General features: G+C 43.2%; 1 protein-coding gene across 2 annotated transcripts; it reads right to left on the bottom strand.

The window, feature by feature from the left end:
- Window positions 1-55,629: 55,629 nt before the first annotated feature.
- On the bottom strand, window positions 55,630-119,750 carry OLFM1 (olfactomedin 1). Of its 2 annotated transcripts, none has more exons than XM_029612293.1 (6): window positions 119,278-119,750; window positions 95,153-95,302; window positions 87,963-88,118; window positions 79,773-79,992; window positions 71,408-71,514; window positions 55,630-57,368 (listed from the first exon to the last, which is right to left on the bottom strand). In XM_029612293.1, exons 1-6 carry the CDS (start codon window positions 119,341-119,343, stop codon window positions 56,694-56,696), a joined length of 1,374 nt encoding a protein of 457 aa, XP_029468153.1. In that variant the 5' UTR covers window positions 119,344-119,750; the 3' UTR covers window positions 55,630-56,693. The 2 variants fall into 2 exon arrangements, with proteins under 2 accessions (XP_029468153.1, XP_029468152.1); XM_029612292.1 differs by lacking the exon at window positions 119,278-119,750 and adding an exon at window positions 97,793-98,437.
- Window positions 119,751-144,179: the final 24,429 nt, after the last annotated feature.

The following is a 144,179-nucleotide window of genomic DNA, read 5'->3' as shown; positions in this document are numbered from 1 at the left end:
TTGGTAGCACACTTTTGATCCAGTACCACCATATAAATATACTAGTACAGATGAGGGCTCAGAGGCCAATTGACATAAAAGAACTTTTTTGCTACTGGAAATTGCTACTTGATTTACCACGTCTTCCCTTGTTGCTTTCCTTTTATTTGTTCTTTTCCCTTGGCCTTTCTTCTCCTTAGTTCTCTCCTCTTCCTCAGCTGCTCCAGATAATTTCCCAAAGGAAATGTAAAAGTGCTGCCAATATAATATGTACCACATCATAAGCTGCACCACTTGCTTTATAAGTGAGCCATGTGTAAGATGCAGACATGCATTTCTGTGGGACTTGTAGAGTTACTGTCACACTTCAAAGGCTTATGAATGCTTGGGTATATCTGTGTGCTCCATGCAGAATGTATCTCTTACATTTTTCCAATGACTTAGGTTCAGATTAGGAGTCTTAGTATCGCTCTGCATTTCCTATGACACAATAACACATCAGAATATTATTATTATGACATTTCTCATGGCACCTTCGTCCAAGGCATCTAATAACATTTGGAAAATAACTGTTTGTAGGCTATTAGCGGCAGGAGGAGGTGAAAGAATGAAAACACGTAAAAGAAGAGAACTGTAAAAGAAGTTGACCAGGGCAACATTAATTTAGTTCTGAAAAAAAAAAGAAAGAAATGGAAGAGGCTGCTAATAAAATGGTGATGTTGCCCTTGGTTTTGAGTATTATCAGTTTGCTGCCCATGCATGGCTCTGTACCTCTTCTTGTACACATACTGGCATTTTGGCAGTGAAATTCATTTCTTTGCTTTTAATTCAAGATATGCTAAGTAATTAAGCCTATCTGCAACTGACTGCACTGTTTCTCTTTTCTTCTTGCTTTATCACCTAGTATCACCTAAAAACTTTGCTTTTTATAATTCTGTTCTAGGACATATGTGTGAATAACAAAAAAAAGTGGCAAATCAACACTGATTCCTGCCATATTCTACTAGCTGCCAAACTTCCTTCTCCCCCTCCCTCAGCAGTTATGAAATGTATGTATTAATTATAGCTTGCATCTCATTTATCTAACCATGGCTTCCCAAACCTGGCCTAGTGGCACTGTAACCAATCTGGTGTTCAGGATATCCACAATTAATATGTATGAGATATAGCAAGTAGCACATTTAAGACTAATCGGAGAAAATTCTTTTTCACTCAGCGCACAATAAAGCTCTGGAATTTGTTGCCAGAGGATGTGGTTAGTGCAGTTAGTGTAGCTGGATTCAAAAAAGGTCTGGATAAGTTCTTGGAGGAGAAGTCCATTAATGGCTATTAATCAATTTTACTTGGGGAATGGCCACTGCTATTAATTGCATCAGTAGCATGGGATCTTCTTAGTGTTTGGGTAATTGCCAGGTTCTTGTGGCCTGGTTTTGGCCTCTGTTGGAAACAGGATGCTGGGCTTGATGGACCCTTGGTCTGACCCAGCATGGCAATTTCTTATGTTCTTATGTTCTTATATTTACATACCTTGGATACCTGATATATGCATATTTATCTAATGCATTTGCATTGTGGATATTCTGTAAGCCAGACTGATTTTAGGGCTACCAGGACGGGTTTTGGAAGCCCTGATCTAACCTGGTGGTTATATTATTAATGTGCATTTTCAAGTTGCCTTTCAGCTAAACTGGATGTCAAGTTTGTCAAACCTGGCTACACTCATGATGTTAATGAAATGTTTGGAGTCATATTAACACATAGCGTTGCCCATGAGATTTAGTTGTTTAGTCCCAAGTATCAATTTTAAGCAAAACACCCTGTTTCTTATTCACTATAGGTGACCTTTCATAGTATTATGAAGTTCTTAAAAAGAGACTCTCAGAAAAACTCTAATTTTCTTTCTCACTGACTACAAGTCAGTTGACCATTATTTATAACCAACCTTTCATTGCCTCTATGGTATTGTTTTTGGACTGCCAAAATACATTAGACTAGAAGTAATGGCTGCCGCTCAGAACCCAGTGAAGCCAGAGGCTCATTCAATTGCACAAACCCCGTTCTTTGTTTAACATAGTCCTATTATTCTGCAGATTCAATGACCTAGGAGGAACATCTATCTCAGGGGCAATGACGTTTGCAGGGCCTGAGTGGAGATGGGTCTGAGCATTCTCATAATAATTTTTTTTTTCACAGAAAACCTGTGACCACTGCCCACAGTGTCTTCTGAAGTCAACTCCTCTCTGCAGGGGCAATGGGGATCATGCCCGTGGACCCAGGTGTTCATTGCTAGAGGATCAAGTCCAGGGGATCCTACAGTAAATCCACAGAGATTCTGACTCAGCAAGAACCCTGTTGAAACCACAAAGTGAAGTAAAGCTAGGGAAACCTGGCTTCAGTGGCTCCCTCTTGGACCAGCACTACATGGCTGTATATAAGGAGCCCTAGCCTGCCACACCTTTTGCTGGTCTAACAGTTTTCTCAGCAGCTACCCTGTGGAAACTCTATCCATCTGGCCTATGAATCTGTTCCACAGTTTCCTGCCTTGTTACATTGTATCAGAGTTCCTATCCTGTAACTGTGTTCCTCTGTTCTTGCCTTGTATGCATGCTCTTGTCTTACAAAGTTGTTCCTGCCTTCTCATCCAGTTTGTGTTCCTGTGCTCCTGGCTCTCACTCAACCCCTGGGCTCTACCACCATGCCCTTGTCTTGCTTTTCTCAAGGTATGCGTCTTTCCTCTGGGATGGCTTCTGCCTGCTGGTCCCAGATCTCCCTGACACTCTTTCCCAGTGGGAAAATACAGTGCAACAAACCCAAGACTTAAGAGACAGCTAATGTGAATCCAATAGAGTCTGATTGGGGGAAAAACAGTAACTTGTAATTACTATGAGCACTTACTTTAAATTCCTGACTAACTGAGGAAATCCATTCATTAACTTAAGGCCTGTTAATTAACTAATTCAATGGGTTTCTCTGAACCACTTCGTGTAACATGGATTTCAAATTATAAGACTGCTTTCTTATTACTTGTTTTCTGGTGGAGTCTGAAAAAGAAGAGATCTGTGCGACCCGGAAAGGAAATGTCCCTCTACAGCTTTGGCTAATGGGTTATATCGGTCCAATTAAGGGTATTCAACTTTTGCAAAGAACCCAGTTAATCTTTGGCGGAAACATTTGCCCTGCTTGGCATAATGATGTCCTTGAAAGCTGCTTAGGTAAAGACTCATCCTCTGCTTGAGTCAGTGTGTTCCAGGTTTCTATTGCAGTTGTACATATTGAAAAAAAAAAATGAACATAGAAAGTTCTTTATGAAAAGAATTATTCTATTTGTAAACAAAGTTAAAGCTTTAATAAAAGATAAGACAGTAGAAGACAACATGTAGGTACTTTATTTCCAGCACACTTATCTTTATATTGCATGAACGTCTTTTTTGTGATATTTTATTCAATGTTATTAGTGTTTGAATATTGTCTGTGCTTCAATCCAAATGGCAGATGAAATTTAATGTGGACAAGTGCAAGGTGTTGCATATAGGGAAAAATAACCGTTGCTATAGTTACACAATGTTATGTTCCATATTAGGAGCTACCACCCAGGAAAAAGATCTGGGCATCATAGTGGATAATACTTTAAAATCGTCAGCTCAGGGTGCTGCAGCAGTCAAAAAAGCAAATAGAATGTTAGGAATTATTAGGAAGGGAATGGTGAATAAAATGGAAAATGTCATAAAGCCTCTGTATCGCTCCATGGTGAGACCGCACCTTGAATACTGTGTACAATTATGGTCGCCACATCTCAAAAAAGATATAGTTGCGATGGAAAAGGTACAGAGAAGGACAACCAAAATGATAAAGGGGATGGACCAGCTCCCCTATGAGGAAAGGCTGAAGAGGTTAGGGCTGTTCTGCTTGGAGAAGAGACGGCTGAGGGGGGATATGATAGAGGTCTTTAAGATCATGAGAGGTCTTGAATGAGTAGATGTGACTCGGTTATTTACACTTTCGAATAATAGAAGGACAAGGGGGCATTCCATGAAGTTAGCAAGTAGCACATTTAAGACTAATCGGAGAAAATTCCTTTTCACTCAATGCACATTAAAGCTCTGGAATTTGTTGCCAGAGGATGTGGTTAGTGCAGTTAGTGTAGCTGGGTTCAAAAAAGGTTTGGATAAGTTCTTGGAGGAGAAGTCCATTAATGGCTATTAATCAAATTTACTTAGGGAATAGCCACTGCTATTAATTGCATCAGTAGCATGGGATCTTCTTAGTGTTTGGGTAATTGCCAGGTTCTTGTGGCCTGGTTTGGCCTCTGTTGGAAACAGGATGCTGGGCTTGATGGACCCTTGGTCTGACCCAGCATGGCAATTTCTTATGTTCTTATGTTCTTATGTTCAATGATGTTTCCATAGCAAATTCTGAATCTCCCTGGTCTAACTTATGTTCACACTGGCTACTGAGGAAAGGATCTGGAAGAAAAGCAAAGGATCTAGAAAGGATTGTTCAGTCCCAAAACAAACCATAGAGGTTGTGTGTATGCGTATTTGTGTGTGTGTGTATATGTGTGTGTGTGTAGATATGTGTGTATGTGTGTGTGTCTGTGTGCGTGTGTGTGTGTGCATGTGTATATGTGTGTGCATGTATATGTGTGTGTGTATAAGTGTGTGTGTGTGTATATGTGTACATATGTGTGTGTGTATATGTGTGTGTGTGTATATGTGTGCGCGCATGTGTGTGTATGTGTGTATATGTGTGCGCGCGCGCGCGTGTGTGTGTGTGTAGTGTGTGGCATGTGTGTGTGTGTGTGTATATATGTGTGTGTGTGTGTGTGTGTGTGTGTATATGTGAGTGTGTATATGTGTACGTGCGCCAGCCATGTGTATGCATCATCGATGGGAAATGTGGGTATTTTTCAACAAATCAAAGAGAGCATTAAAAAAAGTCAGAGATCCTGGAACTCGAGCTGTGATACTAGACTGGCTGAGGATAAGAGTGTAAGGATTTGAAACAAGTAACCTGCTTTAATTGGTCTCTGCAGGACAGTCCTGGCCCTGATCACCTGAGCTGCACCCACAAAATCTTAATATGGTTCCAAGCATTGAACAAAAACGTTACCTCTGCCAGTTTCATTACTGCCAATTTATTTATTTATTTGCTTGCTTTCAAATTTATTGACTGCCTCCTCCCAACAGGTTACAAAGCAGTTTACAAGAAAACATAAATGCAATATGATATAACCACCAGGAGGGGTGTGTGTAGGATATAGACACAGGAAAGACCAACCTGTAGTACTATATCTATTATAACCCTGATATATAAAGTACAAAATTAGAACCTAAGCCAGCTCTAGACACAAATGTCTTTCCATGCATAGCTACTAACAGGATTTAACGCTCACCCAAGTCAGCTGATTCCTTACTTTGGCCAGAAGCAAAGGAAACAGGAATGCTGATGCCTAGCTTGGTCAGTAGTCGGTTCCTGCCACTACTACTGTACTGGGCATTGTTCTTCACATAACACATATTATTATATCAATTTGTTGCACAGGTTGCACTATGCAAGCTAGGCCAGAGTGTTTTTTATTAACGTTCCAGAAAACACAGGAAAAAAAAACAGGAAACAGAGAGAAGGACTAAATAGTTAGTTTTTCAAATGAAGAAAGGTCATTAGCAGAGTGCCCCAGGGGTTAGAATTGGGACCTGTGCTGTTTAGCATATTCATAAATGCTCTGGAGAAAAAAAACGTGTGAGGTGACCAAATTTGCCGATGACACAAAATTGTTTTGAGTTATTAAAAGAGCAGCAAGTTGTGAAGAACCGCAGAAGGTGCTTCTGAGACTAGGAGACCAGGCTTCTACATGGCAGATGCAATTTAATGTGGACAAGTGCAAAGCAATGTATGTAGGGAAAAATAATCCCAAGTTAACTACAGGTACAAGATGCTGGGTTCCATGTTAGGAGTCCCCACCCAGGAAAAGGACCTCAGAATCTTTGTGGACAATACCCTGAAATCTTCAGCTCAGTGTGCAGCGGTGGCCAAAAAGGCAAATGGAATGTTAGGAATTATTTGGAAAGGGATAGAGAATAAAACTGAGAATAAAACAATGCCTTGTACACATTCATGGTGCAACTACACCTTGAGTATTGAGGGCAGTTCTGGTCACCCCATCTCATCAAAGATATAGCAAACATAGAAGAGGTACAGAAAAGAGCAACAAAAATGATAAAGGGAATGGAAAGCTTCCTTATGGAGAAAGGCTAAACAGATTAGGGCTCTTTAGCTTGAAGAAAAAAAGAATGAGAGGGGACATGATTGAAATTTATAAAATCATGAGTGGAGTAGAAAGGGTAAATAGGGAATGATTATTAACCCTTTGAAACAACACTAGGACTAGGGGACAATCCATGAAGATAGCAGATGGCATATTGAAAGCAAATTGTATGAATTATTTTTGCACTTAGTGCACAATCAAGCTATGGAATCTGTTGCTGGAGGATGTGGTCAGGGTAATTAACAAAACAGGGTTCAGAAGAGGATTGGACAAGTTCTTGAAAGAAATGTGTCTAAACAGTTATTAACCAAACAGACTTGGGAAAGCCAGAGCTTATTCCTGGGCGTGAGATACAAAAAATAGATCAATTCTTGGGGATCTGATGGGTACTTGTGACCCTGAGTGACCAACATCAGAGACAAAGTACTGGGCTCGATGTACCTTGATCTGACTCAGCAAAACACTTCTTATGTCCTTATATTGTAATGTTAATTAGCAATAGAGATCTTTTGATCCATGACTTGGCTGAGCTAGTTTAGTAGCTGGGTCTCTCTTGCAGGAAACAGGGACAGATATCTCTGCAGGTATATGTGGGAGAGCATCTCTCTTGCTGTCATGTAGCTTGTAGTGTGCTGGAGGAAATATCTTTTTTGCAGGTGGTTTTTATATCTATATGTTCCATGCTAAATGTCCTTGAAACAACTGAGCATAATTTCTCCTATTCCATGGGAAAGTATTACTGCATTCATGATGACATCTAGACGTTTTTTCTGTGTACTGGCACAAAACAAGAGAATAGGGTGATTATCCTTAACCTAACTGACTAGGACTTATGCTAATGCTCATGTCTATCCCTGCTCTGTGCTAGCCCTAACCAATTAAGACACAATACAATTAATTAATATGTAATATGAACAGTATCAGGTCAATGAAAACCTTTTGCAAAAAGCCAGGCTTTATACATTTTCTGAAAAGTTGAGAAATCATCAATACATTTAATAGCTGATAGTAATGAATTCCAAAGTCATGGACCTGCACAAAAAAAAAAGTTCTTTGTTTAGTTTCAGCTAACTTAAAAGCACTGGTCTCAATGCAGAGGTTGCATTGGTTGATAATTGCACAGATATTGAGGAACAAATTTATGCACAAATCAAAAAGCGAAGCACAGTAACTTGAAGTATATTTATTGTATTATAGAAAGCAGACTGCATGTGTGTTCAAGGTGTTGTTCCTGTAATCAGTCAGGCTGCTATATTTTGTATGAGATGAAGTCTATGCAGCTGTGTTTTGGGAACCCCACTAATGAGTTACAGTAATTGATACAAGTTAAGATTAAGGCCTGAACAATAATCTGTAGGTCAGTTTTGGTTAAAAAGGGACATAAATATCTAATCTTCCAAAGATGATAGAAGCATGCTTTAATAATATTACTAATGTTTTTGAAATGATAAGGATGAACCTAACCACACTTTTGAGGATTTTAACTTCAGTAATGAAAGGAATATTTGATTTCCAGTCATAATTTGAGGACTAGTTAGACATATACATGAGCATTTTAACCACAGCTGTTTCGTTCTGTCATGATTCAGTTTTAGCTTACTACTAGCCAGCCTCTTTGCTGCGGCAGGCGGCTGCCGGTCCCCACGGCCAGCCGCACTTACAGGCAGTGGCAGTCGCGACAAGGAGCCAGCAACTCGGCCCTCACATCACAGCTGCCTCTGGTCCCCTCGCATCCTCCAGGCTGCGCTGTCAGCGGCAGTCGCGGGTCTCCTCGGCGCTTCCTGGACTGCCATCGTCAGCGGCAGACACAGCAGGGATCCAGCAACGCTGCTCCTACAGGGACGGCTTCGGTTCCAATCAGGCGCGCAGCTCCTCCCCCTAGTTAAAGGAGCCGCGGCAGGAAGTACTCTAGAAGCTCCCAGGGGCTACTTCCTGGTTGGGACTATTTAAGGTGGCTCTGAGGTTCCCACAGTGCCTTTCAATAGGTTTAGCTTGGTATGTGTCATGCCTTGCTTGCTGCCTGCCTTTGACCCTGCTTCGGATTTGGACTTTGCCTTGCCTGCTGCCAGCCTTCAACACTGGACTGTTTGGATTCTCCAGAACCCTGCCAGCTAATCTCGGCTTCTCCTGGTTCCACCTCATTGCCTATATTAACTTGTATCAATTACTGTTACTCCTTATTAGTGCGGTTCCCAAAACACAGCTGCATGGACTTCATCTCATACAAAATATAGCAGCCTGACTGATTACAGGAACAACACCTTGAACACACATGCAGCCTGCATTCTATAATACAATAAATATACTTCAAGTTATTGTGCTTCGCTTTTTGATTTGTGCATAAATTTGTTCCTCAATATCTGTGCAATTCTGTAAATTCATATCAACCAATGCAATCTCTGCAATGAGACCCATGCTTTTAAGTTGGTTGAAACAAAACAAAGAACTTTTTTTTTTCCGTCAATGAGGAATTGTGGTAAGCCTTTCATAGCATACATAATCGTTGCGACCCAAGGGTTCACCGATTCATTGAATCGTAACACTCTTAAAGGTCATTAATGTATCTATCATCTTGCAATTTTTCCCCAAATACAGTATTTGTATATTGTCAGCAATAAATGGATTAGCAAAGATCTAAGGCAGTGGTGGCCAACTCCAGGCCTCGAGAGCCACAAACAGGCCAGGTTTTCAGGATATCTATAATGAATATACATGAGATAGATTTGCATTAATGCCTCCATTGTATGCAAATCTATCTCATACATATTCGCTATAGATATCCTGAAAACCTGGCCTGTTTGTGGCTCTCGAGGACTGGAGTTGGCAACCCCTGATCTAAAGCATTGAAAAAATAGCAAGAGGCAACAAGCAAATGTTAAATAACATGGGCAATAAAAATTGATCCTTGCAGTGTGTCTGATGACAAGGGCCATGGTTGTGAGATACTGTTCTCCCAGTACACCCACTGACTCCAGTTTTGAAGAAAAAAATGCCAAACAAGCAAGGGCTTTGTCCTTGATGCTGCCAATTTCTAGGTGATCTAATAGTATGGCATACGGTTAACCAACTTCTAAACAAGTTAAACCTTAAACACTATCTATATGCAGATGACGTCCAGATAGTCATCCCCATCAAAGAATCCTATACTAAAACTCTTGAATTCTGGGAATCTTGTCTTCAAAAAATTGACGGACTCCTCTCCAACCTAAATCTAATACTAAACTCTTCAAAAAGCGAACTCCTCCTAATTTCCACCGAAAACAGTAACACAGACACAAATCTACCACCCAATTTACAAACCCCACAAGTAAGAAACCTAGGAGCTATCTTCGATAATAAACTAAACCTTAAATCATTCATAAATCAAACTACTAAGGACTGCTTCTATAAACTTCAAGTCTTAAAAAGAATAAGACTACTGTTTCACTTTCAAGACTACAGATCAATTCTCCAATCAATAATATTCGCTAAACTAGATTACTGCAACTCTTTACTATTAGGTCTTCCCTCTTCTCACACTAAACCCCTTCAGATGGTTCAAAACACGGCTGCAAGAATATTAACAAACACTCGGAGAAGAGACCACATATCACCAATTCTCAAAGACTTACATTGGCTGCCAATTCACTACAGAATTATATATAAGTCCATAACCATTATTTACAAAACCATACATCAACACTCTCAGCTCAACCTTCAAATTCCTCACATTCAGGAAAAGACTCAAAACGTGGCTTTTTATGAAAGCATTTCCTGACCTAAACTGAACTTTAATCAGTCTTTCACTAGTCACTCTGACTTTACCTTAATATAACAATTAACTCCACAGCATTAGGGCAATTCGTTATTACCTCAAATGCATAGATAGGCATATATGTATCATATGTATCTAGTTTAAAACCCCTGCTTCTTTTCTCTGTTCCAAGTTATATTACTCCCTTGTTTTATTGTAACTGCAACTCTTAACTTTCACTTGTATATTGTTTATTATTACTACTACCTTTATAATTTATGTTATTTATTGTTATTTATTGTTATTTATTGTTATGTATGACCTCTTGTTACCTCTTCACTTGTTAATTGTAAACCGACATGATGCGATACCCATCGCGAATGCCGGTATAGAAAAACTTAAAATAAATAAATAAATAAATAAATGGCATGGTCTACCATATTAAAGGCAGTTGAAAAGTCTAGGGAGACCAGGACACAGTCTTGCCGTATGTCCAGGTTTTTCTGAAGATCATTCACAACCATCAATTATGGCCCACTCTAAAGTCAAATTTTGCCACTACTAAGATGGATCCTCTAAATAATAAGATAGTTGTCATTCTGTCACTCTTTCAATTAATTTTTCCAGGAAAGGCAAGTGAGAGATAGATTGCAATTCCAAGGGATCAAACTTCTTTTTTAGAATAGGGAGAATAATTGCTTCTTTTAACTGGGAAGGAACAATGCTTTCCTTCAAAGAACCATTAATAATGGAAGACAGTTATACTATAAGGGTCTCTCCCCTATCTTTAAATCTATAAAGAGGTATAGTATCTAAAGGAAAGCCACTAGGCCTAGCAAAAAACAATAAGTCTTTAATTAAATGCCTTCTAAGATAAGGAATAAAATACTGGTAGGGGATGAAATTTTGTGGATTATGGGTTTCCTTCAGGACTTAAAGAGGGGCTAACAACTTTCTTACAGGCCGATACAGTACAGTGTGCTCCGGCGGAGCGCACTGTTAACCCGCGATTGGATGTGCATTTTCGACACACTAGCTTTACTCCTTATTCAGTAAGGGGTAATAGCACATCGAAAACGCGCGTCCAACCCCCCCCCACCCCGAACCTAATAACGCCCGCACATGCAAATGCATGTTGATGGCCCTATTAGGTATTCCCGCGCGATTCAGAAAGCAAAATGTGCAGCCAAGCCGCACATTTTACTTTCAGAAATTAGCGCCTACCCAAAGGTAGGCGTTAATTTCTCCGGGTACAGAAAAGCAGTAAAAACTGCTTTTCTGTGCACCCTCCGACTTAATATCATGGCGATATTAAGTCGGAGGTCCCGAAAGTTAAAAAAAGTTAAAAAAAAAAAATTTGAAATCGGCCGCAGCTCGCGGGTTGAAAACTGGGCGCTCAATTTTGCCGGCGTCCGGTTTCCGAGCCCGTGGCTGTCAGCAGGTTTGAGAATTGACGCAGGCAAAATTGAGCATCGGCTGTCAAACCCGCTGACAGCCGCCGCTCCTGTCCAAAAAGAGGCACTAGTGAGGCGCTAATGTCCCTAGCACCTCTTTTTGCCACAGGCCCTCATTTGAATACAGAATCGCGCGCACAGGAGAGCGGGCATTCGCCCGCTGTCCCGCAACTTTTACCGTATCGTCCCGCAAGTAGCTGTTGCCTCAACCTGGTCTTCTAAGGAAAAATTTATAGGGCCAGCTGCTACAGACAGATCATTTCTGATACCATTAGTTTAATGGAAAAATAAGATTTCATTTTGCCCCTTGTTTTTGTTATACTTTATAAGGCCGATTGCTGCTTATAAAGAAGCCTATTTGAGCTAGAATGAGATTTCTTCCATTTCCTTTCTGTTGCGCTCAGCGGTTACTGTGCTAAACCTGCAAACCACTGCTCTCACCTCTCCTTCCAAGCTGTTCTCCAATGTGGCAAAACACCTCCAGCAAGACACCACCTACAAGACACCGAACTGGAGCGTGGTCGCACACCGTCACCATCGCACATGGCAAGATGCCTCTGGGCTCATCCAGGCTCATGTCTTCTTAGGCATGTGTGCACCTGACCCCCTGTTTTAAAAGGGTCCATTTTGGGAAAAGCCCTGCAGTGCCCACTGATGATGTCATATGCCAAGCTCTATTAAGGGCTCATCCTCACCTTCCCTCATTGCCTCAGCAACAGGTCCTGCTACTCTTGGAGTAGAGCATGTTGCCAGCATCTTGTCTTCAGCCCAACGTCTTGTCTTCAGTGTTCCTCACCTGCCTGTGCTTCTCCTCGCCTGCCCTTCCTGCTTATCCATCTGCTTTTCTCTTTGGAAGGATAACTGGTTTGACCTTGGCTTGCCACTGGATATGCTTGACCACAGCCTGCCCTTGACCCCTGCCTGCCACTTGTTATGATTGATTGCAGCCTGCCCTTGACCACTGCCAGTTACTGGATATGCCTGACCGCCAATTGTCTCCAAACTTGGTTTCCAGGATGACCACCTTCACCATCAGCAGAGACCCCCACCTATGGCCTGCTGGTCCTGGTATCCAAGGGCTCAGCCTGCGGGGAAAGGGGGCTGGTATAGGTGAGTCCAGGTCTGCCTGCCGATGGTAGAACCTGCTGGGCTCCTCCCTGCAGGTTAAACCTGCCTTGGCCCAAGGGTGCACTAGCGCAACACTTTCTAGCTTCCTATTACAGCAGCTTAATTCTCTTAATTCTTCTGAGAACCATGGGCTTCGCGGATTGCATTTAATTACAGGCAGTTTAAACGGAGCAATATGCTTTGTAATAGTAGCCATATGGCCATTCCAGGTTTCTACCTGCTCTACCACTGAGTTAAAACCCAGCTGGAAATTTGGTCCCTGCAGCTCCACGCACTTCAACATGAACTGCAAGTTGAAGTCAGAGCCCAAGGAAGAGACTGCGGTGCTGTCCCACTTCAGAGGTCATGGTGGCGTGAGCAGGGGTTGAAAACAAGGGCAGCATTTGTCTCCTGTTTTATTCCTATGAAGTAAAAGTCCACTATCAATTAAGACATATACTAAATAGTGAGTTAGCCGTGATCCATCTAGTGAGGTGAGAGCCTGCTACTTCCCCTACTGTGATGTGTGTCTGTGTGTGAGTGTTGTTACAGGTTCTACTTTACTTCCAAAATGTGTTAAGAATTTCCATATATATATATATATATATACATACACACACACACACATATAAAAGAGAAAAAAAAGTAATACAATTCCAGAAATATTTATATTTTGTCTTCCAAAAAGTGTAAATCAACTTATTTTATTTATTTATTTATTTAAAAACTTTTCTATACCGTCGTTAAGTTAGCTAACCATCACAACGGTTTACATAAGGGCACAACAATGAAACATATGGGTGGTATAGATTACAACTTGGTTATGTGCCATCATTGTACGGTTAACAATTCATAATTATAAACTAAGTGTGTATGTTAAGCTTGTTTGTTGGGAACATTTAGGCGGTTTGGTTTTATCTCCTTCTCCTCAGCCACAGCAGAGAGATTCACAGCAAGAAGAACATCAGGTGCTTTTAAATGCTTCCCCCTGCATGGCACATTGTTTTGTTTGGCCTTGCACAGAGGGATAATGCAGATGTTTTTTTGAATCAACATCAGTTATACACTGTCAATTCAAGGACCAGATGTACTAATCAGTGTTCTCCTTTGGCATACAATATGACAAGCTCTTTTTATCTAGTGCTGTTTGACCAGATGTGAAGCTAAAACAGTCTAACAAGTATGATGCAGTGTGTAACTGAACGTTGTACCCTCTGTGCACTGCATAGCATTTCAAATGCATTGTGTCAGTCACCGAGGATGGATGATGCATGGGTCTCCTGGGCCTATGCATGGACCTCTGCTGTTTTGGAACAATGGCACTCCAAGCAGATTGACAGTTTTTGGCTTAACTTTTGATGAGTCCAAAAAGGAGAACCCAGAAGGAGTTTAGGATTCTGTGACCAGGTACCCTGTAGTTTCTTGAAAGCTGGGTAGTTCATTAATTGCATCTCCATTTTTTTTTTTTATCAGCCTGTTTTTGTTTTTTTTTTAAACAGATCAGGATAGACACTTTCCTATCCTCTCCAGCCTTCTTCTTGCTGCAAGCTTGCATTTTGCAGTGGGTAAGGGGACCTTGCTGCTTTAAATAATGACCTTGTAAGGAAAAGCGGGCATCCTGATCTCTGCCGTTTACCATGAGACTGTGTTAATTGATTGACAATTTCCCTGGGCCCAAGGGCATCTGACACTATTGCCTCTGAGTGTATGTGAGTTGGGTGTGGAAAGCCACTGCTGCTGATCCTTGAAACCTCATTACACTGAGCTGCATCATGATTATTAAACTGCAAAACACATTTGGGCAGCTCTGAACTATTCAAATTTAAGCTAGAAGAGTATTTGAATGGTTCTGCCTCTGAGTACTTGATATTTTGGCCTTGGGATACCAGTTCATCTAATGACACACCTGAGTATATTATTACATAGTTTATTGTTTCATTATATACGCAGTTTATTCTGCCATGTATTAGACATTTCACCGTAAAATCCATATTTGCTGTTCCAATGGCATATGAACCTCAAAGTCGCCTTTGGTTGAAGAATTATTTTGCAAACATCAAAATTAGTTTTATGAGTAGTTTCCTCTATTTCAGTAACCTAGTTTGAAATATTCATTCTCCTGCTCACAACATCCCCAACCCCCTTGTGTGTGTGTGTGTGTGTGTGTGGTGGGCAGGGTGTCACACTTCCAATCTGTGATGAGCACTGACCCACTCATTGCAGGTTTGGGAAATACACATTCTGTTAGGGGGACAGGATAACTTATAGGGCCCTAAGAGGATCACACTCACCAAAATAACCAATCCATACTCAAGATATTGTGCTCTAAACAGAAATAGATTTTACTGAGAAGAATCAAAAGTCAGCTAGGTACAAAAATTAAAGGTGAATTTTAAAAGCCTGGCGCAAGCAGTAATTTCAATGTACTGACTAAATTTTAATTTATTCTCTGTACTACTCGTCAATGTCCTAGACTGTTAGTCAAATAGATTGGAACATTTAATTTGATAGATGTTAATGCCTGTTTATGAACACTCCCTCTGTAACCAGTCATTATTTGTTGATTATATCTATGAATATTACTTTTGTAAACTGTTGTGATCTTGACATGGAACGACGGTAAATACAATGACTAAATAAATAAAATTAATTAGGGAATGCACATGCACCCCAAGTGGATATTAAAAGCTGGCAAGATATGCGAGTATCTCCCACAGTGCGCACATCTAGAAAGTTTTCTCTAAAGGGGCAGGGATTGGATGTTGATTGGGCAGGGCATGAGCATTTTAGAGCATGAACCAGAGATGTGCATGTAAATAATGACACAACCCACCGCGCGCCGAGACCCCTGCCTATGGATGCTCTGTAAACTAAAACTGAAAGAAAGCTAGGCAGATCTGCAGGGTTTTAAGGATCAGGGCTAACTGGCGGGAGTGAAAGCTATCAAACCGTGGGGAGGTTGGAAGGCCTGTCTCAACTGGGCAAACTGAGACGAACTGGTAAAACTGGGAATGGCGTCGGCACGCATCTCTTTTAAAAATTCCATGATTTACATGGTAAAAGCAGGATTTACACACTCACTTAAAATTTGGCACATCTGCGCATGGCCAGGCTATCTTAACATGCTTGCATATAAGTGCGCAAGTTATAAAATAGCTGCGTCCCCGGGCACGGGCCAATGCACGCATGCACATGTGTACCCGCACGCCAGTTTGAAAGTTACAGTCCCAAAGCATTAAAAAAACAGCATACAGATTTTCCAGTTATCCAAACTCGTATATGCAGCCATAGCTCCTTATGCTACTTAAGTCGCTTTCCAAACCACACTGGACTCCCTTATTATTCTCAAAAAAAGCCCCCTGAATCTTCAGACCTCTGCAAAAAAGGTTAGAAAATCCTTCTCCTATACCAGAATTATTCACAGATGGTGGGCTCTCCAGGAGCAAATCCTCTCTCTGTTGTCCAAGGGCTGGATTTCCCTGTCAGGCCCACTCCACTTGCTGGAGGGGAATCCCATCTCCTATGGATTTGTTAGGGACCTGAGGCAGAGCACAGCCCCTTTAAGGCCTCTCCCCAGGCTTCCTGAATGCCTCCTATCATCTCCAACTCCCCCCCTTGGGGGATTAACCACCCTGTCCCTCTTAAGGGATACTGCTCCTTAGGAATCTCCCAGCATTGGAACATTCCAGCTCGTGACCTACAGGGAAACCAAGTTGGCCTCACATTCTTTTTGCAGGGGGCTGAGTTTAAACCTCTCTGGCCCTGCACATTCATTGTGCAAGCTTTCAGATTATTTGCACAGATTTTGCAAAGTATTTGCATGGTTTTTGTTTCAGCATGTGGGATGCCTATTTGTGGGACGGGAGCTAAGATGACCTAGGCTTGGCTAATTTTCACAAATATTCTCATTTGTCATGCTCGATGAGGCTTCATTTCATCATATGAAAGCAAACACCTGACAGATTTCTCCATATTCATAAATTATTGAGGAATTGGCAAAAAAATTCCCCACAGTAACTCTTTATACTACCAGCATGCATCCTAGCTTTCGTACAGTCCCAGAAAGAGATTCCCTTTGATGACAGACTGTATATCCTTTGCTGTGCTTCTCTGCCTGGCTCTTAATTTCCAAAGTCTCGGGGAATAGAAAGGAGGAGAGGAAAGAAGGAAGGTGAAGCATGAAGGGGGGAATATGGCTGACACTGAGTATTACTTATACACCAGAAATTCAGGAGAAAAAAAAAAAGACATTTGAATACAACTGTCTAGGATACTGCAACTATCCCTTATAAACCAGCCCTGCCTCTGCGGTATAGTCAGTGACGTCGGTCCCCTCAGTGTCTGATTCTCTTAGGCCTTTACTAATAATGACCTCTAAGCATCTTTAGTACTTATGGATTACTGTAAGGTTCCATGTATTCTGATCAAGGCAGTTTTCAGTGCTCAGTATTATAAAAATAAAACAAAAACAACAACAACGGGTGATATTGTCAAGGGGCACTGTTCAAATCCCAAATCCCTGCAGCAAATGCTTGCATTGCAGTGGGAAATACGGGAAACCACTGAAAGTCTGCAACGCTGCCTTACATATCCTGTCTATAGGAATAATTAAATTTGATTGGCGGATGTAGACAGTATAGATGAATATCTACAATCTGATTTGTTGATTAAAATGCAGTAATGTTTAACAACTGGAAACTGACAAAACCTGATCTGCCCTATGACTGGCCACTAGACGTTGAAATTCACATGCACTGGTTCACCACTGCCAGGGCACGTAACTGCCACGCTCCCTCAGCAAGCATGGCCACTTCAAATGTCAATTATGTTATATAAAAAGGCTGGTATTAAAATAAATTAAGTGCACAGACTTAAATATTAATTTTTGAAAATTAAAAAAATGACCATGGAAATAAATGTGATCTAGTTGTAAAGGTGGGGAAGGAGTTCCAGCCATTTTGATCTGGTAATATTTACTGGCCAGCTGTAAGATGCACTTGCAGCTGACTCCAAGTAAGGGATTGTCTCTGTGATGACAAGGTGCCTAATCAAGGAAAAACTCTTGGCAACTACTAATGAAGTCCCTTGATACCTCAGCCTTGTTCTTCTTCACCCTGCCTTTCACCCATATCCCCACCATGTCCAAACCAATCATAAATGGAAGTAGTCAGAGTTGGGTTAGATTTGTAGCCTGAAGCACAAGAGAAAATACAGTTTCAGAGGGCGCAATATATCAGGGGCAGTGTTTTTGCAGTGCCACAGGCATGATATAGTATAGCTGGCAGCTCCTACTGTTGTTCCTCTGGTGCAGTGTCCCATGTGATCACATATCACAAAAGCTAACCATATTGAGGTCAACAACTGACTTATGACTACCAGAAAACAGAAATGAAAAAAGGTCTGGAAAAATTATGGGGGATTTTCAAAAATCTTGGTAAGATTCGTAACAGAAGACACAAATCATGATAACAATCCAGAAACCTTTCACATTTGCATAACTGCAGGTTATCTGTGATGGATTTTCAACTCTAATTATCATTAGGGATTAATTGATATTTCAATGGTGAAGTTCACCATGTAAGAAAGTCGAGCCTAGTCTGGAGGACTTTTGAGGGATGGGCCTTTTGTAACCACCAGCCCAGAACTGGAGTCCAAAGATCATGTTATTTCATATTATGATTTGTACAAGAGGATATGATTTCCCATTCGACTGTAGCCCGTCTCTAGACCTCAAAACAATAACTACTCCTCAGCAATTTCTGATCTCCCTTTGCATCCTCCCCTTATCTTGTCCATGACTATAGGGCTCACAACTGCAATGATCCCAAAGCCCGCCACTGTCCAATCTTATTTACTTATTTTTGGGGTAATTTTGAAAGACTTTCGAGGGAGTTGTGCATGTAAAATCGGTATTTACACGTGTAAATAACCTCTATGCAAATTTTCAGAAGGGCGGGTGTATGCACATACTGCCGCGGCCTCGTGGAAAGGTATGTATGGAGAAAGGGGTGTTTCAAGGGTATTGCAGGATATGGTTTGGAAGTATGCTCAGATTTACATATTTTTTAAATGGAGTATGCACGTCATCAAACATGCATGCAAGATTTTACATCTGCTAATCAAATCGTGGGTATTAAATCCAACTTTTCTTTTGTCTGCAGTTTTTGGGTGGGAAGTCGTGAGTAAATGGTGGAGAATGTGGCTGAATTGGTGGAGGGTTTGGGTGAACAAGTGAGGGTCTGGGTCAACTGGTAGAGGTCCTGGCAAACTGCTGCTTGGAAGTGCGCACACAAGTAAGTATATTCATAAGCAACATAGGCACACAAAGGGGGTAATTTTCAAAAGGAGTTACGCGCATAAATGTAACTACTATGGGGGTAATTTTCAAAGGAGTTACGCGCATAAATGTAACTACTATTGTAGCAATTTTCAAAAGCCATTTACTCACGTAAAGTGCACTTATGCGAATAAATCCTATGGACGATTCAATGGCATATATTGTAGCAATTTTCAAAAGCCCACTTACTCGAGTAAAGTGCATTTACATGCGTAAAACCCAGATTTACGCATGTAAATGCTTTTTAAAATCCGCCCCTATTGTAGCAATTTTCAAACGCTATTTACTCACGTAAAGTGCATTTACGTGAGTAAATCCTATGGACAATTCAATGGCATATATTGTAGCAATTTTCAAAAACCCACTTACTCGAGTAAAGTGCTTTTACTCGAATAAAGCCCAGTTTTACTCAAGTAAATGCTTTTAAAAATCAGGCCCATAGCTGCTAACTTTATAAAATGCCTGACTTCAAATAAAATGAGGGTTATTAAATGCACGTTACAATTATTTTAATGCGTAAATTAAGTAAGGGGTAGATTTTATAAAAGTACGCCCGCGCGTACTTTTGTTCGCGCAGCATGCGCAAACAAAAGTACGCCGTATTTTAATAGATACACGCGTATCTTTTAAAATCCGGGATTGGTGCGCGTAAGGCTGCACAAAATCGGCAGTCTGCACACGCCGAGCCACGCAGCCTGCCTCCGTTCCCTCCGAAGCCGCTCCCTTCCCCTCCCTTCCCCTCCCTTCCCCTAACTAACCCGCTCCCCCGGCCCTAACTAATTCCCCCCCCCCTACCTTTATCGCGAACGTGTGCGCACCAGGCCAGCTGCCGGCGCACCATGGTCCGGTCCGGGGCTGGTCCGAAGGCCATGGCCATGTCCCCGACATGCCCCCCCCAGGAAAGCCCCGGGTCTTACGCGCATCCCGGGGCTTGCACGCGCCGCCGAGCCTATGCAAATAGGCTCGGCGCGCGCAGTGGGTTTTGGGGTAGGTTTTCGGGGGTTACGCATGTAACCTACATGCGTAACCCTTTGAAAATCTACCCCTAAGTGTATAAAATGTGAGGATCCCCGCATTAAAAAAAAATGTGTGTATACTGAAACATATGCACATACTTTTGGGGCATTGGTACACAGTATTTTATAAACTGTGTGGTTCCCACTGCACAGTTTATAAAATATAGGCATTACTTTTAGGGATGTACAGAGACAACAAATTTGTTTATGTTTTCTCCATTTGTTATTTTGAGCGTTTTAATTTTTGTTTGTTTTAATTTTTGAGGGTTTTTACTCAAATTCATTTTTGGCAAATAGTGCACACTACTTGGTTATTCGCACTATTGAAAACTACCCAGTTATAGCCACAAAGGGTGAAACATCCTGCTTCTATCAGCACTAGCAGAGAGTGCCTTGGGGTTTAACAAATTTCATTGTGCACATCTGGTTGCTATGGAGTTCTCTCCTGATCTAGTTATCCATCATCCAAGAAAAAAATGGGTCCTACTTCGAGCTCAGTAGGCCTTCCTTTTTAAAATATGCATATAATAGGCCAGAAAACTTTTAAAAATAATATAGCCCTGGGACTTGATTCAGCTTAGTTCTAAAAAATAAATGCTTTCCTACCATGCAATATGTGTGCATTTGTGTGTAATGCTGTCTCTATGATGGTAGCTTTTCACAGGCACGCGGGCACACATGTGCGTACATTTGCTGGCTCATGGCCAGGGATGCGGCTAATTTATAACATAAACATGTATATGCACAGCACACATGGTATAAAATAGGCTGACTGAGCACACATATGCTTGCAATTTTTCAATTTAAAGAGAATCCAGAGATCATATAAGTGTGCAATTTTAAATGGGCGTGTGCATATGCATGCAAAGGCCGCTACTACAGCATAAGTGGGGGATTTTAAATCACATGTGGGCCAACGCCATTGGTGGTTTTCCCACTTCATTCCCAGTTCGGCCAGGGAAGGGAAAGGACTTCCAAACCCCACTAGTTTAATACCCTCCCTTCTCCAACCCTTAAAACCTCGCCGATCTATTTCTTTTTATTTCATAACTTGCACGCCATTCATAGCAGAAGTAAAGATACACTGTAGGGGACCCCTTAAAATCCTGCTGACATGCCTAGATTTTTTAATGTTATTACTTACACGCCATCCATAGCAGAAATTAATTTATGCGGCAGGGGATCCTGGCGCGTGCTTGTGCACTTAAGTACTTACGCACTGGTCTCATTGTGAAATCCAGGAATACCCATGGGTGCGTACTTGAGCGACTTATAATCTGCTCAGCTCATGCCGGCCTGACAATATTCATTTATCTCCTGGTTTTGGCACCATGGGGCTTTTAAAATTCCCCTTTAAATGTTTTTACTTTCTCTGTTTTTGTTTTTAGTTCTCTTCTTTCTATCCCTCCCTTTCTCAGTTGTTTTTTCCTCTGATCTTCACTGAAGATAGCTGCAAAACTCATTGTTAAGGGGACTGGCTTCTTAAAGGAAAACATTTCATTGTCTCACTCCAGAAACACTGATTAACCTCTGATTAAATTCCCCCAGGATGCGTAAAGTATGCGCATACTAGCAGTGCCACACGTAAATGTTAAAGGGATATAAAGAGGAGGTTTAGAGGCATGGTTTTAAAATTTGCATACATGTTAGTCGTTTATTTATTATATACTGACATTTGATCTGAGATATCACATCAGTTTACATTCAGGTACTGTAGGTATTTCCCTATCCCCAGAGGGCTTACTATCTAAGTTTTGTACCTGAGCAAAGGAGGGTAAAGTGACTTGCCCAAGGTCACAAGGAGTGATAGTGGGACTCAAGCACTGGTTTTCTGATTTGTATCCCACTGCTCTATCCACTAGGCTATTCCTCCTCCTACAGAGGTATATGTATGCATATATACCATAAGTGGTATCTGGGCATACATTTCTAAATTTGCATGCACTCTTTTACCTGCTGGGTCTGAAATCACCCTTGTCTTTTGTCTGCATTTTATGCTTAAGAGGTCTGGATTCAGTGGTGGGGAGGGTGGGTCATGATGACATGGTGGAGATCTGGGTGAAGTGATGGAAGTGTCAGCAAACTGGTGATTACAAGTGCACAGACAGGTATGTATTTTCATAAGCAGAGAACGCACATAATTTATAAAATACCTGCCTTCATGTGAAAACTGAAGTTATTACGCGTGCACATTACAATTATTTTGAACATAAAATATATGGGCCTAATTTTCAAAAGCATTTACATGGTTAAAACTGGGTTTTACATGTGTAAATGCACTTTACTCATGTAAGTGGGCTTTTGAAAATTGCCTCAATATATGCCATTGAATTGTCCATAGGATTTACATGCAAAAATAGCTTTTGAAAATTGCTACAATAATATGTTACATTTATGCACTTAACTCCTTTGAAAATTCACCTGTATACATGTACTTTTGTAAAATACATATAGAAATTATGTAGGTCCCTGAATTTAAAAAATGGGCATGTACTGAAACATACACATGTACTTCCAGGACAGAGGTCCCAGAGAGCCTGAAACACAGTTTATAAAATAAAGGTAGAAATTATGCACACTCTCTTATGCAGGTATGTGCTGACTTATGCACCCTGTTGAAAATGACCCTCTCTGATGCATGGACATTTTTACTCCCAAAATATTAAATTTAGTGATACCTCCTGATATAGTTAGACAAATAGATGCCCAACACCCAAATAAGCATGGGCAAATATATACATTTCGGACCCTTATTCTTTTGGGTCATCTTTATTGCTCACTATCCTAGCAGATGGTAAGGCTATGACATGATGCCACTGGATATTTTTAGACAGCTCCTAAAAAAGTGAACACCTTACTCTTTTTGCCCTGGGCCATAAATTTTTATGATTATACTTTATCTGCTGGTAAGTGTTTTGAGATATGAATCCGCATAAAAGATGTCATATGTTACAAGACTTGTATTGCTTAATTCATTAGTCAATGAAATTATTCATTTCATCCAAATCAGTTTGTAATAGACCAGATATTTTATTGCCACATACAACACCTCAAGGTAATCAACAATCAATAAAGTCAGCAGACCAGGCTAGTGACGCCATGCTTCGCTGCACTGACAATTTGTTAACAGTACATTTTAATAAAAGAAGATCAGCCCAAACTAATAGGAAGATAATAGAGTCCACATATTGAGACCTGTTAGAACTGGGTGAGTGTCATGCATTCAGGAATATTACTCCAGTCCTTAGGCCAACAATTTATTTAGTGGAAAGTTTCAATTTCCTGCCCCTCTGACTGAAAATACAATCAATTTAGGAGTATTCTAGTTAAATAAAAATCAAAGAGGTTGTTACACTTCATGGAAGCCAAGCTCTGTAGGAATAATTTCGTAACCCCCACAGCAGTGATTTGCAAAGGGCCAGAAATTATATCTCTCGGGTACAGTCTGGGATGGTCCTCATTACATCAACACGCTCAATCTCTAATGAATGCAACAGAAGGAATCAACTTCCATCTGATATGAACTGACAGTGGATGAGTTGTTTGAGATCCTGGCTCTGTCTGGGTATCACTTCTATCTTGACCCAATCATCCTTATCAGAATTAGTTGAGAAAGTTAGCTCTGGTACTAGAGAGAGAGAAAAAAACAGTGCCAGCCTTTCCACTATATGTTTACCTAGAGTGCCAACCCTTCAGGTGGGCAGAAAAATTGCCAGAACCATCCTCTGGCTGCCAGCGGAGCCCATCCCGCTGATGGCAGAAGCTTTGATGAGATAGGCTTGGCAGAGCTGCCAGTGGAACTTATCTTGCCAACAACATGAGGTAAGACTAAGAGGCCTCATGGGGGCTGCTGGCGGAGCCCATACTGATGGTGGCCAAAGACATGAGAGGAGAGGCCCAGAGTGTGTGAGAGAGAGTAAGATTATGTGTGCGTGAGTGAGAGAGTGCATGTGTGTGTGTGTGTGAGAGAGAGAGAAAGAGAGAAGAAATGAGCGTGTGTGTGTGTGAATGAGAGTCAGCATGTGTGTGTGTGTGTGTGTGTGTGTGTATGTGAGAGAGTGAGTGAGTGAGTGTGTGTGTGAGAGAAAAAATAAACATGTATATGAGAGAGAGCAGAATGTTTGTGTACATCCCCTCCACCACTAATCCACCAAAACCTCAAGGTGACTGAAAATCAAAAGTTCCCAAGTATCCAGAAAGGGAGGTTTATTTAAATATCCATATTAGGGCAGATCCAAGATGGCCACTCGATAGGTCAGCACAGCGTTAGCTCTCTCGGCTGAGTGTATTTTTAGCTTTTACTTGCTACTCTTTTGCCTAAGATGGGGAGGAAATGCAAGCCGAGGACAGAACCTTACCCTGCGGTCACCTCGGCGATGCCAGTATCTGGTCCGATGGATGCGCAGCAACACAGGAACGGGACTTCAGCTGCTGGAGAGTGGGGAGGGGAATTTGAGCTCCCCTCTCTCCCTGGCTCATTATCACTGCTCTGTCCAGTGGAGGGAACGCCACCGGACAACCCTGCCACCACAAGAGGTGCCCTAGAGATGAGAGAGACGCCTATAGATCGAAGAGTCGAAGAGCAGATCTCTGCAGGGTCAGACGGGGTAGCAACAGCGACAGGGAGCCATAGGGATGTGCAGAGGGTACGGATTCGTCCAATTCGGTATTCGTATTCGTCAGTGGGCAAATACGTTGCATTCGTTCAATGGTGCCCCCAATACGTTGATACGTGCATTTGTTTTCCGGTTCCCATTAAAGTCAATAGGGGAAGTATTTGCAGCCTATCTTTGGCTGCAGAATTGGGGTTTTATTATCAATTTTGATGAAATTTCTGGGGAGCAATCATCAGAACAAGAAAAGAGCTCCAAGGTACTTAGACTGTGGCAAAGTGGCACCAATGTGGCATGAATAGCCTAAGATACTTTAAAGGGGCAAAGGGGTACCAGGAATGGCAAGAAGAGTGCTTTAATAGAGGTGCAAAGCAGCAGTGAGAGTGTCAAAAACACACCACAGCTTCAAAAGAGAGCACCGATAACAGATGCATGAACCCTCAAAGGCAGCACGACAGGCAAAGCGGCAAGACAAGTGGCATCAACATCCTACACCACAATGAAGGGGGAACATAGCAAGCAGAAAGACTAGCACCAATACACTGAGCAACCATGATAGTGGCAAGAACACCACAAGGAGTTGAGTGAGTCATCTGGTGAAAGGCAGCAAGGCACAGAGGCAGAGGGTAGATATAGGCTGGCTACAACCCGGGAGAGTTCCCTTTCCTTTGTGCAGGAAAGGGCTCCCTAGAATGGATTCGTCCCTAGAGTGGGGTGTTTCCATTGGCGTCTAGTGAGCTCTCGCTGGTCTTTTAAAATCTAGTGGAGTTAGCAGATATACAAACGAGAATTTTCAAAGCCGAGGCAGAGGAGGTTTCCATGTAAACAGCGGTTGAACATGGGTCAGTGGGTAGATACAGGCTAGCTACACCCAGGGAGAGTTCCCTTTCCTTTGCGCAAGAAAGGGCTCCCTAGAATGGGTTTGCCCCTAGAGTGGGGTGTTTCCATTGGCATCTAGTGAGCTCTCACTGGTCTTTTAAAAGCTGGTGGACGTAGCTGAAATACAAACGAGAGTTTTCAAGGCCGAGACGGAGGAGGGTGCATGTGAACAGTAGTTCAACATGGGTCAGAGGGTAGATACAGGCTGGCTACACCCGGGGAGAGTTCCCTTTCCTTTGAGCCGGGAAGGGCTCCCTGGAATGGGTTGGCCCCTAGAGTGGAGCACGAGCCTTCAAAGCGTGGCGATCTGGAGCAGGGTGCCATGTGAACAGCGGTTCAACATGAGCCAACAGGTAATAAGAGATAGGCTGCAATACCGGGGAGAGTTCCCTTTCCTTTGAGCAGGAAAGGGCTTTCTTGGAATGGTTTGGCCCCTAGAGTGGAGCACAAACCTTCAAAGTGTGGCGACGTGGAGCAGGGTCTCTCTGTGAGCATGGTCTCACTGTGTTTGCCACAGTCTAAGTACCTTGGAGCTCTTTTCTCTTTCTGAACATGGGTCAACAGGTGCTAAGAGATAGGCTGCTACACCGGGGAGAGTTCCCTTTCCTTTGAGCAGGAAAGGGCTCCCTGAAATGGGTTGGCCCCTAGAGTGTATAATGGTACAAATTGTTAGGATTTAAGCATTTGCAAACAGATCATGACTTCATAAGCAAGACGGAGGAAGTTCTCTTCTCTGCCCTAAAACTAAAGAAAACTGTTTGTTTTATTTAAGGATCCATGCTGTGAAGGATTACTAGTTTGAATTGCCAGAGACTGAGGTTTCGCTTTGCAATGAGGGTCCAGCCGTTAGGACTTGACATAAGGCCTGGACAAACAGGCATAGCAATTGAGGACAGAGGTCAATCCCACCTAGGGACATAAGGCCTGGACGATCAGGCACAGCAATCGAGGACAGAGGCCAAGCCCATGTAGGGACATAAGGCCTGGACGGACAGGCACAGCATTCGAGGACAGAGGTCAAGCACTCTTAGGGACATAAGGCCTGGATGGTCAGGCACAGCATTCGAGGGTTTCCTTTGTGCAGGTATGTTGTGGTTTGACCTGACACTTTTTCCTGAACTGGTTCAATGCCAGAAGAAAATGGCATCTTTTTCATTTCTGAAAGATAATTCAACAGAGGATGCTTTTAGAGCAATAGAGACTGCCATTTGTGAAGCAAGAACTGAGCTGGAGATTTTTGAATACCCAGAAGCTATTAACTGTACTTATGCACTTCAGCTGATGATAAAGGAACATGTACAGCTCTCAGAAATAAGAAAACCGCTTCTCAAGTCAAAATCTACAATATTGTATTTATTTATTTATTTATTTATTTATGAACTTTTAATATACCGACATTCATAGAACACATCATGCCGGTTTACAATAAACTAAAAGAAAGGAAAAGTTACATTGAATGAGGAACGGGGCGAGGGGAGCAAGCAAGAAAAAGGGGAAGAGAAGGTGGGCAGGGAGCGGGTAAAGATTCAGGGAGAGATAAAGGAACAAAGTTAAGAAGAGAGAGTGGAGATTAACCATAATAACTTACTAAAATCACCTATATCAACCTATATTGACTTTTTGATTTACACAGTGCCTCTGTAAACAATGAGAACACAGAGGATGAACTAGAGTGCAACTACCACCAGTTTTCAATAGTACTAGAATAGTTTTCAATAGTACTAGAAACATTTTCATGCAACGTCATGAAAAATATTGAGCATATGAAATATGCAAGCTCCAAACATCTTAAGTCAGCTTTTTATGTTCTTACATTCCAAATGTGGATGGACAGGCACAGCGTTAGAGGTCAGGCCCTTGTAGGGACGTACGGCCTGGACAGTGGACAGACAGGCACAGCGTTTCAGGTCAGGCCCTTGTAAGGACGTATGGCCTGGACAGTGGACGCACAGGCACAGCGTTTCAGGTCAGGTACATGTGCTGCAGTGCTTATATTATCTGGAGCATAGGAGGCAGATGGAACTGCTGCAAGGCTTTCAATTGCTTTTATTCATCTTGCCATTCACAGGGAAAATTTGGAAACCCAAGCAAAGGCAGGTTTACTTTAAAAAATACTAGCATTTCCATTAACTCTGGTGCCAGCCTTGAGTGGTGAGGGCTCATGATATCCCCTGTCATTGAAAAGACACGTTCACTGGGCATACTGGTTGGTGGACATGACAGATATCGCTGAGCCACTTTGGCTAGGTGTGGCCAGACAGTGGACTTGTGTGCCCAATATGCCAGCGGATCTGTCTGCATGTTCTCTGTCAGCTCTGAGAGATACCATGTCACTGACAGCTGTGCTGGTGTCTCCTTTGCTTGGGTGGGCTGAGAGTCACTTTCTCTCTAGCCCATAGCACAACAGATGAATCTTTATGGGCAACATGCCTTTGGCGTTCTGAAGTGGAGGAGGAGGAGGAGGTACTAGCTGTCACTGACAGAGTGCTGCTCCTGCTTGGGCTACCACAACTCTCTGAAGTGCCCGCTGTTTCCACCTCTGCTTCACCCCTAATCTATCTCTGACTATGGCACTCCTGTTCACGGACTTTTGCTAACAGCAGGTCCTTCACCAATAAGAGACAATCGTACTGTAGGGCGAGTTTCCCTTTCATATGGGGATCACAGACTGTGGCGAGCATGTATGTGTTCTGTTCTGCTAAAGGCCTTAATCTCTCTTCCACCTGCTGCTGCAAAATGTCCAGACAATGCAGCACCTCAACTGTCATTCCCTCTTCCTGTTTAAAGGCCTCCAAATTTTCATCCAGGAAATTAACTATAGGGATGATGTCAGCCAAGGTGGCACTTCTGGAACTCAGCTCCTCTGTGACATCCTTGAAGGCCTGCAGGATTTTTACCAGCTGACTCATGACTAACCAATCTTGATGCCCTAGGGGATTCTGCACACCTATGTCCATTGTACCAGAAAGTTCATGAAGGGGTGTCTGCAGCTCCACTAACCTCTCGAGGATCATAAAGGTGGAATTCCACCGGGTGGCAATGTCTTGAATGAGACACTTGTGAGGCATCTCCAAATCAGTCTGCTTTTGTTGGAGAACCTGCCCCGCCTTCTCACTTCTGTGGAAGTGCGCTGCTATGTTCCTGCACTTCTGTTTTAACCTATGCAGTTATTCATTCTCTTTGTCATTGGAATCCAACCCCAGAGCTGACTTCACTACCAGGTACAGAGTGTGTGCAAAACATTGGATGTTCTTAAAGTGCCCATCATTTATTGCCTTAACCATGTTTGCACCATTGTCTGTGACAAAGAACCCTGCCTGAGGATTCCTGTCTCGCTGGTGTAGTTGCCAGCCCTCCAGCATCTCTCTGATGCATGCTAGAATACTGGCTGCGTTATGGGCCTGGTCCATCAGGTGGGTGTGCAGTAAAGCCCACCTCCACCCTGATACTTGTTCAGTAATAGAGCTGCTGCATGCCCCTGCTTCAGCCAGGTCCCACCAGTGTGCTGTTAGGAAGAGGTAAGAGTGTGCAGCATTCATGGCGGTCCAGATATCGCAGGTGAAATGCACACTCCCCTCTGCCTTAGCTAGCAGCACTTGAATGCGAATGCGACACTGCTTGTATAGGCAGGGGAGGACCTTTCTGCTAAATGTGGTTCTGGAGGGGACTTTGTAATTTGGAACTATGACCTTCAGAATATGCTTGAAACCCATATTCTCCACTAACTGCAAGGGCTGGTCATCAAGGGCAATCATTTCCCCAATGCTCCTGGTTACAACGTTTGAGGCTGCCTGCCTCCTACCCCAGGATAGCATTACCGCACTCCACCCCATTTCCTCCATGGTGGGTTGTCGCTTCTGCCACATGTCAGGGGGTTGCTGGCCTGCCACCTGACTGCTAGAAGGTGATGAGGGCGTGGGCTGACTCTGCTACTTTTGAATCCCCTTCCAAGCAGTTTACGCTGCTTGGAAGGGGTCCCCTGACTGGTACTGCCACCATCCCCAGATGGTGGGTGTTGCCTCTTCATATGATGCGTCATGCCAAAATTAGATAGATGTCCCATTTGCTTGCCTCTGCTAATAGCCCTGCCACAGTAATTACACCGAGCAAAACGCGGGTCATCCGTCACTTTAAAGTGCTCCAGATGGCAGATGTCTTTTGTGATCCTCCCTTCTCTATAGCCTTGGGGGTGGATGCTGGCACTGGAGCTGAAGTAGTGGGTGCACCCTGAGAAGCAATGCCAGGGGCCTCAGTTACCTTCTGTGACTACGCTGACTGCTCTTCCTCCTCCTCATCAGTTTCATCTCTCCCCTGCTGCACTGAAGTGGAGGCTAAGACAGGACTAACTGATCCTCCTAAAACTTCGTCAGCTATTACTTCTTCTGTTTCTAATGAGAATCCCACACAAGATGATTCTTCATCGGAATCAGAAGCAAACAGTGACTGCGCTACATTATCAATTCAACACTAAGTCTTAGTCAAGACTTCTGTCCCACTGCTGCTTTTGGGTGTCGACATTTTGTCTGGCATGTCTCAGCCTCCCCTTCCCTCACCTGCAAAACTACAGGGTCAGAAACATGTGGTGGTGATGGAGATGCATCATTTTTAGATTTCATTTTTTTCCAGATGGAACTGCCTGCCCCTCCAAAGAGTTTAGATTACAACAGGTTCCTTTTTAACTTTACTGGGGGACTGCCACTAGTGCCAGTCCCAATCACTCGACCTCATCTAGCTTTCCCTGACATTATGGATTTAATGTCACTGCCTAGTGCCTACTGGCTGCCCACTGGCACAGTGCCTTGATATGCACTAATGTAATGTGTGTGCACACACTGAGCTTGTAACTACAAAAGAGGCCCACTGGGGATTTCACTGCACAGACTGTCCCAATAATATACTTGAGTCTTCTAAAGTAGCCAGTGCCCACTGGCACAGTGCCTTTATATGAACTAATGTAATGTGTGTGCACACACAGAGCTTGTAACTACAAAAGAGGCAGACTGGGGATTTCACTGCACAGACTGTCCCAATAATATACTTGAGTCTGCTAAACTAGTGTTGTGACCGTCACTGCCCGACGTCTCCACCCCGCCCACCTTATCTCTGTGACAACTCCCTCTTTGCTTGTTGGATGTTTGGCTGCCACGGCATCATCTTGCCGCCCTCCTCCGGCCTCCCGGACTGGCAAGACGCTGCGCTCTGCCATGTTTCCCAGAAGCCTAAGGGCGCGTGCGCGGCGCGGCCCAGACTCATGTACCAGCAGTGGCGAGAACCTCAGGGGCGTCCCCCTGAGATGACATAATACGCATTACGCACCGGATATTTAAGGTCTCTGAATTTGCTAACTAATCGAGCTAGCAAGGAAAGGTTTTCTTACGCTCCTAGCTACTCTGCCTCCTCAGACTTACCAGGGGTACCCACTCCTCTGGGGCCTCGTTTCTCTTTTGCCTTTTAGGTCGCAATCTGGAACCGGTACTCGCTCCTCGAGGGTCCACGTTCTCAGACCTGCCTCTGAGTACCACTTCTGCCAGGAAGTCATCGCTGCCTACAACACCAGTGAGTTACCATCCTTCTCTCAGAGCTTTCCCTGGAACCAGGTACTTGCTCCTCGAGGGCCTAATCCATTCCAGCTTCTGGGCTGTTCCAAGAGACTATTGTGTGAGTGTTACCATCAAGGTTCTATTCCTGAACTCTGCATAACCTGCCTACTCACTGTACTTAGTTTCTCTACAGCTCTGCCATCCTGGGATCGCTGTTCCAGTATCTGAGGGACTACAGCCCAGCCGGGCGCTTCCAGCTCACTACTGCCACCTCTGGTGGTTCAATATACTGTTTAATAAAAGAACTAGTGTGTAGGGATGTGAATCGTGTCCTCGATCGTCTTAACGATCGATTTCGGCTGGGAGGGGGAGGGAATAGTATTGTTGCCGTTTTGGGGGGTAAAATATCGTGAAAAATCGAAAAATCGCAAAACCGGCACATTAAAACCCCCTAAAACCCACCCCCGACCCTTTAAATTAAATCCCCCACCCTCCCGAACCCCCCCCAAATGACTTAAATAACCTGCGGGTCCAGCGGCGGTCCGGAACGGCAGCGGTCCGGAACGGGCTCCTGCTCCTGAATCTTGTTGTCTTCAGCCGGCGCCATTTTCCAAAATGGCGCCGAAAAATGGCAGCGGCCATAGACGAACACGATTGGACGGCAGGAGGTCCTTCCGGACCCCCGCTGGACTTTTGGCAAGTCTCGTGGGGGTCAGGAGGCCCCCCACAAGCTGGCCAAAAGTTCCTGGAGGTCCAGCGGGGGTCAGGGAGCGATTTCCCGCCGCGAATCGTTTTCGTACGGAAAATGGCGCCGGCAGGAGATCGACTGCAGGAGGTCGTTCAGCGAGGGTTCCGGCGCCTCGCTGAACGACCTCCTGCAGTCGATCTCCTGCCGGTGCCATTTTCCGTACGAAAACGATTCGCGGCGGGAAATCGCTCCCTGACCCCCGCTGGACCTCCAGGAACTTTTGGCCAGCTTGTGGGGGGCCTCCTGACCCCCACGAGACTTGCCAAAAGTCCAGCGGGGGTCCGGAAGGACCTCCTGCCGTCCAATCGTGTTCGTCTATGGCCGCCGCCATTTTTCGGCGCCATTTTGGAAAATGGCGCCGGCTGAAGACAACAAGATTCAGGAGCAGGAGCCCGTTCCGGACCGCTGCCGTTCCGGACCGCCGCTGGACCCGCAGGTTATTTAAGTCATTTGGGGGGGGTTCGGGAGGGTGGGGGATTTAATTTAAAGGGTTGGGGGTGGGTTTTAGGGGGTTTTAGTGTGCCGGCTCACGATTCTAACGATTTATAATGATAAATCGTTAGAATCTCTATTGTATTGTGTTCCATAACGGTTTAAGACGATATTAAAATTATCGGACGATAATTTTAATCGTCCTAAAATGATTCACATCCCTACTAGTGTGTGTCTGTCTCCAAACTCTGAGCCTGACCGGTGGTCCCTCTTGGGATCTTCCCCCAGAGGTGTGGTCATCTGCCACCGGCCCAAGGATCCACCCACAACTATCCCAAACAATAACAACTAGCCAGTGCCCACTGGCACAGTGCCTTGATATGCACTAATGTAATGTGTGTGCACAAACAGAGATTGTAACTAGAAAAGAGGCCCACTGGGGATTTCACTGCACAGACTGTCCCAATAATATACTTTAGTCTGCTAAACTAGCCAGTGCCCGATGAAATATATTTTTCAATGGAAGTTCTAGCAAACTAGCTAAAAATTGAATATATCTCTCCCACCCACAACACCCAAATGGTGCTTGCAGCCTAGCCCAGAAGGTGAATTAAACAAAATGGCACTGCTAGCAGCTTCTCTCCCTGGCACAGATCAACTGAAAAAACTGCTTAAAAAAAAACAGGGCTAGCTGGCACTGCAGCTAAATAAAGAACAAATATCTTTTTCTCTGTAAGTAACTAGCCTAGCTAGCAATTGAATACAGATTTGAGAACTCAGACTAGCTCTGAGTGCATCCACGTTCCGCAGAGACAGACCACCTCCCAGCCTCCCCAGATCACCCCTGCAAAGAAAGTGCATGGCACACCGTGTGCTTAAGTATATATGGTGCTGGGTCATCAGGAAAAGCATCACCGAGCACTGAGTGACAGCGCGATTGGCTGCATTCAGTGCATTTCAAAAAATCTTATCGCTGATACGTTGCATTCTGGTATCCATGCCAACCTATCCGACCCAGTCTGACAGGGCTGTGAGGTCACTGATGACTTACAGGAAAGGGCTGGTTTTTGGCTATGGATACACCCAAATTGCGTTCTCTGATTGCAAATGGCGGCGAAGAAAAGCGTGCGGCGCCAAACGTATGGAACGGATGATATGTTATATTCGAGGGGAGTCATGATACGTTTCGCTTCCCCATGAATACAACAAATAGGGACATATATGTTGTGGATTGCCAATATGTTGAAAATGAATGCACACCCCTAGGGAGCCAGAGACCATCATCAGAGCAAGCCGGTGAGGAAGGAGAGGTACGACTGGGTGAGCCCACGGGTGCCTTCGGAGGAACTCCTACAGTAAAAATACCAGCTGTGGTAAGACCTATGATTTTCTCACTTGAGATCTTATGGGAAGCAATTGTGGAAATGAGACTTTCCATATTACAACAGTTGCTCCCGGTTAATGATGAATTCAAAGAACTGGATGATAAATTCAAGGTTTTGACAAATACAAAGAGGAGATGGAACAACAAATGACTTCTATTAGATCACAAATGAATGGAATTCAACAAACTCAATCAGTAATGACTAGAGATAGAAATAATTTGGCTTTAAAAATGGAAAACTTGGTAAAAATGGCACCGGCCATCCAGTGCTCCTACCATGTGACAGGGGCCGGCCAATGGCACGGATACCCTGTCACATGGTAAGGGCAAAGGCCATCGGCACCATTTTTATTAGTGGCAGCCGATGGCCCGAGAGCGGGAGATCGCTCCCGGGACCCCCACTGGACCACCAGGTACCTGTAAAAAGTTTTTTGGGGGGGGGCTCGGGAGGGTGGGGGAAGCTAAGGGATTAGTTTTAAAGGATCGGGGTGGGTTTTTTGTTTATCAGCTCGGGCGCAGCCGATAAACAAAACCACGAACGAGCCGGACGAAAAAAAAAAACACGATGTGAATCGGAACAGGAATCAGAACCGATTCCGGTTCCGATTCACATCTCTAATACATACATATATGCGCATATATTATAAAATCACTGCGTCCATTTGTATGAGCCAGCAAACACACACAGGTCTTAAAATTCACCTCCAAGTGTCTTTTTTTGCAGGTTTTTTTGGTTGACACCACAATAGTCCATGTAAATATAATATGCATGTTATTTTAGTAAGTGATATTTTTACCTCAGAAGACTGTACTTTGAGTGTCCCTTTTTCATGTAAAATTTGTTATTAAAGATACTTAATTTTTCATTGTGTGAGGAGAAGGGGGTGAGCTACAAGGCTGTAAGGTTCGCCTAAGGCACCTAATACCCTTACACTGGCCCTGATAAAAAGTTAAACTTACATTTTCTGTCATGGAAAGGTAAAACAGCTGTACAAAATCTGGATAGTTTCCACAAAGGTATTGATGATGCCTGGGTGGATGATGAAATTTCAGTAAAAATCAATGAAGCAGTGACACAGAGATCAGACCAGGACGGAGAAAGGGAGCTGCGAAGTTGCTTCATTTAGAAGAAGGCAGAAAGGATGAAGCATCTCTCTTCAAGCTCAGAAATAAATTGTAACTTGTATTGGGATCTATATAAATGAAAATGCATTATTATTCTTATTGCTATTATTTGTGTATTTCATTTCAGGCTGATCAGGGTAGGAGGGCATCTAACCCACGAGTTGTTCTCTAATGAAATATTTCCACTGTAAGCACCCTGAGCCTTTTGGTTCCTCCCAGTTGGCAGGATGATGTCATCACCTTGCGTGTGATGGGAAAACCCCTGAGATGTCTTATTTCCTAGCAAATTCCCTCTTGTGCTTTGGTGTGCTGATAATTCATATGCCCTTTAGGTAGCAGAAATAAATCTGACAAATCATTCAGAGCAATAAGAGGCAATGAGAACAAACATGGGGTGGGCCCTGTTTTTAACCAATAACACTTTAAAGAGTGTAAAATGTGAGCTAAATGTTTATTTAAAAATCAACCGTCCTCAGAACTTAAGTTATTGATTTGTGTATGTTCTGTTGTCATGGAAATCAAGGCCTGTTTAGTTCAATATTGGACAAGGGAAATGCAATCCTTTCACCTGTTCTCTAGTCATCTCTTGAATTCAGCACCTGATAAGCAAAAGCCCTTCTAGACATCCATAATGGCAGGGCAAATTCATTCTAGACACGCATACTGTTCCTTCTGTCTCTGAGAGTGATGGCTTTTCTGCTTTCCCTTGAAACAGAATAATGTGTCCAAACTGTATGTTCTCTGACTTAAAAAATAAACCCTGTCTTCATACTCCCTTTTATTTTCCAATATCTCCCAAAAATATCTGCATAGTTCTGAGTGCTGAATATCAGTGAATACCCTGTGCAGGCAAAGCAGGAAAAGTAAACCTCCTTCTCACCCACTTCAGTCCAAGGCGAAGATTTCTAGGCACACATTTTCTGGTAAAATCGAATAATGAATACCACAGAGAACGCACAAAATGGATGATAAAGGGTTGTGTATCAAAAGTACGATTCTGAAGGTGATTCCATAGTAAAAAGGAATGCTACGTGTTGCTTCAGTAGAGAAGCAGACACAGATTCTGAACACAGATAAATGTTTCTATTGTAACACAGGCTACACGGCCATGGTTGTTGGCAGATAAGGACCCTTGACCCACCAAGTCTGCCCAGTGATCCCGACCCAGTGTTTCACTGCAGACTCTTCTTGGATCGCCAGTGTTCTTGAGTAGAGTCTGCGGTGAGTACAGTAAAACCAAGTAACTGTAAATCCTGTCTGCTCTGATAACGTGTACTATACTGCCCATCAGATGAAGACGTAGATAAAATGCTTTAGCTTCAGACAGATTTGTGAAAATATCCTAAAACTTTTCCTTTAATCTGCATTTACAGTAAATATTTTCTTAATGCTAGAGATTACATAGAGATATATAAATATAGCTCTGCAATTCAATAGTCATCTTTGGAGAGAGACCTCCCCAATTCAGGGCACTTTAATATTAAAGGTATGATGCTCAGTCCTTTTGTTAAATGCACAGTTTGATATCCGCTTGTTGATGATTTTGGAAAGCTTGCACGCCCATCCTAACATTGCAGAACAGGCAGTCTTAAACTGCTTCAATTTGTCATTAAAATAGATGGTTTGTCAGTCCAAAGATATGCTGAAAGAGTGCACATTACAATAATGGAGATATGGAATGACGAGGATAGGATAATCCATCTCCCTTCATGCATTATTGCCTAATACTGTTTGTCTGTCACCTAAAGTGCTGGTTAGCTTCCTATTAAAAAACATTTTTCTATCACATCTAGGTTGCCTAGCACTGTTGACATAACTGGATTATTAGTTGGAATCCAGATTGTCTGTCATTACATAGTTGTCACTTGCACGGTTGCCAGTCGTTGAAAAAATTATGCAAAGAATGAACTGAGAGCGGGGAGACTGAAATTGCTGTTCAATTTTTTGAATAGGTTTGGTTAAAGCCAGTTAGATTTAAGTGCTTTGAGAAGAATGCTGCCACGTTTTGTAGACTTGATGGAACAATATAAACAGAGTGCCTTATTTTTATTGGTGCACCAAGGGGTCCAGTGGTGCATTGGCATCAACATTTCTGCTGGAATTTCCAGTCAGCCACGCAGAAACATCCTGTTTCATCACACTTTCGGACCTATTCATGAAAGCGCATTAAGCATTAATCACGCAAAAACGCGCATTTACTTCAGGCCCCATTTACCAATAATATGCATTTTGGCTCACTAATGCTTAACTCACTTTCATGGATAGGGCTGCTTATTCCTTAACTAATAACCACTGTTTCACCAGATTAAAGGCAGTTACCTTTATTCTGACATTCTTGCTACCCATCATGGCTTCAAGCAGAGAATCCACATAATAGTGGTCAACAACAAGGTCCTGATTTTGTTTCTGACCGCATCTGGAAAAGGAAGCTGAGCCATAAGTGATCCTGAAGAGAACGAGTTGTTCTGCAGGAGCTCTGCAATTCAGCCTTGCTTCTCTTCGCAGTTGTCCCTGGGATTCAGCTGACCCATCTGGTACTACAGCTTGTCCGTGAGACAACTGCCAGCGAAAGCAGATGAAGGAATTGTTGTGATTAACCTTTTTAATGACTTCCGTAAAGAGACAAAGATTGTATCTCCATTCTGTGTATGCCACAGGAGAAGCATATGGCGCCCGTTTTTAAAACCATATGCATAAGAAGGATTTCCCTTCATTTTTATTGCTTTTAGCTTCTATACTGATGCTAAAGTTTATGTTGTTGTAATGCATTTTAGTAATCTGTGTAATGATGTCAGAGGCTAATCATGTGGCCACAAAATACTTCTGTACAACAGAGATGGGGGAGATTGCTTGGATTAGATGCTGTATAAATTTAGAGCAGATGCACAGAAACCTGAACTTTAATGGTTCAGCCAATTTATCTGCCCATGGATGCTTCTAAACATCCTTCTTCAGAGCTGGGATGTGACACAGATTTTGGAAAACAGGATGAATTAGTTCATTTTCATTTTGTATCAAGCAAAACAAATTTGGCTCCCAAAAACAAAAATGTTAGTTTTCATTTGTTATTGATAAAGTATTGCAAATAGCATGCACTAATTCTGTCTGATACTTGGTTTGCTTCTGTTTTTTTCAGGGAACCTTTCAGTGAATGGCACTACATTTCTGAGTGAGTGTGTGTGTGTGTGTGTGTGTGTGTGTGTGTGCGTGTGTCTGGTGAGTGGGGCTGACTGGGGGTGGGTGGGTGTTTCACTGGGACATCTGGGGCTAACTGGGGTGAGTGTGGGTGTCACTGGGGCTAATTTATGGTAACACAGGGGCTGACGGGGTATGTGCAAGTGGAGTTGAACTGACATTAAATATGAGTACAGTATTATAAACTTTTAGATACCCATGGTATAATGTTTGAGAAGGCAGAGAGTGAACTAAGGAGGAGGAGGAAGAGCAGACCTGATGCGACCGGGTGTGCAAGCCATGCAATTGAACAGGGTGGCACACCTGGAGGAGCAGCATCGGGAGCAAGGAGAGGCCTGTGCTACCGGCAGTGGACCCATTCCCACTGGTGGTAGAAGAAACAGGAGGCCCTTGCAGCTGCTGGTGGATCTCATCCCACCAGCAGCGGAAGAATCAGAAAGCCTGTGTGACCGCCAGCGGGCTCCATTCCACCGGTGGCAGAAGAAGCCCATCATGCTGCTCCTCCTCAAGTGCTGGCCCCACGTAATTCAACACTCGTGGTACTAGCACTTCCTGCATTCTTATCTCGCAATGCACAAGATGGGAATACAGGAAGTGCTATCACCACGAGTGTTGAATTACCATGGAGCCAGCATGCAGGAAGATGTGCAGAACAGCTACTCTCCCCAACGAAGAAGATTCAGGCTGTCGGCAGCAGAAAAGGCATGAGCTGTGAACCCTGCCTGCCTGGTCTGTATGTGTGTGCGTGTGTAAATGGGAGCCTGCCTGGGATGAGGGTATGTGTGTGTGTGTGAATGGGAACCTGCCTGGAATGGTATATGTGTATGTTTGAATGGGAGCCTGCCTGGCATGTGTGTGTGTGTGTGTGTGTATGTATGTATGTGTGTGCATATGCATGCATGGAAGCCTTCCTGGGTCAGGCTGAGTGTGTGAGAATGGGAGCCTGCCTCGGGTGTGTGGGTGTGAATGGGAGCTTGTCTGGGTTTTGTGTGTGAAAAAAATGGGAGCTGCTTGGGTTGTATGTGTGTGTGTGTGTGTGTGTGTGTGAGAGAGAGAGAGAGAGAGAGAAAGAGAGAGAGAGAGAGAGAGAGAGAATGGGGCTGCAGGTGGATACCAACCTGCCAGCAACTGAAATGAAGAGGAGGGCCTGAGGCTGCTGGCACATCCCAACCAAAGAAGAGCTGGAGATGCCTGTGGATTTGTTTAAGAGGAAGCATATGTGTGAATGAGCTTGTGTGTATGTGTGTGTAAATATAAGAGAGGAGAAAGTTTGTGCAGCCCACTCCCACTAATCCATGACAATCTCAGGATGACTGGAAATCAAAAGTTCCCAGGTATGGAGAGCATGAATTTTTAAAATCCTTTTTAGTTTTATTTTTCTGGTTTTATTTAATGTGTCTGCTGTTTTGAAATATTCATGGGTGATTGGGATGTTTATTAAAAATTGTGAGGTTTTAATTATTCGATCTTTTATTTGTCATCTGTTTTTGGAATATTATTATTATGTCTTTACTATTATGATTATGTATTTATTTTATTTCTTGATTTTATTGTTTGATGTTTGAGGAATGCTGATGGTTCTGGTCTTTATTGTTCCACTGCAAAGAGTATCTGGCTTCTTGTGGTTTCCAGTTCAAGTTTTGTCATGTTTTTATTTCTACTTTATGGTTGCTCTATTCTGTATTTGGTGAGGGTCTATTTATGTTCTCCATGTTTGACTGTCAGGTGAGATATTCTCCTAATAGGAAGTGTATTAGTGTTTTAGGACTTTTGGAGGGTCAAGCTCAAACACAACACACATCACAATAGGCCTAATACCATATGGGTTCCAAGAGAGTTTTTGCAGGGATTTCAGGTTGGCATCACAGCAATGCATGTAAATATAATGTAAATGATATTTTTACCTCAGAATATGGTACTTTGATCTTTTTCATGTAAAATGTTATTATAAATGTATAACTCTTAACTGTGTGAGCCAAGGGGGTAGGTTGGGGGAGCATTCTGCAAAGCTGTAAGGTTTGCCTAGGACACCCAATAGCTGGGGGGGGGGGGGGGGGGGGGGGATGGTATCAGTTTTCAAAGTTTGTATCACTGAAGGGAGCTGGGGATTTTTTGGGTGGGCCTGGGACAGGGCAGCACAGTAATTGTTCACAAAGGGCAGCAAAAAGCTTGCACCAGCCCTGAGAAAGAGTAGAAGAAGCATACAGGACCAGGGCACAGGAAAAAAGGACATTTCAAATAGTGCATGCTATTTACAATACTGTACTGAAAATAAATGAAAATAAAAATTTAAAAGATCTGAAAATTAAAAATAAAAAAAACAAAAACCACGAAAAACAAAACTAGAAACATTTTTGGCCATGCACATCTGTAATCACTGTCATTCTGCCCTCTACTAATTGCATGGCTCAGCATCAGCTGCCAGAACTAACAATTATACAGTAAATAATAATGCCACATGTCCAAGCTTTGTTTTCTGACCCCTCTGCTTGTCACACATTTATTACCAATTGCATTAGTAGAGATTTAATAAGGTAAAGCAGATTTTGTCTTTGGTGTTTCACGTTGCCAAATACTCAGATACAGACAATGCTCTCCAGTCCCTTCCAAGCATGCACACAGCAATGTGTGAATTTATGAGGGCAATGGCTCCTGCTAACTGGGAATTTACCTTTCTCACTCCATTCCTCCATGAATTGACAGCAAAATACTTCCAGATGCTGTATTTATTTTTTAAATATATTTTAAAAATGTTAGAAGAGGACTGGTTTCTTTATTTGGAATTACCATCACATTTTTCCAAATGTCCAATAAATATGAAGACTTTTTGTTTCCACATAAGTTCATATAGCTAGGCAGGTACACAAAAATACATGTGAACATTACAATGGAGATTATTTGCAAGCTAAACTATTCAAGGCTAGATAACATACTTTGGGGTATTTATTTATTTAGTGATTTTTTTTTATATACCGCGGCACGTTTTACAATGAACAAAAATCAGCAACAGGCTTTACAATTAAATGAAATTAAGAGGGAACATTATAAATACCACATAAAACAAAACTATTAAACCAATGATAATCATATTCTACAGTTGAGGCACGCCTAATAAGGAAGGGAGATCAGAAACAGGTAAAATAAAACTTAGCAACGAGCAATTCCTTAATATGGAGTGTGGATATGGATCCGAAAAACAGACTTTACAAAGGGTGGGTGTAGAGTGGATATTTAGATACAATAGATGAGCAGGAGTTATGGCAAGATTTCTATTTGAAGGCAGATAAAGAATTTTGAGTGGAACAAGCGATCAGCATTTCTGAAGAGGAGATGATTATTGAGTGTAAGCTTGTTTGAACAGCCAGGTTTTAAGGTTCTGTTTAAATTTCCTATGGCAGGGCTCTAGGCGCAGGGCTGTAGGCATTTTGTTCCAGATGTTGGTTCCGGCGATCATGAATGAGCGGTCTCTCGTAGCGGCGTGTTTGATGTGTTTAAGTGATGAAGAAACAAGTTTGGCTTGGTGCATTTTTCTTATTGGTCTCTTTGATGTGCGGAATGTAAACTGATCAGAGAACCATTGCATATCTTGGTTATAGATAGACTTATGAATGAGGGTGAGTACTTTGAATAATATCCTAGATGCTACAGGAAGCCAGTGAAGGAATTGGAGAGCTGGTGTAATGTGTTCATGGCGGTGTTCATGGCGGTAGATTTTAAAAGGTTGCATGCGAGCATACACTACCCGGCGTGCGCACATGTACGCCCGATTTTATAACATGCGTGCGCAGGCGCGCGCATGTTATAAAATCCTGGATCAGCGCGTGCAAGGGGGTGCACAATTGTGCACCTTGTGCACGCCGAGCCGCGCTGCCTTCCCCCTTTCCCTTCCCTTCCCCCTAGCCTGACCTTCCCACCCCTTCCCCTAACCTTTCCCCCCCCCCCCCCAGCCTTATTCTAACCCCCCCTGACCTTTATTTTACCTTTTGCGCCTGCCTCTGGCCCTTTGTTTTGTTTTTTTTTTTTGTGCCATAAGCTTTTGGAATGATAAGTCAGTGCCTCAGTATTTTATAAACTGTGGGGTGGGAACTACACATTTCATGAAATATGGCGTATTTCTGCACTGAGAGTACTTATGTATATTTGTAATGCAGGAAAATGCATATTTATTTATTTATTTATTTATTTAGTGATTTTTTTTTTTTTATATACCGCGGCACCTTAAAAACATCACCTCGGTTTACAATAAACAATAATTCAGCAACAGGCTTTACAGACAAAGTGAAATAAAGTGGACATAATATATATCAAAATAACAACAAAATAAAAACAAATACAATAAACCAATGATGATCATATTCCCTAGTTAATGGCAAGTCTAATAATAAATGGTAGTTCAGAGACCAATAAAGTCAAAATTAGCAGAGAGAAGGATAAAATAGGCGTGTAGCAATGAATCAGGGAGAACAGGAACAAGTAATCGGCATACTTTCTCTCCGTATGTTATAAAACTGTGCGCATATCTTTTAGGCACGTAATAATTGTAGCACGTGTACGTAATGACCCTGAGTTGCACAGAGCAGCATGTATTTTATAAAGGCTGTGCATACTTAATGTATGTAAATATTTGTGTGTATACTTGCAATCACCAGTTTGCCAATACCCCCGTCAGTTCACCCAGACCTCCACCAGTTAACCCAGGCGTCCCACTCAAACAAATGCAGACAAAATGACAAGTGCAATTTCCCTTCCATGACTTAATTAGCAAGTGTAAAAGCATACGTAAAGTTCAGTAATGTATGCACGTGTAGCACTTACAAATGAATAACGTGTGTGCAAACTTCCAAGCCCTCTCCCAGAGCATCCCCTAAAATGCCACCTTTTTTTCTCCTTTCATATTTATTCATGGCACTGCTAGTACACACATACCTTGCATTCTTGCAAAGTACTCCTTACATGCATGCGAGGAACATTTCAAAGGGATTTCCATGAACATTGCTTTATACATGCACAAGCAACTTTCACAATTTGCCAGCTACATACACATACTTAGCTGTTTGCGTGGGAAAGTGCATGCAGATAAAGTGGGCATGCCTGGGGTAAGTTGGGGCATGGTTTGCATGTTTGCGCATATTTTGCTATTTTATAAAGAGTGTCATTGAGAATGCATGGACTCTTTTAATCTGCTATTTAACATGCCACATTCAAAATTGCGTTGCCTTTTTTGACCTGGTGTGCTGGCTTCTCCTGGTGAGTGGATAGAGCAACTTAAAAGGAGAAGCTGATGGATGGGGGGCTAACTGGGAAATCGTTGTATTTGCCCAGAAGTGTGTTTGGCATTATTGGGGTTTTTTTGTTAGGTTTGTCCTTCTGGCTGATTCTAGGTTTGCTTCTGAGTGTGTGTTTATGTGTGTGTCACTGGGGCTGACTGGGGGTGTTGCTGGGACTGACTGGGGGCATGTGTGAATGAAGGTGAACTTACATTGAATTTGAGTATTACAAACTTTTGTATTCTGCTCATGGCACAAGGTTTGAGAAGGGAAAGAGAGCAAAGGAGGAGGAGGAGGTAGCCCTTTCAGAGAGTATAGAAGACCATGAGACCATTTTTGTATCTGTTTTAGGAGCAGGTCTTGTGTGCCCTATTCTTCACCTTCCACATGGACAGGACATGCCTTGTCAGTTCATCTCATGGTCACTATGACCCTGTTCTTTTTCGCCACTGGTACCTTCCAGATACCTCTAGGGGTCATGTTGGAATAAGCCAATAAAGGTCTGTGACATCTATCTAGCCTGCTGCATGTTTCATAACCTAGCAAAAGCCAAGGCCTGCCTTCTCTCGAAAGACAAAATACTCATCTTAAAGGGCCCAGTGATGAAGAGGAGGCAGTATTTGACCTGACTGAGAAGGAATTGCAGGAAATACATTGCCAGACTCACCAGCAGGCTGTAGAGGAAGGGAATACTCTGATACATTTTGAAATGTACATTTATTAGCAAGACAAAGAAGTTATGTTGATAGCAAATTCATTTTTCCTGGGCTGTCCTCTCCTTTGGGGTGGGGGGGAGGGTGCTTTGGTCCCTTGGACTGGCCAAACCATGTTGGTGTGCAGCCACTGCTCACAGTGCTTTCAGAGGCCACAGACACTTAAGGCCTGATACTTCACTTTCGATGCATATCCAGCATGGCTCCCTGCTTCAACGGCAGGGGAGAAGAAAAACAACCAATAAGGGCTGTATAACATAGTCTGGGTAAAACAAATAAGCATGGGTGTAGCTTGCTTATTGCGGCGGTTACTACCCCTACTACCCCTAACTAATCAAGCTCGATATTTCACTTGGATGCAGCTCCATCACTGCTCTCTACATTAATGGTGGGGGTGGAAGGGAAATAGAACCAAGAGCTAAGAGAAACAGATAAGTATGAGAGAAAAAATGTGTGAAGCTTGCTGGGCAGACTGGATGGGCCGTTTGGTCTTCTTCTGCCGTCATTTCTATGTTTCTATATGTTTCTATGCTAGGGGGCTCTGAAGGTGAGAGGGGTTCCTGAGAGCTGATGTTTGGGAGGCTAGAGGATGAAGGTCTGGCAGCACTGGTGTGCCTCTCCTCTTCAGCTGGTTTACATCCCCATGTCAGCAGAGGAGGATGTCCCCATCTGTGTCATCTGAGGCATTGGTGGAGGAGGCATCCTTCAAGGTGCTGGAATCATAGGAGGAGGAGCTAGCATCATTGGTGGTGTTGAACACACAGGGGGAGCCTCTCACCAGTCAGGTTGAGAAACATATCACGGTGGTAGTGGTGCAAATGCAGGGGCCCAGGGACTGCCAGAGAGCATCCCATGCTGGCTGTGGCTGGCATGTAGGTATCCATCATGGCCTGCAATTCCTCCTGCGGCATCTGGTCAGTACTCTGCATCTCGTGTCTTACACCCTGCATCTCTTCCTGGACCACTTCCACGAAACCTACTAGCCTAGTATGTCCTGCCTTAGGCCTACAAGCATGTCTGCCACTCTATCATTTTGGAGCAGCATGTGGCTCCTGGCTGGAGTGCAAGGCACTTCATAATCTGCTTTTGGAGAAAAGCTGGCCTCTTCTATTTCTCTGTCTCCTTCTTCATCAATATCTTGTTCCAAGACATCCACATTAGGAAGTTCTCTATAGGTTGGCAAAGGGCTGGTTCTGCGCCTCACCTGTTGCCATTTCCCTATCTGGCTATTCTTTGTCAGCTGCAGACTCCACAGACCCCTACTGTTCTGACTTATTCTGTTCCTCAGGACTGTCCTGCAGTGCTCATGCATGCTGCTTTGACCTTCCAATGTCACTGAATCCTGACCCATCAGAATCATATATTCTGGCATTGCCTGCAAGAAGGTGAAATGCACAAACTATCACTATTGAATCGTTCTTGTGATTTTCTCTCTTCTTACCCACTAGGCCTTCCCTACAGGCTTGGAGAACAGATAAATGGGCCATACTCTATGGTCTCCAGCTACTCCTGAAATTTCTAGTCTAGTGTTTCTTTGGGTGTTAAAGCTACTCTTATACACTTTTTTTTTTTTTAACCTACAAGCATGGACAGAAAAAGGACTGATAGCTAGGGGTTGCTCATGACTGCAGGCTCTGTCAGCCTTTTGGACCACTGACTATTATAAAATCAGTGCATCCATGTCTGTGTGCCAGGAAGCACATTTTAAAATCTGCCCCAATATGTGTAAGTTTTATGTGCGTAAAATCTGCCCCTTTACATGTGCATTTTCTTCATCTTTAAGCAGAAATGCAGGTTTATATAATAAAGGCTAGTCACATAGCCTATCTTCCTAACTGCATCATGTCTGAAGGAAGGGGATTCCTGATTAGGAAGCCTAACTTCCAGCCACGAGAGATGAACCCAGTGACGGATTTAGGATTTTGTCACCCCTAGGTACTGTTGGTACTTTGCACACACCCCCCCCCCCCCTCCCGTCAAAAAAGGACAACAGAGCAGAAGACCTAAGGCACAGACTTCTTTGCTCTGCTCTGTCTGCTCCAGGCTCATCTCCTCCCCTCATGTCCCTGAATAACAGTAGGAGAAGGGCTGAATTAGAGAGCAGAGTGGCTTTTCTTTGCTTCCTGCTGTGTGCTCTGGCATTACCCATCTCTTCCTTTTCCCTGCACAGGACAGGAGGGGAAAGGCTGGAATAGGGAGGAGAGCAGTTTCTTCTATGCTCTGTTCGGTCCCTTCCAACCTTACCTCTCCCTAAGTGTTCTCCGCACTGGTAGGGGAGAGGCTATAGCAGAAGCAGAAAGCTGCTGTCTGCTGAGTAAGATTCTGCACAGCTTAGAGGCAACAAATCTTCAGCTGGCTTGCTCCCTTTCCCTCTCCTGGAGTTTTGCTGCCCTGGGCACAGGCCCTAGTTCTCCTATTAGCAAATCCAGGTCTGGGTGGATCTTCTTATCTAGGAGGTTATGAAGGTCCAGAACATCTTGTATGGGAAGGAGTCCAGGAAAGAGGAGACCTGGGAGAAAAATCCAACAGACCATGGATTCTGTCTTCTACAATAACGGAAATGAGCAAGACTTTAGTTACAAGCAGAGGTCAGAATGAGGACAGAGAATCCTGTCAGCCAGATATCCTTCACCCAAGCAGAACGGATGGTCCTGAGCAAGCACCATGTCAGAGGCTGCAGTGAGAGGGATCGGTGAACTGGACACCTCACCCTTTCAAGGAGGATGACAAGGTGTCCAGGCCTTGCAAGGTTCTTGCATAAGGTTAACTATTATAAAGTTTATAACTATACATATATATACATAACCATATTTTGGGAGATAGAGGTGGATGATTAGAATTTGAAGCAGGCAGCTTCTGTTGAATGGAGCTGCTGCCTACATATTTATAATATTTAACACCTCTTCTCAGCTGGAAGATTTCCTGCTGGTAAAAAGGACACTAAATTTCAGCTCCTTCTCTCCCCATTATGTGATGTTAGTTAGTAGTGGTGAAGCAGACAAAAAGTTCCCTCTATAAGCTATAATATTGTTTGTGGCTGGATCACACTCACATCGCTGGCACTTTGAGGAGATAAGACCTAAGTGATGACTTACAGCTCTGATTACAGCAAGGACACTCAAGGAAGCTATGTATTGAATGCTCAGCCAAATAATCTGGAGATAAACTGAGACATCTGTAAGAGTAGATGACTGGAGGACAGAGGTTAGAGGAAAGACTTGCCTGTCTAGTTACATGCAGAGAGCGTATAGTAGGCTGTCCTGAAAGGGGATGGACTCTGGGATGACATAGTAGTTAGCATGCATAAGAAAAAAAACACATACAAATGTTGCAATTTAAAATAACTCGAATAATCTATATATTATATATAAAAGGCTTGGTTGGTCAGTCAGTCGGTCACACTGTGGAAGGGGCACTGAACAAAGATAATATGATCTGTTTGGAAAGCACTGTCACAAACACACATACACATATGCATACATGCACAGAGGCACAGACACACTCAGGTACCATCACACACATAGACAGACACACAGACATTCCCACACAAGAACAGGCACCTACACACACACAGACTGCCCCCCACACACATACACAGGCACCCCTCCTCCACAATCACACACAGACAGAAGTACCTACCTATGCACACACACAGGCACAGACACTCACACCCACAGGCTCTGACACAGGCACACATACACATCCACACACATACACATACCGGCTGTTATTGACCAGGCAACCCAACAACACAAGATAATGTTCATTAAAATGCTATGTTTGTGATTTTCTGTCTCTCATGCTCCTACACAAAAGGCCAGGCAGACCCAGGCACATACACATATGTGCTCACAAACATGCACAAGCTTGTGCAAGCATTCATACATTTGCATAAGTGCAAAGTGCATGCAAGCATGCACAAGCAAACAGAATCACACACAAGCATGCACAAACTTTCACAAGCATGTACAAGCTTGTGCAAGCATACACAAAAGTGCACAAGCTTGCACAAATGCACAAGAGCACACAAGCTTGCACAAGCTCACACAGGCTTGCACATGTGTACAAACTGGCTCGCACATGCACACAGGCTTACACATTTTCATGCACACACACACACACACACAGGTGCATACACAGGCAAGTGCAAGCAAATACACACATGTAGATATGCACACACACATAGACACAGCCACTCACATACATACAAGCACGCACACACAGGCATAAGACCCTATACACCCAGACACAGGCCCCCCACACACACACATAGACACAAGCCCCCCATACACGGGTGCACAAACACAGGCACTCTCCCAAGCAGGCACAAGCTCACACACAGGCAGGCACAGGTACACACGCACACAAGCACCTGCAGATAGATACACACAGGCAGACATACACACACAGGCACCCATACAGACTGGCAGAGGCATCCACACACATACAGAAGCACAGGCCCTCCCACACAAAGGCAAAGGCTCACAGACACACTTGCATAGCACATACACACACAAGTGAATACACACAGACAGGCACCCACACACACACAGGCTCCTCCAACACATACAATCACACACACACACACTCATACACATGCAAAGGCATCTACACACATACACAAGCACAGGTTCCCACACCCACAGGTGCAGACACACACACACATACACACACACGCTCTTCTAGACCAGATTATCTGAGCAATGCTGGACACTTTTCATTGGTAATATATGCAATTTTAAAACTTTTAAAATATAAAGCAAAACAAAAAGTGGGTATAGGTGGGAACAGCTAAAGAAAAAATTATTTACATAAATGAAAGGACCCAGAAAATTGCAGAGGACAGTTTCCGATAAGCCTAGAGGGCTGGGGACTGTGGTGGCCGCCACATGCCCACCAGTTCAAAAGTGGCTGTGAAACCCTCTTGAGCCTCTGTGAGAGGCTCCATCATATGCACCAGCCTCCTGAAGTCTTTGTGCCGCTCATGGACATCCTCTCCATCATCTGAACGGTGAACTCTATAGCCCCTAGAACCTGGGCTTGGAGCTGGTATTCCAGCCACAGAGCCCATCTCTGAGCTATGGGTTGTAGGCCAGAGTCAGGAAGATGCTGCCCTGTGAGATGCTCACCTCCCTCATTCAGCAATGCATGGGCACCCTCAGGACCTGGGTCCAGAGGTCCCGGGGAAAAAGGGTAAAGGGGAGAGGAAGATAAGCCTGTTGAGGCTAAGGCCCAGGACCGGGTTCTTAGGTTCTTCTTTCTCCTCCTCCTCCTCAGAATTAGTGGTATCTGTAAACAAAGACAAAAGTATGTGGCAAGCCATCTGCTGATGTGCCCTGGGGTGCATCATACAAATGGCTAGTGTGCATTCCATTTATGGGAGAGGATAGAGGCAATGGAATGCACCTGTGGGAGAGCCTCTGTTACAGAGGTTGCAAGGCCAATTAAAGGTTCCCAGAGATATGCTGACTTCTGTACAGCAGTCCTTTACACTACATGGTGCCTACCTAGTGATAAGACCTCTGAGGTAGCCCTAGTATTTGCTGGTTCTGTGTCCTCATAAGAACATGCCATACTGGGTCAGACCAAGGGTCCATCAAGCCCAGCATCCTGTTTCCAACAGTGGCCAATCCAGGCCATAAGAACCTGGCAAGTACCCAAAAACTAAGTCTATTCCACGCTACTGTTGCTAGTAATAGCAGTGGCTATTTTTTTCTAAGTCAACTTAATTAATAGCGGGTAATGGACTTCTCCTCCAAAAACTTATCCAATCCTTATCCATATCCTCAATGATATGTTTCCATTCATTCCAGTAAACCCTTGACTCACTGTCGGGCCAATACTGTAAAGTCCGTGGGAGAGAGGGCAAACGCCCGCTCTCCCGGCACGCGCACAGGCCACTCTCCTGTGCGCGCGATTCACTATGCAAATTAGGACCGGCGGTAAAAACAGGCAAAAGGAGGCGGCTGTCAGCGGGTTTGACAGCTGATGCTCAATTTTGCCGGCGTCAGTTCTCGAGCCTGCTGACAGCCACAGGTTCGGAAACCTGACGCCGGCAAAATTGAGTGTCCGGTTTTCGACCCGTGAGCCGCGGGCCGACTTCAAAATTTATTTATTTTTTTTACTTTTGGTAACTTTCGGGACCGCCGACTTAATATCGCCATGATATTAAGTCGGAGGGTGCACAGAAAAGCAGTTTTTAAGCTATGTGGCTTAAATCACCAGCTGGATAAATCTATGGCATTGAATACACCTGCGCGGTCGTGCTGCTGAATATACCTGGCTGACTGAAAGTTAAGCCAGATAAGTTTATCTGGCTAACTTAGGAAAGATCTCTGGCACGACCAGAATTAACCAGATAAGTTATTTGGCTAACTCTGAATATCAAAGTTAGCCAGATAACTTATCTGGATAATTCAATTCCTCCCAGTTACAGCCCTGCCCGCTCACCTCTTAGCCACCAAACTAGCTGGATAAGTAGTTATCCGGCTAAGTGGCGGCCAATAATCCTAGGCAGATATTCAGCCACTGCCATTTAGCTGGATAAGCCAAAACTTATCCGGCTAAGTGGCGCTGAATATGGCCCTCTCAATTCCTCCCTTTCCAAAACTGGCAGAGTATGCCAAACGTGCAGGGTCTGTTGTGAACCACGATTGCCTCTGTAACTGTATCCCTGTAAAAATTCCAGCATAGCACCAGGGGAAGACCTAAGTTCTCGGCCAGAGCTATGCCAGGCTAACTTATCTGACAAATATTTTGGGCCATTAGAATGCATGTATCAAAAACTTCTTGACAACAATTTAAATTTGACTCTTTCAACTACCACTAACCAAAGTAAAGACGAAAGTAAAGGAGATACATTCTCCTGTCTCATCTTCCCAGTCACTAATCTAGCTGAACAATTCTGAATTAACTACAATTTTCTAGTAAGATGACCTGGTAACTCACCAACCAATGTATTCAGCTAAAGTTACCAGTCTCTAGCTTGCTCTGTTCCTGGCTCTGTGCTAGGAGTGGCAATTTATCAGTTTCAATGTTAAAAATATTTTAGAATAGACTGCCAAAAATGAACTGTGTTGTGTGTTTAGGTCTGCTATTTTAAGTGTATCTAAAAGGAGCTGCACACACATGTAGTGACTGAATGCACACATTACTGGCAAAGGCTGGAAAAGGCTACACTCTAATTTGTGGAGGTCAGTGGCTGCTTTAGCCTACACTGATATTGTCACCAGTGTACTGTGAGATATTGATCCCTGGATTCCTTTCTAGCCAGGAAATGCTGTCACCACTTCACCAATAACCACAAATCAATGCTAGCTTTGAAGATGAACTTCAGTGTGAAAGCTATAGAGAAGGTTACAGGAATAAGACATAGGCAGCTACAGATAAAGCATGGAGACCCGGGGAGAGGAATACAATGGAGAGAATACTTCATTGCACGTACAATAAGATCCCAGAATAAAAATCTAATTATATGCTTTACCAGCTAATCCTCTCTTAATCCAGAAAGGCTGATCCAGTCCTTGTTTTAGTCCATGGCATGAGCAGAGATTAAGCGGGGCGGCCTCCCACAGACTGGAAAGCTGAGAGGGGGCTAGGGCCAGAGCACCACAGCGGCCTCTCTTTGAAGCAGCACTGGCACATGACCCTAAAGCTAGCGGGAGCAGGATGCTCTTTGGCCCAGGTATTTTGCACCTTCAAAATTTGGCATCTTAGGCCGTTGTATATGTTGACTATTCTTAAATCTGGGCCTGCTTATCCCTAGCTTCCACTTCCAATTCTTTAAACGTCTTTAAGACTCATTCCCAAAAGAATGCTGCATCTCAGTCAGATATACAGGGCCCATTGATATATGTCAAGACCCCAGGAAATGACTCCTTTGTTGCAATTTAAGATCCTTGGCCCAGCTACTGGGATTCCAACTCAGTGCTTGAAGGTACAGGAAAGCAATAAGCGTTTAATTGAATGTCTCCTTCTAGAGGGGACCCTGTTTAGGTAATGTCAGCCACTTCAAATGACCCTTCACAAGCATCATTTTTCTTTTTTATTATGGCATGCCACAGCCAATTTGACAAAAAAAAAAAAGAAGAGGAGAAACCTTAAGTGAGACAAACTGCATTGAATTGAGATAAGGCTGGTCTGGAAATTAATTAAAGGAGGTGACTCAGGAGCAGAACCTGACCTGGAGACTATAAATTATAGCAGATGGTAGATTTATAGTCTCATTTCCCATCTCTTCAATTCTAATCCCCAGAGCCTTGAAGCTGGAAAGATCTGGGGAGATAACAATAGCTTTTCACTGTAGACATATAATAAGAAATACGTGTGTGTCCACACACACACACGCGCACACACACACACACACACACACACACACACACACATGTTATCTGTAGTGCAGTTTTAGTAGCCGTATCAGTCCTGAAGAAAACTGGATTCTATGCAAGGTGTGATACCTTCTTGTGACTAATAGAGCAATTATCTAGAGATGATATTGTACAGCAGCTTCTGAGGCCATTTAGGTCCCCTTTTTCAGATATGACCAAATCAGTTCAAGAGGACCAGGAAATCAAACAGGAGGAGCTGATCAATACTGTTTACCATATAGAGGTAGCACCATAGTTTAAGGAAAATCACGGCACCAGTCCAATGCATGTGATCAGGGGTGGCCAACTCCGGTCCTCGAGAGCCACAAACATGCCAGGCTATCAGGATATCCACAATGAATATGAATGAGGTAGATTTGCATACAGTGGTGACAGTGTATGCAAATCTATCTCATGCGTGTTCATTGTAGATCATGAAATGTTCACCCAACTCTTTGTTCTTAAGCAATTCAGAATTTCATCTTCAAGCAGACAACAGGGTAAGACCAAGACTGGGTCACTTTGACAAAGATCTATCTGATCACTCTACACTGAGTGATAGAAATTTGTGTGATATGAGGCTTGCAGCCATTAGGTGTCCAGGTAGATTGCCAAAATCCTTCAATATACACTCTGTTGTGTGCTGTTGCACTTTATAAGAAAAACGACCGGTAACTGAAAATTTTGATTTTTAAACGTGAAAAATGATCAAATGTTATTGCTTTTGTTTTATATGTTCTATTGTCTCATTTGAAATCACTGTGATGACTTGTCTCATTAGCCAGCCCTGTTAAAACTGTTTGCCATTAGTGGGAGACGTATGGTCAGTCAGATGATGCAGTATGAGTATTTGCAGAGTTTGTTTTTTTTCCAAAACATTTTGTAAGCTTTGAGAACATCGTCCTCACTCCTGTCTTTCTGATTCATTATTGCAGAGTTAGAACTGAGTTTGGATAGCATCCAGCATGCAGTGAATGCTTTATTCCCAGCAAAGGGTCTGTGTTTATCATTAAAAATTGCCTAAGCAAGATCCTGGGCTCAGAGGCTATTATTTATTTATGCAGTGACCTGGAAGGAAAGGGATGTGTTTCCATGGCTGTACAGTTATTAAGTATCTCTGCTTCCCCAATCCCATCTACCTGTCCAAAAAGGCTGAATTTTAGAGCATACTCATTAGTATACTTAATTAAGAATGCCTGGATCTAGTTCCAAGGTCATTTGTAAATAATAGGTCATAGAAAGCCTAATGCTTTCAAAGTTTTAATTGGAAATGCATTAAATTGTTCTCCATACATCTCTGTTGGTATGTGGCTCACTCCAAAAAAATCCACCAGCTAATTAAGCAGCCAGCCAGAAGTCATTCTTATCTGCTTTTATATTGCAGTGCTTTAAGTTCAAATATAGGTCAGATTAAAAAAAAGCTTCAAGATTTATTTCTAAACTTGTGCAATGATTTTATGTTCTAGAAAATTTCTTTAACTCTCATATACATACAAATATATATATTTACACCAAGTTTGTTTAAAATAACCCCTTATCTAGGTATCTTTATTGCTTTGCCATTAAATAAACTTCCTGCAAATATAGTTTATTTCACATTTCTTATAAGAACTCTAAGTCCTGCTCTACAATTGTCACACAGTAATGAAATGTTATCCATACTTCTGTTCTTTTTTTAGCAGATGTTGAACATTGTGTGTTCTAGGAGTGCTGTTAATGGAATGATATTATGACCTTGCAAATAAACAAGTTTTATTGTGAATCACCAGATGTCCTTGTAGCATGTTGCTATTGTCATGATACCCTTGTAGAATGCATTAAGGGAAGGACATATCCCACATCAAGAAAGGCTGATAGAAAACTGACAAAATACAATGATGTGTATAAGTTAATAAGCCCAGACTAGGGCCTGGGACAGACTGATGATCAGCCAGCATTACCATGCTTGAGGAAGCGTCATAACCAAGGGGAGGAGGCATTGCTAGGAATTTCCAACATGGAAGGTTAAACTTTTAAGAACAGTGATAGACTGAACACGATGATATCTGTACATGTCACCTACCTGCTTCAAATGTGCAAGTGATCAAGGAGGTTGTTCTATGGAGCTAGTGTACATGCAAGATTTGATCAGACCCGAAATTTACTTTCTCCTGTTTATTCATTGTGTGTGGATAAAATGACATGGATAGCAGCAAATTTATCAACTTCCCTATACCAAGCTGCCCTTGTTCTTGTGTTCTGTTCATTATGAATCACTCCAGAGGTTTGCCTTTACATTCATTCAAGTTTTGGCTGATAGGCTGGAGATGCCATTGGCAATGCTAACTAGTAGGTGTGTTACATATACATTGATCAGTTTTCAGCCTTACATTTTTTACCTCCCAAAGCATTTTGAGAATATATTAAATGCAAATATACCTAAAATGACTCATGTTCAAATTCCTACATTTGGTGATACTATAATTATAAAGTCAACTTTTAAACCTAGAATTGGAAACAGATTTAATTATGTTGGGCTATAGAGCAGCATCAGGGATCATAGCATATTACTCTTAGCAATGTTGATAACAGTCTGCTAGAAAATGAATGAGACCCTACTACACACCAAGATTAAGTGCGTCAGAACAGCTAAAAGACACAGTACTCTTTATAATAAGACCTTTTCTGATTAGCTGCATTAGGTTACTGCTTAGCATGTCCTTTCGTCCACTGCTCCCTGTTACCACCAGTTGGATATTTTGTTCTGCCTTGTCAGTCATCTCTCCATTTCCAGTCTGGGTGTTCCCCATGAGTTTCTTTCTTCCCATTTTCTTCCCATTCTATTTCTGCTTCTTTAATCTTCAAATATCTCTTCTCGGGAATCATCTTTCTCTTTTATACTGCGTATCCTACTCCCTTCCTAGCTCACTTTAAAACTCCACTAAAAATAGCCACTTCTCCCTAGTCTCAATTGAAAATGCTAGCCTGCTCTCTTGGCTTCCAGTTCGATTGAAACTGGCCTCTCCCAGAACTTCTCCCTCAATTTAAGCCCACTCCCTTCAGGCCCACATATTGCAGTGATAGTCTTCCAACCCAGAACCCAGAACCCAACATACTGCGGCCTTGAGTTAGCCAGTAGGTGTCATGCAGCACCATGGCCAGGGGCATATTCCTCCTTCTTGAAATCTGTGAACACAGACTGCACAGCAGACTGGCCAGCCCAAAGAGCAGAGGTCAGGCTTGGTTCAGGCCATACTTATGCCTCTTAAGTCTTCCCTTGCCTTTTCTAGTTCTTTGTTCATTTGGATTATGAGGAAACTTTTATAAGCGTTATAACTAATTACAATAGTACAGTCATACCCTTTCATTACCAACTTTGGATAATATAAACTGAAGTCTTCTCCCTTCCCCAAAGTAAATCTTGCATTTTATTTGCCTCAGTGTTCACATTCTGTTATAATAACTGTAAAGAAAATTGCATTATGCTGAGACATGAAAAAATGGAAGTCTCCTAATACTTTATTGTTCCTTAGATAACTGTGAATAGTACAAAGTTTTCTTCTGTTTAAAAAAAAATCACCTTCTAATGTCCTCCATTTTTCCACTCTGTGCAACATTTTAGAGGAAACTGTTATGCTACACTGTTTCCACATAAGCCTTTTTTCATCATCTTGTAATGCTATTAATATATTGTAATGGTAAAGAGAACATTTGTATATTCTATTATCAACATGAAATTGGTTACCTGCATGTAAGAGTGAACACTGAATAGTTTTTCTTTTTACAAACAAAGCCTTCATTTATAAATCCAGACTACTCCATTGCATTTACAACATTCATTGCGCTAACTGGATGGACATGTGCCACCAACAGCCTCTGCTAAATAAGAGACTTACATTGTACAATATATTTGCTGAATACATAAGGTCAAACAATATGGTCACGACAATTCTTCCTAACCATAATAACATACTTAAGCCATTGTGTTTAATAATTTACTAAGACACAGTTCCATGAGCTACTTTGGCCCTCAACACAGTTAATCTAAGAGACATAAAACACAGAAGAGAAACAGCAACTGCGAGGGAAGACAAGTGAACCTAACTGGAGATAGCCTCACTAGATCCCAAGTATAGCCCCTAGGTCAGCTAGAAGAATAAGAGTAAGAATCACATCCCGTGATGACTGACCATGATGCAGGAAAACAACCATGCAATCCAAAGAGTGACAACCCTCCTTCTTCAAGACATGCCTGCCCAACAGTCATTGCCTTATGTCTTTAATGTGAGAATTTGCTACTAAAAAAAAAAAAAAAATCAATTTTTTTTTCTTTTAAGTGCAGTTCCAGCTGCTTTCTTAGGTTTATGAATCTGCAGTTTTGCTTCTTCAGTCTCTAATGTGGGTCTTGTAGATTCTCTAAAAACATGGATAAAATTCTCATCAATAGCTGCTGTTTTCACATATTTTTCCACAATGTTGCTCTGTATTTTGGCAGCTGGTATTTATTCATATTTATATTGTATTTTTATGCTTGTTATCACCAGTCTGTAGGCAACCGAGACTACAATTCATCTGACCTGATGACATGGAAAAGGGTAACATTGTACAGAACTTGGTGCCCATTGTTCCAGGCATAAAGAGCCCTATCCTTGGGGTTATAGTCCAACATGGAAAGGTGCGAATATTTGTTCTGAAATGGGATGTCAATGTACTCATAGGTTGAGGTGTTGGTCTGATATGCGTAATGGACTTTTGTTCCTCCAGAGTATCCATTGGTGACGTAGAGAGTTCCACAGATGATAAAGGCCTCACCAGCACTGCGTTTTGGATAACCAGTATTCCAACTCTGGATAATCTGCAGGGTGTTGGGGTCCAACTTGCTGATGACAATATTGCCAGCATTTTGATTGGTGGCATAAACAACCCACAAGCCATTTTCATCCACCATGATGTCAATGTCTGAATGTCCACCCCAAGCATAGTGGTACATATTATTGTAGCCTGCATAGTCCAGGCTGCGAGTCTTCACAATAGTCTCTGTTTTCAGGTCAAACCTGATGATAATGTGGCTTTGAAATTTGTTAAAGTAAATAGAGCCATTGTAGACCACTTGACCTGTTCCAGACCAAGGATGAGGGAGACGGTGAGAGGTGAAGTTGTCTGTGTTCATAAAATCAGACATAGATTTGTACTCTCGAACAAAACGGTTGTTGTGGTATCCATCCATGTACCAAACCTAGATGAATAACAAATACTGTTATTATAGAAGCAACTGGAAAGAACAAAATGATATCCCTAGCAGGATCCCCAATATGGAACAATATGCCTTTAGAAATCAGACTGCATAGTAACATCAAAACCTTCAAGAAAAGTTTAAAAACCTGGCTATTTAAGCAAGCATACAACAAAGGGAACTAAGAGGAGAACCCAGGGAAATGTTGGTTGCGATCAGTCAAACTACCACTCACACATCTTTTTTTCTTAAACGTGTGCTTCTCATTTTTCATATTCTAATTCCCTCCTTTTATTTTCAATCAACAAAGAACTAGAGTTAAGTAGTACTATATCTTAAAGATGAGTAAGAGGAAACTGGACATGACTTATAACACCCACCAAATAATATTTTATTATGAAATTATGTTACAGTACTTTAATGGCACATGTTTAAGAGTTAGAATTCCAGACACTTTATACAACATATAGTTTCTGTGCCTTATTGTGAACCGTTGTGATGGCATCCGCTTAATGACGGTATAGAAAAGATTTTAAATAAATAAATAAATAAATAATAAATAAATGAATACCTGAGAAGGCCAATTCATGGCTCAGGCCACAGCACAGTCCGCAGTGACACAGGAGATGCAGGTTTGAGTTTCCTGCCTGGCAGGACAAGCTGGAATCAGGCATGGCATTGAGGCAACATGCTCAGTCTCGAGGAAGGGAGGAAAGGGACCATTCGCGGGCGATACCTAGATCAGGGCAGAGTCGGGACGGCATCAGCACCGGAAGAGGAGGCGTGGGGCGGCGTCGGGGCAGATGCCTTGGAAACTTCGCTGATGGCGAAAAGGTAAGGCCCCTTATCGCTGTCAGTAGCACGCCCAAGAGCACTACCTTTTATGATGGTGCTATTGGTTGCGGAAGCCAGCAGCGATAGCATCGCGGAGGTGCGATCGCTGCCGGCTTTCACAAGCCCGCCCCCCGCTTCGCCCCCCCCGCCCCCCATTAGCGCCGGGATTCAGGAAGCCGTGGTAGTTTAGAAAATCCAGCCCTAAATTTGGAAATCCAGGAATGTGAAAAAGATAAGGCAATGACTAACATGAGGTCTTCTCCCTTGCAAAATATAATGAGTGCAATTTTCAAAGAGTTTAGGGTCCTAACCTTTGGACTTAGGCCCCTAAATTAGCCAGTTTGAAAGTTTATTAGGGCTGACTTCCTAAATTTGTTCCTATTTTCATTATGAGCCTAAATTTAGAATCTTAAAAAGTGAGTAGCTACAGGGGTGGAGTTAGGATGGGAAAACAAAGATAGGAGCTTAAGATTGATTTTCAGAATACATATCTAATTTAGGAACCTAAATCTAGGCAGTTGAATAGGAGGCCTAAATTTAGAATCCTAACTTTTATACTCCTAAATATATGTGAATTTTCAGCTGAGAACTTAGATACCATAAGTCCAAATGAAAGCAGGCACCTACCATAGACACCTAATTTACAGCTGGATTTTCTAAGGTCTGCGACCTTAGAAAATCCGATGATAACGGGAGGTGAAGGGCCTGCAAAATCCAGCAGCTATCGCACCACTGCAGTGTGCTGGCTGCCGGATTTTGCACTAAATAACAACACCATAAAAGGTGTAGTTATTCGGCGCGAAACTGGCGGCAATAAGGATCCTTACCTTTCACCGCCAGTGATGTCTGCACAGCATTGGCCCCGGTGCCGCCACGACTCCTCCTCTTCTGGGGTCGACTCTGCCCCCCATTTAGTGATCACACGCGAAAAGTCCCTTTTTGCGTGCGATCGCTTCTGAAAATGACCCCCTTAGGGTCCTAAATTTAGGAGCTCGGTTTTCTCGAATATCAGCCCCAATATGATACTGATGCCTATCCATATATATAATAGAAAATAAACACAATATAAAATTGTTCCCTGATTTTTGTTCATCCCCAATCCCAAACTTGTCCTCTTCTCAAATTTTACAATTCCTATCATATTTTACCAGGCAAATACCCACACACATATACACATGCTCTCAAAGGGACATTCACTAAAGTGTGCTATTATTTTACTGTAATGCTCATTAATGCTTGTGTTATTTAAGATATAAGAATATAAGAACCACCATACTGCGTGAAATTAAAAGTCCATAAAGCCCAGTATCCTGTTTCCATTCCAACAATGGTCAATCCAGGTCACAAGAACCTGTCAGGATCCCAATAGTAGATAGATTGCATGCTGCTTATGCCCAGGGATAAACACACAGGTCTACTTAGTTAATAGTGGTTTAAGAAAAATTACAAATATACACAGGCAAATGTGAAGATACAATGAACATCTCAAAAGAAAAAAAAACTTCACATATAAATGTAAATCATTTTGATTGAAAAATATTAAAAAGGATGTTATCATAAGGAGGAAAAAGACCTCAGAGCCTCTATACCTGTTCTCATCAGAACGGTATGGTATTTAAGAGGTTATACCAGTCATAGGTCTTAACAAACCTCATTCACTTTTATTATTCCAAAAAAAATTTTATTAGCATATTTATTGCTTTTTTTCTTTTTTCTCAATTTATTTAAAAATCTCTAAAAAGACTCAACACTAGTAGTGGGATTCACAAAACCATTAAGTATCACACTTGTATGGATTACTCGATGTATCCTTCAAAAAACATTTTTTTTAGAGTTTATGCCTAGATAATTTAGTGTTTAGAAAAATACACTTATCTGAAGCTTGTGTTGCACATAACCATCTTCCTTCATATGCAAAAACATCTGTTTCCCATGTAGATTTTACTAGTGGATGTTTGGACCAGATAGGTAACTTGATGAAGGACTTATACAAGTTCAAAACAGAAAGACCTTATTCAGAAATAGAGCCGACGTTAGCTAAAGTTTTGCCATCTAGGCTGTATCAAGTAGAACATAAAAGTTCTTTTAAAAATGTCAAAATTGAAGCATCTCTAGTGTTACATTGTTTGGAACAAAACCATAAATTTTGTGATTCGCAATGTATCATTTTGGAGAAAATTAAGATTAACATCACAGGTGGCGATAGGGGAAAAAGACTTTTACAGCAAGAACTCCCTTGGATTTTTAAATTGAAAAGTGTGGTCCCCTTGGGCTTAAACTCTGAAATGGAGAGGTTCCCTTTTCTCTAGTTTTGCTTCTGCTCTCTCTGGATGTGCCACAGTGGCAGCACAAGCATACCTCCTCAAATAACAATTTTGCCAGCTAGAACAACTTTTAGAAACAAAGACACTAACATTACCGGTTTTCAATTTTAGACCCTTGGTTTCTGCAGTTTTTCTAACCTCATATATTTTTCATAATGTTTTTTCATAATTTTTCATAAATTTTTACAATATGAGTAGTGTGACAATTTGATTTTTCAACATTAGAACTGACTTGTAGAATTTATGTGAGATGTTAAATCTAATCAAAACAAAAATAAGGAACAAATAATTATAATAAGCTGATTTTGATCTTGTTAGTAAACTTGATTTCGATCAACTATATTTCTATACAATAAAGCCATTTAAACGATTTAAATCTTGTTGGCCAGTTCCCATTGGTGGAACAGATGTATAAACAGAGGGGCAGATTTTCAAAGGGTACGCGAAAACCTGCCCCAAGCTCCCCCTGCGTGCGCTGAGCCTATGTTGAATAGGCTCGGTGGTGCGCGCAAGCCCCGGGACGCGCGTAAGTCCCGAGGCTTTCCTGGGGGGTGTGTCGGGGTGGCGCGTCATCCGGGGGCGGGGCCGTGGGCGTGGTTCCGGCCTGGGGCGTTTCGGGGGCATGGCCAAGGCCTCTGAAATTGCTTCCGGGACGGGGAATCGCGTGCCGGAGGCCGGCCAGTGCGCGCGAGATACGCCTGCCTCAGGCAGGTGTAACTTTTATAATAAAGGTGGGGGGGGGTTAGATAGGGCTGGGGGGTGGGTTAGGTAGGGGAAGGGAGGGGAAGGTGGAGGGAGGTGGAAGGAAAGTTCCCTACGAGGCCGCTCCGATTTTGGAGCAGCCTCAGAGGGAACGGGCAGCGCGCACAGGGCTCGGCGCGCGCAAGGTGCACAAAAGTTCACTCCCTTGCAGCCGATCTCGGATTTTAAAATATACACGCGGCTATGCGCATATCTATTAAAATCCGGCGTACTCTTGTTTGTGCCGGGTGCGCGAACAAAAGTATGCGCTCGCTTATTTTTTTGAAATCTGCCCCAGAGAGCGCAGGCGCCGGCATTCTTTGTTCAAAAAATTGCAGTAGCGGTGTTCCGCTAGAGACAAAATCATGGATGCTGAAAATTCCTGTTGAGGTAAGAAGGAGAGGATTATGATTTTGTTTAAGTTTCAAATTAAAATATTTAACTTTTTGTTTTATAATCTTGCAGTTTGAGCCTTGACACAGCCTAGATGGCGAATCATTAGCTGACATCGGCTCTATTTCTGAATAAGGTCTTTCTGGTTTTGAACTTGTATAAGTTCTTCATCAAGTTACCTATCCGGTCTAAACATCCACTAGTAAAATCAACATGGGAAATAGATGTTTTTGCATATGAAGGAAGATGGTTATGTGCAACATCAAGCTTTAGATAAGTGTATTTTTCTAAACACTAAGGGGTAGATTTTAAAAGAAGCATGCGCGGCCTACATGTGCACGCGCTACCCGGCGCGCACACAAGTACGCCCAATTTTATAACATGCGCGTGCAGGCACACACATGTTATAATATCCGGGGTTGGCGCATGCAAGGGGGTGCACAATTGTGCACCTTGCGTGCGCCGAGCCATGCTGCCTTCCTCCATTTCCTTCCCCCTAACCTAACCTTCCCACCCCTTCCGCTAACCTTTCCCCCCAGCCCTACTCTAACCCCCCCCGACTTGTCTTACCTTTTGCGCCTGCCGGCAGATTGCCAGTATGCAATCCTCCAACACAGCAGCAATGGCCGTTCTGTCGAAGGCCTCTAACCCCACTCCTGGACCGCCCCTTTAGTAAAGCCCCGGGACTTACACGCGTCCCGGGGCTTTTCGCATGTCACCAGGCCTTTTGAAAATAGGCCCGGCGCGCGTAAGGCCGGTTACGCATGTAAATCCTCTGGATTTACGCGCTTAACCTTTTTAAAATCTGGCCCTAAATTATCTAGGCATAAACTCTAAAAAAATGTTTTTGAAGGATACATCGAGTAATCCATACAAGTGTAAAACTTAATGGTTTTGTGAATCCCATTACTAGTGTTGAGAGATTTTTAAATAAATTGAGAAAAAAGAAAAAAAGCAATAAATATGCTAATAAAAATTTTTTTGGAATAATAAAAGTGAATGAGGTGGCCAGAGGTTTGTTAAAACATATGACTGGTATAACCTCTTAAATACCATACCGTTCTGATAAGAACAGGTATAGAGGCTCTGAGGTCTTTTTCCTCCTTATGATAACAAACATTTTAATAATAACGGTTTAAAATAGGATAAGCACTGGCAAGTTAGATGAAAAGCATTAATAAGAAAGGCAAAGAGAGAATTTGAAAAAAAGTTTGCCATGGAAACAAAAACCCATAATACATTTTTCTTTTTAGGTATATTTGAAGCAGAAAGCCTGTGAGGGAGCCAGTTGGACCATTAGATGATCAAGGAGTAAAAGAGGCAGTTAGAAAACACAAGGCTATAGTGGACAGACTAAATTATTTCTTTGCTTCGGGTTTTACTGAAGAGGATATAAGATATTTAAAGGTGATGATTCAGAGGAACTGAAACAAATCTTAGTGAATCTGGAAGATATAATAAGGCAAATTGACAAGTTAACGAGTAGCAAATCACCTGGACCAGATGGAATACATCCCATAGTGTTGAAAGAACTGAAAAATGAAATTATACAAATATTATTAGTAATTTGTAAACTATCTTTAGATTTATCTACAGTGCCTGAAAGTTGGAGGGGTGCCAATATAATGCCAATTTTTTAAAATGGCTTCAGGAGTGATCCAGTAAACTACAGACCAGTGAACCTGATATCAGTACCAGGCAAAATGGTGGAAACTATCATAAAGAAAAAAATTACTGAACATACAGAGATAGTCATAATTTAATGGGACAAAGCCAGCATGGATTTAGCCAAGGGAAGTCTTGCCTAACAAATCTGCTTCATTTTTTTGAAGGGGTTAATAAACATGTGGATAAAGATGAGCCAGATGATATAGTATATCTGATTTCCAGAAAGTATTTGATAAAGTCCTTTATGAGAGACTTATGAGGAAGTTAAAAATCATGGGATAGGAGATAAAGTCCTATTGTGGACTGGGAACTGGTTAAAAGATAGCAAACAGAGTAGGGCTAATTTTCTCAGTTGAGAAAGTTGAATAATGGAGTGCCCCAGGGATCTGTTCTGGGATCACTGCTTTTTAACATATTTATAAACGACCTAGATATGGGAATGAATGAGGTGATAAAATTTGCAGATGATACAAAATTATTTGTTAAATCACAAGAGGATTTGTGAGAAATTGCAAGAGGACCTTGCAAGACTGGGAGACTGGGCACACAAATGGCAGATGACATTTAATGTGGACAAGCGCAAAGTGATGCACATAGGAAAGAACAATCTAAAATATAGCTACACAATGCAAGGTTCCACATTAGAAGTCATCACTCAGGAAAAGGATCTAGGCGTCATCATAGATAATATATTGAAACCTTCAGCTCAGTGTGCGGCAGCAGCCAAGAAAGCATATAAAATGCTAGGAATTATTAGAAAAGGAATGGAGAATAAAACAGATAATATCATAATGTCTCTGTATCATTCCATGGAACGACCACATCTTGAGTATTATGTGCAATTTTGATCATCATATCTCAAAAAAGATATAGCAGAATTAGAAAAGATATAGAGAAGGGCAACCATAATGACAAAAGGGATGGAACAATTCTACTATGAGGAAAAGCTAAAAAGGTTATGGCTCTTCTGCCTGGAGAAAAGACAGCTGAGGGAAGATATGATTGTGGAATGAAATAATGAGAATTAAATGGGTAAACACAAATCGGTTGTTTATGCTTTCAAAAAGTACAAAGACTAGGGGACATGCAATGAAGTTACTAAATAGTATATTTAAAACAAATAGGAGAAAATATTTTTTTACTCAACGCTCTGGAATTTGTTGCCAGAAGATGTAGTGAAAGCTGTTAGTATAGATGGGTTTAAAAAAGGTTTGGACAAGTTCCTGGAGGAAAAGTCCATAAACCATTATTAAGGTGGACTTGGGGAAATCCACTGCTTATTTCTGGGTTAAGCAGCTTGGAATTTAGCTACCCTTTGGGATCCTGCCAGGCACTTGATAGCTGGATTAGCCATTGTTGGAAAAAGGATACTGGGCTTCACGGGCCTTTGGTCTGACCCAATATGGCAAATCTTTTGTTCATATGGACTTTTCCTCCAGAAACTTGTCCAGATCATTTTAAAACCCAACTGTGCTGTGTTTACCACATTATCTTGCAAAAATTTCAGAGCTTAATTGTGCATTGTACAAAAGCTATTTTCTCTGATTTGTTTTAAATGTGCTACATAGTAAATTCATGGAGTGTCTCCTAGTGTTTTTATTTTTTGAAAGAGTAAACAACCAATTTCCATTTACTCATTCCACTCCACTCTTGAGACCTCTATCATATCTCCCCTCAGCCATGTCTTCTTCAAGATGAAGAATCTTAACATAGCCTTTCTTCATAGGGAAGCCATTTTATCTCCCTTTAGTTTGTCCTTCTCTGAATCTTTACCAGTTCCACTATATCATTTTTTAGATGTACACAGTACTCTAGGTGCGATCACACTGAGGAGCGATGTAGAAGACTGATTTTCAAAAGTTACCCTATCCACGGGAATAAGTATCAGAATATTGTAAGTGCTCTTGAGATTATTACATATGTGCGTACATGTGTGCACAATTATATAAGGGTGATTGTAAATGCGTAAGTGCAGGGATTTTGTATGATTTGTGTGCCAACACTGATACCCATTCCCAGTTCACCCAGTTAAAGCATTGGACTTCCTTACCCCCACAGCTAACTAGCCTTTCTTTTATCCTATCTGCCCCGACCCTTAAAACCTTGCTGGGTAGCCTATTTTTTTTTCTACTTACACCTCCTCCTTAGCAGAAGTAAAATTACTTGGTAGGGGACCCTGGCAAACGCCTGTGAGCATTAAGTACTTATGCACACATTTTTACATTTGAATCCAAACCGCCCATGTCCCACCCCGACTCCGCCCATGCCCCATCCATTTTTTTTGCCTTTTGGATTTGTGCGCGTACCTGGCTGCTTTTTCAAATCCGTGCAGTACACGCTGGCCAGAGATACGTGCGTATCTCCTGGCTTTGGTGCACATAGCCCTTTTAAAATCTACCCACATGTGCGTAGATTTTTTTAAATTGGTAGGAAAAGCATGTGTGTTCAGTACATTGAAATGCTTTCATTACATTGCATGTATTCATGCATAAGCATTTATTGGTGCATATGTTCCGGGGTAACGACACATGTATTTTATATAATACGCTTGTACTGTAAATGATACACAGGTTATAAAATGCTATTCTAGATCAGCGCGCATCCATATATGTGAGTTTATGCCGCCTCACATAGTTGTTTGAAAGTTACTTTCCCTCTCTTTCCATTGTGACTTTGTCTTACCTAAGCACTGCTTTTACCTCTCGATTATGATCTAATAGACTCCCTCACAGCCTTCCTGCTTCAAATGTATTTGAAGAAGAATTTATTATGAGCTTTTGCCTCTAAGGCAAGCTTTTTCACAAAATCTCTTTTAGTCTGCCTTATTTTTGTTTTAGATCTAACTTAACAGTGCTTATACGTTTTCTTATTTTCTTCATTTGGATCCTCTTCCCATTTTTTGACAGAAGTTGTTTTGGTTTTGATAGCTTCTTTCACCTCACCTTTTAACTATGCCAGCAGTTATTTTACCTTCCTTCTGCCTTTTTTAATGCATTGAATACATCTGGTCTGGGCTTCCAAGATGGTATTTTTAAACAATATCTGTTCCTAATTTTAATTTTTAGGAGTGATTTTTCGAAGGAGTTACGCACATAAAAGTAGCATTTATTTTAGCAATTTTCAAAAGCCCATTTACGCATAAAGTCCATTTCTGTGCGTAAAACCTTTTGAAAATTCAGCTCTATAGAGTGAATTTTCAAAGGAACTACACACGTATAAGTATCAGTTTTCAAAAGCCCATTTACTCATGTAAAACTTTTTGAAAATTACCTTCTTTACTTCTGGAGCTGCACCTTTTATTTTTTTCTAACAGTTTTCCTCATTGAATCATAGTCTTCCTTTTGAAAGTTAAATGCTAGAGTACTAGTTTTCCTTAATATCTTCCCTCCATGACTATTGCCATGTAGCCCCACTGTCATTACCTCTAGCATCAAATTCTACATTCCACTATGGATCAGGTCTAAGATAGCACCCCTCTCATTAGTAGCACTGTCCCAGTGGTTATCCTTCTACCAGGTCTCGGAGATGTCATTTATATCTACCTCTTCCTTCACTGCTATACATTCTAATGCTCCCGTCTTATTTTTTAGACTTCTTGCACTTGCAGACAGACATTTCAAGGTATGTTTTTTGTTTGTATTTACAATCTTCCTAGCAAGTACTGAGGATAATCTGGCATCTTTTAACTCAGTCTGCTCTTTACTAATACACTTTACACACTTTAACAAGTAATGTTAATGCAGACTAATGCAAAACACTATTAAGCTCCTTTTGCATTCAAATGCATGCAAAGCAGCTCTTTAATAATATAAAATGTGTTAGCACAAATCCTCCTCCCACCAGGTATCCCCTAGCCTGTTTCATCTGTAGGTTGCCAACTGATGAGGGGGCAGGCCACAGAAAGCCTCCCTCCCTCTCCATTAACTCTAAAATAAAACATGGTGCAAGGTGACCTCACGTAGGTTCATGTAAGGCCACTCAGTGCCCTATTTTTTATTTTGGAATCAGTGGGATATAAGGAAGCACTTCTCTCCTTCCCCCATCATTACCTGCAGATACAGTAGGTGAGGGGTTACCTGTCTAGGGTGAGGGAAGGTCAATTGGGCCATGGTAACCTTTAATTTTGCCTCAGAATTTAGGGTTGAGCAGTGGTGATTTTCTGCCAAGTTATGTCAGGTAACCAGCCCAGAATCTTTTTGAATTTGCTTCCTTGCCTCGACTGGGAAAAATTGTAAGGCGGAGGCTACTAATGTCTATGACCTGGTATCTTTTTTATATAATAAATTACCACTGGGAGTGGGGGATTACTGGGTCATAGTGAGGTGCCTTGATGGTGACTTCGAAGGGGACTGGAGCCTCTACTGAGGCTTCACCAATAATACTAATGTGTGGTGCCCTTTCCTATATTCAGTGTTAAATCAGCAGATAATGTTCATGTTAAAACTGCTAATTATTGTGGGTTAATAGCCAATTTTAAAGCACTTTAGTAAATGGGCCCCTATGTGCCCCTCTCCTTCTCAACCCCAAGACATTTGTGCCTTGGAATAAGCTGTTAGAAGCTCTTTGCATAAATACACATGAATGCTTTGTTTCTGTGAAATTTGGAAATGAACAAAAATTCATGTAGAGGAGCAAAATCTTCCTAGACCAGAATCAAATGTCTCTCTGAGCTGGTCTGCATACCTGAGTTACAGCCGGAGAGCACGCGTCATGGGCTGTATTTCTTCACCCTTGGCCACTGACAGGAATATTGAAAAACTGAAGCCACTGTGTTCAGTTTAGAATAAATAAGATCAAAGTGTTTGGTCAGGCCAGGAATCTGACTGACCGGATGCCCTCTGGTCTTTTGGCTGCTGATGCTAATGATAGCTCTGAAAAACCACTCGGAAAAGGACACTTTCCAGACTTTTTATATATTTCAGAGCCACTTGCTAATTGCACTTAGACAAATTATAGACTGGGACACTTGGGAGAAAACAATATTCTAAGTACAAGTGTAATTAGGTTTAAAAGCATCTTAAAGCACCACAGCAAATTTGGCCTCCACGGGAATGATGAGAAGAGCTGGAGACAAAGCTGAGAGCCACACACGAGTGAGATGCATTTCTTGCTGCTCCTTTTACTTGATTTCCAAAGCACTGTCTTGTTCTTCCCAGGCACCTATTCAGCTCTGGAAACCTACTCTTAATGTCACCATTCAGGAAGCTAACAAACATTAGCTAACTGGTTTGATCAAAGCTGAGACCCAGACTTTCATGAAGTGCTATTCTTGTGTGCTCAGAATGAAGAGGAACTTCAGAGGCGGAGGATGCAATCATTACAATGGCATGATGTTAGAATGAAATTATACACTGTATTGTATGAAAGAATTCATGATGTGTAGTGTTGCAAAAGGATATTTTTTAAAATATGGACCTTGAGTAGACTGGATTTAAGAGCCAGTCTGCTTAGGCATCAAGCAACACTTTTAGCAGTCAATCAAGCAAGACTTATCTTTACTACAAGCAAACAGGCAGAAATAACAGGGTGTGTACTATTTGCAGCATTAACTTCCCCTGTTGTTATTTCTATCATACATATAGCACTACTAGATGTAAACAGTGCTGTAAGGCTACATATTAGAGAAAGTCCCTTCTATGTAGAGCTTGCAATCCAGTCAAGGCATGCAAACAAGATAAATAAGAGGCTATAAATTTGCACATCCATTTCCTCACTATGAAATACACTTGATTGAATACAAAAATAAAAACCTGTAGTGGCAAATCAAATTTTGAGGTAGCCAAAATGAGTACATATCACGTCAAGTTCTTATACATCACTTACATGTCGATAACATGTGCCTTGAAGGCCTCCAGCACATGCCTACCTCCACCTCCTCCTACTTTTAAGCCTCACTTCACCAAAACTACACATAATATAATGTTATAGCCAGCACTGATTTCAAATACTAAAGAAAGAATGGATTAAAAGGGTCTTCTGGTTAGACATGAACAATACATAGTGTACTTGTAAACAACAAAATTGATATTAAAAGCCATTTAAAAGCTATTCATCTCTTTTTTCTTTTGATTAAAAAATTCTTCTTTTATGGGTAAAAATATTTCCTTATTTCCATATGTGGTGAGAGAGATGCCAGCCAGGCGTAGGGTTTTCTCTCTTGAAGAAGCCTAGAGTTTTAGCTTTAGGTGCATCATTTGTACTGAGGTTTCCCTGTAAGTGCATTCTTAAATATCAAGGAATGCAATATGTGTTTTTGGACCCTATTCATCTGGAACATTTTTCGCAAAACAGAACTGTTCCTACAGGTTTAATGGATGACCACTCATAAGCTTACTAGCTCCTGTTATAATTAGGTGGGTTCTCTTTTCTTCTTATTACAACTAACTGCATTGGTTCTCCCCAGATACATGGTCTGTTTTGGAGACACACTTTATAGAACAATCTATTTATTTTGAAAATAATTTCCTAATATTCCTTGGCTATAACTGTTCTCTGTTTTGTCCTCGTATCCAGTTATCTTGATGTATATTATCTGGAAAATTTAAAAATAAAGGGGGAAAAAAGGTATCCATCTAAATGGCAAAACCAGCATATTCAGTGACTTATCCAGCTAGAATTTAGCCAGATAAGGGGGGGGGGGCATTCCAAGGGTGGAAAGGAGCGGCCAAATAACTTATCTGGCTAACTCTGCTTTAGCCACAGACCTGTCCTAAAAATAGCCGGATAAAGTTATTTGGCTAATTAGCCAAGCTGCATAGGGGCTGAAAATGGATCCCAACATGACTGAAACTGAAAAACACCAACAAAAGAAAGCACCACACATGGAGCTGAAAGTTACTGTTGCAACACCCTGTGTGACTTGCTGAAGGTCATACAGGAACTGCCCTTTTACTCCTTAGAGCGGTTACAGCGCACACCGTGAAAAGTAAAGAGCAAGTTTTAAAAAAGAACATGAACAAAATTGTCTTCACTTTCCTCTCATTCATTTCATAAACAAAATTGAAACAAAAGAAAAAAGTTATTAAAATTTCCGATATCATTTTAAATGAATGAAAAACCCTAATGGATGATTAGCACTGCCAGGTGACCAGAGGAAAGGTCTTGTTATGGTGGCGCTATGGAATGAGCTATTCTTATCAATGTCTCCTCGATCCATATTCATTTAACTCTAATTATCATACAAAGCTATCAACATTAAAAAAAAGTGTGCATTCATTTTCAAAAGAAATGATAAACACGAAAATGGAACCAAAAAACCCCACGATCGAAGTTCATTTATTTTTCCTCATTGACTTTTGTTTTGGAAAGTCGGTGAAAATCCCCTCTAACAGCCGTCATCATTTTCCAGCACATTAACTCCCCCTCCTCTGCATTTCCCCATCCACTGGGTCACAGCAATCCAGAGGGCGCAGAAGCCTTCGATCATCGGTCGCTCCTTCTTCGCCGGATCCCGGTTTCACAAAGGTGCCTGCCAGCCCTGAGGCTGGCACCACCCTGCCGTGTGCCCCTGGATCCATTTTATTTATTCCAGGGGCTCTAAGAGAGGGGGAGGTTTGGCAGGAATTCTTTCTATTTCCTTTTCTTTCAGTTCTATGTTTATTTCATGGCAACCAAATGAAATGAACATAAAAGGAAAAGAGAAAGAAAAATCACAAATCCCTAGAAAAGGAAATCTCCATGTACAGCCAGATGGATCTGAAAAAGCCTCTCTTTTTCTTAGAAAATGAAACTAAACAAATAGCACTGAGTCACATTATTTAAGGCTAAATGTCAGTAACAGCATCCGGAACCAGTACATGATGACTATTCAGTACTTAGAGGCTGATGACGACTGCAGGACTTTAGTACATCTGGTCCTTAGAGTGCACAAAATATTCCATTGTCATTTTTATCTTAAAGCAGGGATGGGCAGAATAACAATTAAAGGAGATAACATCAGAATTCACACAACATCTCAAGCAGGGGTTTTGCTCCCAAGGGATTTCTCCAGACGTTGCAAGCAATGATGGGCCCGTATGAAGGGGATACCCCACTGCATCAGTACAGAAATGCCACATATCGCAAGTAATGCAATCTACTTACCCTGTTATCACCTTCTGGTGCCACCGGGTCTGTCATCCAGGACCCAAACCTAGAGCCTGAGGTTTTTATGGTAACTGGGTCACTTATTCCTGTCAGCTTGCCACAAGCTGCAAAACAGGGTAATTACAGTGAGTAACACAGTCCAGGATTTGGGAGGGTTCGTCTCAGAGCGATCTGTAGCTGTTAGACCACTCTGGGTCTACGAGCTACCCCTGGCTTTCAATGGCACTTCCAGTATATGCAGATGCTGTGGCTACAAACTTCTCTCTGTCTAATGCCAAGACACTTTGTTAATTTGGTGCAATTATGCTGCGAACAAGTAACAGCTGTTTGCTTCATTCCCTTTAATTACAATTTCCCTTATTGAGGTGCCCCAAGAAAACAAACTTCTAGAAATGTATCACTGCAGACTAAGCTACTGGTGGGGAATAGCAATGAAGCCAGATGCCAGTCAGAAAGAACATTAATTTAGGAGTCAGCTCAAAAGATTTACGTGGCTAAATCCAACTGGTTAAAGCTCTGTCTCAAATTTAGCTGGGCAAACCTTGGGCCAGCTCAAGGCATTCCCGGGGCTTTTTTAAAACAAATTTAGCCAGTTAGCATGATAGACGGCTCTAACCAATTACAATTACCCACACAAGTCCAGCCATGCAAATGACTGCCTTAAATCTACCTGCTGAAAATGTGATTTTTGGATCTTCAGTTGTACACTTACCATAAGCACAACTGAGTACTGGTGTAAAGTTAACTACGTTATCTTTACTTACTCAGCAGGCTCTGAATGTCCACTCCAGTGTGACTTTTAAAGGAAAATTCCTAAAATGGATGCATGCAATGTAAGCATACAGCAGGGCTGGAAAGTTTTGCTCACAGGCCATGAGTGTGGGGAGGTGTTTCTCTGAGTTAGTTAAGGAAATGCCTCCCTTCAAGAACAAAACGGTTATGTCCTGGCCAGATCTTGGGCATTCTGTTATGCCGTATAGTGAATGCTATTCATTCTGGCTCTAGAAACACAGTCACCGTATTTTGTTATATCTTAGGGTCACACTTGAGTTTTAATTCCAGTACATCGGCTCAGGATTGGGGAAGGTGCATACTGCATTGAACCTAGAACCAGGCATGGCGTTCATGAAAAGAAAAGAACATGTTGAGGGGTTTCATTGCTGTGGCAGTTAATTGTGAACTTTTTTTTTTCACTAATACAGCAGACCCCCCCAAACCTGTCCTCAAGCACTTCCAGCTCATTAGGTTTTCTGGATACTGACAATAAATATGCATGAGACATATTTGCATCCTGTAACCAAGGTTTACAGTACAATGAAAGCAGTGCATACAAATATATCTCATGTGGATTCAGTGTGGATAAATTCAACCGGTTGGGGGGGTCTCTTTTGAGACAGGTTTGGGAACAACTGCTTTAAAAGGCAATTATTTCAGCACAATATCAAAAACAGTAAAAAGGTGTTTCCCCCCAGTTCACAGCTCACAGAGGTAAAGACCTAGAATTTCTGAATGATGAAACTGCCAGTCAGGGAAGAGGATTTGAATGTATAATACTGGTTCTGAATCATGTATTGCCTTTAGGGTTACTTCTGCAGTAATATTCACCATATGGACTTGCTGGGGATCCCCCTGGGCAGCTTGGAGGTCCAGCCATCACTCAACAGGGACACCTAGTGGCCAGCCTCACGGTGCACAGCCATGCGTGCCAGGTTCCAGAGGGAGCTGCAGTTCTAGCCCTGGGATGAGAGCTGACATTGTGATGGATGGGGTAGAGGAGAGGGAGTGGAGAATTAGAAAGTGGTGTAAAAGCCCTAGTTGTGAATGAAGCCTCATGGTACCATAGACCCAAAAGGGACCAGTTCTGATTAAGCTGAAAGCTCAAAGGATCAGGATGGCAACCCCACTACCCACGTCCACCCTCATTAAGAGCATCATTACTAATTTTGGTGATGTTTACAAAAGTTGCAGATTGATAGCAGTGGTTACGAATAACTCCATGTCTAGGATGAATCAGGCCCTGACTATTCTAATTGGTACACACTTTGTAGACTTTAGGATATCTTTTTATTGGACAAACAAAAGAGTTATGCAAACATGATGCTGTACATAACACCTCCATGGTCTCAGAAGTTCATGTTCAACATCTTTACAGGTTTCTGATGTTGGCCCAATAAGAGGTTATCACAGCCCTCACAGGATCCGGTTCTGTCCCTGACCTGTGCCGGTGAAAAGAAAATTGGTTTTTGTGTTCAATTAACAAAATCTATGTCTAAATTGCCCTTGGAGGATCATGAAGGATAGTAGCTGGAGTTCTGAAAATGCATTTTCAAAAACATCATAGCCAAACTGGCCCATGTCTGATGCAAAAAGAGCTTAAATGGGTAAAATGAAGGAATTAGATACTAGGAAAAAGGGCTGAGTCACATATTTGGAACAGGGGAGGTCTTTGTTTTCACATTGCTGCTGAAAGGGCTTCAAATACTCTTGTGAGTTTCTGTCGCTGCTGATTTCCCCTTCTGTCACCCATCCCATCTCTAACTTTCTGAACTACTAAGTAGCAACAACTATAAAACAAGACAAAGCAAACTGGACTCGGCCGACCTTTGGTCTTTTTTCAGCTACATTGACCATATGTTTCCTTACTCGATATTCTAACTCAGAGTGTATTTTAACTGAGGCAAGAGCTTTTAGGATGTGGGCCAGAACCAACAAACTCATTACAAATGTGACCTAACTCCCACAAAAGTACATGCATGCAACGCACATACCACATTGCTAAAGTATGTGGCAGACGTGTTTCATATATTCAGTACACGTTCATTTCCACTGAAGAAGGCTTAAAACCAGGGATTTGAAAAAAGGAGGGTCCATTTACAGACATAATATTGAAAAAATCATCATCTTTTTCAACAAATTGATAGATGACTGCTGTTGTATTGTTCTGATTTGATCAATTTGATATTTTGCTTGCTTTTCATACTAGTTAATGGTTTGTATTTTGTTACTTTATGTTTTGTTGGCCTGAATTACTGTAGTACTTAATCTGATTATATTTGTTAACTATTTCTATTGTGAACCACACTGATAAACCTATGTGAGTGGTATATTAAAGTTAAATGAATTGAATTGGATCCATGTAGTATTGTGGACATGCATATGATCAGTCTTTGAATTGATTGCATTTTTCATATCTTCATGAGGGTTTCCAATCATGTCTTCCCACTGTCTAACTGGGATCCCATCATTTTTCTAATCTCCTAACCCTGCAATGTTTTGTGAGCATGCCGACATGCTCCATTTGCACTAGCATCATACTCAGTTTACTGCATCAGACAGACACTTATAATTTCTGACTTCAGACTAAGCATGTAGTGCATCAAAGTAAGAAAGCAGATAGTTCTCAGAGGAGATGCTATATTAAGCCTGACCTCCAGTTCAAGGTGCAATTCCACTCTTCCAGGAGCTTGCCAGTGATAATCAGTAGCAACTGAAATCCCCTTATGTAAAGGAGTGGTCTTTCAAAACATTAAACAGAATAACCTGCTCCAGTTGTTATCGATTGCTTCTTCCACCAGGGTCAAAAAAACATACTAAACATTGATTCAAGATAAAAGCATAAAAGGTGTTTTTGTGGAGAATTTATTTTTAACAGTACAGGGTTATGCAGTAATAAGCCGCAGGCTCTTGAAGAGTTTGCCTTTCATGTTCTGGTAGGTTAAGGAAGATGCACAAAAAGCATCCCAGGGGCCACAGATCATTTCGTAAATAAGGGCTTTTGCTTTCCATCTTATCTTGTCCACTTGGTGTACACACTTCTCATACGGCCTTCAGAGGGACGGTAACTTTCAAACCGGTGCATGGGTGCACGTTTGCGCGTGTTCGCCAGCCAGCACCCAGGGTTGCAGCTGTTTTATAACATACTCACGTATATGCAGGCATGTTATAAAACAGCTTGACCTAATTTTAAGTGAGAACATTTTAAAAGGGACGCACGCCAACACCATTGCCTGTTTTATCAGTTCCTCCCCAGTTTGCCCAGTTACCAGCTAGGTCCTCCAAACCTTCCTGGTTTGATAGCCTGTACACTCCCCAGTTACCCCAGACCCTTTACACCCCTCCAAATGGCTCGTTATTATTTTTACTTACACGCCATCCATAGCAGATGTAAAGTTATGCTGCAGGGAACCTTGGCATGCATCAGATCGCATAAGTATTTACGCACTGATTTCCGGTTAAAGTCTCGAAACACCCATGTACCACCCATGTACCGCCCATGTACTGACCAGACCACACCCATGCGCCGCCCCTTTTTGAGAAGCTCTGAGATGTGCACGCAATTGTATTTATGTGCATATCAGGGAGGCTTTTAAAATCTGCTTGGCACGCACCAGCCCGACATATTTGCACATCCCCTAATTTCAGCACGTGTTGGCTTTTAAAATTCACCTTTAAATGTTTCTCCTGTTTACCAAAGGCTTTTGCTCAGCTTAGTGAATAAATGGAAAGCACTGTGAGCAGGAGAGAATATTATCCATTACTGGGAACAATTGATAGATAAATTGCAAATGTTTATTTTTCTACTCGTTTTGTAAATTATGTTGTTCACAAGTAAAACAAGTAGATAAAAGCATATGAATATAAGAAATGGCATGATGTGTTATAGCAAGGTCTACCAAGCCCAGCATCCTGTCTGGGTCAAGATTACCTGGCAGATCTAAAAAAGTAGATCTATTTCTTGTTACTCACTTCCAGGGATATTATTAGCTTTCCCTAGTCTACCTGGCTAATAATGTTTTATGGCCTTTTCCTCTAGGAATTTGTCAAAACCTATTTTAAACCCTGCTATGCTAGTTGTCTTGACCATGTCCTCGGGCAACAGATTACACAGCTTGATTTCACATTGACTGAAAAAGGTAATTTCTATGATTTCTCTTAAACCTGTTTGTTGTTAGTTTCATGAAGTGTACTCTAGTCTTACTATAATTTGAAAAGATAAATAACCATCTTTTATTTATCCATTCCACCCCCTCATGATTTTATAAATTTCAATCATGCCCTCTCTCAGCCATCTCTTTTCCAAGCTGAAGAGTCCCAACCTGTACAGCCGCTCTTCATAGCGGAGCCATCCTATCCCCTTAAGTGGTAGTTAAGTGGTAACATCATACAAGTGACCCAGCTCATACTAGCAAGGATCTCTATCCCAGGTAAGGAGGGTTTTAATCAAGGGGACTTCTACCCTAGCTGGGAGAGTATCAAGCTCATATGAGAAGGGTATCTACTTCCAGCAAGATTATGATTTGAACTTCAATTCCTACATTCAAAAGGCCACATGAAGGATAGCCAAAGAAAAATAAAAGTAACTTATTTTGTAACAGGGAAGACAGAAATGGAAATATATTAATAAAAAGGGATCTGTGGTTGTTTCCTCATCTTTTACTCAAAAAGAAGTAACTGACATTTTGAAGAGGTAAAAGGGGTGCTCAGGGAAGACAAGGCCATAACAGAAAAATAAAATTAGTTCTTTGCTTCAGTTTTTACTAAGGAAGTTATCAAGAAGATGTCTACACTGGAAACGTTCTTTGAGGGTGATGATTCAAAGGAACTGAAGCAAATCAGGCTGAACTGGGAATTTGTAACAGAGCAAATTGAAAAACTAAAGAGTAACACATCACCGGGACCAGATGGTATAACCCCGAGTTCTGAAAAAACTCAAAAATGAAATCCCATTCAAGTCAGCTTTGGTAATTGAGGTTTGGAGGATGGCCAACATAACGCCCATTTATTAAAAGGGTTTCAAGGGTGATGCAGGAAACTACAAACTTTTAAGCTTGATGTCAGTGTTTGACAAACTGGTAGAAGCTATTCTGAAGAACAAACTTTTTAGCCATCTGAATAAACACAGATCAATGGGGCAGATCCAACAGGATTTAGCAAAGGGAATCTGTTAGATTTTTTTTTTTTAAGGGATTAATAAACATGTAGAAAAGGGTGAGTTCGTTGATATAGTGTTTCTGGATTTTAAAAGGTACTATACAAAGTCCCTCATGAGAGACTCATCAGGAAATTAATGAATCATGGATAGGAGACAAGGTCCTGTTGTGGATTGGTAACTGACTAAAAGACAGGAAATATAGAGAGCAGGACTAAATGGACATTTCTTTCAATAGAAAAAAATAAACAGTAGAGTGCCCCAGCAATGTATACTAAGACTAGTGCTTTTTAATTTATTTATAAATGATCTGGAAAAGGGAGCTATGAGTGAGAAGAGCTAATATGCAGGTGACACAAAATTATTCAAAGTAGTTAAATCATAAGTCAATTGTGAGATTGGGGGATTGGGTGTCTAAATGGCAAATGAAATTTAATATGGAGAAGTACAAAGTGATGCATATAGGGAAGAATAATCCAAACGACAGGTACATGATGCTGGGTTCCACATTATGCATCATCACCCAGGGAAAGGATCTTGGAGTCATTATGAACAATAATTTGAAATCCTTGGCTCAGTGTGCAGTAGTGGTCAAAAAAGCAAATAGAATGTTAGGTATTATTAGGAAAGGAATGGAAAATAAAACAGAAGATATCATAATGCCTACATATAGGTCTGGTTTTCTGGGTCCCCAAGCTGTACAAATGAGCCTTCCTCACTGACTCTGTACATATGCAAATACATCTAATGAGTATTCATTGTGGATATCCAGAACAGCAGACCTGTTTGTGGTCCTTGCTGAGAATGCATGTCATATTTAAATGCTGGTACCTTCACTGCCAAGAAGGGAAGTTACCAGGCATGCCACTTTTGTTTGCTACAGGAAACAGCTGAGGGGTGATGCTTAAATTGCTAAATGCATACAGTTAGAATTTAAACTTTATTAGAAAACATTTGATGTGTTGTGATTTCCAAGAAACAAGCAAAGGAATTAAATAACTCCACATACTATTATACTATATACTGTCATATTGTTTGCACACACTGATGTGTTTTAAAATCTCTTCCCACTGTTTATAGTATGTGAGCAACCATATTGCACTAAGCATATTTGATGAGTACCACATTATTTGTGTTTCACTGAAACTAGGTAAATATGGTAACCTGATTATTTGTGGTTGAACTCATGCTAGTGGAAAAGTGGACCAAGTGTATTCTTTTTTATGGAAATTCTTGTTTTGAGTCCTAAAAATCTCTCTACATATACAATACAGAAGATGTTTGATATGACAGAAGTGTATTTTCCCACATGACTCAAACCTGTTTAAATTATGACTCAATTTTGTATACCACATAATTAATTAGATCTGAGTATTTGCTTGTATAATGTTGTATGCTATCATAATTTACACTTGTCATTTACTTGTGCCAATTTTGCATATTTTCATAGGCAGCTTATGGGCAAATCTATGGAGCTTTCTGAAGGAAAAGAACTTTATTCACAGCACTGTACAGGTATACTGTAGGAGGACAGTTTTATAACAGCCCACTTAGGGCTAAAGTCTGCATATAGCAGGTATATATATGCAGACTTCAGCCTAAATTTTCAAAGCAGACTTATACATGTTTGCTTTGAAAATTAGGGTGTACGTGTGGAACGCAGCATAGCAAATGTGCACACACTGGCAAATTTCATGGCAAGGGCTGAATTTGGCAGCCCTTACTGCCTTATTGTAGGGTGATGTTTTAACACTGCTGGAACTGGCTATAAGGAGCTGTCCATTTCAGCACCACCAAATGCAGGTGTATCATACTGTGGTGTATTAATACTGCTCGAAGTGACTTTTAAAGTGCTATCCATTTCAACACCATTAACTGCAGAGCTACAATTATACTGTATTAACACTGCCAGAGCCAGTTAGAAAGCCCTCCCCATTTAAGCCCCACCATCTGTGGGTGTATTGAACTGTAGTGTATTAACACTACGGGAACTGACAATAAAGACAGGTCCATTTCAGCACAACCAACCGATCTACAATTATACTGTCCATTTCAGCTCCACTAACTGAAGGTGCATTGTACTCTGGTGTGTTAACACTGCTGGAACTGGCTGTTAGGAGCTAGTCACACCTGCTTACAGCCATATTTAGCAACTTTGAAAGAAGAGGCGCTATTTAACCACTACCAAGCTGTGCTGTATTGATGTCACACCCATAACATGTTGTTGATTTCAAACACCACAGCCTATATGTGTATGAACGATTTACAATTTACTGTCCATTTCATGACACTGACTGCAAGTGTTCTCTGTAGACTTCATGTAGCTGAAACTTCCTAAGGCGCTGTCCATGTCAGTACTACTGCCTATATGTGACATATGTATTTTATGCTGCTGATGGCTAGCTAGCACCAACAAAGTTTCTCTGAGCCTACCTAATTTTTGCATGCAGGCACGGAGCCTTTCTTCAAGATTTGACACTCTGCTCTGAAGTTCCTCGTAGTCATAGGCGCCAATCTCCTCCTGAAGCTCGTTTAGAACTGACGTCAGATTCTGGACCTCCTCTTTAAACTGCAATACCAATTTTGCATCGGCTTTGTACTCTTCCAACACTGGTATCAATGGCCTAAGTTCCTCCATTTTCGCTTTTATTGCCTGCAAGGTTAAAATAAGCTTGGTTCAGTGCCATGCGTGCAAAAATCTGCAATATCCTGCCTCTTTTTCTGGCTGCTACCTACGTGAGTGCAACTGTGCATGACTCCCTCAAAAATCTTTGTCCAAATGATGCACCAGAAAAAAAAAATATATATATATATATATATGAAACAGTCTACAATACACCATAATATTTGGGAAAGACTTTTATTTATCATTTTCCAATGCAACATCGTAGGGTTACATGCTTTTGATCACATACATAAAGATTTCTTTTTGTTTGTTTCTTTGTTTGTTTAAAAAAAAAATGCATTGACAAGGGTGACAATCTATTCATGGAATGCTTCTACAGTTGCATGCAAAGGAAGATCTCAGTTCTGTTCAAGGTTCCTTAGTGATATGGTTGCTACTTTTGAAAATTAAAAAGAAGTAATTTAAAAAAAAGAAAATGTGCATGGTGCAAAAAGAAAAGCTCTGTGGCCCTCTTTCATGGTTACATGGGAGTGAACTGCCTCTTCAGTCATTGCGGCTTTGAAAAAACTCTCTTTTAAGTTAGCCCTGTAAGCAAGAAAATGAAATACTGTTGAGGAGCTAGCTTACTAAGCCTGCCTTACACATACAGTCATTCATATACAAACACAGTTATGATAATCAAACAGACCTTTGAATTAATGCTGGAGTTAGCAGAAATAAAATGCTTTAGTGGTTATTAAAAAAAAATATAACCTGGCAGCAATTTTTAATAGATTGTGCTTACACATTTTAAAGAAGAGGACATTTAAGATGCAAACTTAACAAAGTTCTGGCCCCCCCTTAGAAGTGCATTATGCTTAAAGCAGGACCTTTGCCCTTGAAATAAACATTCAGATATACTGTTTCTTCCTTGCCACTCCTTCCCAGAAAGGCAGGCATTTTTGCTTTCACCATGGCATACTATGCTGTAGCACTCCATTTTTGTTGAAGGAGAATAATTAAGATGTGCCATGGTAGGTTTAATGGGCTTGGTCAGTGATAACCATTGTTACCGTTCACTCATGACCATGTAAGTTCTAACAAGCTATCAAATTCTGTAGTATATTGTTCCCCAACATAGGGGGTCATTTTCGTACCGTATCGCTGCCAGTAGCACGCCCAATAGCACCACCTTTTACGATGGCGCTATTGGGTGCGAAAGCCGGCAGCGATAGCACCGCGGAGGTGCGATCGCTGCCGGCTTTCGCAAGCCCGCCCCCCCCCCCCCTCCCATTACCACCGGATTCTCTAAGGTCTGCGACCTTAGAAAATCCAGGCCATAGTTGGGGGATACACAATCTTTTGTCCAACAGGACCTCAAAGAGGTTTAAAATCATGCCATGAATAGCACATAACAACCTGAAGTGTGGGGAGAATGGTGCACTGAGATACAGAGAGTAAATGTGCTCATCCCAGAGTAACACAGAAAGCCAGGTGTAGACCTGGAACCAGCCCACATTGCAAACCAGTGCTCATACTATGAGATCACATCTGCTCCTTGTAAATGTGACAATTTGAGTGGTCACTAGGGATGTGAATCGTTTTTCAACGATTAAAATTATCGTCCGATAATGTTTATATCGTCTTAAATCGTTATAGAACACGATACAATAGAAATTCTAACGATTTATCGTTAAAAATCGTTAAATCGTGTTAGTGCGCACTAACTCGAGTTAGTGCGCACTAACTCCCCGTTAGTGCGCACTAACTCGAGTTAGTGCGCACTAACTGAAAATGATACAAATAAACACTTTCCAGGTCACTGAAGGTCAGTTAGGAATGAATATGTGTTCCTATTGGCTGGCTGCCCTCTTATCTATTGATATTACCAAGGTTACCACTGAGGTGATGGTTGGGGGGATGGGAAATGGAACTGGAAACTAACGAACACCAACAGAAAATGAAACAAAGTGTTCACACTTCCCAGGTCAGTAAAGGTCACTTAGGAATGAATATGTATGTATGTATTCCTATTGGCTGGCTGTGCTCTTATCTATTGATGTTACCAATATGGTTGGGGGGATGTGAAATGGAAACAGTTGGAAGCTTGACAAAAAAAGTAATGTAATGATCAGCACTCACGTGACTAGAACTTGTTTGTTTATTATTTTTGTTAGCAGGCACCTGAAATGCTAGTGCATGTTGAATTTGCCAATCACTGTGCATTTTAGAAAGGTGGTCCTGGCTGGAACTGTACACAGTTCAAATATATGTAATTGATTGTTGGTAAGTGTATTTTTTAAGTAGCCACACTGGCACCAGTATGTTTACTTTTCCTCCTACTTAACTCACTAGCTCAGCTTTGTAAGAAGGGCTTCTCTGCTTGTGTGTTGTTTTTGTTTGGTGTGAGGAGAGCAGAAACATCAGATCTTTATTCAATCTACTACAGTCATCTCTTACAGTGCCCTATCCCTATTAATACCAGGAGTGTTGTGATCTTCCTGCACACAGTGCCCTAACCCTGATACCAGTCTGAGACAGCTCCCTCCCTGCATTACTAGTGAGAGGCTGGCTTCACAGACAGGGGGGAGCTGCCTGACCCTCACTCCTGACTTCCCCCATGTCCCAGCTAGTGAATGGTGTGTGGGTGAGGGGGGGGGGGAGGATGGTGAAGTCTGAGACAGCTCCCTCCCTGCATTACTAGTGAGAGGCTGGCTTCACAGACAGGGGGGAGCTGCCTGACCCTCACTCCTGACTTCCCCCATGTCCCAGCTAGTGAATGGTGTGTGGGTGAGGGGGGGGGGGGGGAGGATGGTGAAGTCTGAGACAGCTCCCTCCCTGCATTACTAGTGAGAGGCTGGCTTCGCAGACAGGGGGGAGCTGCCTGACCCTCACTCCTGACTTCCCCCATGTCCCAGCTAGTGAATGGTGTGTGGGTGAGGGGGGGGGGGAGGATGGTGAAGTCTGAGACAGCTCCCTCCCTGCATTACTAGTGAGAGGCTGGCTTCACAGACAGGGGGGAGCTGCCTGACCCTCACTCCTGACTTCCCCCATGTCCCAGCTAGTGAATGGTGTGTGGGTGAGGGGGGGGGGGGGAGGATGGTGAAGTCTGAGACAGCTCCCTCCCTGCATTACTAGTGAGAGGCTGGCTTCACAGACAGGGGGGAGCTGCCTGACCCTCACTCCTGACTTCCCCCATGTCCCAGCTAGTGAATGGTGTGTGGGTGAGGGGGGGGGGAGGATGGTGAAGTCTGAGACAGCTCCCTCCCTGCATTACTAGTGAGAGGCTGGCTTCACAGACAGGGGGGAGCTGCCTGACCCTCACTCCTGACTTCCCCCATGTCCCAGCTAGTGAATGGTGTGTGGGTGAGGGGGGGGGGGGAGGATGGTGAAGTCTGAGACAGCTCCCTCCCTGCATTACTAGTGAGAGGCTGGCTTCACAGACAGGGGGGAGCTGCCTGACCCTCACTCCTGACTTCCCCCATGTCCCAGCTAGTGAATGGTGTGTGGGTGAGGGGGGGGGGGAGGATGGTGAAGTCTGAGACAGCTCCCTCCCTGCATTACTAGTGAGAGGCTGGCTTCACAGACAGGGGGGAGCTGCCTGACCCTCACTCCTGACTTCCCCCATGTCCCAGCTAGTGAATGGTGTGTGGGTGAGGGGGGGGGGGGGGATGGTGAAGTCTGAGACAGCTCCCTCCCTGCATTACTAGTGAGAGGCTGGCTTCACAGACAGGGGGGGGCTGCCTGACCCTCACTCCTGACTTCCCCCATGTCCCAGCTAGTGAATGGTGTGTGGGTGAGGGGGGGGGGTGGATGGTGAAGTCTGAGACAGCTCCCTCCCTGCATTACTAGTGAGAGGCTGGCTTCCCAGACAGGGGGGAGCTGCCTGACCCTCACTCCTGACTTCCCCCATGTCCCAGCTAGTGAATGGTGTGTGGGTGAGGGGGGGGGGGGGGGAGGATGGTGAAGTCTGAGACAGCTCCCTCCCTGCATTACTAGTGAGAGGCTGGCTTCACAGACAGGGGGGAGCTGCCTGACCCTCACTCCTGACTTCCCCCATGTCCCAGCTAGTGAATGGTGTGTGGGTGAGGGGGGAGGGGGTGGATGGTGAAGTCTGAGACAGCTCCCTCCCTGCATTACTAGTGAGAGGCTGGCTTCACAGACAGGGGGGAGCTGCCTGACCCTCACTCCTGACTTCCCCCATGTCCCAGCTAGTGAATGGTGTGTGGGTGAGGGGGGGGGGGGTGGATGGTGAAGTCTGAGACAGCTCCCTCCCTGCATTACTAGTGAGAGGCTGGCTTCACAGACAGGGGGGAGCTGCCTGACCCTCACTCCTGACTTCCCCCATGTCCCAGCTAGTGAATGGTGTGTGGGTAAGGGGGGGGGGAGGATGGTGAAGTCTGAGACAGCTCCCTCCCTGCATTACTAGTGAGAGGCTGGCTTCACAGACAAGGGGGAGCTGCCTGACCCTCACTCCTCCGGGGTATTGTGAGGTTCCTGCACACAGTGCCCTATCCCTGATACCAGGGGTGTTGTGATCTTCCTGCATGCAGTGCCCTATCCCTATTAATACCAGGAGTGTTGTGATCTTCCTGCATGCAGTGCCCTATCCCTATTAATACCAGGAGTGTTGTGATCTTCCTGCATGCAGTGCCCTATCCCTGATATCGGGATGTGTGCAAGAAGATCACAACACCCCCGGTATCAGGAATAGGGCACTGTGTGCAGGAAGATCACAACACCCCCAGTATCAGGAATAGGGCACTGTGTGCAGGAAGATCACAACACCCCTGGTATTAGGGATAGGGCACTGTGTGCAGGAAGATCACAACACTCCTGGTATTAATAGGGATAGGGCACTGTGTGCAGGAAGATCACAATACCCCTGGTATCAGGGTTAGGGCACAAGTTCTAGTCACATTGACTGATCACATTACTTGTTTTGTCAAGCTACCAACTGTTTCCATTTCCCATCCCCCATATACTGTCAGTAGGAAACTTGGTAACATGAATAAATAAGAGGGCAGCCAATAGGAATACATATTCATTCCTAAACTGACCTTAACTGACCTGAAAAGTGTCAAATTGTATCATTTTCAGTTAGTGCGCACTAACTCCCAGTTAGTGCGCACTAACTCCCGTTAGTGCGCACTAACTCGAGTTAGTGCGCACTAATCGGAAAAAACGATTTTTAACGATTTTTTAACTAAAAAATCGTGCCTAAGACGATTTTCTTGCCCTGCCACACGATTTCTATCGTTAAGACGATATGGAAAACGATTCACATCCCTAGTGGTCACTATATATTTTTTCATATTTTGGCTGAGTATATACTGTATTGACATTAGTCTCGCTCAAGCAAAACACTTCTCCACTCACATCTGCCCTTTCCTTTCATCTGAGACCATAGTGAATACACAATAATGAATTTACAGCATCACAACCCTTGTGGTGATGTCACAAAGTCATGTGTATGATTTTATTTCAAGATCAAGAGTTGATTTGACTATTAAGAGGGTAATTGTCAAAGGAACTTTGCTGGGAGAAACAGCATTTTATGCACAGAAATGGCCTTTTACAAAATTGCCTGCCTGATGTGCTGGTAATTTGAAAGGGTAGGTCATGTTCATGCATAAGTTTACCCAGACTGAGTGGAGGCATTCCTAGGGTGGGATTGGGGAGGGGCTTGGACTTATGTGCATAATTTAGCATTTTTAAAAATATGCATGCAACATTTCCCAAAAATGTTTTTCTCACAATTTAGCAGGTGTAATTGTGTGTGGGTGGTTTTGGTGAGATAACTTGCAAAAGGGAAATTACGCACATACCTTCCCTTGAAAAACTGGTATAAGTTTTCTGCATGTATTGGCGGTCTAATTTATGTGGGCTGTTACAAAATTACCCCCTAAAGGGCCGACAACCCATTGAAAGACAGATGCAGTGTAGAACACAGCACTTGGTGTAGCAGGTGCATCAATGAGAGTAATTGAATTTCTGTTCTCTGGCCTACTTTAGTTAATCCCCACTTCAGTATTCTGCTAACTGGAGATTTTGCTGAGACCGGGTCAAAATTACTTTTATAGTAAAAGTTAAAAGATATGCAGAGTTCAGAAAAGCAAAAGACACAGGATTTCTTTTTACAAAAACATTCTCCTTTTTCACTTGTGTCAAAGAATAAATATTATTATTAAAACTTTGCTTTTCACCAAGGCTTTTTCATGAAAAGAGGCAAACAATTTTCTTGGATATATGCATGTGTTAATTATAAAATTATATCAGTTCTATAGGTTATGCAACTGCCACTTAGGCTTAAAAAGAAGGGGCTATATTGTGTAAATACTATTCCATCGGCATGTTAAGCTATATTTCCCAGACAATTATTGTTCAGACTGGAGGGCATTTTCCCCCTTGTAGGTAGAGCAGTGCATACATTTTAACAATTTTTTTAAACTATGAAAAGCATAACAACAAGACACCAGGCGATATATCTTCATCAAATCCTGAACATTGACCCCATGGTAAGGTCCCTTCAAATACCAGATCGGTGGGGTCAGCAGTGGACATTTTACACGAGATAAAATAGAAATGGGCATTGTTATTTAAGGGAAATGCTTATCACTTGTACAGAGTAAAGCATTATTTGATGGTACTATGTAGACAGGGAAGGAATTTTATTCCTATTTTTAGCCCTGGACAGTGCTTTATATTTGGGACAAATAGGGCGTGCAGTTATAACCTGGATTTCTAAAGTGTCTTTCAGCCATAAACTGATTTGCTGTAGATCACCCAGAAAGCCAGTGCGAAAGAGGAGTTTTGAAAAGATGCTCCTTTTATGAATTCTCATTTTGTGCAGTTGGGCCAATTTTATCATCAACTCCCCACCACCATCACCACCTCCCCATCTATTATCCCCATCTCATGGATTTAAGTTAGAAACATGACCAGATCACAAGTCACACTTATGTCATCAATAGATCAAGGTTTTGACGTGCGTTTTCTAAGCCAGGGAATTTATTGCCGGAGATGTGATCAAAGTTAACAGCACAGTTACGTTTAAAAAAAAGGTGTGGACAAGATTCTGGAGGAATCTCATTAGTCAGACAGGCACAGGGAACATCATCTTCTATATCTAGGAATGAGCAACAGGGAAGAGATCTTCTGGGTACTTCCAAGTAACCCAGATTGACCCTTGTCAGAGACAGGATGCTGGGCTGGCAGACCAATGGTCTGAGTCAGCATGGAACTTCTTATGTTCTTACATTCTGACAGTGCTCATTAAAGTTAGCACCTGCTACAGGAAATAAGGTTTTGCAGAAGGTCTACCCGTGCATTTCTAAGTCTGACCCACTGCACCTATTTCTGGAGTTCTCTGGAGCAGAGATTGCCAGGGTTACCATATGGTGCAAGCTGTGGACAGTGATCTGCCTGTGACGACAACAACAGGTTTATTTTAAGGTAAATTCCTCTTGTATGGACATTAGCTGGGTGTCCATCTTGATTAAATGCACCAGCATTTCCATATGCCACTTTGTCACACCGCCTGCATTGTGTTTTTGCACAAATATGATGAACTGCATTCTGTGATATCGAATCAATATCAATAAGCAGTTGCTAAACAGAAAAAAACAGTTTACAGTTGCCCTGATTAGCGTTAATTGTCAGGCAAATTTAACGCAGTAAACTCCAATCTACCCCACAGGTAAATGCAATATAAAAAGAAATTCTATCATGACATTAAATAAATTTACATCTTGCAATTTCTAAAACAAATAATTGTAAAAGTTTCAAAATGCTGGGCATATGAGAGGGTTCAGTTGTGTTTGTGAAGCAAGGCAATATTTCAATCAAGGTATCTGGAGGTGAAACCGTAGTTCCAGGACACTCCCATCTCACCATCCCCCCCCCTACTAATTAAGTTTCCTCCACCCCCTAGCTCTCCTTGGCATTGTTTTCATAATATAATAATTTGGATTAAAAGTATAATACATTTCTATAAGGCACTAAAGAATCACACACACCTTAAACTGTCTTGCCTGGTGTTGTCTATGGTTTTCTTCAACTTGCTTGAATTTGGTCTCCAAGCCCTTCATTTGGTTTTCCATCTTCTCTACATACTGTAAGTCTCTTTGAGTTCTCCTGTCCAGCACCTCTATTGACTGGGACATGTTTTGTACCTTTGAAAAGACAAGTTTGAGGAAATGACTTTAACACTGAGCTTCATATCATAATTATAATCATACCAAACATTGAGTGGCTTCATCATTTTCTCCACAATAATGCAAAGTATTGACCTTTTCCATTCCGCCAAGAAACTCAAAGAGCGATCTGTTCATGAATTATTTACTAGTTTAGAAATCATTATTTTTCCTTCAGCTAATCAGACTGCCCAACTCTCCAAATACACCAGACACTCACATATATTTATATTGCTTCTTTTGCCTGCCTCTCAGAAAATGATGAAGTGCTGGCCTAAGCTCTTTGAGTAATATGATGAAAAAGAACCTTAGTGAAGCTTACATGAGACATTCTTGTCCAACCCACATTGTGAATTGGAACATTTTGTTATTAAGAACAGTGTATGCCTGTGTTCTGAATATGAAATACTCATATCTGCTGGTCAGCAAACGTACACCTTCAGTTGTGAATCACATGTTCTAGCACTTTAATCGTTTACAGAAACATATCTGAAATATGTCTACTAGAAGTACAACTCCTTGAAAATCCATATGGAAATATTTATATGTGTGCAAGGATGGTAGTTTATTTAGAAAATGTAGGTGGCAGCCAAATATTTTTGAAGCCATGTTTTCCTTACTTTTTTCTAATTGTTTTGCTTTTTCTTGCTGTTGCTATTTTGCTTTTTATTTAGTTTGAAATTTTTCTTATTTTGTACCTGTTTCTCTTTTTTATTATTTTTTCTCTTTTTTAGTTTTTTGGGTTTTTTTTGCTACTTTTATTTTTATTTTTTTGCTTTTTTGAATTTTAAGCACCATGAGGTCCATATTCAGAGGCATTTAGCCAAATATCTCAGAAGTTATCCAGCTAAATGAACATAGGCATTTATCTGGCTACATCTACATTTTTATTAAAAAATTTTAATCGCTTAACGCAAAATGGCCTAAGTGATGTACAATAAAACCATTCAAAATCAAATCTGGCAGCAGGATATATATTGTCATCTGCTTAAATTTAGCCAGAATACAAAAGTTCATTCTGGGGGTGTTGCGGGAAGAAGTTACATTAGTCAGTTAGTGGCTCCACTAATTAAAATACCTCCACAGTTAGCCAAATAAGTTTATCCGGTTTACTTTGCTATCTGGACAGTGACTAAATATGGACCTCTATGTGCCAAACCTCAGGTGCCCAGATGATCTGGCTTCTGAGATTTTTCCAGCCCCATATATGTGTATCAGAATCAGGTGCCAATCTATTTATGAATTATTGTAGTTGTGGTCCTGTGTGTAACTCCAACAGTTAAGTCACACACTGCCTTTGCTGAGTATCTTTTATGCTGTAATATCCATTTTGTGCACTTAGAGGTGACAAGGACGTGTGCTTATGCCTTTGAAAAATAAAAAGGCTGCTGTATGCACTTGGCCTGCCATGACATGTTACAGAAAGGAAATATATAGCACATATCCAGAAAATATATTTTACAGCCAAAGTTTAATAAAATCTATACCTGTCTATACATCTACATATATAATAACTATGAGTGAAAAAAAATATCCAGCCTTCCATCAGTTACTTGAAATCAGTCCTAATCTTTCTCTTATTTGAACAAAGGAGAGAGATAAACCACAGCAGCCAGTCAGAAAGACTATCTAGGCTTAATTATTATCTTTTGTGTATTCAGGGAAGGCTGAGACTTAATTTGAGTCTTTCCATGGTTTTGAGAATTGTTTTTAATAATTGCTGCATTAGATCACCAGCATTTAATCCCTTGCGTAAACCTGGACAGACTCGTAGTGATTTACTACACAGCTATCAATACTCCCAAGCACGTGTGTGTGCATGTGCCCAGCTTTCCCTCCGCGGGATCTTCTTTCTGATATTGAAAAGAAAGCCTCTCGACCAGATCATGGGAATAATTTTTAAGCAGCCTGCCCAAATTTCTAAGGGGGTCATTTTCTAACCCTTTTCGCGTGCGATAGCTAAATCGGGGCAGAGTTGGGGCGGCGTCGGCACCGGAAGAGGAGGACTCGGGGCGGCACTGGGGTGGAAGCGGCAGAAACATCGCTGGCTGCGAAAAGGTAAGGAGCCTTATCACTGCCATTGGCGCACCCAATAGCACCACCTTTCACGGCGCTATTTGGTGCGAAAGCCGGCAGTGATAACACCGCGGTGGTGCGATCGCTGCCGGCTTTCGCAGGCCCGCCCCATTACCGCCGAATTCAGAGAGGCTTGCGCCATTGGAAAATCCAGCCCTAAATTAGGTGGCAAAGATACACCTAAGTTACACCAATTTTCAAAGTGGACTTAGGCAAATAATTCATTTTTAAAATGATCCCACCAAATCTACTTCGACGTACTTATATCTGCTATTTAGTGAGTGGAAATTTGGGGGAAAAATGTACACATATGAGTTTGAATTTGGAAACTTATGCAAGTATCTCAATTCAGGTAAATGTGTGCCTAAGTTTACCCATATAACTTTAAAACTATCCTCCCTATGACTGCATGCAAGGAAATCTGAGAGAGGGAGACTGAAAAGGAATATTAGAAAACACTTTTTTTTTTTTTACTGAGAGGGTGTTGGACCCCAGTAACAGAGTACGAATTCACTGGGGCAGACACAAAGAGACTATATAGTGGTGGAAGGAGAGGGAAGCCCACAGAATAAGTGAGACCTGTGACAGAGCAGTAGGCAAATAGCGGCGGGATGGACTAAGTGGTCCTTTTCTGCTGACTTCTCTATGTTTCTCTATTACAAAATATAATAGCAGCTTGAGCATTTGGAGACTTCATATATGTGGCAGTGCATTACTGACTCTTGTAAGGTCTGCTCTGAAATATAATTAATCTGATGAGGCTTCAGAATCCAGCAGTATCTCAGTGGATTCTTCTTTTATATGCATCAGGTTTTGGGTTATATTATTCCTAAGGTTGTTTTTTTTTAATATGTTCAAATGATAGCAGGTCTTCCTGAATATATGATGATGATGATGTCACAAGGATACCTACATTTCTGTAGAGCTACATTTGAATTGTAACACCACGTGTTCTATGTGGCCAACTGAGAATGACTTATTAACAAGATTTACAGGTTACAAGAGGATTGGGGTAATTTTCAAAAGGATTTATATGCTTAAAACTGGGTTTTACACGTGGAAATGCACTTCACCCATGTATGCGGGCTTTTAAAGATTGCTATAATGTATGCCATTGAATTGTCAAAATGTTTTACATGTGTACGTGCACTTTAGGAATACAAATGGGCTTCTGAAAATTGCTATGATAAATGTACACATGTAACTCCTTTGAAAATGACCTCCTATTTGTTTACCATGAGAAATTCAACTGAAGTCACTGTCTATTGTACTGAAGTGGCTCTTTCTCTGGGCCGTGACAAATGTTATTCCCCTCCCAGTCTTCTCTTTGGCCTCGTGTTGCCATAGTAGTTGTAATATGATGCAACATTCATATGAGACATGTCTGCGCCTGGAGTCAAGACAGAACGTGATTAGGCCACTGGAGGCTTTTGCTTGGGCAGAAAGCACATCAAGAGTTTGCTTATGGATTTCTACAGCTTCCCCCTGATACAGATGCTTGATCCATCAAGCACAAGATTACATCAGGGTTTGCTAGGAATATTTTATTGGCTCTTAACTTGGTTTCCAGTCGGTTTTTTTCTCTTCCCTTTCCATTTTAAATATTTGGGATCTATGATTTAATACAAAGCTAAGCTATAGCTTTGTTAGAGGCTGCTGCCTGCTGATGGGTGGGCCACTAATGGTAGCCTTGTCAAACATAGGGGCCTATTAATCAAACAGAGTTAATGTGTGCTGTGAAACATTATTGCCTGTTAGCAAATAAACCAAATTAATATCAGTGGAGAATATTTGCTAGCAACACTTGTTAGTGCAATTTGATGACTAGGCCCCATAATGCTTTTGCTGAATATCACAATTATTGTAACTCCCTCCACTAGGAAGGAACTATTATTAAAGGGTGAACTTCCCAGTGGTGGGAAGTTCAGGGAGGTATCTAGAGGGCAGTGACTGCCTGCCACCATAGGAGATGAGATTGAGGAGATATAGAAAAGTGCTTCCCATGAGATACAAAGCGGACGCTAAGGACAGAGTAGAAAGAGATCTCTGGGAACAATTTATAGGAGTTGTTTGGAGTCTGAGAAGTTCTGCCAGAGTGGGCAAAGGGAGTCCAGCTGGGATAAACTGGAATCACGAGGACCATCAGTCTAAGGGGGACCCCAATTCCGCTTGGGGGAATCTCCGTTTGAGAGATAGCTAAGAGGAAGAAGCCTGTTTTTCTTTCCTATTTTTACTCTCTGGGGACCTGAAGGAATGCAGGGGCCTCAGTGGAAGATTAGGTGGGAAAGATGAGTTATGTGATGTGATCAAAGAACTGTGAGACTGTGGAGTTATTTCTGTTTTCTTGAACTTTTACCTTTTGGACTATTTTCTTTTTTCAAATAAGTTCTTGCTGCTGTTTGGAACACAATGTTGGGTGTGGACGGAAGTTTGTTTGCTTTTTTTTTTTTTAATTATGTGACTCCCTTTGGGCTCCATGACAGAAACTATTCCCCTTTGCAGGAACCTTGGTCCAGGGCTACAGACAGGCTTTACCCATCCCTGCAGTACCCAAAGGTTACCCCTGCAAAAAGAGGGGGGTGGGGTGTATTTATACTTTCTAAGAGAAAAACAATCTTAAAGCCAATGTGAGCACTGGTTTGTCCCTAAGATGATGAATAACCAATCATTCATCTTTTTTGTTTTTTTCTTTTTTGGGGGGCCTGGCAGCTTTCCCCTGCTCCTTTGAGGGTTGCACTTTTAAGGGAAGCTGGCCTCTGTTGGGCAATGGCCCCAGGAGCCTTCATTCAGAACGACCCAGGGATTTTATCCTTATTTTATATCTCGCTCCCGACCCACTTAGCCCCATCATTGCAGTGACAATTCTTTTTTTTTTTGGGGGGGGGGGGGGGGGGAGGGCACACATCAGGACTCCTTTCATAACCCTGCAATCCTGGGGCCCTAGGTCTGGCCACCATGAGTCACCATTGAGCAATGACTGGGATTCCCAGCCTCCACCACCAAGGCCCTCTGAATGCTTTCTCCACAGCGTACCCAGCCCTGTCCAACCCAGGAAGCAGAAGCCTCATACAGGAATAAAACCCATGTATACATGGCAGCAAACAGCACTGCCACTATGCCAGCACCCAAGCTGACATACCTGGCAATCTGAGTCTGGGCCACATTTAGCAGCAGTGATACTGCCATAATCAAATGAACTTATTTCTGCCAGCTTATATGGCATGCCCCAACTCCCCAACAAACTGGATTCATAGATTTAATTGGATAGAGGAACATTCGATACTTCAGGATTGCAAATCATTAAAAATGAATGTGGTAGCACTGAAAAAAAAAGAGAGGAAAACGATGCCGCTTCATGCCAACAGATGCATAAGAATCATTCAACTGTACCAAAATTGCACTTAAAAAAATAAATAAATCTACAAATGAACAAAAATGTAGTTTGTGTGACAGCAGTGCATTAGCAGTCAGGTTGCTACATGACATCATGCTAGCCCTCTGGCAAGGCCTTGTTTGGAGGCAGAATGGGGAGTGCAGAACACTGGCGTCTGCAACAGCAGAGAATAAGAGGGGTGCAGGCAGCTTCTAGTCAGCTGAGTGCTAGCAGGCAGGCTTATCGGAGGAGACCTGTTGGGCCTGAAGGCCCACGTCCAAGTCCCAGAAACCCCAGGCCAGAAAGCACGGTGGCTTTATATTAGGAGTGGAATATTTGCCAGGGAAGGGAAGCAAGAAAGCAACGGAGGCCTGGGAGGATGGATGGGAATGGGGGAAAAGGAATCAGGAAAGAACCAAAGAGAGAATATTGGAAGAGGCATAAGAGAGGGGAAGATGGAAGAGGAGCAGGATGGTGGAGAGGAGGAGAGGATGAGGGGGACATGGAATAGTAAGACGAGATAAAGGGAACACAGAACATGATGGAGAGCTGAAAGTGGAGATGAGAGAGGAAAGAGGAAAGAGGAAAGAGACAGTGAGAGAGAGCTGGGGCACAGGAGAAAAGGGAGAGATGGAGGGATGAGATGAGGATGACAGTTGGAGTGACAGACAGCTTGCACTTAGTTTTGGAGGTTTTCACATCTGTGTATCTGAATAAGGTGAAAGCTGGAACATAGCCAAACGTCAGCAATGCATTCAGTCAATCTGCTTGTCCATTAATTTTACACACCACACACATCTCAAATATAAACTGAGGTGTTGGATGATGTCAATAGTAACTGAAAGAATACAGTGAATAATCTTCACATTATCCCGATTTCTATACTTTACACACATACACACAGTACTAGCAGTTGAAAAATATTTGCATTTTGTAATTTCCTTGGCAATCATGATTGCCTCCATTAACTTTAATGAAGTCCCAATAAGTTGCTGCCCTATCCCCTAAGACAGGGGTGGGCAGTTCCGGTCCTCGAGGGCCACAAACCAGTCTGGTTTTCAGGATATCCCTAATGAATATGCATGAGAGAGATTTGCATGCACTCTGCCTCAGTGGTATGCAGATCTATGTCATGCATATTCATTAGGATATCCTAAAACCTCGACAGGTTTGTGGCCCTCGAGGACTGGAATTGCCCACCCCTGCCCTAAGACAATCGTAGGGGCCACGGCTTGCAGGCGCTGTAAATGTATACAGAAACAGGAGCCTTAAATTCTTTGCAGGCTGGGGACAACTCATTGCATATCGGGCAGATTTCATTAATATAATTGAAAAGACAGTGACCTCATTTGACTTTCTTGTTCTTTTTCTTCAGGGCTATGATTTAGAAATATGCCTGCATTTATTTCCAGTCACATAAGAAAGTTAACAAATAATTAAAAAAAAAAAAATACAACAGCAGAATCATTCAAAATTAGCATCCTTTTTCGGTGTGGCAACATTGCAGCTTGGATCTCAACAAATCCCCTTGAGCAGAGAGAGGGGCTGTGATGGAGCTGGTTACCTTTTCCAATAGCTGTCTCAGCTGCTTTGTCCTGGCATCACGCGAGCACATTGTTTGCTGGGGTGCCACCACTGTACATATACACCGCCCCTCACTGTCCTGGGCAGAGCTGTACACCTGCCAGCTTTCCTCTGGGTTTGTTGGCAGCACCTGGTGATAAAGGGCAGTGAGAAAGACTGAATTAAGTAGGCAAAGGGCATGCGTTCCAAAAAAAAAAAATGTGAAAAGTGGCAGCAAGCGTGGAAGGGGGAGGGGAGGTTTTACAGGAGGGATGGAAGTCAGATTCCAGTTAAAGAGGTACGGACCAGCCAGGAAGGAACATTATGGCAGAGCAAAAAACAAAGAAACAGTAGTATCAAATAGCATTATAAAATTAGAGGTTTATAAAAAGGTAATTAGGAACTGAATGAATCATTGCACAGCATAAACAATGCTTCAGAAAATGTGTAAGGCTGATACAGAAGTGCAGGATGAAGTTGTACATTAAGCAGAAGAATAATGATTTAGGAAGATAATATGGCCAAATGCAGAACATGAATGGGGCACGTTGAAAGAGACAGAACAGGGAGAAAAAGAGAGACGGAAGAGCTTAATCTCCCTGCTGGATATCATTACTCAAATCAAGTTCGTACAGATCCAAGAAAGAGGTGAAACCTAATGGAAAACTGTTATTAAGCTCGGGTACACTCAGTATCTCCCTGACATACATGCATTTTATTTGTGTAATGGGATACCATTGTGTCTTCACTCCATTAGGAGAGCAGCGGTCAATGTGAGCTGGAGTTCTGTCTTAGGTGCTGAATATCAGTAATTATTGTATATAGCCGGGGTTCTCCCAGTTACCTAAGCCGAATGCTCAATAATCATCAGTCGGTTCTCTAATCTTTGTGTTACGGTTGCCTCAAAAAATATACAGCAACCATCTATAATACAATAAGTACAATATTTCTAAATAGAAAAAAATCTCAGGCTAATATTCTATTTTAGCATTAATGTAACGTATTTCAGCAAATCCGCTGTATGTTGATTGATTTTACGGTTGTATTTCTAGTGCTTCTATTCAATAGTACTTCAACTGGTGAGCACGCTGGATGGATATCGTGGTTATCTGAGCATATTTCAGCTGTTCCTGTGCCTTACTATGCTGGTGTGTTTTAAGCTTACTAAAAGATAAACGTATGTAAATAGGGCGCTCTGACCATGTCTAATTCACCTAAATTTGTTCACATGTTTTCAGATCAGTTCTAGAGGCGTAACATGACCCTAAGCTGATGTATTCACTTATCGACAGGAACTGAGGAGGCATTAAAACAAATATTATTCATCTTGGATCTGGAGGCAGAGAATTGAAATCTCTTTTTTTACAGAGAGATATCTGCCTAAAGGATATTAACTCTTGGTTCTCAGTTAAGTGTGTTGAGTCCCTAGGAAAGTGGTGTTTACTGTAAGATCTTGGTAACAAAGGGAATTCAGAGAACAGGAAGGTTTTTTTGTTATATCATTGTATAAGAAACATCTTTTGAGAAATCAAAAAACGTTTGGATTGATCCAAAAATACCCAGCCAAAGAGGGGGAAACCTTAATGCTATTAATCAGTTCACTCATCAAAGAAAAATTCCAGGAACAACAGAAAAATCTGTGGACTGAATGCAACTGCCTTAATTAATTTTCTACATAAAACAACAGATCGGATTTTCTGTGGATTGCAGCTAAACACAATGCAAAATGTGATTCCTTGGATACACTGAGGATTTGTATTGGAAATCTATTTGCATTACAAAAAAAAAAAAAAAAGCATCTTCACAAACCAGGCTGGAAACAAAAACTACAACTTCTGCATTCAAGTCTTGGTAGTCCACAAAAATAAGCCAGGCATTTGCAAAGCCATGAGAATGTGCGGATGATGCTTTCAAATGTGCGTCTGGCGGGGTCTGCATTAACACGCCAGGCTCTGAAAGCGCGCTCCTCAGCAGCGCCTCGGCGCTTTGCACTGCCCGCAATCCTTCTTGGCTCCCGTAGCGCCCTTCATGCGTGTAGGGCAAGGTTTCCACCCTGCTATGCAAATGAAGGCGGTAACTCGCTTCCCTGGAGCTCCCCTCTGACAATCTGTTTAATGAGAAATCAAAAGATGTTTGGGGCTGACCCAGAGACCACCCCAAACCTTAACGTTAGCAAACGTGCCACTTCGCAAGACATTTTGGTTGCTATAACAGGTAGGCTTTGCATACACTTTTTCCCCTCGCAAACCTCTCCATTCCCCATTGACTCCGGAGATAACTTGAATTTTCAGAGCCATGTTTCACCGTGCCCTTGGTTTTCTTCCTTCTACTTTCTTTAATTTAAAAAGGTGAACACGATCTTAACGACTCTTTGCAAAGTAACCACAAGGTTCGGGACATTCGGAAAATTGCATTTGTATGCAAATCTACAAACCAGTTCTATTTCACATGAACTCCGGTTTAAACTGCATCGGAAGTATCAACGTCATTAAAAAAAAAAAATTCAAAGAAAACTATTTTGACTTTCGCCTGTACAGTAACAGGAAGAAGGAGGTTGCTCGTGTCCCGCTAGTTACGGAATATTTCCCACCAGCCCCAAGCGCATGACCAGGTTTACCCGCAGGCATTTAGAAACACTTACGCCTGTGCTTCTGTCCAGGGTCCCGGCGTTGGCCGCTGTCAACTTGGTGGTATTAAGCCCCACCAGAGATGGCAGAGTCTGCGACATCCAGTTGGTGATCATGGCCATGGTGCTCAGGACGACCCCAATCTTAAGCAAAGGCACCGACATCTCTACAGGGCTCCTCTCCACCAACCCTTCATTCTGAGAAGGCGCCTGAACTTGCCCGGGGCTGCATGGTGCTCGCCAATACCAGCTGCGGCTCCCCCCCGTCCAGCACAGCCGATCGCTTCTTAGACATATTTTGTCTGTGTGTGTCTCTGTGTGTGTGTGTTTGCGTGTAAGGCTAAGAAGCCGGCACGCTCACTCCCCTTTTTGCACGCACACCAGCACAATTTAAATCTGCTGGCATAAACCTCCGCTTGACAGCCGCAGCAGCACCGACTACGGCAAAGACAAAAGGAAGCAAAGCCGACTCCAGCGCGGTGGCTTCCGGTCTTAAGGCGCCCAGCGCCGGGCTCGGAAGATTGCCTTTGCCGTGGTTCTCCTTTTCAAAAGCAAAAAAGCCCCGTCTTCTGGCGGGCAAACGGGCTCCCAGGCTGCCGCTGTCTGCAGTGTCCCCGACATGCCTCCTTCCTGCCTCCGCTGCACTGTGAAATGGCTAAGGTAGAGAGGGAGGAGAAAACGGCAGCCGCGGACCGAGCTGTTCCTCAGCCCCTAGAACGCCCCCCTGTTACCTTCAGGATCTCAGAGGAAGAGCACTGGGACTTTGCTGGACTTTCTATTTATTTTACATGCATTGTCCTGGAGCTTCTTTCCAGCTAAACGTGATCGGTTTGCATAAAACATTTTAATAGTAAAGGAGGGGAATCATCAGATATTCATAGGCGAATCTGCTACCTAATATAAGATTGTTCAGCTGCTGCAGGGTTTTTTTTTTTTTGTTTTTTTTTTAATTCTTCAACTGGTTCGGATGGAAACATTTCATCGCTGGAACAATTCAAGATCTGATTATTTATAGATAAACTTCTAAATCTGCCGCGATGTAAAGGTTGAAAGAAATGGAATACACACAGGAGACGTCCCGACGTCTCCTGCCCCCTCCCAGCAAGATTCTTTGGTGAAGATTTCTTCAAATTATCCGTTGCACGTCTCAATCACAATATCAATGTCTGGGAAAAAGAAAATCAAAAGTCTGATCCCATCTTTTTGCCAGCAATTAACTTGGAGCTAAATCAAGTCTTCAAACAAAAGCACTGTAAATTGCATTAACAGACTGATAAAAACATTTCACTTAAAATATGTAATTTTTTTCCCCATTATTTGAATATACCAATTCCAGATTAAAGCAGATTTCTCCAGCGGATACTAAAATTTCTCATACCTGTTATTTATGTATTTATTTGATTTATATTCCACCATTCAGGCAGTTCAAAACGGATTACATAGGCATCGCGTCATAAATCCATACACTACAGTTTTCACTGTCAAATCGACAGCAACGTTTAAAGATCTCAAACTAATGGAAACTGACAGATTCATACTATGCCTTTATGAAATCCCAGCAAATACAGAGCCTACGTCCTTTGTGCCAAAGAAATAGCACTCCAGATCATGCCAGACAAACATATTATTCATTCCGCTCCTAAAACATCATGGTGAAGGAAAAACTAGGCAGTAATCTTGACATAACCCATTCTTGACCTCAAGATACTAAGCAGAAAGCTTCATGGTAAAGTCGGTTTGAGGAAAATTGCCCTTAATGCTTTTATAACGTCGGCGGATTCCATTTAGAATATCTATTGTTATAAGAAATTCCAAGGGTAAGAACATGTTTCCACAATCTGTTCCTTCCTGTGGAAGTAATGCTTGTTCTAAAACTCTTTTGCTAAGACCATTTTCTCAGGCCTTGGTAGCTCTTACAAGAGAAATCCACTGGCCTTATGTGGTCTTACTGCAATTATATAGCTAGAATTGTCTTTGAAATAGGAAAATGGGGTTCACCTCACCAATACATAAATGCTAAGTTTTTGTTATCTTACTAGGAGCAGAACAATAGTACACATTGAGATGCAAGTTCTACACCCAACTGCTGGCTTCTAGTGCCATCTTCTTATGGAACTTGGTACTGCACTTTGTCCATGGAAAGGATGCCGCAAAATAGTGCTATATAGGACACTGGCTGGATTTATCAAGAACAGTACAGTTATAGTTGATTTTTTGATATACCAAACCTTCACTCAAGACTCTTGGCATTTCCATGTGTTAAAAATAGTTTTAATGAATAGTTCTCTTCTAGTGAAGAGTCACTAGAGATAGTCAAACAGAATAGCTCATTTTGATGGAAACATCTTTAAATGTAATTTACATCATCTTTTCTACAACATAATTACAAGTGTGAAAATGAGCTAATTTGTTATTGCTACTATATTGACATGTCTTTCAGTTGAGATGTTAAATCAAGGTTCTGTTTATTCTATGGACATTAGAGATCCTATGGCACATTTACATAAGTAAAATGTGCTCAGTGTCATAGTTAAATTCCACATCAGATTATATTGTCATGCCATCTGAAAGACCCCATGTACAAAGCTCTGAAGTAGGAACAGAAAAAATGATATAGGTCTTTCAGTTATGTATATTTTATTAAGTTAACGGCTATAGAAATGTATGGCACTCAATGCATGTATAAGCTTGAGTCTTGCATGGTACTAAAATCATGCATAGTCTTGAGTCTGGTATGGCACCGAATGCATGCGGCTTTTGAGTTCTGCATAGCACTGAATGCATGTACGGTCTTAATTTCTACATGGCACTAGGTACATGCACACTTTTGTGTCCTGCATGGCACTAAATGCATGCACACTCTTGCATCTGGCATTGTTCTGAGTGCATGCACACTCTTGTGCCCCACATGGCACTGAGTGCATGCTCACTCTTGCATCTGGCATTGCACTGAGTGCATGCACACTCTTGAGTTCCTCATGGCACTGAGTGCATGCTCTTCAAGACTGCAGAAATACTCTTAAGCAGCATTGTAAGAAGTCTTTCTTTGGTTCTCAAGCACTAGGGCAAAAGCTTGCCACCCTTGACACGACACAACAAATCCCCTTTCATGCTGCAGGATTTCTTGAACAGAATCTCGCTTTAAGAAGGTTTCTCTGTAAATACTAGAGTTCAAGAAGTCATCTGATAGACAGCCATATTTTCAAATATCCCTTCGGTTTCAAAAAATGCAGCTAAATGTTAGAAAGTGTTTTCTTTAGGGACTCCAGTTTACAAATCTAAACAAGAGAGATGATTTTCCAGGCAAGACAGAGAGAGGCTTTTCTTTAGTGCTAATCTAGGCAAGGAGATAAAAGAAAACAAACCCTGCTACTCACTGACATTCTTCCCAATCCCATCTAAGAAAGAACACAACGGTGTAAGGAATTCAATTAAGGGCAACTTTGGGAAGCTGGCTTTAAACTGATTTCTGCATACTCTGTGCTTACCTTGGATTATGTATGATCTTTTTTACACTTTTTCATCTACCTTTCCATTTCCAACTGATTTGTCTATGATTTATTCATAGTTTCATGAGAAAGGAAAGGTCTTAGCTGAACATTTTTCAGCATAGGCAACCACTAGGCAGATGTGTGTATAGAGCCACTAGATAAAACGACAAGCCATGGATTTTATGCAAAAAAAAAGGACTTTTCCCTAGCCTGAGTCTATTGGAGGGGGGGGGGGGGAGCCCTTTACTGAATATGGTCTTTGCCACAAGAAGGACTGGACTGGGCCTGGAAAAGGTATGCAGAAAAAAATACAGGTAACCAACGGGGAAGAAGACAGAGAGCATTCACGCAGGCAAGAAAACAGAGTGCATCTAATGTAGGTTTGAATTGAATTAACATTTTTCAACAAGTTTAAGAAAATATGGATAACTCCAATTAGACCTGAGACATTAATATATCATTAGGTTTAAGGTATTACTGGAACTGGAGATTTATTACAAATCAGCTTGTTATAAGCCACAAGAAGATGGCTGAACTCCACGGACAAGAGCCTTTATTCAATGTGTAAAATTTTAACAGCCGTGTACAAGCCAGAGGCCAATGGAGCTCTACAACTAAAAGACAAAAGTAGAATGTGTGAGCATTCAACCAAATTATAAGCAAGAGCTGAAGAAGAGATGCTAAGAAATAACTCATAACAAAAAGCTGCAAAGCTCCACCAGGGGCAAAAGCAGAGGTCAGGCACTTAAAAGGACACGGAGCAGCTTTCGATAGCTCTACCGTGGTGAGAGCTATTCTTAAATACCCAAAATATGTTAGAATTACATCGGTCTGATAGCTATAAACAGACTTAGAAATGGCACAAAGCATGGTGTCTTCTATTTTTCTCTAAGCCTCCTATTCAATGATACATAGAAATGTTAAAATGCCAGCTTTGTTGGGGGAAAAATATTCTTTACGATCTGTGCTTGGTGCTTTCGGCTTACTTTCAGGACGCTACTGGATCAGCGCTGAAATCCATGGCAAAGATCATTTAGCCCTGGGGCCCGTAAAGCTAAAATACTGCCCAGAACAACAGATTCATACGTGGACGGCAAGTAGAAGAACTCAGATTATTAACTTCCCCTTTCTCATTCTGATTTTTATTTTGTTCCATGAGATATATAAAACAGGGATCTCCCTTCTTAGGCATTCCTGCCATTAAGGATCTAATCAGATGGGGGCGCTGCTGAGCCAAGCATCGTCAAGAGTTTGTATGTGCACTGTCGTGGTGCATGTAAATTCTCAAATGTTGCCCCGAGGAAGAGGAGGAAATAGGAATATTGCAGAGATACAAAATGAAGTCCTCACAGAAGTTTTAAGAAACCGGATTATGAAACTGCACCTTCTTTGGGAATGGGTATCCTCAGGCGGCTGGTGCTCTCTGGGGATAAGCCTGAATGCAGTGCTGCGGGGAGACCAGGGCTTGATTTGTGGGGGGGAACGGCCTGGAGCAGCGTTCCACCACTTATTTCCAGACTTAAAAGAGGCAGAGCAGAAGGGATGCTCTGCTCCAGCCTCTCCACTCAGGCAGCCTACACGGGGCAGAGTGGGGAAGGGGGTGGACTTGGCTGAGATAAAGTGGAGAATAGTCACTCTGCTCCATAATCAAGCCCCCTCCTCTCCTATTCTGAAGCAGACACTGCAGAGCAAGGAACAGAAGCTAACATTAAGGTCAGATGGCACACGTTTGAAACTTGTGAGCAGCAGTGCCCATCAGTAAGGCTTCCACCCAGGCCCTGCCCCTGACCCCTCGCACAGTTTACACACGGCCCTGGCCATGCTTGCTTCCTCTGCCTCCCTACCCACCCCGGCACCACAGTTCAAACTTCCATGTTGTCTACAAATGAAGCCCCATTCGTAGTACAGGATGGGAGAGGGACAAGGGCAGCCAGCACAACATCTACAAATCTTTCCTCATAAAATAATTTAAAATGTAACCTGTAGGCCACATACACTCCCAGCAGTTCTGCACAGCTATACCCATGACATTTCCCACAGACTTAAACTGCATAAAATATCATGTCCTTCCTCAAGGTATTTTTCTGCAACTCTCAACTTTCATCTAAATGCATTGGCTGGTTTGTACACTGATATTAGGTCACAGGTGGACACGACCTTCCCATCAGGTGATGGTCTTTATTTTTTTCATAAAGAAAGCCTAAAAAACTAAACTAGATTGGGACAAAAAGGAAAGGAGGCCAATGAATAAGTTGTAGCATGAGGAACAGAAGTTGGAATGATTACATACTTCTTCTGGGCTGCCATGAAAGAACAAAACTATGAAATCTAGTGCAGTAGCTCTCAGCTCTGTCCTGGAGATGCAGCTAACCAGGCTGGTTTTCAGGATATGTGCAAGGAATAGACATAATATAAAGCTGCATGCATTGGAGACCCAGTATATGCATCTCTATCTCATGCATGTTCACTGTGGCTATCCTGCAATCCAGACAGGTTAGATGCACCTTCAGGATTGGTTTGAGAATCAGATGCAAGCTCATCTTATTCTTCACCACTTAGTCACTGTGACCTAGAATAAGTCCCATCAGCCAGAAAACTTAAATAAGAAGTGTTTTAAATATTTATAGACCTTGATCCTGCTTTCCTTCCCATATTGTTCAGATGGATCTGGGAATGGGATTAAAACAGCTTTAAAGTAATAATGCAGAGGTTTATTTATTTTTTAAAAAAATGTATAGTCTGCCAATCCAAAGCATTTGTTCTTGGTATATATGACAACAGGTTCTCATACTAGCCCTGGTGATCCCATAGTCAGTCAGGTTTTCAAGATATGTGCAATGAATATGCATGAGTGAAATCTGCACACCTCAGAGACCCAATATCTCATGCATATTTATTGTGGATATCCTGAAAACCCAAGTGGGATCACTAGGACAAGTTTGGGAACCCATGTAACAGAGGATTCTGTGAAACAAATCAGAACAAAACATATATTTATTTATTATTTTTAATTTGATTTCCCGCTTTTCGTTAGCAGATAAAAGCGGGGTACAATTAATAAAATAGTATTACTATCATATACGCATTCATAACAGGACAGATCACAAGTAAAAAATACAAGTAAAATCCTGCCAAAACATGCTTAGGGGTAGATTTTCAAATGTTACGCGTGCGTGTCCATGTGCGTGCGCTACCCGGCACGCACACGTGGACGTGCAATTTTATAACATGTGCGCGTGCGCAAGGGGGGGGTACACTAAACTGAAACCAGCCTTCCCCAGTTCCCTCCCAACCCCTTAGCCTAACCTTCCTTTCCCTAAATACCCCCAATATTCTTATCTTACCTTTTGCTCCTGCTTCTGAGCAGGAGCAAGTTGCACGCGCCGGCACCCTGCCGGTGTGTGATCCCCCGGCACAGCATCAAATGGCTATTGTGTCGGGTGCCTCTAGCCACGCCCCGCCCCTCGGACCGCCCCTTTGGGTAGCCCCAGAACTTACACGCGTCCTGGGGATTTACGTGCGTGGCCGGGCCCTTTGAAAATTGGCCCGGCGCGCATAAGGCCTGGCCACGCGCGTAAACCCCGGGGTTTTACGAGCGTACGTTTTTCAAATCCGGCCCCAAGTTAAAAAGTAGTTTATACGATTTGTTTTAAATCTGCTGGCTGATATTTTCATGGAGAGTCTCCTTGTTTTTTGTTTTATTTGAAAGGGTAAATAACCATCTTTTCCTTACCCAGTCCACCCCTTCATGATTTTATTAGCAATCATTTCTCCTCTCGGATGTTTCTTTTCCAAGCTGAACAGCCCTAACCTGTGTAGCGCCTCTCATCAAAGGAGTGCCTTCTTCATTGTTTGTTGCCCTCCTCTGCACATTTTCTACTTTCACTATGTCTTTTTTGAGATGGGGGTGACCAGAAATGCACACAATACTCATAGTGCAATCACATCATGGATCTATACGGAGGCAACAGCAGATTTTCTGTTTTGTTCTCCATTCCTTCCTGGATCATTCCTAACATTCTATTTGCTTTTTTGACCACTGCTATGTACTGGGCTCAAAATTCAGCTTAGAAAATCAGTTTTCTCTCTCCTTTCTGATTACTTGAAATAAGAGTAAATAGGATTCTGTAAAGTCATGAAATTTCCATAGCTTATCTGTTCAGATTTCACACTTGTCAGCTCTCCCTGCTCTGCTCCCTCGCCTCAACGGGGAAATGAAAATTCGCATAACTTAAGTCTTAGAATATTTATGATAAGAGCCATTTTCTGTCTATTAAACCACAGCAAGTGGATTAAATTTAATATACTTCATTCGGCAATATGTTTTGGTCTATTACAACCATGTGAATGTTCTCATAAAAACAAAAGATAAGTCTTCTGAGCCCAGTGGCATAATCAAACCAAAGCTTAAATATGGAGGCTCTATGCTCAGTGGCACAGAACAGGAGAGAGGCTTTTGAAAACAGACCCTGAGAGTTGAAAGTGTCCCAGAATCTCTTTGTCAAGTGGGGCAACGGAACAAAAATGCAGCAAGCAGGTAGCCAACGTCCACCAGAAAGAGTGATCTAGCTACTAGATCTCAGCAGTAAGGGCTAGTTTTGAGTTATTTCCACCACCTTGAGGTTGCTGCTTGCCCATTCAGCACCCGATCACAATGGGCAGCTTGGGTTGCCCCAGATCTGCAGTGATTTACTGGGTTTTGTGATGATGTCCTCTGGTTAGAGAATACAGCTGAAATGTTTTAGACTTTGGGATAACAGCATCTTGTCTGTCTGTGCCAATAACATATTGAGTGCTTGTAGTTTAAAGAAACACAATGACCACATTCTCTACGTTTCACGCTTCTTTCTCCTCTGATCTCCCTTATCTTTTCCGAACTGTTTACTCCCTCTCTGTCATCTGCTGATAACATATGAGAGAATCTGCATACGGAATGATTTTTGGCTTCGTTTTCTGGCTATGGGGATCTGGTTATATTCTACAAGCAGAACGGTAGGAGGGAATTGCAAACCATTTTTTGCAAATATCGCAGAGGGGCTGTGCGGTTTTGTTTAGATTGAAGAAGGCAAATTATGGCCCATGGGCTAAAACTGGCCCCTCAGCAACTTTTTGCTGGCCCTGCTACGGTAAAATAGGTCAGGGGACCTGATGGTAACCTGCTTTGAAGTGGCTAAGCAGTCACAATAGGTAGAACATAAATCAGAGATTTAAAAAAAAAAAAAATGGATGTCCAGCCCGAAAATGCTCTAATTCTGGGCTGACTTGCCCAGAGTCATCAAGGGCCCGATATCACGCGGGTCTCAGCTCGTCAACAAAGGCGACATTTTTGGGCCTTTGATGAGGACGTTTTGGGCTTCTGCCATGCATGCTGTCGTCAGTGCCTTTTTCCTTTGCCACAGCTCCCCCGGGAAGCTGGGAAAGCCAATCAGAAGTGGCAAGAGCAGTAGGTGAGGGCGCAGGTGCTGCAGGCCGAGCTGTCCCGCGCACCTGGACCCGCCGCTGCCATCGCTGGAGCGCAGCTGCCGCCGGAACCTTGCTGCCATCGATCGCCTTTCCCCCACTCCTACCTCCCACCCTCTTGCCTTGCTGAAACTTCCTAACCTGGCTCTGCCGGGGAATGGCCGTAGGAGCTAGAGAAGAGTGATACTTAAAACGAGAGGCTCGCTCTCTCTCTCTCCCCTACCCCGGCGGGTTAATCCTCAGACTTGACCGGGTTTCCGCCACGGTCAGGCCTGAGGATTACGTTGCAGGGGAAAGCTGGGGGGGGGGGGGGGGGGGGAGAAAGGCGGGGGAAGGGAAAGGAGGCTAGGGACAAGGGGGAAGGCAAGGGTTGGAGGCGAGAGAGAAAGGGATGTTGAACATAAGCACCATAGGAAAGGGGGGGGGGGGGGAAGGCAGAGGGGGTAAGGTGACAGGCATGAGGGGAAAAGAGAAACGCGTGTGGGGCAAGAGGTTCCAGTTCATAGAAGAGCGGGGGGAGGAGGAGAAAGAAAAATAGACAGAACTGACTTTTCTCCAATCTTATATATAACTATAGTACTGTAGTACAGTTTTCGGATTGTGCAGATTTTTGTACTGAAATAAAAACTGAAGAAAAGTTGTAATTCAGTTATGTAGGAAAGGCTGAAGAAAATATCAATAAGCCTCGTCTATTTATTCTCAGCGTTTCTTCATTTTTCCTTTTTTTAAGGCCCCCCCCCGCCCCATCCCTGGTGCCACTAGCGAGGCCCTGGTTTAGAAACGTTTGCCTCCCCTCCCCTCCCCCAGTCTTTGCTTTGGTCTAGAATTCATCCAGCCCCGTCTCCATGGAGGCAGTGATCCTGGGCTTCCCAGACGATCCCGGCGCTGCTGGTGGCTCGGCGTGAGCTGACGGTAAGGCATAAGGACAAAGGTTCAAATTCAGCCTCTCTTGGGAAGGGGAATTATCTGCGGTGCCTGAGCGCTCACTTTGCGGGTGAGGCCTTGGGATCGATGTGCACGTTCTCCAGGTAAGTTTTCTCATGCTCTGTTTTAGCTGTCAGAATGGCCGCGCGGCCTAAGGTGCCAGACCCCAGTGCTCTTTCTTCCCCGTGTTGGGTGCTCTGGTCTCCCGATGGAGGCGTGGGTTCGAATCTTACTTCTGACGCCCTCCTCCTTTATTTTAACCAGGCTCGATGGACCTCTGTTTGACCCCAGCATGACACTTCTTACTTAACAGAGCCGAAGAATAAACTGGAGAACCACAGCAGCAGGAACAACATTTGAAAAGGCCTAAAATGTAAGGAATAGGACATTTTTTGCACAACCCTCATCAGGTGGCCTTGCCCATAAAGTATCATTTTGCACTTCCAAATTTATATGACACCCCATGAGAGGCGTGCTGCCCAGCACTTTTTAATTTCAATTATTAAGCATAAGAGGCATTACTCACAGTGCCTATTAACTTCCATTATAGAGCCAGCAAATACTGTGCTAAGATTTATGCAGCTTCACCTTCCCATTATTTCAAAATGTTTAGTTTCTTTTGCAGTGTTTTGAGTAAACAGCAAATCAGTCCTGGAACGCAGTCTAATCCAGTTTATTTGAAAATAGAAGTTGCCTTCCACCCTCCCCCCCCAATTAGATTCAGATGGAGGTTGGCATTAAGTGCTGCAATGACCTTCTGTCTCATAATTTTATAGTGGCTGCACCCCAAGGTTATCATTCATAGCTGAAAATGAGGTTGTGCTGTCAGCAGAGCTTGCATTTTTCATACATCTAATACTCTTTGACGGTAACTGGTTTTGCATTATTTTATACACGATGCTAATACTGATTACAAGGACTGATAACTTCAGGAATAAATACTTCCCAAGACTGGAAATTACCTGCCTGTTTAATGGGGAAAGCTGAATGCAGTGGAATAAGACATAAATTGGTTTATAAGATGAAACGCTGCCTTGTATCATAAGCCACTGATTTACAATTTAATCCATATGATTTCCCTCTGGCTCAACAAGTGTAGAGTGGTAATGAATGCAGCCAAGATTAAAGGGAAGACTTAAAAATCATCTGCATCTCTTAGTGTGGTCTCTTGGCTCACAGGGTGTGGACGGCACTCGAGTTGTTGGGACCAGCTGGTCAGCCCTTGATCTTGAGTGAATCAGGACAGAGTGAGCACCAGCACCTTCAGAAAGCATTTTCCAGGTGCAAGGGAGGGAGGATTCCCAAATGCCTCCCTTTAGGACAGCCTGATGCAGTCCTAATAAACTCTTTGCATACCTGGACATGTAATAGTCATTAGGGGAAACAAGACACCACCAGCCCATGGCATGCAAAGGGGGGGGGGGGGGGAACCAAGATTGGAGCAATCAGCCTGTTCCGACAAAAAAATAATGGTACCTCTTTATGACTCTTTCCAAAGGCATTCACACATGCAAACTAGGATTGCCAACTGGCTCCAGATTTTCAGGTCAGGTCGATCCAGTCCTGGTTTTACTCTATTGCATGCTGGGACTTATTCTGATTTCCCTATTGCATTCCCTAAGAAAAGCAAGACTATAAGTACCTGAATGCAGGGGAGTAAAACCAGGACTGGATCAACCTGTCCTGAAATTCTGGAGCCAGGTGGCAACCCTAGTGCAAACTGGCTGACTGAAAAGCTACCCGCACAAAAAGCAGGTGCAAGTCTGTGCAGGTACTTTGCAAAAGTGAAAGCAGGCACGAACTTCCTCTTTGAATATTGGTGCAAAGTCCATGTGGGTAAAAAGAATCCAGCTCAAAAAAGCAATTTCCTTGGCATTATCCCTTATGCATATCTCCAGCACTTTGAAAATATGGGCTGGTGGTGGTCTCCATCACCGTGTACAGCCAGAAATCGGAGATTCATTTATTTCCGCATTACTTTGCAATCAGAGCAGCCTGGGGGCAGAGTTTAGCTTTCTGAACCAGAAGCTGAACTTTTGATTAGATGCTGCATGAGAGGCGCGTCAGATACGTTTTGCTATTTGCCAGCTGTTAGCTGCTAGTAATTGGAATTTACGGACCGCAGCTCATTAGGTTTTGTGCCGTTTCCCAAATATTTGTGCATAGAACTAGAAAAGCAAAAATGTCCTGAGTGATACAGTAAGCAGAAAGAATTGGAGCGTTTAATGTTTTCTGCATTAAGCAGACGTGTGCGCACGCATTTTCTAACGCACACAAGTGCAATGGACTATCGTTTATCCAGCAGTGAAGCAGACAAAAGATTGCAGGGGCAAACACCTGTGTGGTTGCCCAGCAGGCCAGCACTTTTGCCATGCGTGCTTGCAGCTCCTTGTCCAAGAGAAACCAGCCAGGCAGTTTCTGGCAGAAGATCAGCCAGTGGGTGCACTGTCTGCATGCTAAAAGCACCCCGAGAGGGTGCAAAATAGCGCACACATTTAGAAATCCCAAATTCATGTGCTCTCTGCCTTCTCCCTCGCCCCTCCCCAACCTTAAACATGGGCTCCCAGGACTGCCGCTTTTTAAGCAGGCCCATGCGTGCTTTTAGCTGGGCAAGGAGAGGCAATTTTTCAAACAGGTCAATTTACTTGGTAAATGGCTTTGAGATTTGCCCTTAAGGAGGGTCATTTCAAAAGCCATTAAGCTGTTGGAAACTGCTGGTCCTACATGCGGATGAACGTGTGCACTCAGGGCCTCTGGGTGCATACTTTTACCCCCAGGAGGGGGAGGTGAGTTTGGAGTGGGGTTTGGAACTATGCACGGACCTCATTGCATTTTCAAAATTATCCATAGATTTTGCCTTGAAAGGTTCCTGCACAAATCAGCGGGTGCAAATGTGTGCGGGTTCTATTCCTGGGGACATTTTCAAAGTGAAAGTAATGCACAAAATAAAAGTACCTGCATATTTTGCACTTATGTGCACAACTCCCCAAAGTCTGACTCACTAAGGGGTAGATTTTTAAAAGGTTGCGTGCGGGCGCACATGTACACCTGATTTTATAACTTGCACGCGCAAGTTATAAAATCCGGGGCCGGCGCGCACAAGGGGGTGCACAATTGTGCACCTTCCATGCGCCGAGCCGCGCAGCCTTCCCCCGTTCCCTGTAAGAGAACTTCCCTTCCCCCTAACCTGACCGTCCCATCCCTTCCCCTAACCTTTCCCCCCCCAGCCCTGCTTTAACAGCCCCCCCCCCCAAATTTTTGTTTTACCTTTTGCGCCTGCCACTGGGCAGGCGCAAGTTGCGCGCACCGGCCGATTGCCGGCACGCGATCTCTGACACAGCGGCAAATGGCCGCTGTGCCAGGAGCCGCTGACCCCGCCCCTGCCCCGCCCCCAGACTGCCCCCTCCCCGAGCTTTTTTGCAAGCCCCAGGACTTACGCTCATCCCGGGGCTTTACACTCGCCGCCGGGCCTTTTTAAAATAGGCCCGGCGCGCGTAACCTTTTTAAAATCCGGCCCTAAGGCTTTTTCCCATTATGTGTCTATGGAGAAAAATAATGTAGTATATCCTAATTGTGGACTTCTATAAGCAGCAAAAATGCCGTGGGTGATAGGGACATTCACCTACTGTGTCCAAATGATTTTGTACAAATATAATCATTAAATATATTGTATTATATTCAACTATACTGGAAGCATCGGAGAAAGTTCTTTTCTACTCAACGCACAATTAAACTCTGGAATTTGTTGCCAGAGGATGTGGTTAGTGCAGTTAGTGTAGCTGTGTTTAAAAAAGGACTGGATAAGTTCTTGGAGGAGAAGTCCATTACCTGCTATTAAGTTCACTTAGAGAATAGCCACTGCCATTAGCAATGGTTACGTGGAATAGACTTAGTTTTTGGGTTCTTGCCAGGTTCTTATGGCCTGGATTGGCCACTGTTGGAAACAGGATGCTGGACTTGATGGACCCTTGGTCTGACCCAGTCTGGCATTTTCTTATGTTCTTAAGCATTAGATTTTCCCACTGATCAGGGTGGCTTTAAGCATTACACAAATTAAGCGGTCACCTAGGGTAGCAGCTTCTAAGAGCAGCTGCAGTCATAGTAAAACAAGAGTGTTTTTGTATGGCAAGTTTGCTATATAGGTTCTGAGTTATGTTTTTTGCAGGCTTTTGTGTTACTTCACAAGCAGTGTTAGCCCGCGTTTGGACGCGTGTTTTTGACGCGCTAGCTTTACCCCTTATTCAGTAAGGGGTCGAAAACGCGCGTCCAACCCCACCCCCCCCCCCCGAAACTAATAGCGCCCGCAACATGCAAATGCATGTTGCGGGCGCTATTAGTTATTCCCGTGCGATTCAGTAAGTAAAATGTGCAGCCAAGCCGGGAAAGTGTACAGAAAAGCAGTAAAAACTGCTTTTCTGTACAACCTCCGACTTAATATCAATGCGATATTAAGTCGGAGGCCCCAAAAGTTACAAATAATTAAAAAAAAAAAACATTTAAAATCGGCTCGCGGGTTGAAAACCAGACGCTCAATTTTGTTGGCGTCCGGTTTCCGAACCCGTGGCTGTCAGCGGGTTTGAGAACCGACACCGGCAAAATTGAGCGTCAGCTGTCAAACTCGCTGGCAGCCGCCGCTCCTGTCAAAAAAGAGGCGCTAGGGGCACGCTAGTGTCCCTAGCGCCTCTTTTTACCGTGGGCCCTCATTTAAATACTGAATCGCGCGCTCAGGAGAGTGGCCTGTGAATGCGCCAGGAGAGCTCTCCCGTCACTTTTACTGAATCGGCCTGAAAGTGTCTGATAACGGAGGGAATTTGTATCACTGTTACTAAGATTACACCAGAATTTGACATTTTTTTTTAAATGTTGAGAAGTAAGGGAAAACATTGTTGCTCAGCCATTTCAGAGATTATCTTTAGTCAATGTGATATGAATTTCTTTTAATTTATAAATGAATGTATTTCTTGATTTTATTGGCAGTCTACCCTCAAAAGTATCAGGCATTGTGACATGATTTCTACAAAAACAATTATATATATATATATATATATACACACACACACACACACAATAAAGTTTAATATTTAAAAGTTTGGTGTCCAATTATGTATTTTTTCTGGATCATTCTTGATGGATGGGTAGTAGTGTGATCCTGATTGTTAAGTTTAATTATCAGACTCTCAGGGGAGAGCCCAAGGTCCTGAAAGTTAATTGGGGTGGGGGGAGGGGGACGCATGGAAGGCTGAAGGTTCATCTAGGGGTACCTAATACCATTGCATCGACTGCCACTGATACATGTTTAGTCTGGGCACTCAGCTGCAAAAAGGAAGTTTATAAAGATCAGATGGAAAAGAAATCAGAATTCTACTACTTTTTAACTTCTAGTATTGAGACTTGAGTGCTGTAGATGAAAAGCAGTATTCAACATTGCAAACCAAAGGTCGGTTAGACTGAAATACTTGGTTCTAAACGCATAGATTTATTCTACAGCATCGCACACCTCTTTAAGGAAAGAATAACTTACAGAGTTTCCATGCTCCCCTCTGGCCTCTCATCTTGTCTTCTGCTGGCGCCTGACAAAGGTAAGGTAAACTCTACCTGGGGCCAGCAGAGGTCAGAGACACCTGGGGAATAGGATATATTCCTGCTGTATTATTCTCTGAAACTCACAAATAGGCCCAGATTTTTTGCTAAGTAGTGCAGGCAATTGCCTAGGAGCGGCTGGGCTGAAAGAGGCATCTTCTCCTCTGTCCCAGTGGCACTTTTGTGCTGCTCAGGCAGCGACTTCTCATCAGAATCACCCCCTTGATGGATTAAATGGTCTGTTTTCACAGTGGAAAAAGATAAACAGTAGAAAACGATAAACAGTGGACCTGCGCTTTTCAATATATTTATAAATGATCTGGAAAAGGGGTACGACGAGTGAGGTGATCAAATTTGAAGATGACACTAAATTATGCAGAGTAGTTAAATCTCAAGCAGATTGTGATGAATTGCAGGAGGTCCTTGAGAGACTGAAAGATTGGGCTTCCAAATGGCAGATGAAATTTAATGTGGACAAGTGCAAGGTGATACATATAGAGAAAAATAATCAATGCTGCAGTCACACAATGTTAGGTTCTATCTTAGGAGTTACCACCCAGGAAAAAGATCTAGGCGTCATAGTGGATAACACATTGAAATCGTCGGTTCAGTGTGCTGTGGCAGTCAAAGAAAGCAAACAGAACGTTAGGAATTATTAGGAAGGGAATGGTGAATAAAACAGAGGATGTCATAATGCCTCTGTATCGCTCCATGGTGAGACCGCACCTTGAGTAATGTGTACAATTGTGGTCGCCGCATCTCAAAAAAGCTATAGTTGTACTGGAGAAAGTGCTGAGAAGGACAACCAAAATGATAAGGGGCATGAAATGGCTGCCCCATGAGGAAAGCCTAAAGAAGTTAGGGCTGTTCAGTTTGGAGAAGTGACGCCTGAGGGACTACAAAATCAAAAAAGAACTTGAACAAGTTAATGTAAGTTGGTTATTTGCTCTCTCTGATAACAGAAGGCCTAGGGGGCACTCCATGAAGTTAACAAGTAGTTCATTTAAAACAAATTGAAGAAAATTATTTTTCACTCAGCGCATAGTTAAGCTCTGGAATTCATTGCCAGAGGATATGGTTATGGCAGTTAGTGTAATTGGGTTTAAAAAGGGTTTGGATAAGTTCCTAGATGAAAAATCCATAAACTGCTAATAATCAATAAGCAATAGTAACTTGACATTTATCTAATGTTTGGGTACTTGCCAGCTACTTGTGACTTGGATTGACCTCTGTTGGAAACAGGGTGCTAGGCTTGATGTACCCATGGTCTGACCCAGTATGGCATATCTTATGTTCTTATGTTCTTAGGTACACAAGCAGGAATGTGGCATTTGAAGCACTGTAGAATCACTGCCAGTCCACGAAGGGGCGGCTCTGATGGAACTGCCTGGAGATAATACCCTTATTCAATAAACATACACATGGTTACTGTGACTCCAACATCGCTCTAAGCTTCAACAGCAAGAGGAAATGTGGGAAAAAGGATTTGCACTCACAAAGCAGGGAGTAGCTGGCTTGTTACGGCGGTTACTACCCCAAACCAAATAAGCCTGATACTTCACTTTCAATGCATATACAGCATAGCTCTCTGCTTCAACGGCAGGGGAGAAGAAAAACTGATACTTCACGCATATCCAGCATAGCTCTCTGCTTCAACGGCAGGGGAGAAGAAAAACTGATACTTCATACATAGCTTTCTGCTTCAACGGCAGGGAAGAAGAAAAACTGATACTTCACGCATATCCAGCATAGCTCTCTGCTTCAACGGCAGGGGAGAAGAAAAACTGATACTTCACGCATATCCAGCATAGCTCTCTGCTTCAACGGCAGGGGAGAAGAAAAACTGATACTTCACGCATATCCAGCATAGCTCTCTGCTTCAACGGCAGGGGAGAAGAAAAACTGATACTTCACGCATATCCAGCATAGCTCTCTGCTTCAACGGCAGGGGAGAAGAAAAACTGATACTTCACGCATATCCAGCATAGCTCTCTGCTTCAACGGCAGGGGAGAAGAAAAACTGATTCTTCACGCATATCCAGCATAGCTCTCTGCTTCAATGGCAGGGGAGAAGAAAAACTGATACTTCACGCATATCCAGCAAAGCTCTCTGCTTCAACGGCAGGGGAGAAGAAAAACTGATACTTCACGCATATCCAGCATAGCTCCCTGCTTCAACGGCAGGGGAGAAGAAAAACAACCAATAAGGGCTGAATAACATAGTCTGGGTAAAACAAATAAGCATGGGTGTAGCTTGCTTATTGCGGCGGTTACTACCCCTACTACCCCTAACTAATCAAGCTCGATATTTCACTTGGATGCAGCTCCATCACTGCTCTCTACATTAATGGTGGGGGTGGAAGGGAAATAGAACCAAAGAGCTAAGAGAAACAGATAAGTATGAGAAAAAAATGTGTGAAGCTTGCTGGGCAGACTGGATGGGCCGTTTGGTCTTCTTCTGCCGTCATTTCTATGTTTCTATGTAACACTGCTGCTCAGGCTGAGCGTCGCTTAAGAACGAGGGCATCCATGCCTAGGAAGAGGCAACTCATTAACCATGGTGCTTCCTCTTGGGGGGAGGGCAGAAAATCTTCCACATCCTTGGAGGGGACCCTACGCCATACCTATGGGCACCAAAGAAGTAAATCTGGCCTTGTAACAAAGTAAATTAATTTTCTTTTTCTCTAAAATATATTTTTAGATCCAAATGGTGTGTACCACTTAAAAAATAGCACTATTCTCTCAGAGTTGCATATTGTGGAAGAGCTGCTAGTTTGCTTGGCTCTTTTGAAATGCTTCTTTACAACAAATGGTATATAACATTACATGGTGAATGTAGTACAGATGCAATGCAGTATGTTTCCTGAATCTTTCCTTGCATTTTAGCAGCAAAATCATGAGACCCTTTCCAAAATAAGATGATTTCAGAATCAAAACTTGGAGATTTTAGGTCAGTGTAGTGGCTTAATGGCAGTACTGCCATGTACACAATCTGTATTTTTTTCCCAGGCTCAGCTTCTGCTCTTTGTGCCACCTGAAGCTGGGGGAAGAGAGAGTCCCAGCCATTGCACAGTAGTGACACCTAGTGGGTGTACTGGGTTCCACAGAAAGCACACTGTGGTCTGGATGAAATACTGTCACTGCAGTAGCTGGACCGGATAGAAGGCAGGTTAAATATGGGGGAAAGAAAATCCAGGGTAACTGCAAATGTAGATTCATGGAGCTATAGCCCTAGTAGGAGCCAGTTCCAACTGAGCTGGCAGCCCAAAGGAGCAGGAGGAAACTGCCAAAGTGCAAAATAAAATCGCTTTAGTGTTGTGAATAAAATATGGTATTTTTTTTTTATGTGTTTTGCAAACTGCTGTCTTGTCTGACTTTTTAGTCCTGAATTTCCTGGTTTAGTGGACAAAATGCAGCTTCATCTTGGGACCCACTGCAAATCTGAAATCTACTGGTGGCGATGGGGCAGGGAGTTATGAGGGTCTAGACCCAGATTTTGGGATGCTCTCCTTGCTTGTAACTAGAGAAAAAAATATTAAAAATAGTTGTTGCTTCAGTGGTTAAACAATAGTTCCCAAACAGAGTGCCCCGGCTGAAAGAGCCATTAACCCGCAAAGGGCACTGACTGACACAAAGCAAGCCGAGAGATTCTAGGATAAAAGGTTTCTCTTGCTTATGCTGGGTGTGGCAAAGAAAAAAAAAAAAAGAAACCAAGAGACTGAAACAAACCTGAAACAGAACTGTAAGCAAAGACACTCCGACACTTCACTGGGCAGCTCTTTACTCCCAGAGAACAGCTCTGATAAATCGCATGTTCTGAACATAATTTCACTGAAAAGCACTGTCTTATTACATGATATCAATCCAGGCTGTGGTTGCTTCTCTAACACTTCCTTGTCCACAGGGCTAACTGCCTCTCTGCTTCTCGTTAAGTACACTATGTTTTCTGACATACGTCCCAGCATCCTGACTGAAAGCACTTGATAAAACCCATTGCTATTGCTATTATTATTGATAAGAAATAAATACATGTCTTCTTGCAAGGTAAATGTGGTTTGTTGCTAGAGGCACTGCAAGGGCAGAGAGTGGGAAAAGTCAAACAGGGCTCATGAATGAGGATAAGCTGTTGATGCTAAGCCCCGTGCATATCCACTGGGCTCTTATCAACCATCATATAGACCTGTACTCATGGAAAGGGAGGGGCAATCAATGTGTGCTGTCAGCATGGAAGGTGCTAGAGACCCAGAGCACCAGGAAGCAAAGTTTCAGATAGCCAGACCTGCACCCCAAACTCAGACAGGGACAGACTCTTTAAAAACAAACTTTCCCAGAAGCTGGCCAGTTTTTAAAAGACAGCCCTGGGCGCATCTCAGCAAGTCCAGCACCTTATGAAGGAATTAATATCTGCACATGCTCAGCCAACACCTACTCCCTCCCCCCCCAAATCTTACTGACTACCAGCCGACCATCCTTAAAACACCAGTCTTTGTAATTGTTGGTTGTGCTTGTTTATCTTTGTTGGGTGGCTTGTCTCCCTGTTGTGTCATTTGCTGGTTCTCGGTTTTGGTGTAGGCAAACTTTCAGTTCATGGGTAGTGACTTCATCATGAAACATGCTCCTCTTCATTGGGAACCTTCCTCCCATCAAAGCCAAGAATTTAGAGTTTGAGGTTTGACTGTCCTAAGAAGTGTGCTAATGGCTTGGAGTATCAGTGGTCTTTTCCTGTTTGTTTGATGAGATTAAAAGCTTCTTTTGCCACCATGAAGTCAGAAGGGAACTGAGTGACTCTACCAGCTGACCCTGTCCTGAGTCAGAAGAAGATGATCAAAAATAAAAGTATTATGTTACCTGGGCATCCCATTCCCTGGTTATACCATACCAGAGGATCTTCTGAATACTTTTCTGTTGTTCCTGTTCCCAGTACAATCAAGGAGGCCAAACAATTCTCTTTCCTTCTCTCAGCCTAGCTTGATTTACACTTCTTCAAACACCCTACCCCAAAGAACTGCTAGCCTCAGAAAAAAAGATGAACCCACAAATTACAGAATACTAAACAGATTTTCAGCATTCTGGGGATGCAATAACAAGAAGCCTGAAAGAAAATGTTCAAAGTCACAAAAACTCAGCAGAATCAGATTCAAAATAGTCATTTGTCTATAACATAAATTACAGGTAAATATGAAGGTGTTTCTGAAAGAAAACAGTAGAAACAGGGATAGAAATAAAACTTCTGACTAAATGTATACTATGTACTCAAAACTTGTCAATAACAAACCTTTCATCTCTCTGTACAGCTGATGTTAGCCCACAATAGTGAAGTCTAACAGAGACAGTGCCTGCACCACAGTGTCTATGTGCATCTGTTAGCCTTCCAGTATGCATGGATGGATAGATAACTAGATAAGACAGATATAAAGTAGTATGATTTCCTTTTAATTCATTTAAATGCATGAAAATAAAAACTAACAAAAAACAAGGTGACACCTTTTTATTGGACTAACTTAATCCATTTCTTGATTAGTTTTCAGGAGCCAATACTCTCTTCCTCTGATCTGGATAGATAGATAGATAGATAGATAGAGAGAGAGAGATAGATAGATAGATAGATAGATAGATAGATAGATCGATAAACAGATAGAAATCATAGCAGAGAAAGGATCTGTTAGCATATATCCCAACGTTATACATTACCCACAAGTTCCTCACGATCTGAATATTTAGAGAATAGGTTACCCTTCTCCTAAAACAAATATTAGACAAAGCCACAAGCCCCCGCCTGTCCCTTAAATTTGAATTAAAGAGAGGGAAAGCCCTGCCATAATCCTACTGGAAGCTTAGAATTTCAAACAGAGCAAGTCTTGCAAGAATTGGAGAAGATCTGGGCTCAGCTCGCCCGCACCATGTCTTCGCCAAAGTCAGGGTGAGTGACCTCTATTGCATTGGCGAGAGAAGGCACAAAGCCAAGCCCTGATCGCCACTGGCTGGCTCCCATTGTTTCAGGGGGTGCTCGGCACTAAAGAGGAAAAATGGCGTTAGGAAACCTACTTGAGTGAGTTCTGTGCCCGTCAGGATGAGGAGGAATAGGCTCAAAAGCTTGCTTGTAGGTTGCATTTCGAGATATCAGAGTCAACCTTCTGGCACACGGATCCCCTCCTGCTTTTTTTTTTTTTTTTCCAGCTCTTCTGTTCTTCTCCCTTGGTTACCTCTCAAGTCTTTGTGGTAGCTTTCAGCAACCCGAGAAGGCAAAACCAGACCTCTGTCTTGCAAAAGCTTCACTTAGCATATTTATTATATCCCGGTTCTCTCTTCTCTGGTTGTATAGATATATAGAGAGAGAGACAGAGATTTTTTTTTTTTTTTTGCTAATGGCTCCCCTGCCTGAAAGGCATTTGTAAGGAGAGGTTCAATGGAGCGCAAAATGATTATTCTGCTATTAAAAGTTTGCTTTGAAAAGGGAGGGCTGCGAGAGAGGGGGAAAGAATCAGAAGGCAGCAGCTTGCAAGGATGCAACGAGCAAAAAAAAAAAAAAAAAAAAAGGAGCACAGAATTTTCCTTCCAGGACTAATTTCCTGCCAGGAAAACTGGAGATGTATTTGTAAGCTGGCTCCTGACTGGCCACTGTGCGCTCCTCCCAGATTGGCCACACTATTATTTTCCGGCTCAGTTTGCTTCCTCCCCTGATCGTGTAATACGGCACTGCCCGCTGATTGGCCGGCCTGATTTCCCTGCCAGGGTTGCCTCGTTCTCCCTCAGTACAGTAGGAAGGAAGAGTTTTATTGTTGCATTTCTGGAGCAGGTTAGTCTGTATGCCTCCCTGAAGAACATCAAAGGGCTGGATGGAAATATTGTATTGTTATCTCCGTGACTGCCCACATTAATCTGCAATGAAATAGGAGTTTCTAGCTGCAGGTCTCAACTGAGCAGTACAGCTAGCGCCTGGCTGACACCGCTGTGCCCTCAACTTTCATACCAGGAGACAAATGGTGGGCAAACACACAGTACAAAACTTCCCTTCGGATTTATCTAATCGTATCTATCCTGTACAAATATGGCCAAACACAACAGATACACACTGGAGGGACTGCATATAAAAGCGTACCTTCAGACATATTTGGTGGGAGTGTCCAAAAATTATTTTATTCGGGAGAAAGATTAAAAAAATAATACATGCAATTGCAAAATGTATATTGACCACTGCTTATACGTTCCTGCATTTGCATTGCATTGATGACCCTCTTAACATTGTACTCAGTAAAAGGAATCAGCAGCTTTTAGATGCTAGCTGCCCAGCTTAAATCTTCCAAAGGGAAGTATATTGACTCCACCACTGTTACAGGGTCATTCATCAAATTGCATTAGGGGCTTATTGTGTGATAAAAGGGGACTAATGTGCGATACACATGCAGTGTTTATCCTCTTGCACTTTTCTATGCAAATTTTAGAATGAGTATGCGAAAGCTAGCTTTTTATGCAAATGAGGGACTCCTACCACATGTCATGAAAGTTTAACGCACACTAATGCGGGATTTAGTGTCAGAAATAACCCCTTTTTTGTGCATTAGAGTGGGAAAAAAGTTTTTATCCTGAGTTAACCGCAAACCATTATTACGGGTTGAGGCTATATGGCAGCTATTATCACGAGCAATAAAATGAGGGCTTTTCTCACACATTTCAAATAGGGTGCACATGTAGCCTATATGTAACATAGTGACCACAGCCATTATAACATAAGTGTGTATGTGGTGTGCATGATATCAAATAGGCTGAAAGCACTTACCTGTGTGCTCTATTTGAAATGTACTTGTATATGTGTGTGCAAATCCTGCTTCCATCAAGTAACTGGGGGAATGTTAAGGATGGGATAGGATGGGGGGTTGCATGGATTTGTTCAGGGCTGCATGGGGTAAGGGTGAGAGGAAAACAGAAGGTGAAAATGGCAAATGTGTGATTGCTTTTATGATTTGCCTTTGGAGTGCATAAGACATTGCACTCTGAAGGTTTGTGTATATGGTAACTTTGGTGAATAGCAATTTTTACACTAAAAGGGATATGCGCCAACAACATTGCCAGTTTCACCAGTTTGTTCCCAGCTCGCCCTGCATAGGGATAGGATTTCCAAACCTCCCTAGTTTATTTCTCTTCCTTTCCCCCTGCTAACCCCAAACGGTAATAGCCCGATGACTAGCCTAGAAATTTTTCTTTTCAGACTTACACACCATCCTTAGCAGCAGTAAAGCTTCGAGGCAGGAAACCCCTGCGTGCACCTGTGCACTGAAGTATATACGTGCACGTGTATTGCTTCCCCCTGCATGCCTTTGCCCCACCCCTTGTTTGACACTTTTCTTAGGTGCACACAGCGGGAGATAACTTGGGCGGCTTTGAAAACGCATTCTGCGTATACCGGCTTGACTTCTGCGTGTATCTCACGGTTTGGATATGTGACATGCTATTGTGTTGCACACCGCGATACTATTTCCTGCGATACAAAAAATGATCACGGGTTACAATTTTTTCTTACGCGATGCAGAATGTCAAAAATGTGCCTAACCACACTCCTTATTTATCGTGCCTGCCTATGTGCCATATTCCTGCGATAAATATAGCTATTTGATGAATCTAGACTTTAATTTGGTATGGAATGATGTGGCGAATTCTAGAGATAGAAAAAGAACATAATATCATTTCAGTATATTTGGAGGCCTTTTGAAGTATGCCAAAATACGTGATACCCAGTGCAGGTACGAAATTTGTCTTTTTCTTTCTATGTGAGAGCACGTAGTCTGTGGTGCTTTTGTTGTATGTGTACACAAGATGTGTACAGTTGTTCAGTTTTGTTGATTTATTGCTAAAATCACCTTAAACACAAAAATCTAGGGAAAAAATAGGCAAATTGCTTCCCCCCAAGCACCCACCACCACTGACAATACTCCATATCTCAGCTGCAGATCAAATACACATGCCCCTGTTACACTATGCATATATGTTTACCCACATAAAGGCTGCACATTATTCCAGAACACATTTTATGGGCATACACACATCCTCACCTATGGGAAATGTGCAGAAAATTGCCTTAGTGTCCAGTCAGATGAATCCAGAACAAATGGATTTATGCTCCCCTACCAGCAGATGGATTCGGAGTAAACTGATGTCACAATATATAACTCCCTCTAGTGACATCAGCCTGCCAGTATTCTCCTTCTCCAGCAGATGGTGGATGTGCATCTCCTCACTGGGGATTGCTTCGATTTGAGAAAAGGAGAAAAATAATTCGCCCCACTCTCCTGCAGTGATACCATAAAGTCCCTCCCCCAGTGGAGAATTCCTGAGGAGATTTCCGTGGCCCCTCAGAGGTGTGCCTTGGTCCAGTAGCTGGTTTTTCAGCCAGAGTGGACTGAGCTGTTTAAGCAGTGAAAGGCAGCAGATGCAGGAAACCAAGCACAGCGGTGATGGCAAATGCCCTCTTTTCCTGCAGCTGGAGATCGTCTTTGTGCTCAACTAGGTAAGGCTGAGCTCCAGTAAGTGTTTTTAATTTAAAAAAAAAATGTTGCAGAGACTGTGAAAAAGAGTTATGCTAGGGCTTCCTTCCTCTTGGTCTCCGTGCTTGGTGCGCCGTTCCGACATTTGTCCTGCTCTGTGGGAGATTGAGGGACGTGGGCAGCTTGGCGGGTTGAACAGCCTCCATTGGCTAGACCCCGCTCTGAGGTTTCTTGGTTGCTCGCTGCAAGCTAGGCCTCAACGGCTTTTTGCGCTCTTCTTAGGCTGCCCTCTATAGGATTGTCGATTCGGCATGTGCGACTAGCTGTGCATCCAGTTTTTCTGGATGCCTAGTCGGGCTTTGTTGTGCATCCAGGTTCACGCTTCCTTGTGCATCCAAGTTAAGCATTTTTTGTGCGCTTGTCCTTTGAGCAGTGCTTATTCTATGGGCACCTAGATATGGGATACCTAGAGTTATGATTCCTAAGTATTGGACACCCAAGTGTCAGACGCCCAAGTGTCGGGTGCCACGTGTCGGACGCCCAAGCGTCAGATGGCCAAGTGTTGGACGCCTAGAAGTTTTGGACATTTAAAAAAAAACAAAACAGCTAGACACAGGCCTCCAGTTGCTGCTCAGCATGCTGTTGGCCATAATGGCACCTAGTCCTAAGAAGCCTAAGCGCTTTTCTTTTGCACTGCCTGTCATATTAGGGCATCTCAGCAAGGAGTGCCCGCTCATTTGTGTCAGTGCTGTTTGGAGGCTCAGGGAGTTTTATTTTCCTCTTATTTTCCCAGTCAGCTGTAGGTCTGGGTAAAGACAACTCAGGTGGAGCGCCTGACCTTGGATCTCCCCTAACTGACTCCTCAGCAGGGGATGGTAGTTCAGTGAGTACGCCCCAGGTGTCTCCTGGTTTGGATACCTCTACATTTTCCTGGGTAGAATTTTTTCCAAGAGTTGCAGTCCATTTTCAGGCGCAATCCTCTACCTGGTCCACTGCTCCTAGAATAGAGGAGCAAGTAAGAAGCTTGTCTGAACCTTTTCTTAAATACAGGAGCACTCCTAGAGTGACAGCGGATCCTCCTGATAGGGATCTGGATGGCACAGATGATGACGCCGATTCCTGCTTCTCTGAAGGATGGGGAAATTCCTCCAGGTCTAGAACCATGTAGAACTATGCTACGGTTCTTTTATAGAAATGAACTGCCAGCTCTGATCTCCTAGACCTTGGACATGCTTGCGGTCCCTGGGACAGATTCTGAGTCTGAGCCAAAGAGAAATCCCATTTTGGTGTCCTTGCAAAAAAGCCTGTATCCTCTGGATCCAATGTAAGAGGGCGCTTACATTTCCGAAGGTAGATGCACTTGTGTGTGCAGTCTCCAAGCAGACCATAATTCCTGTGGAAGGAGGAGCAGCCTTGAAGGATGCTCATGTTAGAAAGATTTAGACTATCCTTAAGCAAGCATTTGAAGCAGTGGCAATGTCCTTGCAAATCGCTTCTTGTTGTTCCCTTGTGGCTTGCTCTTGTTTGCTTCTCCCCCAGGAGGTTGATGACTCAGGGGTGAATTCCAGGGCAGTTATGGAATCAGCCGCGACCTTCTTGGATGATTCAGGCTGTGATTTGGTCCACACCTCCACCAGAGGGATGGCTTCGATAGTAGCAGCCAGGCACAAGATATGGTTGAGAAATTGATCGGCTGATGCAACATCCAAGTCTAACCTCACCAAGTTGCACTTTATCGTTTGCCTTTATTTGGGAGTGAGTTGGAGAAACTGGCCAGTAAGTGGGGCGAATCTCTGGTTCATTTGCCGGAGGATAAGAAGCAGATACAGCACCCCTTTAACATGAGGGGTTGTGTTCCAAACTCAATCAGTTGTGGACCCTTGGTCCGGAGGGTACTCACCGGGGAGATGTCCAGATGAATTCCCTTCCGGAAGGTGGAGCAGTAGCTCGATACAGGCGCCAGGCAAGACAGAGTCCCGTTCCAGGCAAGGTCGAGGCAGGTGGCAGACAAGGCAAAGTCCAATTCCAGGCAAGGTCAGGGCAGGTGGTAGGCAAGGCAAAGTCCAGTTCCAGGCAAAGGTCAGGGCAGGCGGCAGGCAAGGAAAGTCCAGTTCCAGGCAAAGGTCAGGGCAGGCGGCAGGCAAAGCAAATTCCAGTTCCAGGCAAAGGTCAGGGCAGGCGGCAGGCAAGGCAAATCCAATCCAGGCAGGGTCAAGGTAGGCGAAGACAAAACAGAACACTAGCAGCACCAGGAGAACCTTGTTGCAAAGGCAGAGAGCTTTCCCGGGGAGAAGTTTAAATCTCCCCGGGCGTCTGACGTCACCTCCGGGGCCGACCCGACTTTCCCGCCTTGGCCCCTTTAAGGGGGCGGGTCCTGTCACGCTCTCCCCGACGCTGCTTTACGGATGTGGGGAGAGACGCGCCGCGGCCACCGTCGAGGGACCTGTCTGGCCTGGTAGGAGATCCCGGCCGGGAACCCCTTGGCCCGGGATCGCAACAGGTTGTGCTAGAGGATCCATGTGTTTTTGACCCTATAGAGGAGAACCTTTCAGAGGACTCGGCCTTTGGTAGGTCTCAGTATTTTCAACCTAGACAGCCCAGAAGAGGCGCAAGCTATGATAGTGGAACCTCCCGAGCCTTCCAATGTAGGTTTGCCGACCCACCCCCAGGAACAGAAAATACGGGGACGCCTCTCTCTCTTTTATCAGAGGTGGGTCAAAATCACATCGGATCAGTGGGTCCTGGAAGTAATGTGAGACGGATATGCAATGGAATTTCACAGTGTTCCTTGGGATGTATTCATGGAGTCACCCTGCCACTCTGTGCAGAAGAAGCAGGTAGTGGAGAATAATTTGTCAAGGCTCCTCTGTCTGAGGTCTGTGGTCCCAGTGTCTGCATCTCAAGAAAATACAGGGAGATATTCCATTTATTTTGTTGTGCCAAAGAAGGAGGGCTCCTTTCATCCCATCATGGATCTCAAAGGTGTCAGTCGTCATCTGTGAGTGAACCATTTCCGAATGGAAACATTGTGCACAGTGATACTGGCTGTGCAGTCAGGGGAGTTTCTGACTTCACTGCATCTGTCAGAAGCGTACCTTAACATTCCCATCCGACTGGAGCATCAATGATTTCTCCAGTTTGCAATGCTGGGGAGCCATTTTCAGTTTTGGGCGCTGCCCTTTGGTTTGGCCACCGCTCCCAGAATCTTCTCCAAGGTAATGTAGTAGTTGCAGCAGAACTGTTGCGCTGGAGGTGGATCCTTGGGCCGAGGTGGGGTTGACGCTACCCGTAGGAGGGATCCTATGGATCCTCACCATTGGCAGGCAAAGAGGGCTGATGGATGGAGGCCAGCTGGAGCTTCACCAATACCAGCCCTAGTTCCCCGTGGGTTGAGCCTTTGGGTGCCGGGGCTGGCTGGACTTAGGTGGCCTCCGTCAGTGGTCATCGATGGGTGGATCGAGGTCAGCCCAGAGGCAGCAACTAGTGTAGGTATCAGTCTGTATTGGACGAGGCGGAGTCCCGGAGACCCGGGCACCAATAGGAACACAGTCTGACAGAGGGTGCCCGAGCAAGAGCAGGCTGAAGCCTGAATGAACCACGTCCAGGACAAAGGCTGAAGAGGCGTCTTTAAGCAAGCTGGGATTAGGGCTGGCGGCAATCTGGAAGCAGTGGCAAGCAAGGCTGAGGTCTAGTCGAGGAGAGAGTCAAAAGGATGGTCAGACGAAGCAGAAGTCCAGGGCTAGAGAGAAGCAACAGAGTAGTCACACAATGCAGAGGTCCGGGGCTGGAGAGAGGCAACGGAGTAGTCAGGCAATGCAGAGGTCAAACCAGGTCAGCAATCCAAAGAAGAGATGAAGGAACAGGAACACAGGAACAAGGAAACAGGAATGAAGGCAATCAGGATCGGGAACCAGGAACTGAAGAGGCAACGAGTACTCAACTAGTGAGGGGACCTGTTGCAAAGGCCATTTGAGAGGGGAGCCCGGGCTTATATACCGGAGCTCCGCCAATGTCATCATCCGGGGCTGCGGCCAGGTTCCTGCCGCGGGCCCTATTTAAAGACTAGCTGTGCGCATGCGCCTAGGGAAGGGCGCAGCGCTGGTCATGACGGCATCTCTCTGTGGGCCATGTGGAGATGCCTGATGCGGAGCATCAGGAGCTGCAGCAGAGCTGGAGGCACCAGGGCCGGCCCGAGGACGGAGCCGTTGGCTCACAGCCACCAGAGATGAGGGACCAGATGCTGGATTACTTTGAAAGAGGTGAGGGGGCTGAACCGCAGGTCTGCCACGGCCGGCGTGCGTAACAGTACCCCCTCCCCCCCCACACCCTCCCACTTGGAGATCTGGGTTTGCCCGGATGGGCACGATGAAACTAGAGGAGGAGTTTCTTATCCATGATGTTACAGACTGGCTCCCATGAATTTTCGTCAGGGCCGTAACCTTCCCAGGAAAGGAGGTATTCCCACCGGCAGCCCCTATGGTGGATGTCAAGGACTTCGTGGACCTTATAAGTGGTGTCGGTCTCCGCGACCAGCGGAGGAGGTGCAGGAGCCTTTCATGAAGGCCAGGATAGGACCACAGGTTTTAAGAGTGATACGTGAAACGTATTGTGGATTCCCAATGTAGGCGGCAGCCGGAGATGGTAAGTTACTGGTCCGATACAATGAATTATTGGAAAAGGTCCAATATACCTTGGTGCAAACCTCTGAGAAGGTATCTTGAGTCGAATATAATGGGTGCTTAACCAGACTTTCTGGCCAGGAAGAACTCAGGAGCCGAGCATCGATGGCTGTCAGCAGATCTCTTGGCCTGGGAAGCGGCTAGGCGTAAGCGAAGATTTGTCTGGTTCCAAAGTATCTTGAGGGCATCGGCAGTGACTTGCGCAGCAGGAGAAGGCACTGACAATGGTATGGGTAGGGGTGGTCATGGTTGTTTCCTGTATACGATGGAAAATGGCGACGTACCTGTGGCAGCGGGCGAATAAACCCCTTGGCCAGATTCTCTGAAATATACTCAGACAGGGCCCGGGTTTCAGGTAATGATAAGGGATATACCCTTCCTCAGGGGGGGGCATAGTTCCCGGTAGCAGGTCTATAGCGCAGTCATATGGGCGATGCTGCGGAAGGATCTCCGCCTTGGACTTAGAAAAGACGTCCGTGAAGTCCTCATAAGGTGCCGGAGGACCTAAGGCAGAGTGCATCAACGGAAGTCCGGGAGCCTTAGGCACCTTCATACAGTTAGATAGACAAAAGGGGCTCCACTTGACAATCTGTAGAGTATCCCACTGAATCGTGGGCGAGTGCTTCTGTAGCCACGGCAACCCTAGCACCATAGGGTGGACAGCCTTATCCAACACTAGGAAGGCTATCTCCTCCGAATAGATCGCCCCGGTGCGGACAGTAATGGGTGCTGTGGACATCGCGATGGGTCCTGGAAGGAGCGTCCCCTGGATGGAGGTAATCCGTAATGGGACCTCCCTTCTATGCATAGGAATTCGCAACTGGGAGACTAGGTCCTGCAGGATGAAATTACCCCCAGCTCCAGAATCCAGGAACGCAATCGTCTCTATGGATCTTCCAGGGTATTCCAGGGTAACAGGAACGGTATATTGAGGAGCTGTAGCACAGCCTAGGAGGAGCTCCTCCCGACCTCCTAGGCTTTGGTGTTTTCCGCACGCTCCTGGCAGCATGCCTAGAAATGGCCCTTCTGGCCACAATACAAGCACAAGTTCAACGAACGACGTCATTGCCTCTCTTCAGCAGAGAGCGAGGACCGTCCCAACTGCATGGGTTCGCAGGTGGGAGCGTCGGGACGAGACGTTTTAGGTACAGAGGCGGTTCTCCCCGACCCAGACGAAGGACTGTGGCGGGAGGAGTGCTGCTCCTTGGCCCGTTGTTGTAGGCGACGGTCAATGCGGGCAGCCATCTCTATCAAGGAGGTAAGGGACTGGTCGCGGTGCTCACGGGCAGAACCGTAAGAGCTGGTCGGGACGGCATCTCTCCGTGGGCCACGCGGAAAGGCCCAACGTGGAGCATCAGGAGCTGCAGCAGAACCGGAGGCACCAGGGGCAGCCCGAGGACAGAGCCAGCAGCCCACAGCCGCCAGAGATGAAGGATCAGATGCTGGATTACTTTGAAAGAGGTGAGGGGGCCAAGCCGGGGGTCTGCTGCGGCCAGCGCACATAACAAGAACTCTGAAGGGTTGGAACCCTAGTACTCCCGTATTTGGATGACTGGCTACTCCAAGCCAAGTTGCTGGAAGAGAGCCGTCTGGTGACTCAAAGGTGATTTCCTTGCTGCAGAAACCCGGCTGGGTGGTAAACTTAGCCAAGAGCAGTTTTCAGCCTTCTCAGTTGCTGGAATACTTTGGGGTTCGTTTCGACACAAAGCAGGGCAAGGTGTTCCTGCCGGCAGTTCAACTTCAGAAGTTGATAGCTCAGCTCCGTCTGTTGATGACTACTCTGCGCCCGACTGTATGGTCTTACCTGCAGGTACTTGGCTTGATGGTGGCAACCCTAGAAGTGCTACCGTGGGTGAGGGCACAAATGCGTCCTCTTTGGCACTCCCTGCTGTCTCGTTGGAACCCGTAGTTTCAAGACTATTTGATTTGGCTTCTCCTACCGATGGAGGTTTCCTCCCAACTGCAGTGGTGGCTGCAGGCAGAACATCTGAGGAAGGGAGTTTCCCTTATCCCTCCAGACTGGCTGGTACTGACGATGGATACGAGTCTCCTTCGTTGGGGAGTTCACTGTCAGGAGCTGACAGTGCAAGGCAGCTGGAATGCAGAGGAGAGTCTCTGGAGCATCAATTGCCTGAAAACCAGAGCAGTCCAGTTGGCGTTTTTACAGTTCAGCGACAGGCTGCAGGGTTGATCAGTCCGAATAATGTCGGACAGTGCTACAATGATGGCTTACATTAATTGGCAGGGAGGTACCAAGAGCCAACAAGGGTCTCAGGAAATAGATCAACTTATGAAATGGGCAGTAGTGCAACTCCAGATGATCTCGGCCTTGCGTATCACAGGAAAAGACAACAAGAGCAGACTTTCTCAGCAGGGAGAGTCTGGACCCAGGAGAGTGGACGTTGTCAGATGAGGCATTTAAACTCCTTTGGGATCACTGGGGTCTTCCGTTCTTAGACCTGTTGGCTACCTTGTGCAATGTGAAGGTTCTGCACTTTTTCAGATGCAGAAGAGATCTGAAGTCCTTGGGGATCGATGCCCTAGTGCAGGAGTGGCCAGAAGACAAGTTGCTATATGCCTTTCCTCCATGGTCCATGTTGGGCAGATTGATTAGAAGGATCGAGCGCCACAGACGGATGGTGCTCATTGCTTCGGATTGGCCCAGGAGCCCATGATATGCAGATCTGCAGAAGCTCCTGGTAGCTCTTCAACTTCCAGCACACAGAGACCTGTTCTTGAGTAAGATCCAAATCAATTTTGTCTTATGGTTTGGCCCTTGAAAGGGCTCGCTTGCTGAAACATGGTTATTCTGCAGCAGTGATTTCCCCCTTTCTAAGAGCAAGAAAGTTCTCCACTTCCTTGGCCTCCACTTCCCAGGTCTCAAACACTCTCCAAATCCTTGTGCGGGTTTGGAGAGTGTTTGAGGCCTGGTGTGAGGATCAAGGTACTCTTCCTTCCTTGGTTGAGATTCCGCTTATTTGGAATTATTGCAGGTTGCCTTGAATATAGGCTTGGCTCTCAATTCCTTAAAGGTACAGGTAGCGGCGCTCACCTGTTTTAAGGGTCAGGTGAATGGTGGATCCTTGTTGGCTCATCCTGATGTCTGTTTCTGAGAGGTTTGAAACATCTTCGGCCTCCCTTGCGGGTTCCAGTGCCCTTGTGGAGTCTTAATTTGGTATTGGACAGTGCTGGGAGGAGCAGGCTGTCGTGGTACATGTGGGCACCAACGACATAGGAAAATGTGGGAGAGTGGTTCTGGAAGCCAAATTTAGGATTTTAGGTAGAAAGTTAAAATCCAAAACCTCCAAGGCGGCATTCTCTGAAATGCTTTCTGTTCCACGTGCAGATCCCCAGAGGCAGGCAGAGCTCTAGAGTTCCAATGCATGGATGAGATGATGGTGCAGGGAAGAGGGATTCAGTTTTGTAAGGAACTGGGGAAACTTTTGGGGAAGGGGGAGATTTTTCCAAAAGGATGGGCTCCATCTTAACCAGAGTGGAACCAAGCTGCTGGTACTAACTTTTAAAAAGGAGATAGAGCAGCTTTTAAACTAGAACAAGGGGGAAAGCCAACAATCACGCAGCAGTGCATGGTTCGGAGGAATGTATCCTTGAAGGATACTAATGAAACAGGAGAGTTAGGGCATCCCAACAGAGAGGTTCCATTAAAAGCAAACATAGTCCATGTTCCTATATGTAAAATATCACCTGAGCTAAAGATTTCCAAAGTATCCCTGACAACTGAAAAGCAGGTTGTTAATACAAACAAAAAACACACCTTGAAATGTCTGTATGCCAATGTCAGAAGTCTAAGAAGTAAGACTGGAGAGTTAGAGTGTATAGCAGTAAATGATGAGATTGACATAATTGGCATCACAGAGACCTGGTGGAAGGAGGATAATCAATGGTCAGTGCTATATCAGGGTACAAATTATATCACAGTGATAGGGAGGATCAACTTGGTGGGGGTGTGGCACTTTATGTATAGAAGGGTATAGAATCCAATAGGATAAAGATAATACAAGAGACCAAATGCTCAGTAGAATCTATATGGATAGAAATCCCATGTGTGTTGGGTAAGAGTATAGTGATAGGAGTATACTACCATCCACCTGGACAAAATGGTCAGACAGATGATGAAATGCTAAGATAAATCAGGGAAGCTAACCAATTTGGCAGTGCAATAATAATGAGAGATTTCAATTACCCCAATATTGACTCAGTAAATGTAACATCAGGACTTGCTAGAGACATAAAGTTCCTGGATGTAATAAACGACTGCTTCATGGAGCAACTGGTTCAGGAATCAACGAGAGAGGGAGCTATTTTAGATTTAATTCGTAATGGAACGCAGGATTTGGTGAGAGAGGTAACGGTGGTGGGGCCATTTGGCAATGTGATCATAACATGATCAAATTTAAACTAATAACTGGAAGGGGTCAATAAGTAAATCTACAGCTCTAACACTAAATTTTCAAAAGGGAAACTTTGATAAAATGAGGAAAATAGTTAGAAAAAAACTGAAAGGTGCAGCTGCAAATGTTAAAAGTATTCAATAGGCATGGACATTGTTTAAAAATAGAATCCTAGATGCGCAGTCCAGATGTATTCCACGCATTAAGAAAGATGGAAGAAGGGCAAAATGATTACTGGCATGGTTAAAAGGTGAGGTGAAAGAGGCTATTTTAGTTAAAAAAAACATTCTTCAAAAATTGGAAGAAGGATCCATCTGATGAAAATAGGAAAAAGCATAAGCATTGTCAAATTAAGTGTAAAACATTGATAAGACAGGTGAAGAGAGAATTTGAAATGAAGTTGGCTGTAGAGGCAAAAACTCATAATAAAAACTTTAAAAAATATATCTGAAGTAAGAAACCCGTGAGAAAGTCGGTTGGACCATTAGATGACCGAGGGGTTAAAGGGGCTCTTAGGGAAGATAAGGCCATTGCAGAAAGACTAAATTAATTATTTGCTTCTGTGTTTACTAATGAGGATGTTGGGGAGATACCAGTTCCGGAGATAATTTTCAAGGGTGATGAGTCAGATGAACTGAACCAAATCACTGTGAACCTGGAAGATGTAGTAGGCCAGATTGACAAACTAAAGAGTAGCAAATCACCTGGACTGGATGGTATGCATCCTAGGGTACTGAAGGAACTAAAAAATGAAATTTCTGAGCTATTAGTTAAAATTTGTAACCTATCATTAAAATCATCCATTGTACCTGAAGACTGGAGGATGGCCAATGTAACCCCAATATTTAAAAAGAGCTCCAGGGACAATCCAGGAAACTACAGACCAGTGAGCCTGACTTCAGTGCCGGGAAAAATAGTGGAAACTATTCTAAAGATCAAAATCGTAGAGCATATAGAAAGACATGGTTTAATGGAACACAGTCAACATGGATTTACCCAAGGGAAGTCTTGCCTAACAAATCTGCTTCATTTTTTTGAAGAGGTTAATAAGCATGTGGATAATGGTGAACCAGTAGTTGTAGTGTATTTGGATTTTCATAAGGCATTTGACAAAGTCCCTCATGAGAGGCTTCTAAGAAAACTAAAAAGTAATGGGATAGGAGGCGATGTCCTTTCATGGATTACAAACTGGTTAAAAGACAGGAAACAGAGCGTAGGATTAAATGGTCAATTTTCTCAGTGGAAAAGGGTAAACAGTGGAGTGCCTCTGTACTTGGATTGGTGCTTTTCAATATATTTATAAATAATCTGGAAAGGAATATGTCGAGTGAGGTAATCAAATTTGCGGATGATACAAAAGTTTTCAGCGTAGTTAAATCACAAACAGATTGTGATACATTATAGGAGGACCTTGCAAGACTGGAAGATTGGGCATCCAAATGGCAGATGAAATTTAATGTGGACAAGTGAAAGGTGATGCATATAGGGAAAAATAATCCATGCTGTAGTCACACAATGTTAGGTTCCATATTAGGAGTTACCACCCAGGAAAAAGATCTTGGCATCATAGTGGATAATACTTTGAAATCATCGGCACAGTGTGCTGCAGCAGTCAAAAAAAGCAAACAGAATGTTAGGAATTATGAGGAAGGAAATGGTTAATAAAATGGAAAATGTCATAATGCCTTTGTATCGCTCCATGGTGAGACCGCACCTTGAATACTGTGTACAATTCTGGTCGTCGCATCTCAAAAAAGATATAGTTGCGATGGAGAAGGTACAGAGAAGAGCAACCAAAATGATAAAGGGGATGGAACAGCTCCCCTATGAGGAAAGGCTGGCAAGGTTAGGGCTGAACAGCCCTGTTCAGCTTGGAGAAGAGATGGCTGTGGGGGGATATGATAGAGGTCTTTAAAATCATGAGAGGTCTTGAATGAGTAGATGTGAATCGGTTATTTACACTTTCGGATAATATAAGTCCTAGGGGGCACTCCATGACGTTAGCAAGTAGCACATTTAAGACTAATCAGAGAAAATTCTTTTTCACTCAACGCATGGTTGGGCTCTGGAATTTGTTGCCAGAGGATGTGGTTAGTGCAGTTAGTGTAGCTAGGTTTAAAAAAGGTTTGGATAAGTTCTTGGAGAAGTCCATTAACTGTTATTAATCAAGTTGACTTAGGGAATGGCCTCTGCTACTACTGGCATCAGTAGCATGGGATCTTCTTGGTGTTTGGGTACTTGCCAGGTTCTTGTGGCCTGGTCTGGCCTCTGTTGGAAACAGGATGCTGGGCTTGATGGATCCTTGGTCTATCCCAGCATGGCAATTTTTTATGTCCTTGGCAGGCTCTACATTTAGACTGCTGCATACTCTTTCCTTGAGGTTGTTGAAATTGAAGACAGTGTTTCTTATGCAATTTGTTATGTGTGTAGGGTTTCTGAACTGCAGGCCCTGTCTTGCCGGGAACCGTTTCTCCAGGTGACTCCAGGGGTGGTACAGCTGCATACTGTTCCTTCCTTTTTACTGAAGATGGTCACCGAGTTTTACTTGAATTAGTCCATCTCTTGCCATCCTTAGACAAAGAGCAAGATGTAGAAGAGTATCATTTGTTGCGACCCTTGGATGTCAAGAGACATGTTGTCAGATATCTCAAGGTTATGGAACCCTTGCGGAAGTCGGACTGTCTGTTTGTCCTTCACGGTGGTACAAGACAGGGAGAGCCAGCCTCGCGGGCTACAATAGCTCATTCGATTAAGGAGGTAGTCATATTTTATTTATTTATTTAACACTTTTTTATACCGACCTTCATAGTAAAACCATATCGGATCGGTTTACAAAGAACAAGGGGATAACTAAGACAAATAACTGAGGATAATAACAATAGAGGAGAATAAGGCAAAGTTACAATTAACAAGGAGTAAAAAACTTGGAAGCTTAACGCTGGAAGAAAGAACAGATAAGAAAGAAGACATGTAGGAAGAGATTGCTACATGGTACAATAGTGCAATACAGATTATTGTATACAGTACAGTATCAATGAGGGTTAAAGCTAAAGATGATTAAAACTGGAGGTGCCAAGGTCTGCCGATTTTTGAAGGTGCCAAGGTCTGCCGTTTTTGAAGGTGCCAAGGTCTGCCGTTTTGGAGGTGCCAAGGTTCATCGTTTTGAGGGAGCCAAGGTCCATCGTTTTGAAGGATAGAGGACCGAATTGGCCAAGAAAGTGTAGGCGATTAGTGATTGTCTGGGGGATCGGGGAAGGCCTGGTGAAAGAGCCACGTCTTGAGTTTTTTTCTGAAAGTTGAGAGGCAGGGTTCCAGTCTGAGGTTTGAAGGGATGTTATTCCAAATGGATGGTCCAGCTGTTGAAAATGCTCGGTCTTTGGTCGAGGAAAGGCGTGTGGCTTTCATGGGGGGGAAATTTAAAGTGCCTTTATGAATATCTCTAATAGGTCTGTTGGAGGAGTATAGAGTTAAGGGAATTTCAAGGTCGAGTTGGAGTTGATGATGAATGGACTTGTGTATAAGAGTGATTGATTTGTAGAGGATTCTAAAGTTCACTGGTAACCAATGAAGTTTTCCGAGGATGGGAGAGATGTGCTCTCCGCGGCTGGTGTTTGTTAGTAGTCTCGCTGCCGCATTTTGTATCATCTGCAGAGGTTTAATAGTGGATTTAGGGAGGCCTAGAAGAAGGGCACTGCAGTAGTCTATCTTGGCAAATAGCAACGCTTGGAGGACTGTCCTGTAGTCTTGGAAAAATAGTAGTGGTTTGAGTCGTTTAAGGATCTGGAGTCTGTAAAAACAGTCTTTGGCTGTGGTGTTAACTGTTTTCTTTAGGTTTAATCTGTTATCCAGAAATACTCCAAGGTCTCTCACATGCTTGTGGGAGAAGTACGAGTTGTAAGGAGATGATGAGGTAAAATTTTCTTCATTTGAAGAGATGAGGAGGATCTCTGTCTTTGCAGCGTTCAAGACTAAATTTAATCTATTGAGTAGATTGGTGATGGATACAAAGCAGTTATTCCAGTGGGCGAGCACTTTTGAAATAGAATCTGTGATAGGAATTAAGATCTGCACGTCGTCTGCATACAGATAGTGAATTAGATTAAGATCAGTTAGCAGTTGGCAGAGGGGAAGGAGGTAAATATTGAAGAGGGTTGGGGATAGGGAGGAACCCTGAGGCACACCAAGATTGGATTTAGTTAAGGGTGATTCTTTATTATTAATTTTAACTTTGAAGGTTCTGTTACGGAGGAAGGACTTGAACCATCTGTGAGCTGCTCCTGAGATACCAATGTCTGCTAGGCGGTCCAGGAGAATGGAGTGGTTGACGGTGTCAAAAGCCGCCGAGATGTCTAGCAGGATTAATAGAAAGGAGTAGCCTCTGTCGAGACCCATCATGATGTGATCTGTAAGTGAGATGAGGAGGGTTTCCGTACTGCGCGATTTGCGGAAGCCATATTGCGAGGGGTATAATATATTGTGGTCTTCAAGGTACTCTGAAAGCTGGGTGTTTACCAGTTTCTCTGTCAGTTTGGCTAGGAACGGGAGATTGGAGATGGGTCGGAAGTTGGCTAGTTCATCAGGGTCTAAGTTGTGTTTCTTAAGAAGAGGTTTGAGTGCTGCGGTTTTTAGGCTGTCAGGGTAACTCCCTTGGGTTAGAATGCAATTAATGATACTTGTCAAAGGACCTGAAATCGTGTTTGGAATGAGGAGAAGAAGTTTCGATGGAATATTATCTGCTGGATGACTAGATGGTTTCTGTCTTTTTAGTAAGGATTCAATCTCTTTGGTGGAAATTGATTCGAAACTATCGAGTTTGGCACTTATGAGGGAGTGAGGATTCTCTTCTGATGTGAGAGGAGCAGTGTTAGGAGGGAGAAGGGCGAGGGTATTCAGAACCTTCTGTTGGAAAAAAGAGGCAAGTTCATTGGCCTTGGAAAGTGCTTGTTCGTCTGGAATAGATGGAGGCGTAGATTTCGTGATTTGAGATACGTATGAGAAGAGGGCTTGGGCATCATACTGGAGATGATGTATTTTATTGGCATAGAATTCCCTTTTTGTTAATAGTATAGAGGTCCTGTAAAGATGTAGGTAACCTTTGTACTTTGCCAAGGACGCTATGTTGGGGGTTTTACGCCATAAGTTCTCCTTGTGTCGTAGTTCCTGTTTCATCTGTTTGAGTTTGGGAGTGAACCAAGGTTGATTTCCTTTTTTTGTAGGATTAATTGTTTTGGAGATTATTGGGCAACATTTGTTTGCCACTGATTCAGTGATCTTCTGCCATGAAGATAGCGCTGAGTCTGGATTGGAAAGGTCAAGGTTCATAATTTCCTTGGCGATCTGGTCACTAAGAATATCGGAAGAGCATGATTTCCTGAATTGAATAGTGGAGAGGTGAGGAGACGAGCGTGTCTGTTTGTCTATGGAGAAGGCTGATTCTATTAAGAAATGGTCTGACCAAGGGATCTGGGAGCATGAAGGTTCGTAGGTACAAGAGAGTTTGGAATTGATAAAAATTAGATCTAGTGTATGTCCTGCTTTATGTGTAGGGTTGTTGATGATCTGCATGAGTCCCATAGCACTGAGGGTGGACAGGAGCGCTTCACAGTTTGATGAGCGAGGAATGGCGTCCGTGTGAAGGTTGAAGTCCCCTAAAATCATAGTTGGGAGGTCTAAGTTGATATGCTTCACAATAGATTCTATGAGTAATGAAGGTTCTGTTTCAAGAATTCCTGGGGGGGCGTATACTAGCAGAATTTGTAGCTGTTTTGATTTAACAAGACCCAATTCCAGTTTGGACTCATTCTTGATAGTATGTGCAGAAAGGTTGAGTTCTTTCTTAGCAGCTAGAAGGAGGCCACCTCCTCTTTTTTTGTGTCTGTTGAAGGTGAAGATGTCATATGAGTGAGTAGGAAGTTGGTTGATCAGGGCGATATCGGTGTTTTTTAGCCAGGTTTCTGTGATAGCGCAGATATCTGGGTTTTTATCCTATAGGTAATCATTGAGGATGTGTGTTTTTTTTGTTAGGGATTGTGCGTTAAAGAGGGAGACTGAGAGTAGTGTAAGGCCAAGAAGTTGGTTCAGTGGTGACGTCATGATTGGAATAATTCTTTTTTGTATATTGTTGGTAAAGTTGATTATGGAGCGTCTCCTTCGGTTATGAATGATTGGGATGTTGTAGGTAAGCATGATGAGAGGAAACGTGTTCTGGAGAAGGTGATTTGGGATTCTGAGAGACGTGTGCTGTGTGCTGGTAGAAGGCGGAGTTGAATGCTGGTCGGTTAGAATGCTGGTTGAATGCTGAGAGCTAGGCAGTTATTGTTTATTGTTGGTTGAGTGCTGGGAAAAATGATTGGCTGCTGAATTGAATACTGGTAATGTTCTGGTAATGTTCTGAGTGATGGTAGAGTCTGGGCAGGAGGCCAATATAAGCGGATGCCGTTGTGAAGATTTTCCTGGAGCTAGGGGCTGAAGGCTAACTGACGATTTATATATGCATTTGAGATTGTTACAAACGTAAATCAGGAACCATAGGACTGTAAGGGGGCTGCCCTCCGGGGCTGCGCAAAGGGGCGCGCTAAGGGGCAAGCCCCTTAGGTCGCGCTCCTTCGGGCGCGCGACGCCGCTGATGGTCTCTAAAATTTAAAGGGCTTCTCCTCTTGCCCTGATTGGCTAGCGTCTCTTTCGGGGGCGCGGCTCGGAGGTTACTCACTGCTTGCTGTAGCCGGGCTTCAGGCGATTCCCTCGTAGCTGATCTTCGTTTAGAAGCTGGGATTTTCCTCCCTTCTTTCTGTCTCCTCTACACGGCTCGCGGTATGTGGCGAGCGGGCTCAGGCCTGGTATGACCACGTGAGCCCCGGCAGAGGGTATCAGGAGGAGGCCGATGCAGGAGGAATAGTGGCGCGAAAAGGGAGCTGCCGCCGATCGTCTCTAAAATTTAAAGGGCTTCTCCTCTTGCCCTGATTGGCTAGCGTCTCTTTCGGGGGCGCGGCTCGGAGGTTACTCACTGCTTGCTGTAGCCGGGCTTCAGGCGATTCCCTCGTAGCTGATCTTCGTTTAGAAGCTGGGATTTTCCTCCCTTCTTTCTGTCTCCTCTACACGGCTTGCGGTATGTGGCGAGCGGGCTCAGGCCTGGTATGACCACGTGAGCCCCGGCAGAGGGTATCAGGAGGAGGCCGATGCAGGATGAATAGTGGCGCAAAAAGGGAGCTGCCGCCGATCGTCTCTAAAATTTAAAGGGCTTCTCCTCTTGCCCTGATTGGCTAGCGTCTCTTTCGGGGGCGCGGCTCGGAGGTTACTCACTGCTTGCTGTAGCCGGGCTTCAGGCGATTCCCTCATAGCTGATCTTCGTTTAGAAGCTGGGATTTTCCTCCCTTCTTTCTGTCTCCTCTACACGGCTCGCGGTATGTGGCGAGCGGGCTCAGGCCTGGTATGACCACGTGAGCCCCGGCAGAGGGTATCAGGAGGAGGCCGATGCAGGAGGAATAGTGGCGCGAAAAGGGAGCTGCCGCCGATCGTCTCTAAAATTTAAAGGGCTTCTCCTCTTGCCCTGATTGGCTAGCGTCTCTTTCGGGGGCGCGGCTCGGAGGTTACTCACTGCTTGCTGTAGCCGGGCTTCAGGCGATTCCCTCGTAGCTGATCTTCGTTTAGAAGCTGGGATTTTCCTCCCTTCTTTCTGTCTCCTCTACACGGCTCGCGGTATGTGGCGAGCGGGCTCAGGCCTGGTATGACCACGTGAGCCCCGGCAGAGGGTATCAGGAGGAGGCCGATGCAGGAGGAATAGTGGCGCGAAAAGGGAGCTGCCGCCGATCGTCTCTAAAATTTAAAGGGCTTCTCCTCTTGCCCTGATTCGCTAGCGTCTCTTTCGGGGGCGCGGCTCAGAGGTTACTCACTGCTTGCTGTAGCCGGGCTTCAGGCGATTCCCTCGTAGCTGATCTTCGTTTAGAAGCTGGGATTTTCCTCCCTTCTTTCTGTCTCCTCTACACGGCTCGCGGTATGTGGCGAGCGGGCTCAGGCCTGGTATGACCACGTGAGCCCCGGCAGAGGGTATCAGGAGGAGGCTGATGCAGGAGGAATAGTGGCGCGAAAAGGTCATGGCAAAACTGGTTTTTGCTCGAGTAAATACACTTTACTCAAGTAAGTGGGCTTTTCAAAATTGCTACAATATATGCCATTGAATTGTCCATAGGATTTACTCAAGTAAGTGCACTTTACTCGAGTAAATAGCTTTTGAAAATTGCTACGATAGTATGTCACATTTACATGCATAACTCCTTTGAAAATTACCCCCTAAGTGAACTTAATAGCAGGTAATGGACTTCTACTCCAAGAACTTATCCAATCCTTTTTTAAACACAGCTATACTAACTGCACTAACCAGATCCTCTGGCAGCAAATTCCAGAGTTTAATTGTGCGTTGAGTAAAAAAGAACTTTCTCCGATTAGTTTTAAATGTGCCCCATGCTAACTTCATGGAGTGCCCCCTAGCCTTTCTACTATCCGAAAGAGTAAATAACCAATTCACATTTATCCGTTCTAGACCTCTCATGATTTTAAACACCTCTATCATATCCCCCCTCAGTCGTCTCTTCTCCAAGCTGAAAAGTCCTAACCTCTTTAGTCTTTCCTCATAGGGGAGTTGTTCCATTCCCCTTATCATTTTGGTAGCCCTTCTCTGTACCTTCTCCATCGCAATTATATCTTTTTTGAGATGCGGCGACCAGAATTGTACACAGTATTCAAGGTGTGGTCTCACCATGGAGCGATACAGAGACATTATGACATTTTCCGTTTTATTCACCATTCCCTTTCTAATAATTCCCAATATTCTGTTTGCTTTTTTGACTGCCGCAGCACACTGAACCGACGATTTCAATGTGTTATCCACTATGACACCTAGATCTCTTTCTTGGGTTGTAGCACCTAATATGGAACCCAAAATTGTGTAATTATAGCATGGGTTATTTTTCCCTATATGCATCACCTTGCACTTATCCACATTCAATTTCATCTGCCATTTGGATGCCCAATTTTCCAGTCTCACAAGGTCTTCCTGCAATTTATCACAATCTGCTTGTGATTTAACTACTCTGAACAATTTTGTGTCATCTGCAGATTTGATTATCTCACTCATCGTATTTCTTTCCAGATCATTTATAAATATATTGAAAAGTAAGGGTCCCAATACAGATCCCTGAGGCACTCCACTGTCCACTCCCTTCCACTGAGAAAATTGTCCATTTAATCCTACTCTCTGTTTCCTGTCTTTTAGCCAGTTTGCAATCCACGAAAGGACATCGCCACCTATCCCATGACTTTTTACTTTTCCTAGAAGCCTCTCATGAGGAACTTTGTCAAATGCCTTCTGAAAATCCAAGTATACTATATCTACCGGTTCACCTTTATCCACATGTTTATTAACTCCTTCAAAAAAGTGAAGCAGATTTGTGAGGCAAGACTTGCCCTGGGTAAAGCCATGCTGACTTTGTCCATTAAACCATGTCTTTCTATATGTTCTGTGATTTTGATGTTTAGAACACTTTCCATTATTTTTCTTGGCACTGAAGTCAGGCTAACCGGTCTGTAGTTTCCCAGATCGCCCCTGGAGTCCTTTTTAAATATTGGGGTTACATTTGCTATCCTCCAGTCGTCAGGTACGATGGATGATTTTAATGATAAGTTACAAATTTTTACTAATAGGTCTGAAATTTCATTTTTTAGTTCCTTCAGAACTCTGGGGAGTATACCATCCGGTCTGGGTGATTTACTACTCTTCAGTTTGTCAATCAGGCCTACCACATCTTCTAGGTTCACCGTGATTTGATTCAGTCCATCTGAATCATTACCCATGAAAACCTTCTCCATTACAGGTACCTCCCCAACATCCTCTTCAGTAAACACCGAAGCAAAGAAATCATTTAATCTTTCCACGATGGCCTTATCTTCTCTAAGTGCCCCTTTAACCCCTCGATCATCTAATGGTCCAACTGACTCCCTCACAGGCTTTCTGCTTCGGATATATTTTAAAAAGTTTTTACTGTGAGTTTTTGCCTCTACAGCCAAATTCTTTTCAAATTCTCTCTTAGCCTGTCTTATCAATGTCTTACATTTAACTTGCCAACGTTTATGCTTTATCCTATTTTCTTCTGTTGGATCCTTCTTCCAATTTTTGAATGAAGATCTTTTGGCTAAAGTAGCTTCTTTCACCTCCCCTTTTAACCATGCCGGTAATCGTTTTGCCTTCTTTCCACCTTTCTTAATGTGTGGAATACATCTGTACTGTGCTTCTAGAATGGTATTTTTTAACAATGACCACGTCTCTTGGACATTTTTTACTTTTGTAGCTGCTCCTTTCAGTTTTTTTCTAACAATTTTTCTCATTTTATCAAAGTTTCCCTTTTGAAAGTTTAGCAGGAGAGCCTATATTATAACATCAGTTTACTCTGTCTCCATCTGCTGGTAGGGGAGCTTGAGAAAATGTCCCATGCGTATTCCCAGGGTTTTTACATGCATATGCTCACACAAAGGAAAACAGGTTTTTCATGTCCTTACCGGGGGGGGGGGGGGGGGGGGGGGGGGGGGGAATGAGAGAGAGAGAGCACTGTAGGAGGTAAAATATGACACTATATATATATCAACCACTGTAAGAGGTGAAAACTGTTGGTAAAGGGTGCAAAGCCACTGTTACATTAGCTAAGTTGATTTTTGGTTTGCTCCATTTGTAACAAACCAAAAATCGATTTATTCTTCATTAAATGTGAATTTGAACTCAGCCTCTGTTGAGCTATGGTGCTATTGAGTCTTGATTTGCAACTACCCAAGATTTTTCTCCTGTTTCATATCCCCTCCAAACTCACCTAGTCTGGTCATTGCAGCAATAATCCTGGGCCAGGAGGCTCCTTCCAGAACCCTTTACCATAGACTTCACACTGGCGTAGTGAGGAAAGGCAGGGGAGGCAGTCAAAGCCCACGGGGACCTTGTTATAGGGGGCCTCTTTTTGCATCTTTTTCCAGCCACACACAGATAGAAGGTGGGATGAGGGTGTTATTTAAAATGTCTGCTGTTTCTGAGACCTCGAGCATTTCTACAAGGAGGATGGTTGGGGGGGGGGGGGGGGGGGGAGGGGAGAGGAGAGGAGACAACACAAATGTAATGTTCCCCGGGCACTGGAGACCCTTGCTAAACCACTGAGACTATAGGTCTAGTCACTAGATGCCACTCTTAATGATGACCATGACTCCCCTTTTCTCCTCCCCAGGGGTTGTGAATACTGCCTCCATGGCATCCCCAGGTCCAACCAATAAATGAAAGTGGGAGACCTCAGCCTGGAATCATATCCAGGACAAACCTACTGAGCCTCCAGCCTAGCCCAAGCAAAACATTTTTTTTTTTTTTTATAACAAGACTATTCTTCATTTGGGAGGACGGCCATTTATTTTAAGGTGAATTTTAAAAGCCTGGCGCACATCAAAACTGTGAGGTTTGTGAATATGTCGGGCCGGCGCACGCTGAGTGCATTTTAAAAGGCACCTGCTACACGTGTACTTGCTGCTATGTGCACAAATGAAAAGTTCCGAAAAAGGGCAGCCACAAAAGAATAGAGCTTAAGTGGTCTTTCTTTCTTCTTTTCCCCTCCCTCCCCCCCTTTGGGAGGTGGAGTCAGGTCCCCCAAAAGGACATGTATCCCAACAGCAAAGCTGGTTTTCCCCTGGCTGTAATGTTGGCATGGACCTCCTGCCCCCCAGCCCAGTTGCGTCAGATCACTGGGGAAAAAGGGGGAGGACAATAACAATGCTTAAGTGGGAACACACAAGGTCCTCTCTGTTTTATAGGGTGGTATTAAATGTTCTTGTTGCTTTGTAGAAATGTATGTAGTTGTGTAGACTGAGTAGATAAGTGTGCTGCTTGACATCCTATTAGCAATGTACATTGTCATGTAGAAATGTATATGCTTGTAAGGTCTAATAAACCTGTATATATGTGTGCATACTGCCAGCCTTGTTCACAGTCCCGTTTGTTTTTCCTGGGGTGAAGGGAGGGAAATCCCACCCACTATCACCTTCTTCCCCAGGTGGAGGCACCAGGCGCCAAGAACGTGAGGACCAATGGAGTCTGCCCTAGGGAGGCTCCTGCATGGTCGGTCCTGGTCCCAGGAACGCCCCGTGAGGTAAGTGGTCAAGGCAGATCAGTGGGGTTTTAAAGGTAGGGGCTAACAGGGCAGAATGGAGGCTGTTAAACTAAGTGGGTTTGGAAGTCCTAGCCTTACCTGGGCGAACTGGGAAAAGTGGAAATGGCGTCGGCACACGTGTCTACTAAAATCCCCCCACTTACACGGAAGAAGTGGCATTTGCGCACATAAGCTCACGTCCACTTAAAATTG

The sequence above is a fragment of the Rhinatrema bivittatum genome, chromosome 8 (genome assembly GCF_901001135.1).
Source record: "Rhinatrema bivittatum chromosome 8, aRhiBiv1.1, whole genome shotgun sequence".
Classification (NCBI taxonomy): Eukaryota; Metazoa; Chordata; class Amphibia; order Gymnophiona; family Rhinatrematidae; genus Rhinatrema; species Rhinatrema bivittatum.
Note: the sequence above shows the minus strand (reverse complement) of the source record. Positions and strands in the feature narration are given on the sequence as shown.

Excerpts from the sequence above, each read along its gene's own strand:
- OLFM1 (XM_029612292.1), bottom strand. The coding sequence starts at position 97,942 with ATGTCGGTGCCTTTGCTTAAGATTGGGGTCGTCCTGAGCACCATGGCC. Across the intron at positions 88,119-95,152 it reads TGAGACAGCTATTGGAAAAG|GTACAAAACATGTCCCAGTC; the intron begins GTAACCAGCTCC and ends GTCTTTTCAAAG. Across the intron at positions 57,369-71,407 it reads CACCAGAAGGTGATAACAGG|GTTTGGTACATGGATGGATA; the intron begins GTAAGTAGATTG and ends TTATTCATCTAG.